At 48.8% G+C, this 144,179-nt stretch overlaps 1 long non-coding RNA gene across 1 annotated transcript; it reads right to left on the reverse strand.

Moving 5' to 3' along the window:
• Window positions 1–19,193: 19,193 nt before the first annotated feature.
• LOC129346079 (uncharacterized) lies at window positions 19,194–83,033 on the reverse strand. Its single transcript, XR_008598699.1, has 4 exons — window positions 82,871–83,033; window positions 39,365–39,437; window positions 27,309–27,381; window positions 19,194–19,474 (listed from the first exon to the last, which is right to left on the reverse strand). It is a non-coding gene; the product is annotated as an uncharacterized LOC129346079 (long non-coding RNA).
• Between the last annotated feature and the right edge of the window lie 61,146 nt (window positions 83,034–144,179).

The following is a 144,179-nucleotide window of genomic DNA, read 5'->3' on the forward strand; positions in this document are numbered from 1 at the left end:
TCACCACCGAAACAGTACCTGTCATCACAGGCATGGGACAACACTGGGAGATAAGATCGTTCGTAATTAGCTCTACAGCGAAATACCCTTTAATTTTGGGGAGCAGATTGTTGTGGGACCACAACCCAGACATAAATTGGACAGCTGGAAGCATCACCTTTAAACACGGTAGCTGTAGAAATCATCGCTGGGACCAGAATTGGGGTAACAATCCTACCCTCATGGAACAAGCACTCTTAACCCAGGAGGAAATTAATCAAATACCTAAACATTACAGAGCCTTGGTTGTTGGGGGTTTTCCGGGCTGTATTGCCGTGGTCTTGGCATTGTAGTTCCTGACGTTTCGCCAGCAGCTGTGGCTGGCATCTTCGGAGGTGTAGCACCAAAAGACAGAGATCTCTCAGTGTCACAGTGTGGAAAAGATGTAGGTCATTTGTATCTACTCAGGAGGGGTGGGGTTGAGCTGAGTCATTCTGTAAGAGTTTCCCAGGGTGTGGAATGCTAATGGCGGGAGGCTTCACTGTATCCTGAGGAGGTTCTTTTGCATATGGATTGGTGCTTGATGTGCTAATCTTCACTGCAGGGCTATTGTCGGGTGTGGACTGTTTTGTTGGCCTGGTGTTTTTCAGAACTGGAGCCCATGCTCTGTTCATTCTTAAGGTTTCTTCTTTCCTGTTGAAGTTTTGCTTATGCTTGTGAATTTCAATGGCTTCCCTGTGCAGTCTGACAAAGTAGTTGGAAGTGTTGTCCAGTATTTTGGTGTCCTGGAATAAGATACTGTGCCCTGTTTGAGTTAGGCTATGTTCAGCCACTGCTGATTTTTCAGGCTGTCCAAGTCTGCAGTGTCTTTCATGTTCTTTTATTCTTGTCTGGATGCTACGCTTTGTGGTCCCGATGTAAACTTGTCCACAGCTGCAGGGTATACGGTATACTCCTGCAGAGGTGAGGGGGTCTCTGCTGTCTTTTGCTGATCGTAGCATCTGTTGTATTTTTCGGGTGGGTCTGAATACTGCTTGAAGGTTATGCTTTTCCATAAGCTTTCCCATCTGATCAGTAATTCCTTTGATATATGGCAAAAACACTTTTCCTGTAGGTGACTGTTTTTCCTTGGTTGTTTGATTCATCCTGGGTTTGATTGCTCTTCGGATTTCATTTCTGGAGTAGCCATTTGCCTGAAGTGCGTGGTTTAGATGATTAATTTCCTCATTGAGAAAGCGCGGCTCACATATCCGTCTTGCACGATCCACTAATGTTTTCATTATGCCTCTTTTCTGTCGGGGGTGGTGATTGGAGTTTTTGTGTAAGTACCGATCAGTGTGAGTTGGTTTCCTGTACAGAGCCTATTTGCAAGCCTTCACCGAAGAAGAGGCCAATACTTTACCTCCCCATAGGAGGACGGATTGTGCAGTAGAAATCATCCCTGGAGCCACATTGCCCAAAGGTAGACTTTATCCAATGAGCCCAAATGAAAGACAGGAGCTCTGAAAATTCATTGACACTAATCTCCAAAGGGGATTCATCCGACCAGCAAACAGCCCTCATGCTGCCCCAGTATTGTTTGTTAAAAAGAAGGATGGAGGGTTAAGACTGTGCACTGACTTCAGAGAACTTAATGCAGTCTCCTCCACAAACGCCTATCCCATACCTCTCATCAAAGATCTACTCAATGTCGTGACTCAAGGTAAGATCTTCACAAAATTGGACTTAAAAGATGCCTATTTCCACGTTCGTATTCGAGAGGGGGATGAGTGGAAGACTGCGTTCAATACGCCCTTAGGGCAGTACGAATATTTAGTTATGCCTTTTGGCTTGGCCGGGGGCCCCTTCGGTTTTCATGTCCATGATCAATGAAGTATTGCACGACTTTTTATATAAAAGAGTAGTTGTTTACCTAGATGATGTGTTAATTTACTCAGAAACCGAAGAAGAACATGTACATTTAGTGCAACAAGTATTAACTACTCTCATGTGCAATAAATTGCCCATCAAATTGTCTAAATGTGAATTTCACAAAAGTGAACTTAGTTACTTGGGATATTGCATCTCAAAAGATGGGTTAAAAATGGATCCGGGCAAAGTGAAAGCAGTTCAAGACTGGCAAACCCCCACAAATCGTAAAGAACTGCAATCCTTTCTGGGGTTTGCCAATTTCTACAGAGAATTTATACAAAACTTTGCCCAAATAACTCTTCCCCTCACAGAACTCTTAAAAACTAAAAACAAAGGGGAGCAAGCTAAAAAACCGAAAGCAAAATTATTATGGACACCGCAATGCCAACTAGCCTTTGATCTGTTAAAGCAGCAATTTATATCCGAACCAGTGCTGCAACACCCTGACGAAAATCGCCCGTTCATAGTACAGGTGGACGCCAGCGATACCGCGATTGGGGGCGTCCTCCTGCAGCGGGGGGAGATGATATTCTCCGACCTTGTGCATACCTTTCACGTAAATTTTCTGAAGCTGAAAGAAATTGGAATGTTTGGGAAAAGGAAGCTTTTGCTGTAAAAGCGGCGCTCTCCACTTGGAGACATTGGCTAGAAGGGGCCCGCCATCCTTTTGAGGTTTGGACAGATCACAAAAATTTAGAAGCGTTACGCAGTCCTCGGAGACTCAACGCCAAACAATTACGATGGGCAGAATACTTTTCAAAATTTAATTTCACCCTCAAATTCTTGCCTGGCAAAACTAATTTCCTAGCAGACGCCCTCTCACGCATGCCCCAACTCAAAAGCAGGAGGGAGGAGACAATAGACACAGTATTTTCGCCTACGCAACTAGGAGGTGTGGTTACTACACGCAGCCGCACAACACAACCTCCTCACTCAGACCAGGGGTGGAGACAAAAACTGAAAATCAAAGTCGAAAAGGAGGGGGAGAATGTGCCCAAAGAGAAATTAATCCAATCTGAACAAGGGGAATGGCTTTGAGGCAATCGATTTTATGTACCAAATAGTTTAAGAAAAGAAGTACTGCACCGCTGTCATGATGCCCCAACAGCTGGCCATTACGGATATTTAAAAACACTCCATCTGGTCCAAAGGCAATTTTGGTGGCCAGGCATGCGCAAAGACATTTCGCAATATGTGGCTTCGTGTCCCATTTGCCTCAGCGCCAAAATGCGAAAAGGCAAACCTCCTGGACTCTTGCAGCCCCTTGAAACCCCAAGTAGACTGTGGGAAATTATTTCTATGGATTTCATCACAGATCTTCCCCCCTCCAAAAATCACACCTGCATTTTGGTTGTAGTGGATCTATTTTCAAAACAAGCCCACTTCATTCCCTGCACTACTATGCCTTCGGCAAAAAAGTTGGCGGATAGTTTTCTGAAATATATTGTAAAACTCCATTCTTTTCCACCAAAGGTGATATCCGACCGAGGCGGACAATTCGTTGCCAACTTCTGGCGGGAGCTTATGCAACTTATGGGAATTGAACAAGGTTTAAGTTCCACCCACCATCCGCAAACCGACGGACAGTCAGAAAAAACTAATCAAATATTAGAACTATTTCTCCATTGCTACATTAATTTCCAGCAGGACAATTGGATTGATTTATTGCCTTTAGCAGAATTTTCTTATAACAACAGTGTGCATGCTTCTACTGGAGAAACGCCATTCAAAGTAGTTTATGGCTATCACTTTAACCCATTTCCTTTTGAAGCTCTTCCCCCCGCAACAACCTCCAAAGATGTTTCAGATTGGTGGGGGGAGGCAGCTCAACAATGGACTCTTATTCAGCAACATCTTAACAAAGCTAAACAGGATTATAAAAAATACACTGATTGCCATCGTGTGGCCGAATGGGAATTGCATCCAGGAGACCTTGTTTATTTGTCTACAAAAAATTTGAAAATTGCTCAAACCAGCCGTAAATTAGCACTAAAGTATTTGGGACCTTTTCCAGTTCGTAAAGTCATCAACAAAGTGACTGTAGCACTTGATTTACCAAAGAACCTCCGTCACGTCCATCCTACTTTCCACATCAGCTTATTGAAAAGGGTTCCCCCAGCAGATCAATGGCATACCCGTGCTCCTCCCATACCAACCTTGATTGATGACCAAGTCCATTATGAAGTACAGCAAATTTTGGACTCTAAAATCAAACGTAATAAGCTGTTTTACCTCATCAGGTGGAAGGACTTTGATTCTGGATTTGATGAGTGGGTGGAGGCTATTCATGTTCATGCTCCTAGATTGTTAAAATCTTTTCACACTCTCTACCCTCTCAAACCTGGGGGAAGAACATTTTAGAGGGGGCAGAAATGTCAGGACTGACTATGTTTCTTATGTGATCTAACCAAAGAGACTCCATTTTAATCCTGTCAGTGTTTTAAGTGCTTCTTTTGCAGGTGACAAGCAGTCAAGTAACAGTTATTAAAGAAGAGGAATGTTATGACTACAGTCTTTCCAGCCTTGGGAAAGTTTCACTCTCTCAGCTTCAAGCCGTTTGTTTTGAGAACTATGGGGGAGGATGGGACTTGCTGGGTTATGCTATTCTGTACCTTAACCTTTGCCTGTCATTCGTAACAATACTCGTGTACCAGCCAAGATATTGCAGCTTGCTTAGTGGACTATAATGGGTGTTTTAAATATCCGTCAAGTTCCAGCAGCACTTCTTCTGCTTCTAAGCCCTTCTCAGGCTGGTTGCGCTTTGGCATTCCTCTTCCCTGGCTTGTTCTTGGGGCTGGGATGGGTCGCGCCGGAGTGGGGGCTGTTTGCGCTGGCAGGCGGGCGGGGCACTGCGCTGCAAAATGTCCACTTCGGCCGCATTGGAGGCATAATCCCTGCCTCCAACGTGTATCTCTGGTCCCGCGGCTCGGGGGTCCCCCCCTTCCTCCTTTTTGTACTATCGGCGTTCTTCTTGTCCCAATAGCCTGTTGTTGTTCTACTAGCCGCACTTGTTGTATACGGTTTTCAACCTCGCAGGCTAACTGGATCCAGCCGAGAAGGGTTGGCGGGTCATCCTGCATCAGAGCCCAGTCCAGCAATCTGGGATTCATGCCTCCTTTAAACATTACTATTTTTGTCCCTTCTTCACAGTGAGGGCATTTGGCTGCCAATTGTCTGAATTTAGCAGCATAGTCTCTGACTGGTTGAGTGCCCTGACGTAAAACTTGCAATTCCATGCGGGACCGGTCCTCTTCAAGAGGATCCTCATATTGTGCGCACAACGCAGCCATCAAACTTTGTAAAGTGTCCAGCTCTGGGGCGCCAGAGTCGTATAAAGTTACATACCATTTGGCTGCTTTGCCTTCCAGTCTCGATGCCAAATGATCGATTCTGCTCTCCTCATCTGGAAACAGATGCCCCCATCGATTGAAGAATTGCGGTGCTTGAACTACAAAAAATCCCAACTTTTGTGTATCTCCATCAAAAGTGGCTTCCAATTTAATCCAGCCCCAAGGCAACTCCGGTTCCCTCCTCCTATCTTGTAACACTTGTGTCGGAGGAGGTGGAAGCATTGGCCCTTGTAGCAATCCTCTGGGTTGACCTCACAGAATTCCCATCGGTCGAGTTCTGGGTGGGTTCCCAGGCGGTGGGGCTCTTGGAAGTGCCCCTGGGGCTCCTGGAGGGACTTGTAGTGGGGGCGGCTGCTGAGGTGCCACCTGTCTAGGCGGCGGCGGTGGTACTTGTCTTGGAGGGGGAGGAAGCTGCTGTTGTGGAGGGACGTGTTGATCTAAAGGCGTTGGCTGTGGAATGATTTGGAGAGGCACTGGTTGAGTTGGGGCCGGTAGCGTCGACGAAGGTGTCTGTAACACTTGTGCAGCTACCTGCTGTTGTTGTGGGGCGGGCCTTGTTCGCGTTGTTTGAATTGGCGGTTGTTGCTGCAGTAGCGGTGACGGGCCCACACTAGATCCCGGAGTGGATTGCGTGGCCACCGATATTGGAGCACTTGTAGATACTTGTCCCGCCGGCACTTGTCGAACTTGATCGGCTGCCGCTCGCTCTTCTTTCTGCCCTCTCACCAACTCACCAATGAGAAAAACCGCCTGGGTTAATTCATCCTCCATCGCATCCATCCGACTTTCCATACATCGGTAATATTCAGCGGCTTCCTGCGCTGCTCTGTCTTCTCCTCGGTCACTGGCCTCCGAGGGTTCGGATGGTCCTCACGACCGAGGTGGAACATAGTCCGAAGGCCATGGTTGTACTGGCCCTTCTGCACCTCCAGTCGACCCCCCTTCTTGGGTTATTCTTCTAGCACCATTAGACGGTATCGGGCTTACTGTTGCGCCGCCTTGCATCCGTAGCTCCTCTTCTTTGGTCATACTGGCTAAGATTCCCTTCGCTAGTCCGGTAATTGCTGAAATCCCAGTATCCACTGCTTGGGTTCGATATTCCAACTGCTGAGTGCGTCGGCGCTCCCACACTCTAGCCGAGTTCACATCTATGTAATCCCAGCTCATAAGTTCATTCCTGGTGGTTTCCCAATCCTGGAGGCTGTCTGAGCCTTGGAGATCCCACTCTTCCAGGCGGCCCGCATCTATATTCCATTTATACAAGGGTTGGTTGCTGGCCCGCGCTTCTTCCGGCGTGCGGGTAGCCCTCCTTAGATCCCATATGATGCTAGGGCCTTCCTGCTCCGTCGACCCGACGGTGCGCTGAATGTCAATCATTGACCGGGAAAACATGGTCCCCGCTCTCCTCTCCCTCGCTTCTCTAGGTCGGGAGCCCCACTGCCTCGGTGTCGGCTGTGAAATTAGTTGGTTCTGTCCGTTAGCCTCTCGCACCTTCGGCTGGCGCCAGCTACATCCAGATCAGGTTGCTCCGCTCCTCCGACAGGCACCGTCCCCGCTCCTTCCTCAGGAACTCCTTCTTCGGGGACTTTGGAGGGTACCTCGATAGGTACTCTGCTGGAATCTGGGGTCTCCCTCAATCCACTCGCTGGTACCAGTGGTATTGAGTCATCCTTCTCCTGACCAGGGACGGGTTGATCAATCACGGAAGCCTCGGTATCCATCTGCCCTGGGTGAGGGGTTGTAGACTTCAAAGGAGGATTCTTGACAAAATGTCAGACTATGTCATTCCAGAAATGATAGTTTGCTCCACTCCCTTTCTGCAAGAAGACAAGGTCTTTTTGTTTTCAAAAAGGTTTATTGTGAAGAACAGCATTCATCTCTAGACATACATATTCCAGGATAGAGATCCTGGCCAACTAAAGTATTGTCAAGAATGACTCATGGAAAGAAAGTGGTTACATTTCACACTCCCAAGCCCAGCCTCCCCCCTTGAGTTCGCATAGCAAAGCTTCTCAGAGGAATGTAGAGCTGGCCAAGGTCGAGCAGACAGATAAGAGGATTTCCTTTCCCATGGACTTGGCTCCTTGCAGGTGTTGGGGCCTAGAGGGAAAGAAGACTAAACACTACAGAGTTAAACATGGTGTTACTCAGGTTAACAGGCTCTGACACGCCGTACCGAAGGTTTCTGCTCTGCTCGTCCTGTGCGCGGGGCTGGGATTGGTCTTTGAGTTACTGGCTCGGGAGTCACTCTAAGTGGGCATTGGGCCACAAAATGTCCTCCGCTCCCACACTGCAGGCACAATCCTTGTCTCCAATGTGTGTCCCCGGTTCCTCTAGCTAGCCCAGGACCTCCCGGCGTTCCCCTGCCTATCCCAGGGATTGGAGTGGGCCGCTTCACGCCACCAGCTCGGTGTTGTTTTACCAGATGGACCACCTGAGTTCGATTTTCTACTTCGCATGCTAACTGAATCCACCCTAGTAAGGTGGGTGGATCATCTTGCATCAGGGCCCGATCTAATAACTCCGGATTTAGCCCATTGCGAAATAGTTCGATTTTTACCCCCTCGTGGTAGTTTGGGCATTTGGTGGGTAGTTGGCGGAATTGGGCTGCGTATTCTTGGACAGGTTTGGAACCTTGTCTGATCGCTCTTAGCTCCGTGCGAGCCCTCTCACTTTCCAGGGGATCCTCGTATTGTGGGCCCTCAGAGCTGCTATAAACACTTGTAAGTCCCAAAGTTCTGGGGCCCCCATATCATAGAGGGTTACATACCGTTCCGCCGCTATCCCCTCCAGCTGTGATGCTAGGTGAATGCGGCTTTGCTCCATGGGAAACAAGGGTCCCCACTTGTTGAAGAATTGCAGCATTTGTACTATAAAGAATCCTAATTTTCTGGGCTCACCATCAAAGGTAGCCTCCAGCTTAATCCATCCCATGGGCACCTCCACCCTTCGTTCTCTGTTTCGCAGTAGTACTTCCTCCTGTACTTGGGCAGGGCATTGAGGGGGGTTGCGCACTGGTATTTGCGGGGCAGGTCTCCTGGGCACATAAGGAGCTGGGAGGGGTTGAGCAGGAATGTTTCCGTGATGGGGAATAGGTCCAGCAGCTGGAACGGGCAGCCACCGCGGTTGTGGCATGGCCCCCCTTCCTCCCATCGCAGGAGGCCTCGGAGCTCCTGTCACCATGGGGACCAGAGGGCCCGTCCCGTCAACGGGGTTTCCAACTTGTGCCAAAGGAGGCTGTGGGGGCAACACGGGAGCTGCCGGGGTTGCAGGCGCAGTCTGTGCAGGAGGACCTGCTGGTGGCACCATCATCAGCCCCATGGTTTGGGCCGCTTGAGCTAGCTCCTCTCTCATGGCCTCTACCTGCACTTCCATGGCTGCATATCGAGCATCATCCATCCTCCGCTATTGCCCTCTCCGTGTTTCTGTGCAATTCCGCCTCCCATGCTTGTTGCATCTGTTGGGCGCGTTCCACTTCCTCTGCCGAAAATCCAGTGCCGACCCCTGCACCCAGGGTTGGTGTGGTCTGTAGCCCCACATCTCAAGGTCCCCCCATGAGGGAAGCCAATGTGACATGATAATGAGGTTGAGGACGTTGAACCAAGGGACGCTTCCACTTGATCCTCTCCTCCTTGTAGATCCAGCGGTGCCGATTGCCCCGCGATTATATCATCCAAGGTGACCCCTTGGCCAAAGCCTGCCGCTTCCAAAGGTGATACAGGGCACTGAGCCGCAGCTGCACTGTCCACCCAGCCTTTGGTAAGGCCGGTTACCGCTAACATTTCATAGCGCATAACTTGGACTTTTCCCATAAGAACATTCCACTGCTCCCCAGCAGGCTGATCAGGGCCACCTCCCAGGTTTGCTGACCCGACAGACCCCATGTCGAGATTATCCCAGCTCTGTAGCTCGTGTTGAGGAATCGACCAGTCCTGAGGCATTTCCCCTCCACTTCCAACCATCAGGGGTGCCTCCACTAAACATCCTGCTGCTTCATCCCATACGTACTGGGGAATCAAGCTAATCCTAGCGGCATTGGCAGCTGCCGTGGATGCTTGTAGGGCCTCCGTTGGTGTTCATCCTCTAGGTCTCCGCAACAGGGGATAGGGGAGCATCCTGGCCGAACACTCCCGATGGGCGCGTGAACATAGTCCCAAAGCGCCTTTCTCTGCTTTCTTGAGATTGAGGTCCCCACTGCCGAGGGGTTGGTACTTTTTTTTTTTTAATAAAATTTTTATTGGAATTAGAATCATATAATTACATATTACAATCAATTCCCATTTCCCAATTTCTAACCCCCACCCTTTCCCCCCTTTTCTTTTGACTTCCAACAGTTTTCCAACCCTTTGTCCCTTTTCTCTTACTCATTTTTAATTCATCTATCTAACAAACCTGTATTTTTCCCTTTAATCTAAGCAATAATTCTTTAACTATTTTTAATACTCTATACCTTATCTTATCTTTAAGTCCCTTCTTCCACATTAGACAAACAATTTGTCCCTTTTTAACATAATTTCGTAGTTTCCTGGTTTCAGATATTTCTATAAGCCTTATACCATATAACCCATACATTTATATAAGTCAACCAATTTGACTTATATTCCGTATATTACTTTATATAACTATCATCAAAAATTATCAATCAATTTAATCCATATATTTCTTCAGGTAGACTTATTCAGTTTAACATGTTACACGTTTATACCAGAAACCATATTAATTAGTCGGTCCTTATAGTTAATTATTTTCTATCCATATTCTATATGTTTTTCTATATATAACAATCTAACAAAATAGCTGCTTAGACATTTTCATTTCTCTCTCTACCCTCCGGTAAAGTCACCCCCCTCTACATTTCGTCATATTTCAGTAATTCTCGAACTGCCACAGTTCTCTTCCCACCTCCCATTTCTTCAGCACATATTGCTTCAGCTTCCCCCAATCTGTGTTGATCTGTCCTGGGTCCAGATTTCTCAATTTTCTTGTCATTTTGTCCATTTTGGCCATATACAGCAATTTGTAAGTCCAATCCTCCATAGTTGGCACTTCTTGTACTTTCCATTTTTGCGCATACAAAAGTCTGGCCGCTGCTGTCATGTAAAATAACAGTGTTCTATGTTGGGCTGGAATGCTCTCCATTCCCAAGTTCAGTAGCAGGAGTTCTGGGTTCTTATTAATTTGAAATTGTAGAATCTCACTTATTACTTTTATTATTTCTCCCCAGTACTGCCTGGCTACCTCACACGTCCACCACATATGATACAGAGAGCCCTCATGTTTTTTACATTTCCAGCATTTATTAGAAGTGTTCAAATTCCCTAGCGCAATCTTCTTTGGTGTCATGTACCAACGATAGATCATTTTGTAAATGTTCTCTTTAATATTAGTACACATTGTAATCTTCATTGTGTTTTTCCACAAGTATTCCCATGCCTCCATTGTTATCTCTTTATTAAAATTTATGGCCCACTTCACCATTTGTACTTTGACTATTTCATCTTCAGTATACCATTTCAACAGTACTTGGTATACCTTGGAAATTTCCTTCTTATCCTCTTTCAAAAGTGTCTGCTCTAGTTCCGAATTCTCTGTTCTTATGCCTCCCTTTGCACAATCCGAATTGTAGAGATCTCTGATCTGCCTGTACTGGAACCAATCGTAATTGGGAGATAACTCGTCCTGCGTCTTTATTTTAAGTTTAGAAGATTCTATTCGGGTTATCTCCTTATATGTTAAACACTGTTGCTCATTATAGACAGCTCTCGGATCTATTACTTCATACGGAACTACCCACATGGGGGTTCCTTCTTGTAGGAAATCTCTATACTTCTTCCAGGTTGCATATAGGCTTTTCCGTATATAATGGTGTAGGAACATAGAGTTCACTTTTACTTTGTCATACCATAGGTATGCATGCCATCCAAATATTTTTTTGTATCCCTCTAGGGCCAATAATTTCTTATTCTTCAACGTCATCCAATCTTTCAGCCACACTAGGCAAATTGCGTCATAGTAAAGTCTTAAATTGGGTAGTTGCATTCTGCCTCTTTGCTTTGCATCTTGTAAAACTTTCATTTTCACTCGAGGCTTCTTGCCCGCCCAAACAAAATCTGATATTTTCCTCTGCCATTTTTCAAACTGCTTAGAGTCTCGGATAATTGGTATTGTCTGTAACAAAAACATTACTCTTGGTAACACATTCATTTTAACTGCTGCAATCCTTCCCAGCCATGACAAATTCAATCTATTCCATTTGATCAAATCTTGCTCAATCTGAGTCCATAATTTTTCATAATTGTTTTTGAATAGATCTATATTCTTTGCAGTCAGTTCAATTCCCAGATATTTCACCTTAGTTGTTACTTCACAATCCGTTATTTCCATTAACAGTTGTTGTTTTTGCTTAGTCATATTTTTACATAATATCTTTGACTTCTTTTTGTTGATATAAAACCCTGCCAGATCTCCAAACTCTTTAATCTTCTCTATCACTTTTGGCATATTCTCCATTGGATCTTCCACAATTAACATTATGTCGTCCGCAAATGCTCTAATTTTATAAGAAAAGTCCTTTATTTTTATTCCGTGGATTTCTTCATCTTGTCGTATTTGTATCATCAAAATCTCCAGTACCAAAATGAATAGCAACGGAGACAACGGGCAACCTTGTCTTGTTCCTTTACTTATAGTCAATTTCTTGGCGGTCTCGTCATTGACCACAATTGCTGCATTCTGGTCTCTATAAATTTCTTTAACTGCTCTTATGAATTTTTCTCCCATTTGTAGCTTTTCCATAGTGGCAAACATAAAGTCCCAGTTCAAGTTGTCAAACGCTTTCTCTGCATCAACAAAGAAGAAACCAACCTCTTTGTCACAACGCTTATCATAATACTCAATAGCATTAATGACTGTCCTTAAATTGTCTCTAATTTGCCTGCCAGGTAAAAAACCTGCTTGTTCCTCCTCAATAATTTCCGAAAGCCACCCCTTCACTCTCTCTGCCAGTATCTTCGCAAAGATTTTGTAGTCATTGTTAAGTAAGGATATAGGCCTGTAATTTTTCACATTAGTCGGATCTTGGCCCTCTTTAGGGATCAGTGAAATGTTGGCTTCCTTCCAGGTATCTGGAATCTGTTGATCCTTTAATACTCCATTGATCACTTCTTTTAGGAATGGTACCAGTTCATTGGCCATTGTCTTATAAAATTTAGCTGTAAGTCCATCTGGCCCTGGTGCCTTTCCCAAATTTGTTGATTGTATTGCCATTTTTATTTCCTCATCCGTTACTTCATTGTTCAATCTGTCTCTCCACGCTTCCGAAATTACTGGGAGCTTCATTTTCTCCAAATATGTCGCTATTGATTCTTTATTGACCTCTTTCTTGTTATACAATTTAGCATAAAATTTATAGAAGGCTCTGCTAATGGATGTCTGTTCCAAATACGTTTTATTATCTTCACATATTTTGTTTATTATTTTCTTTTCCTTTCTCTTTTTCAATTGCCATGCCAAATATTTCCCGGGTTTGTTTGCACCTTCAAACCCTTTTTGCTTTAGTCTTTTAAGATTCCACTCCAGTTCTTTATTGTTCATTGCTGTTAGCTGTTCTTGTAATATTTTAATGTCCTGATAAATTTTCTTTTTCCCCGGTCTCTTCTTTAACTGTGTTTCTTTGGCTTTTATTTTCTCCATAATCTCCTGTCTCTTCTCTTCTTTCTTTTTTCTGGCTCTTCCATTTAAATCCATTAGTATGCCCCTAATTACCGCCTTGTAAGTATCCCAAACCTTGTTGGTTGGTACTTCTTTATTCATGTTGTATTGTATGAAGAACTTTGTTTCTCTTCTAAGCATCTCCATATTCTCTCCCTCTTGAAGTAAGTCCTCATTTATTCTCCATCCTTTCCTTTTGCTCCTTCTCCCCAATTTCCACATTATTGGATTATGATCCGAGCCTACCATCGGCATTATTTCCACTTCCTTAGTCCATAACGCTGTCTTTTGAGGCCCAGATCATATCAATTCTCGATAATGTAAAGTGTCTTGCGGAGTAAAACGTAAATTGTCTACTTTTCGGATTTTGTCTTCTCCATACATCTTCTAAAGTTTCCTGTTGTATCAGTTCAAAAAACAACTTTGGTAGCAATCCTCTTTTCTTTTGTGCAGTTGATGATTTTTTGTCTAACTCCAGATTCGTCACTCCATTGAAGTCTCCAGCAAGTATTATCTGATCATATGAAAGTTCATCTAATTGCTTCCTTAAGTCCTCAAAGAAGCTTTCTTTTGCTCCATTAGGTGCATAAATTCCAACTACCAGCACTTTCTTTAAATTCCATACGCATTCCACTGCTATAAATCTGGCTTCCACATCTTTCATTACAAACTTTGGCTGCAGTTCCTCTTTAATGTAAAGCACTACTCCTCTTTTTTTCTTATTAGAGGCCGCTGCAAAATCATTGCCCAATTTTTTAAATTTTAAATACTTTACATCTTGTTTTCGAATATGGGTCTCTTGCAAACAAACAATATCACATTTTTGTTTTAATAGCCAGTGAAAAATGCTTTTTCTCTTGTTCGGTGAATTAAGTCCATTTACATTCCAAGATATAACTTTACACTCCATAATCATAATCTTGTTGCTGGTAAGTCCTTTTCATTGTCTCTTATAAATCGCTCCATCTCTCGTTCCGATCTGATGCGTCTTTTGGCCCCTCCAAATTCAAAGGACACTCCCTCTGGTAGTTCCCATCTGTACCTGATTTTCATGTCCTTCAAAATCTGAATCAGCGCCTTATATTTTTTCCGGTCCAATAACACCGATCTGGGTATTTCCTTCATAATGATAATCGTCTTGCCGTCAATCTCAATGGATCTTGAAACTGTTTAGTCACAATCTTCTCTTTCATATTTCGGGTCGTAAATTGCACAATCACATCTCTTGGTAGTTTCCTCTGGGTCGCAATTCTTGAATTTACACGATATACCACGTCCAGGATAGCCACAACTTCTTCCTCCTCCTTCCCCAGGTATTCAGCTAACACCTCCGTCATCTGTTCTTGCGCTGTTTTTCCTTCCACTTCCGGCAAACCGCGAAATCTTAGCTGCTTCTCCATGTGTTTGCTTTCCGCAACCGCCATTCTCCCCTTCATCAGCCTCATCTCTGTTTGTTGCGTGTCAGTTAAATTCTCCACCGCGCCTTCTACTGCTTTAACTCTCTGCTGTGTTCCTTGCAGTTCATTTTGCATTATTTCCATACCTTTCTTTACTTCTGACAGCTCACTTTTCACTGTCTGTTTAACCTCTTTGATCAGCTCCGGTTTAATGTCCTTAAGTTCTTTAATCACTTCTAAGAGTTTTTTGTCTAGATTCTCTATTGCTGATTGCCACTCTTTTTTCGACATCGTGGGGCTTGCCTTGGCTCGCTCCCACGAGTCCGCCCTCTTCCTTAACTCCGTGGCGTGAAATTAAGCGTCTTTTTATTTTTTAATTTAAATGTCCCAGTCTTTTTGCAAAGAAGAAACTTTTAAAGAATCCAAAATGTCGGGCGTCTTTTCTCTATGGTTCTTCTATGGTTTTTGCAATTCAAAATGGCTTACTTCCTCTTCCGCTGAAGCCGCGGCTTTTCCCCTTTCAAAGATGGCGATTCCCTTCTTCCTGCCCTCCGGCAGGGGCCGCTTCTCTCCAGCAACTCTATTGTTATTACGTACTTCCTGTTTCCCGACTTCCCGCAGTAGCTCTCGCGATGGCAGAATTTTCTCACAGCTCCATAACCGCAAGTATTCAAAACAATAGTCCTGATTCTTTAATAACTCCTTTAAACTTAGTCTTTTTTCTATTTTGACTCTTGCCGAGTCTTCTCCCCGTTATAATTAGCCTGTTGCAGTTTTAAAATCAACTTTTAATCTTCTTTACTTTTAACAATCTGTCCCGTATCAGGAGATAGTGATCTTTACCTTCCCATTCACTTTCCGTGGGTTGTAATCACTGTTTCAATCTTCGTTTCTCCTCCACTCCTCTTTCCCCTGTTGAAGCTTGGGTACGTAGGTCTTATGCCAACCGCATTGGCCCCGAAACTGCCGCAGAGATCTTTGCCGACCTGTCACAGGGTGGGACCTCAAGGGTCGTGAGGGGGCCCGTCGCATAGAGCCCCCCCTCGCCCGAGATCAACGCGCCCTGAGGTCTTGAGCGTTCTTTGCCTGCTCTCCGCCTGAGAGCAGTCGGCCGCGGGCTATTTTGCCCCCGCCGGCCGGTTAAAACGGCAGTCCGGTCAGCTCCGCAGTTGGAGCTGCGTCAGACCTCCATAAATCCCAAACCGGAAGTCCCCGAGGGGTTGGTACTGAAGTCACAGGGGTGATGCCTCTCCCTATAAAACTCCTCAGTTGGGCACCCAGCTCACCTCACGATATGCCTCCCACAGGGGTCAGTTGGACACCCCCGACAGTAGGTAAAGAGGGACTCTCTCCTCCCTCCAGTTCAGGAGCAGGAGGTTCAATCGGAGTGTATCTGGTAGCCATCCTTCCTGGGTGTGGGTTAAGGGAGAGAAGATAAGATTCTCAACAAAATGTCAGTCTATGGAGTTCAAGTTACTCTGATTTCATCTCCCACCCCTTGCTGCAAGAAATCCAAGGTCTCTTGAGTCAAAAGTTCTTTATTGAAAGATTATATTCAAAGTACAGGTGTCCATAGATAATCCAAAGGCAAGGAAGCTTCTGGCTGAACACAAAGCTTTGCCGAGAATGACGTGTTAGTTATATGTTGCAATATGTCAAACCCTCCTTTCCATCCCCCCCACATAGGCCCAGCTAAAGCAGAGGTTTGGGAATGCAAAAGTAACTTCTCCAAGGTCTGTGGCTAGCCATGCTAGATAAGGCCGTCCTGGGAACACAGCTGTCTCTGTGAACCTGCAGACAAACAACACTGGAAAAATACATTAGTGAGACATCACTGAGGAAACAATATGGCAGTACTGTGGATAGCAGGCCTGACAACATTGAACAAAGCTCCGGTGTCAATGAGGAGGGTGGCAGGCTTCTCTTTCCTGGGAGTCCCAATTCCTGCCTTAACTGTCAGTCTCCCCCATGTGTCTGGCTTAAGCCTGGTGACAATGCCCATGGGAGGAGACTGGGATCCGAGGCAGCCCTAGCATGACCCTGTGTCCTGCTTGAAGGGATTATGGGGGCCTGCATCACAACAGACGTGGGCTGCTTGTGGAAGAGCTCCATGTCTGCCCCAAGGTCCTTGAGCTGCATCCAGACTTCCCATCGGAGCGGGTCCTTGCCAGGTGGGAGTCCACCTAGGTCAGAGGGCTCTGTGTTGTCTCTTGGTTGCAGTCCCCAGGAATTGGCTTGGCTCGGGGGAGGGTAAACTTGGTGCTGATATGGGTGCTGAGCCTGGGGGAGTGGGGATGCCAAGGGCAGTGCTGGCTTCCAGGGCTTCGAGGGGCACTGCGAGGAGGCGGGGCTGTAACTGGGGGTTGGCGCGAAGGAAACACCCGGGCGGGGATCCCTCATGCTGTGCCCTCAGGTAAAGGTACCACCCCTCCCTCACAAGATGCTTCATCTTGGCTCCGGGTAGGAGCTCTGCTCTGGGGGTCAATACTGGGAATGGGGGCCATTTTTGGCGTAGGTGACTGTCTGTATGAGCTTGCCGTCCTTCCTACGGGGAGCGGGGCACTTAACTGGTCAGACAGCTCTGGTCTCTTACAGGAGGCTGGCTATATTCCTGATGCCAGCCTCCAGCTCTGGCCAAGTGACGCTCCCAGTTTCGATCCCGGCTAGGGCCATCCTAGTAGTGCTGTTGAGACCATCGAGCATTGCAGCCTTGAAATCCCTGTCTTCAAAGTCCACCACGTTTGGGTCGTCTATAGCTGCTTCCTCCGCTAGCTTGGCCAGCAGCTGTTTTCTCGCTAAATACACTTTGGGGTCTTCTCCTGGCTTTTGGGTCTCGGCTATGTAAAGGGATTTGAGGCTTCTACTGGGCCAGAAGAAGAAGCATAACTCCTTCATGCAGCTGTACTGGCTGTGTGAGGCTAGTTTCTTATTGGAAATAAAGGCATTCAAGCCGGTGGCTAGGTTGGAGGGGGGCACAGTGGCTTGCTAGTTGGGCCAGATCCATGCCGTCAGCGGTTGGCTGTGAGGCAGCCACAGCCATGAATCACTAGATGGCAGTCTCGCAGTTGAGAGGGCCCATGCACTCTGCTATAGCCCTTAGTTTGTCAGGCCTCCAAGTGCGGGCTTCCTTTATTACTTGGTCCGTTGTTTTTCCGTTGTCATTGGTGGAGCTGACTGCCTTGGTGCTCACCAGGTTAATGGGTTGTGGGTTATCCTCTGGCAGGCTGGACTGGGGTAACCAATCACTGTCTCTCTCCTCGGGGAGGGCTAAGAGGGCAGCGGGGTGTACTGTGGAGGGCTTGTTGCATGCCTAAAGGCTGTTTCAGGGCTTCTACCTCCCTCTTGCATGCGGAGTGGTCTGCTGCTGCTGTCTTGGCATGGTTATGCTCAGCCATGAATTGGGCAGCGTGGGTAAGTTGGGCAAGTCTCTCTTGATTGTTGGCCAACGCCTGTTTGGCCGTAGTGGCACGGACAGCGGCCACCTCAGCCCTGTGCTGAGCGTGCTGGAGGGTGACGGTGAGTCCCCGTATCTCAATTATTAGATCAATGCGCTTGGCGCGCCATTCCATATTTCTCTCCTCCTGCTCTGACACTTTAATTTTCAGGTCCCGTATCTCCTTGCGCAAAGCCTCTTGCTCTTGAGCATAAGTGGCTTGTGCCTTGTCTTGCACCTGTTTTATTTTTTCCTCATACTCGTCTCACTCTCGGGAGTGAGTGGTGCGCAGTCTCCTTAATCCCTGCTCACTGTTTTCCTGTGCTCCCTGCACCTTCTGAATCGGCCACATTATCCTGTAGTGCAGTGAAGAAGGCCAAGGTTCCATATCTGTCCTTTTTGGAAGAATTTGGTTTCTCCTTGTTGCAGAAATCCTGAAACACATCTCGCACTATTTGGAGTGGGTCCAGTCCCTTAAAGGAGCCTGCTTCCCATGGGCAATCTCCTTTCTTCACTAGCCATTTTTCTAGGCGAGGGACGTTCAGTGTCGCCCGGTACATTTCTGCGCTAATTTTGGGGGGACCAGCTAGGGTGAGGGGGCCTGATTGGGGCTATCAACACTTTCTTTAAGCTCCCCTCCATCAAGGGGAGAGTTCCTTTTCCCATTTTACAAACTCTGCTTCAAGCAACGGGACCAGGAGAGTCCAGACTGGCTGTGGTGCTGCCCGGGCTTTAATTGGGGGGTGCCCCCCAAGCTGTATGCTCAGGAACTAATCCTAGCATGCTCCCAAACTCTGTGCTCAGGAACTAATTCTAACATACCACTTCCCCTTGGTTAAGAGTTGGACTCACAAGAGGAGGTTGTTTCCTGTCTGTTAAAGACTAAGCCTAGGGGAAACTAGGATTCAGTCAGGACTAGAAGCGCCCCGATCCTTTATCACCATTTTTTGGCAGGGGGACTCCTCCTCCCACTAGGGCTTACCACTTAACCCTTTGGGTTTGGCTCTTGGCTGCAATGCTTCAGAAACCTGGCCGTGTGACTCTGGCTAAACGTACACAGAGCTGGAGCATGGCAGGTTCCCAAAGCTACCGCAGAACTATTGCTCTCTTCCATTTCTGCAGGAGAGGGGACCAATTTTAACTGAATCACCGGATGGTTAACCTTATTTTAGACCTAAGTACTGGCGTAAGTGGGGTCTTGGGTGGGTTTAGGAGTGGTGGGGGAGGAAGGGGAATGTTTTTTTTTTAATAATAAATTTTTATTGGATGGGTCAATATATAGTCAAATTAAGATACAAATATAATCCATTTCAATTCCCATGAATATATTTCCCTACCCCCTCCCTTCCCCAGTACTCCAACCCCCGTTATTAGTAACACATTATTTCTATACTAAAATCATTCTTATTTTGTTATTAGTAAAGATCTTAACTATATCTTATCTTACTTAGTATCATTAAACCCCCCCAAAAGACCATAATTGCCCCTTAACATCCCATTTCTTTTCCATATATTTTTTCAACTTTTTCCAATCTTCCAAAAATGCTTTTGGATCTTGATCCTTCAAGTTTCTTGTTAGTTTGTCCATTTCAGCCATGTTTCAGGGATGAAGAAGGTTCTTACCGACACGTTCTCAGTTTTGGTATTCTTGTTTTTGCTTCTGGATGTTTTTCCCATGTTTTGATGATTTAGATCTGTGTATGAGACGTTGTTTTGAGTCTACATCAGAGGAGAAGGGCTAGAGACTCAAAAGCTTGTATCCACCATCTTAGGTGGTGCTCCGCCCCCCTTATTCTCTTTTTATGGTTGGAGGGTTTGCATTGTATCCTATTGCAGTTATTATTCTGTTCTCAGTAACAGAAAACCAAATTATTTGTTTTATGATATTTGTTTTAGATGAGGGGGAAAGTAATGGCAAACCATCTTTGCTCATTTCTTGTCTTGGAACCCCTATCGAGTTCACGATGAGTCGGCTGTGACTCGACAGTACATTCTTCTTCTTCATGGGGGGGGGTATATAGAATTTTTGTCTCGTGGCTTATGGTGGATCTTGGTAGCCCTGAGGCAGAGGAGATCGTGACTTGCCGAAGGCTATTAGAGACTCCGTGGGTAGAACTGTGCACCCTGAAGGTGACAATTCTGGCATCTCATGAGAGTAATATTTTGAAAAGCTAGGTAAAAACTGGGATACAATAAGGACAGTGTTCAAGAAAACGAGGTCTGTTGGAACTTATGGGTTTAGGAGGGGATACCTATTTCTCCACTCTTGGATAGCCTCAAGGGTTCCTTTCACATGGCAAGAATTCACCAAGAAGATGTTTGTTTGTTTGTTTATGTCATTTATAGGTTGCCTTTCTCACTGAGGCAGATTACATAGTGTAAGACCAGTACAGTCAATATCAAGGACATTTCAATAAAAAATGCCATAGAGTAAAGAAATGCAAGTTTACAAAGACATAACATTAACAAAAATCCGATACAAAGTTGAAGAAATGCTGGTACAGAGCATAAACAATTGAAGGACTGATATTAGACAACCTAGAATTACCAAGTAGGGTCATACTTAAAGCAACAGGTAGCACATAGGAGCACATGCTTAATGCAACAGATAAGATGTAAGGCAACATAGTGGTGAAGTCGTTAGTGAAGCACCTCTTTGAGACCTCTCCTGACAGTACAGCCCTCCTATCTGAGTAAACAGCCCTTGTGAATAATTCAGTTTTGCATCGTTTGTGGAAAGCCAGGAGAGTGGGGGCTCTTCTGACTTCCTCAGACAGCCCGTTCCATAGAGTGCTGAGAATGCAGTAATGGAGCATCCCCTCCAGGGGTTTCCTCACACTTTGCCTGACTCAGCACCATCGTCTGAGTCCTACTTTCCAAGTAGGACCGGAATCACTGCAGAATAGTGCTTCCCAACCTGAGCCTAGAAAGGGGTTCAGAATGATACCATGGCTGATGATATTAAAAACTGCTGAGAGGCCCAGGAGAATTAGCTTCATCACACAAAGTGACAAAGGCTGCTTCAGTCCCATAACCAGGCCTGAGACCAGACTGGAATTGGAAAGGCTCTGAACAGCGTGCTTCCTTGACAACCTTGGCTGAAGAATGGGATGTTCGAGCGGGATCGAAGATACTCAGTACAAAATGGACCCAGTTTATGCAGAACACACTGTTCAGTGTTGTGGCTGGGAAGTGCAGACAGACATTAACCTCACAGGAGAAGCTATACAAGGAGTGGCAGCCCTCTCGGGATCAGCATTCCCGGTGGAGCTTTTTACAAGAAGCCACCTCCTCTTTGCAGACGTTTCACCCCAAACCTTAAAGTCCTGGTCTACGTGAAAGTAGTTTCAGTTGGGTGGCTGTGTTGGTATACAGGAGACCAACAGGACTGGAGTCCCATGGCGCCTTAGAGACCAACAAGATTTTCAGGGTTGAAGCTTTTGAGAGTTAGAACTCCATTCTTCAGTACAAGGAGCTTTGAGGGACGGGGTAAAGGCCGGAACGGGCCGGAGCGGGTACTAAAGAAATGCCAGTGCCACAAAAAACAGTGGGATGTGTTAGAGACACTCCAGAACAATATTTTAGAAATGAAAACTCTGGACTGCCCCGCTTTTATTAACCCTTTCCATGCCAAAATGCTCCCGGAAAAGCACAAAACAGCCCGGAACGGGCAATAAAGAAAGGCCAGTACCACAAAAAGCTGTTAGAGTGTTAGAGACACTCCAGAACAATATTTTAGAAATGAAAACTCTGGACTGCCCCGCTTTTATTAACCCTTTCCATGCCAAAATGCTCCTGGAAAAGCACAAAACAGCCCGGAACGGGCAATAAAGAAAGGCCAGTACCACAAAAAGCTGTTAGAGTGTTAGAGACACTCCAGAACAATATTTTAGAAATGAAAACTCTGGACTGGCACCCTTTTATTAACCCGTTCCATGCCAAAATGCTCCCGGAAAAGCACAAAACAGCCCAGAATGAGCACTAAAGAAAGGCTAGTACCACAAAAAACTGTGGGATGTGTTGGAGACATGCCAGAACAATATTTTAGAAAAGAAAGCTCTGGACTGGCACCCTTTTATTAATCCGTTCCATGCCAAAATGCTCCTGGAACAGCACAACAGGCCGGAACGGGCACTAAAGAAATGCCAGTGCCACAAAAAACAGTGGGATGTGTTAGAGACACTCCAGAACAATATTTTAGAAATGAAAACTCTGAACTGGCATGCTTTTATTAACCCATTCCCTGCCAAAATGCTTTTGGAGCAGCATGAAACAGACTGGAACGGGCACCAAAGAAATGCCACTACGACGAAAAACACTGGGATGTTTTAAAGACACTCTAGAACAATATTCTAGACATGAAAACATTGAACTGGCCTATTTATATTAACCATTTCCCTGCCAAAATGCTCCTGGAACAGCTCAAAACAAGCCGGAACAGGCATGAAGTTCCAGTACCACAAAAAACAGTGGGAAGCAATACAGATGCTGCTGAAAAAGTTTTAAAACCCGAAATCACTGGTAGTAGCATGCTTTTATTAACTCATTGCCTGTCAAAATGCTCCTGGAGCAGCATAAAAGAGGCCGTAATGAGTTTTGCATGAATGAGTGCTGCAAACAATTAAACAGATAAACAAACAAAATAGTGGTAACCCTTAAGGAAACTGGAGCTCAATATTTTAGAAATATTGGGATGGGCCGCCTTGCCTGGGCTTCCGGCCGCAGTGCACCCTCCAGCATGGCAAAACCCTTTGGTGATGCACCAGGATAAAAAGTGAGTTGTAACCAACACAGCTTGCCTTTAATATAATAGGACTAGCAACAAAGCCCATTGAGGGGGAAAATACAACGGGCTCTAGAAAGGGGAGGGCTGGCAGGTGAGAATTCTCTCCTCCTCCGTCACTGATCCTGGCTGGATGAAGGTGGGGGGGGAGGCATGGCCACCTCCTCTGCGCCTGATCCCAGCTGAGTGAAGGGGGGCAGGCATTGCCTCCTGCTCCACACCTGATCTGGGCTGTGTGAAAGGGGGGCAGGCACTGTTACCTGCTCCACTCCTGATCACTGCTGGGTGAAAGGGTGGGCATTTCCACCTGCTCCACTCCTGATCCCAGCTGGGTGAAGGCGGGGGAGCGGGCATTGCCGCCTGCTCCATGTCCGATCCCATCCTGGGCTTCCTGCCATGGCATGCTCTCTGGAGGTCTGGCTGCCTCATCTGGGCTTCCTCCACAGAAATGTGGAGGAACCTATGTTCCTACCAATCCTATGTTTGGTAGAAAGACAACATTGAAATGTTTTAAATAAATAAGTAATAGTACCCCATAGACCAGTGGCCAGAGGCCAAGGAGACGTCTCCCAGCAGCATCTGTTGAAACCTCTCTTCCAAAAAGGACTCGAATCAGTCTAGCTTAGCACCAATCAGTCTAGATGGGCACCAATCAGGCCCATCTCTGCCACAGGGTTCTGGGAGATTGTTACCCAAAAGTCTACCTGTGTCTGTACTCCTTCCCTTAATGAAAGTAGTCAGAGCATGTCTAGGGTGCCGACTAGAACCCAAGGGTTTACATATAGTGGGGATCTCTTCTTATATATACTGCTGTCCTGTGGAGGGTGTTGTTCTTGCTACTGATGGACATGGCAACAGGAATGGGAAGTGGAGGGGAGGGAGAACCCTGGTCTTACTGCCTCCTGGTAACTCTGCTCACACGGTGGGGAATTAACCAAACAGAAGCTTTTACGATGGAGAATTAATCAGACACCACACTGAAAGATCCCCTGGTAATGCAGTGGAGTCATTGCTTGACAGCTGTGGTCAAATCACTGAAAGGATACAAATTGAAATTGAACCCAGATAAGATGGAAGTGATGCTGGTTGGGAAGGCAGAGATATTGAAAACATTGTGCTTCTCACCTTCGAAGGGGTTCAGCTGGCCTTAACTGACTCAGTAAAGAGACAAAGAGTTATACTGGATCCAGCCCTGCTGCTTGAAAAGCAAGTTAATGCAGCTGCAAAAAAAGCCTTCTCCCAACTCAGACTATCCTGGACACACAGTAGCCAACCTTGACATAGCCAATCTGACCACCTTGATTCATGCCACAGTTACATCAAGACTCAAGTGATGTAATGCACTCTATATAGGAGACTCCTCTGCTGCATAACACTGCCTCTCTTGAACTATCAAGATCTAAGCAGAGCGTGCATATTACTCCCATTCTGCAGTCACTCCACTAGTTACCCATCAGTTATCAAACTCAGTTCAAGGTCCTGACTGTGACATGGCCTTGGCCTGGCATATCGGTAGGACCACCTCTTCTTCTAAGTTCCACCACAGCAGCTTTGCTCACCTGATCAGGGCTGTCTTCAGATACCATGGGGGAGGGAGGGAGAAAGCTGCCATGTGTCTACTGAATGTAAAGCCTGAATGCTTTTGTCCTTCACATATGCGAGCTTTTCTCTTCTACATATGCGACAGGGGAAGGTAAAAAAACCCCTCCAAACCTTGCCTTTAGAGCACTGAAATCTACAATGGATGCCCTGCCTCCATTTTTTGGGGTTCACCGACCCACACTTTACAAACCAGTGGGTGAAGAAGACCCCATTTGTGCAAGTTATCTACCTACCTCTTTGTGGCTGCATGGCAAACAGATGTTTGGGATATAAACTTCCCTGTGTCCCAACTACCTGGTTGCAGGTCAGAGAGTTATCAAATATGAATGCTGTACTGTCACGGGATGGCATTTTCAACTATATCAAAAAGCACCAAGTAGTACAGGAAAACAAACAAACATGCAGTTTCCAAATTAGAGGATCAATGTGGGGCATTCATCAGGGCAACAAATGATGTTAGTCTGCCACGATGAGGGCAACAATCAGACTGAAATGGATCATCTTTATGACGTAGCAACGGGGGTGGACAGGGCTGCCAAAGAAACCAAGGAAAAAATGGTTCTTCACCTCCATTGGTCCCATCCCTCTTCCATCAACACTGCCTCATCTGGTGGAGATCCAACAGATAATGGGCTAATATGCAAGTACAAGCCAGCAGCAGGAGGCAGCACCACAGTGAAGCCAAGGACTATTGCTGCCTGTCTCCCTCGGCTCATCTTTGCCTCACTTGCCTCATCATTGGTCATCTGTGGCTGGTGCTTCTGACCAAGAGTGATCACTGATGGGGCAAGTGAGGCAAAGGCAAGCCAAGTGAGGAAGACAGGCAGCAGCTGCAGCACCAGGCTTTTCTGCACCACTATACCTCTGGCTGATTCTTGCCTAGCCAGCCTTATTGGCCCTCCTGGCTGCCTGGGCACTGACGTGTGTGTGCTGTGTGCAGACAAGTGGCACCCCAGGCCACCATCCCATAGGAAATTTTCCCCTAGAGGCCATAATGGCAAACCTGATCTTGCTTGGAAGCCCTTCATCTGTTACATTCTAGAGTATGACATTTGCTGCTTCACCATCTTCAGCCTCCCCAGTCTTACAGTTGCTGACTCCTGCTTGTGCCAGCAGATTTAGGTGTAACCTATATAAACTGTGATAAGGGATTTAATTGTTTTTTAGTCAATGTTTAGTGAATTGTGACAGCCTACGGCTATAGACAATAAACTCTTTTGATACTTGATACAGTAGATTTAGGGGTAGCATCAGAGGAGCGCGTGGTTTAGGAAGGGAAGGAACCTCAGCGGGGTATAATGTCATAGAGTCTCCCCACTAAAGCAGCTATTCCAGGGGAATTGATCTCTCTTATCTGGAGATCAGCAGTAATTCCAGGAGAACTCCAAGCTCTACCTGGAGGTTGCAACCGTACCCAGTCTCCTTCTCTTCAAATCAGCTCTGCTGTTCCCTCCTGTATGCTTGAACCGTCTCTCCAAGCGTGTGGTGACACTTTAGTCAAATCCCTCTTCAAATAGCAATACTTCATGCAGCTGAGGTGTCATCAATTTTTGCATCACTGATTTTGTTCACATTAATCCACTGTTCACTGTTCAAACACACACACCCTTCCCATCATTGTTACACTCACCTTCATTTTGACCTTCTAACTGAATTGGTCTATGGGAAGCAATCCTTAAAGTGGATTCCTTTGTTTGGTTTATTATATATATCGATAGGACATCTTTTTGATTGTTAGTTGGAGCATCCAGCCAGGTGACCCCTCGTGGCCTGAGGCTATGTTTTAAGTCCCAGGCTATCACCAGATAATTGGGGTGGGGGTGGGGGGTGGAAGCTGAAAACATGGTCTGGGTGTGCTTTCAGTCCCGAGTCTGCAGAAAACTCTGCAGTCTGCCGTTAATAAATGTGTGCCAGTTCAGAGTTTTCATGTCTAAAATATTGCTCTGGCATGTCTCTAACACATCCCACTGTTTTTTGTGGCACTGGCCTTTCTTTAGTGCCCGTTCCGGGCTGTTTTGTGCTGTTCCGGGAGCATTTTGGCATGGAAAGGGTTAATAAAAGGGTGCCAGTCCAGAGTTTTCATTTCCAAAATATTGTTCGGGAGTGTCTCTAACACATCCCACTGTTTTTTGTGGCACTGGCATTTCTTTAGTGCTCGTTCCGGGCTGTTTTGTGCTGTTCCGGGAACATTTTGGGGTGGAGAGGGTTAATAAAAGGGTGCCAGTCCAGAGTTTTCATTTCCAAAATATTGTTCTAGCGTGTCTCTAACACACCCCACTGTTTTTTGTGGCACTGGCCTTTCTTTACTGCCCGTTCCGGGCTGTTTTGTGCTGTTCCGGGAGCATTTTGGCATGGAAAGGGTTAATAAAAGGGTGCCAGTCCAGAGTTTTCATTTCCAAAATATTGTTCGGGAGTGTCTCTAACACATCCCACTGTTTTTTGTGGCACTGGCATTTCTTTAGTGCTCGTTCCGGGCTGTTTTGTGCTGTTCCGGGAACATTTTGGGGTGGAGAGGGTTAATAAAAGGGTGCCAGTCCAGAGTTTTCATTTCCAAAATATTGTTCTAGCGTGTCTCTAACACATCCCACTGTTTTTTGTGGCACTGGCATTTCTTTAGTGCTCGTTCCGGTCTGTTTTGTGCTGTTCCGGGAGCATTTTGGGGTGGAGAGGGTTAATAAAAGGGTGGCAGTCCAGAATTTTCATTTCCAAAATATTGTTCTAGCGTGTCTCTAACACATTCCACTGTTTTTTGTGGCACTGGCATTTCTTTATTGCCCGTTCCGGGCTGTTTTGTGCTTTTCTGGGAGCATTTTGGCATGGAATGGGTTAATAAAAGGGTGCCAGTCCAGAGTTTTCATTTCTAAAATATTGTTCTGGAGTGTCTCTCACACATCCCACTGTTTTTTGTTGTACTGGCCTTTCTTTAGTGCCCGTTCCGCGCCGTTCCGGCTCCTTCCAGCTTTTTCCCCATCCCGAGCTTTGACTCTCAAAAGCTTATATCCTGGAAATCTTGTTGGTCTCTAAACTGCCACTGGACTCAAATCTGACTTTGATTCTCTTGGTAGCAGGCATAGCTAGCTGGATTGCACCTCTCACTAAACAATATGCTCTGTGGATCTCTCAGAAGAGTGCTTTTTACTTACCCAAATCTTCTTCATATCGTGCGGCACTGGACTTAAATCCTGCTGGTCTGCATATGGAGTAGAGAAGGGAGACCTGGTTTGGCCCACAAGAAGAGAGAATTCTCATGTCCATGCGTAAATTTAAAAAAATGACTCCCTATAAATAGGAGGCAGAGCAAGAACAGTCCAGGGGAAGGGACCCCCTTCCAACCCCATTAGGACTCTGCCACGCCATGCTGTCGCTTGTAGCAGTGAAAGTCTGCAAAGATGTGAGGACGCAGAACGGAAAAGCCTACCCCAAATCTGTCTGCGTCTCAGCGCAAGGGGAAAGAACGCGCAGCGGCCGTCGCTTGGCATTGCGCGGAGCTGCACGAGGTAGCCGTGGCCGCTGGAGGGCGCGCGCCCCCCGCGCATCGCCGGCCGTGAGCTACGTGCCGAGGCCCGAGGCTGTTCTCCGGCAGCCGCTGCGCTCGCCTTCCGCTACCCACGCCTGGCTCGTCTCATCCGCCGCCGGGGCGGAGGCGCTGGCGTTGCACGCGAGGGCGGCTGGAAGGGATTGCATTGCCTGGGTTGCACGCGGTGCCGGGAGGGGCGCGGACCGGACTCCTGGGTTCTGGCTTCGTCTGCAAAGGCTTCTTGCTGGTACTATTCTTCCCCAGGGCGGGGGCGGGGGGGCTTCGTGGGAAGTTAACTGTAAGAGGCTCGATGCTAGAACGTGGAAGGCCTGTTCACACAAGTTACAGGGAAAACAGGGACAGTAGGTGCACAGGGTCCCCTTGTTTTTTATTGATGCCTGCGTTGAGTAATATTCGGCGCATGTGCTCTGACCTGGATTGCCCAGGTGAGCCTGATCTCAGAAGCTCAGCAGGGGCTGCCTTGGTTAGTAACTGAATGGGAGATCTCCAAGGAAGACCAGGGTTGCAGAGGCAGGCAATGGCAAACCACCTCTGCTAGTCTCATGCCATGAAAAACCCATCAGGGGTTCCCATGTCAGCTCTGACTTGAGGACACGCTCTACCTTTCAATGCATGTACAGCTGAACACATTTTGGGTCCAGTAGCGCCTGGAAGACCAACTTCCAGGGCATGAGCTTTCAAGAGTTAGGGCTCCTTTCGTCAAATAGGAGTGGGAAAAGGAAGGCAGCTTTGAAATCCAAGCAGAGGGTGCAGTTGTAAATCAAGAGTCTCAGAAAGCTAGAGCTATAATACAGGTTGTAATTAGCTTAATAGAGCCTTGGTGCAAAGTGCAGAAAATTAGCATCTATAGTGCTAGTTACACTTGTAATTGAAACCCCACAATTCTCCTGGAAGGTGCTGCTCTCAGGATTCATTTGTAAAATGAAGTGCTTGGCTCTTTCTTAACAGCCTGCAGGTGGTGGCTGAAGATCTCCCAGAATTACAACTCCTCACCAGGCCATAGAGAGCAGTTTCCCTACAGAAAATGGATGCTTTGGAAGGTGGACTGTATGACATTATATCCTGCTGAGGTCTCTCGCCTTCCCAAAGCCCTCTTTCCCCAGGCTCCATCTCCCAAATCTCCAGGAATTTCCCAACCTGGACCTTGCAAACCTCAGCAGGTTGAACATGTGTTTGCTGTAACTTGTAAATAGGACTATTGTTCCTGAATGACTTAGAATCATAGAGTTGGAAGGGACCTCTAGGGTCATCTAGTCCAACCCCCTGTACAATGCAAGAACTTCATACAGGGCCAGAATGATGGGGGTGGGGCGGGGGGTAGCCTGCCCCTGGTGCTGCCAAAGAGGGGGCGCTGGGCACAGCTGCCAGCTGGGAGTGCGCCGGAGCTGGCGGCTGCAGTGCAGGTGGCTGAGCAGAAGGCTGGGAGGCCGCCCGCACTGTTCGCCTGCCCCACCGACGGGGCGACTGGCTTGCCACGCGTGCAGGACAGGGAGCGTGTGGCAAGCTGGCCACCCCGTCAGCGGGGCAGGCGAACAGCGTGGGCGGCATCCCAGCCCTCTGCTCAGCCGCCCATGCTGCTGCTGCCAGCTCCTCTGTGCACCATGTGCCGGGGCGGCCGGCTTGCCAGCGGGTGGCACACCCCCAGGCCCTGCGTGATGACATCATGGGAGTGATGTCATCATGTAGTGCCGGGAGCGTGGGGAGAATGCCGGACTTGGGTTGCCCTGGGTGCTGGTAGCCCTAGATCTGCCCCTGACTTCACAACTACTCCCTCAACTGCCCCAGTGATCCCCACTCCATGCCCAGAACATGGTAAAACACCTCCAGGATCCCTGGCCAAAGCATCCTGTGGAAAAATGCCACCCAACCCCAAGGTTGCGATCAGCACTATCCTGGGCATGTAAGAAGGGCCACGAAAACCAAGCACGGATGCAAAACCTTCTGCCCTCCCCCTCGCGATCTGCCCAGGCTCACAGAATCAGCATTGCTGTTATGTGGCCATCTAGCCTCTGCTTAAAAACCTCCAGAGAAGGAGAGCCCACCACCTCCCGAGGAAGCCTGTTCCACTGAGGGACCGCTCTAACTGTCAGGAAGTTCTTCCTAATGTTTAGCCGAAAGCTCTTTTGATTTAATTTCAAGCCACTTGTTCTGGTCTGAGCTTCTGGGGCAGTGGAAAGCAACTCCGCACCATCCTCTATATTGCAGCCCTTCAAGTACTTTTGGGTACGCATCTCTCTTTGGCTTTTCTGGGACATAGCTCTCTGTCTGGGCTCAAAGGACGTCTCATTTTCTGGCGTCACAGGACTCTGCACCTGCTTTATTGCTCAAGGAGTGTGCGTTTTACATGCCATCAAGTCACTTCCAAATTTTGTCAACCCTGTGAAATCGTTTCAGGTAGGTAGCCATGTTGATCTAAAGTAGAACAGCAGGATTTGAGTCCAGTGACACCTTAGAGACCAACAAGATTTTTCAAGTGTAAGCTTTAGAGCATCCTCTTCAGATACAGGCCTGTATTTGAAGAAGGGACCTTTGACTCCTGAAAGCGTATACCCTAAGCATATACCTGTTGGTCTCTAAGGTACCACAGGACTCAGATCCTATGAAATAACCTCCAAAATGCCCTGTCATTGACAGCTCTGCTCAAGTCTTGCAAACTGAAGGCTGTGGCTTTATTGAGTCAATCCATCTCATGTGGAGTCTTCCTTGTTTCCTACTGTCTGCCACCTTTCCTATCATTATTATCTTTTCTGGTGAGTCTTGCCTTTTCATGATGTGACCAAGGCAAGATAGCCACAGCTTTGTCATTTTAGCTTTGTCATTTTAGCATCTAGGGAGAATTCAGGCTTGATCTGATCTAGACCCCACTTATGTGCCTTTTTTTGGCCATCCATGGTATAGCTTTTAACATTTCTCTAATGGGTGGTTCAGAAAGTTACTTGAAAACACACATCTATGTAGGTGTGTTGGAGCAGGAAGGCATATGTGGATTGCACATTTCAAGAAGACACAGAATATCTGTAAAGAGTCCAGTAGCACCTTTAAGATTAACCAACTTTATTGTAGCATAAACTTTCAAGAACCACAGCTCTCTTCTTCAGATGCATCTGACGAAGAGAGCTGTGGTTCTTGAAAGCTTATGCTACAATAAAGTTGGTTAGTCTTAAAGGTGTTACTAGACTCTTTACTATTTTGCAACTACAGACGAACGCAGCTAACTCCTCTGGATCTATGGCCACAAAATATCTAGGGACCAATGGCAGAGGTTGCTGGGAAGATCAGGGTGCCAGTTGCTTTTCACCTGAAATTTGTTCTAGCCACGCATCACCCTCATTTCAAACTAGCCTTGCCAACAGTCAGAAGGGGGGAAAAAGTCTTGATCCTTTCATAGACTTTTAATAGGATGTTATTTGCCAGGCAATCTTATTTACCTCCTTGCCATGAAAAGCTTCCGCTGCCCATTTCCACACATTCAGCCTCTGTTAAAAAGGACAGGACATTTCCCCCTAGGCCTGTTTGGCTCCTCTGTTTCAAATATGTGTGTATCTCACAAATATAAACCTGGGATCAGGTGGGGATGGGGGGGGTAAGAGATGTAAAGGGAAAGTGGCTGGCAAAGAAGAGACAACAAGCCCCTTCCACTTCATGTCTGAGTATCTCCGAAGGAGGTTTGCAACACAGGAAGGGAATTCTGCCCACCCTGGCAGCCGGTAAGAGTCTCCTTTGGCCCCGTAACCAGTAGGGTATTCCATGAAAGGCAGGAGGGAGGGGACAAGCCCTGAGTCTTGACTGGGGGTGGTTAAAAGGAGTCAAGACGATTTCTGATCTGAGCAATGTAGGTCAGGATTTAAACCTACCTGGTTGTCCTTGCCCATCTGTTTAACCTTCTCCCCTTATTCCAGGTACAAATGGAGCCCCTGCATGTTTGGAATTATTGCAGGCAGCTCTAAACACTGAATTTACACACAAAGCTGCCTAATCCTGAATCAGACCTTTGGTCCCCCAAGGTCAGTATCGCCTGCTCAGACTGGCAGCAGCTCTCCAGGGTCTCAGAGGGAGGTCTTTCACACCCCCTACTGCCAGGTCCTTTCAACTGAAGATGCCAGGGATAGAACTTGGGACCTTCTGCAGGCCAAGCAGACGCTCCACCACTCCTCTCCCCTTCGGTTTAATCTGTATCTTGGGAGTGTTGTGAGAACAACATGGGATAGTTTCTATAAAGCATCTTGGTGTGTGGGCTGGGGTTACCTTTCCTGCACAGAATGTATTCCTATGACATGCTGTGGCTAATCTGATAAGGGGAGCAGCAATAGCAGATACGTGCACGGGTGGGGAGGCAGCCTTGTGGGTTTGGACAAGGAACCTGCTTTCCTTGCTGGGCCCTCCGCTATGTGGCGTGTGCCTTCAGCCATGGGAAGACCTCCCAGCTTGCCTTCCCCACTCCACCATAATTAGCCCCTGCGATGATCTGGGATATCAGCAGCTCCTCACTCATCTCTTGGGAATTGTAGTGCATCTGGCAGATTCTCTTCCCAGGGCTGGGGGTAAGACATTGGGTCCCCCCTCCCAACTGCCTGCCCTCTGTTTTCTCCTTCCTCCTTTCTGGCACCTCCCTCTCTGCTTGCTCAGGCTGCAGCCAGGGTCGGGTGGGGGATTGGAGAATCCATTTCCAGGCCAGTTCCATTTCCAGGCCTATTTATAGCCGAGCGTACATCAAACGGTTCTGGGCAGACGAGGACTTCCGGATGAGTTTGTATCAGCTGCTGGGTGCCCCCATGTTACCCTCCCTCCGCCAGACTGTTCTCCGGACTGCCAAACAGACCCTGCTGGGCCAGATGGAGCTGGGCCTCACCAAGGTGGCAGAGAGGCACTTGGGATCACAGAGACGGAGGGGTTGGCAGTAAGGGTCCAGCTTGGGCCTGGAGGCAAGCGTCGCTTTCCCAAGAGCTGGAATGGTGTGGCAGGGGCACTGTTGCTCGTGCGTTGGCGTTTCTAGCCATGTGTGTATTTGCAGACCGCACAAAAACCTTCTCAATGTCAATGGCTGTATATCAGCGGGGAACGTGATGGGATGTAGTTAAGCAGGAACAACAACCCTGCTGGGACCCGACATGAGGTAGCTCCATTTAGTGGTGATCCAAGGGAAGCCCATCTGGAGACTGATCAAGATGGTAGCCATGTTTGTCTGTAGCAGTAGAAAAGAACAAGAGTCCATTAGCACCTATTAGACAAACAAAATTTGTGGTAGGGTAGGAGCTTTCGTGAACCACAGCTCACTTGGACTCACATTCTCGCTGTATCTGAAGAAGTGAGCTCAGAAAAGCTCACCCTACCACAAATTTTGTTAGTCTTATAGGTGCTCTTTGGTGTAGTGGTTAAGAGCGCTGGACTCTAATCTGGAGAGCCGGGTTTGATTCCCCACTCCTCCACTTGAAGCCAGTTGTGTGTCCTTGGGTCAGTCACAGCTTCTAGGAGCTCTCTCAGCCCCACCCACCTCACAGGGTGATTATTGTTGTGGGGATAATAATGACATACTTTGTAAACCACTCTGAGTGGGCATTAAGTTGTCCTGAAGGGCAGTATATAAATTGAATGTTATTGTTATTATTATTATTTTTGACTGCATCTGGAGATGGTAAGACCAGTCTGGTGGTGCGCCAGCTAGGCAAGGAACCTTCAGTTGTGTGTGTTTGGCTGGGGAAATGTCTAGAGCAAATCCTTTCTTGTCTCCCTGCTTCTTAGTTTTCCAGTTCTGTAGGTCAAAAGGAAGAGCTAGGATGGCGCCGAGCTGTCCATTCTGTTCTATGGCTGTTTGTGCTGTGGATTAGAACTCACTTCCCAGGTAGGAAAGGTTGGGAGGGGGGGAGCTGGCAGGAACACTGAAAGGGCCTGACAGCTGCTGGCTTGGAGACTCTAATGGCTGAAAATGGATTTCTTCTTGCTGTCCCCCACCCCACCCTGTGTCTTAGGTGCTGCTCAGCCTTACAAGAACCAAGTGGGTGCCGCCAACCTCCGTAGTCTTCCTCTTCCTGGCAGTTTCTTGGCCCTCTGCTAAGCCTCTTGCCCCACCCTTCCCATTATGTATTGATACATCCAGGCATTAACATTCCAGCTTCACCATCTGGAGCCTCAGGGCAGGGGTGTGGGCAGAGGGGCCTCGGAGGGTAAGCTCTCCCTGAGCTCCAAGATGACTCAGAATAGGGTGGGATCCCTGGCTGCTTTCTCTTAATCCCTTAATTGCCCATGAAGCCTGGACTTGCTGGCAAAGTCTGTGTGTGTGTGTGTGTGAATGCGGGGAGGGGTGAGGGACTGGCGTCTTTTGCCTGCCTCCTGCCTTGGAAGGTACATGCAAGGCAAAAGGGGTTGCTGTTTGGAAGGCTGGCTTCTGTCTTGTCTCAGGATGTCATGGGTACACATGCTCCAGTCAAGCCATCCTGTCGCCAACTGCAGGGAGTCTTGTCTTAATCCAGAGCCCTTGGCAGGCAACAGTTTCCACAGTCTGGTGGGAAGCAAGATCTGCTCAACTCTTCTGATAAGACACACCTAAAACAACCAAGTGAAAAATTGGCAACTGCTGGCCCCGTGTTAAGACTGAGGAAACGTTGCCTGCTTTGCTCCTGTGCTTTTCAGGAGTGAGTAGCCCGCGAGGGCCAGTGGTTGGAAACTGCATGTTAACACACATGCACGTACACATGCAGCCTTTTCTCTGCAAAAAATCACTACCAAAAATGTGCTCTTTTCTTTATAGGACAGTTGAACTTGAAAGGATTCTCTGCAGTGGCCTAGGGCCCCCATTTTCAATCTACCCACCCTCCCTTCCTCACCATTTTCGCAAAACTTACGTTTTCTCCCTTCTCCTACCCCCACAAGTCAGAATCCAGAAATCCTGACTCCTGCCAGGGGCCTAACAACACATCATGTTCTTCCCCACCCCCGCCCCACCAGTTCTGGCAATCGGACATACGCTGCCTTTTTTGTACCCAGTTGCATGGGGCTGATTTGGACTATTTTCCCTACTGAAACAGCCCCTGGGGATGGTGCTGTTTTCCGCACTGAGGAAATATATGTGCCCATAAGTACATACTGTTTTCCCAGTAAGGCACTGGCCCATTTCAGGTCAGAAAAAGAGCACGGAAAGGCCACTTTTCCTAATGCAGGCAGGTCTCAATTCGAGCTGGCTCTTGGGTGCCTGGGAATTGAGTTCCAAGCATAGAATTCTTTGTGCACATCTCATTGTCTGGGAGAGACAAGGAAAACCTGGCATATGTTTAAGCCCAGTTTGGCTACCCAGCTTTTGACCCAGCTTTTGCCTGTTTCTGTTCTTTACACATGTAGCTGATAAGCCAGTAGTTCACTTTGCTGTTAAGGGTCATGTTGGTTTTCAGTTCCAGGCTGGCCTAGGACCCTGCTCAGGATGTATAATACAAACAGAAGCCCAAAAGATATAGATGACAGATGGCCCAAGTGTTACCAGCCAGTTGTGTATCAGAAGATGCCTGGCAGGGAAGTGGGGTTGCCAACCTCCAGGAAGGCCAAGTAGACCTCCCAGAATCACAACTGATCTCCAGACTCCACAGAGATCAGTTCCCCTGGAGAAAATGGCTGCTTTGGACTCTGTGGCATTATTCTCTACCGAGGTCCTTCCTTTCCCCAACCCCTCCCCTCCCCTGGCTTCACCCCCAAATGGCTAAGAACTTCCCAACCCAGAGGTGGCAACCCAACAAGGACCACGTAGGACTGGCTGGCGCCTGAGTTGTCAGTTGTTTCATTGTGGAGGAGCCCTGTTGGTCCCAGTGTTCTCAGCTGCACACCTGTAGCCCAGGCTGTGCCCCACCATGAGAGAGGGAAGAAACCTCAGTTGCACCCAGGGCCTGGGACAATGTGGCATTCCAGCAGTGGAGGCCTGGGCAGGACTCCTGTTCCTGCTGAACTGAGCCAGTTTATCCAAAGCAACTGAGTATCAGCTCAGTAGGCACGGGAGTCTAAGTCCGGAAGGACCATTGCACGGCCCTGCAGAGGCACCATTGGCTCACAGCCGCTGTCTTGACTGCCCTACAGAAGCAAGATCCCTGGCCATTCCAGTTTCCTTGTTCTGCCTCCTTGGCTTCTTCTGCTCCACGGCTCTCTTTGAATCCTAAAATGATGGGAGAGAGGAGAGCTAGACTCCAAGAGGCGGAACTTAGCCACTGTGAACACGGCCAAACCTCACGCTGTTCACAGGTGGACCAAGCCCTGTCCCTTGCTGTCTGAAGAAGGGCACTCCGCAGTATGCAGCCAGGGACACCTTGGCACTCCTGCTTCCCAGAGCAGGGGAGGTCTTGACCTGCCCGGCAGCTCTGCTGATGTGTCTCCCTCCAGTGTGGTAGCTCACCGACTGTTGGAAATCCCTGGCAATGTGATTCTGAGCAAGAGGATAAAATCCCATCACCAGGAACCCCAGCAGGCAGTGGAAGGAAGAGAGGGATGTCCAGAGGAGCCCTTGAGCAGCTGGCTGGAAAAGAATGGAGAGTAGTGTTAATGGTGGGGCAAGATGTCCCCGGAGTGTGGAGCTTGTAAAGCGAGGGTTTTCTTTCTGGCCTGTGTGTGTGGGTAGCAAAAAGGGGGCAGGAGGACAAACACAATGGCCAGTATTCTGGCATGCAAAATGAAGGAATTGCCCCTCCCAGGCATGGAGCAACCTGGTTGCCCAGGGGCTCTCCAACCATGTCAAGCCTGCAGGCACTTTTGAAATTGTGAGGAGGAGTCGTGGGTGCAACCCCAAAATAGCTGTGACAGGGGCCGTTTCCACACTACTCACCTTCATCTGGAACGCTGTGGAACGTCGCAAAAAAAATAATGCGGAAGATAGCGTATTCTCGCGTGAGTTTTGCGCAACATCGTGCCAAACTTGCATGAAAAGATGCTGTCTTTCACGTTTTTTCACTACATTCCGCAGCGTTCTGGATGAAGGTGAGTAGTGTGGAAGTGGCCAGGGACAAGGCCCATTGCAAGACATGAGGAGGCTCCCCCGAATATTGGGCAGTTCCAGACCACGCATTCTGCTATGGCAGAGGCTGTTTCTGATCAGGTGCTCCCTGCAGGTGCAAAGGCTTTTCTGAAGCATCTCTGACTCCACCGAAGCAGAGGAAAACTGAGGGCCAAGCTAGAAGTGACGAATGACACTTGAATGGCAAGTGAACAGACTCAGGGCCAAGCTACAAGTGACGAATGACACTTGAACGGCAAGTGTATTTCTCCCTGTTCACTTGCCCTCCACTCAATCCACTTGCCAGGCAAGTGTCTTTCGTCATGTGTAGCTTGGCCCTCACACGTATTCCTCCCTGTTCACTTGCGCTCCACTCGATCACTACCTGGGATTGAACACTGAACAGGGAGGAATACATGCGAGTCTGTTCACTTGCCATTCAAGTGTAATTTTCACTGCTAGCTTGGCCCTCAGATGGGCAAGAGAAGGAAGCCCTTTCAGTTTCCAAGGAAAGGGGCCAGACTGCCAAACCCAGAGACGTAAGAAAGTCTGTCTATAGCTGTGCAGTGAGGGCCCAGCCAGGATGTGTCTGCCTGGGATGAGCTGAGCGCTTGGCTCGTCAGCCCCCCCCCCCAGTGGGAAGCCACCCAAAGCTCCCCGTTTTTCTCAAGACTGGTTGGATTTTTATCTCCAAGAAGCAAGAGGGTTCCAGGAAACGCATCCTCAAGCACACTGCACTGGAGATCCCTATGGTAGTTCATGGAGAAGCACCCCAGCTGATTAACGGGCAAGCAGGGACATTTCACACAAGGCGCCAAGGCAAAACTTGCTGATAAGCAGTTCCTGGAGACAGCTGTAAGCAACTGTAAGTTTCTAACCAGCGCACCTGCTTGAAGCACAAGTATACAAATGTGCACTTATCACGTCCACACCTGACATTTTTAGGGCTACCCTAGGAGTACAGTTGAAAAACAAAACACATGAAGTGTCTCCGAGTCTCAGCAAGCAGTTCCAAAATTCATCAACAGCCACCTGGATTGCCCTCCCAAGTGTGAAAAAGTAGCTCCACCCGCCTTGGTAGTCATATGAACCCGCAGGGGAAAGGGTGTGTGTGCTCATGTGGATAGACATGGTCTGATCTGCCTGAAGGTGGTGGAGGAAGGGCTGGAGGAGCAGTTTAGGCTTGCAATGTTGAGCCTTGATTGGGCAACAAGGCAGGAGTGCTATGAAGTCAAGTTTTTCCCTGGACCGCAGGAGGGAGGCCCAGCAACTTTATTCGAAGAGAAGGAGCCCAGGAGAAGCTCCAGGAGGAAGGGCCTTCCTAATTCCCCCAAGAGAAGGATATCACCTTAGGAGGTGCTATTTTTTGGCTCGTAACCATCTTCTCCTTTGGCCCAAATTGCTCCCTCCCCAGAAGAGTCCGATCTAGAATGCCCACATATGTGATGAACTTGCATCAGCTGTCAACTTGCATGTCTGAATAATGCATTACAGAAAAACCTCTTCTTGAACTGTGCTTTTCTCCTACGCAGTTGCAACACAGTACTTTTCAATATGATTGTTCACACATTCAGCAGAGCAGCATCAAATGCTGAGTAGGCAACTAGTGAGAGATCCAAGGGGGTGCACACAAATATCTGAACCAGTTGCCAGAGAAGAGCTGGAAAATCATCGGTTTGAACAAGGAGAACAGCTGAGAGACAGCTTACTGTAGGGTGAGGACTACTTCAAATAAGAAGGACCTCTTGCCCAAAGGCAAGCCTGCGATGGCACAACAATGCCTAACACAAACTTTTCTGCTGCTATTCATTTGTGTGTTATGTGCAGTCAAGTCACCTCTGACCTATGGTGACCCTATGAATGAAAGACCTCCAAAATGTCCTATCATTAACAGACTTGCTTAGATCTTACTAACTGGAGGACGTGGCTTCTTTTATTGAGTCAAGCCATCTTGTTTTAGGTCTTCCTCTTTTCCTTGAGGACTAGGAAATCCAGAATTAAGCAGAAAGTTCCTGGTTCAGATCTCCAGTCAGCCAGAAACTGACGAGGCAGCCCCAAGCGAGCCACTTTCGCCTGTGATCCCTCCTCTGTTGGAAATATCAGTCTACCTTGTGGGTGTGTGTTATGTGCTGTCAAGTCACTTCTGACTTAGAGTGACCCTATGAATTAACAGCCTCCACCATTCCCCAGATCTTTAATACTAGGCAACAGTTGTCTTTTGTGTTAAAATGGAAGGCACAGTTCTCTTGTGAATCTAAAACCCTGTTACCTTGATCTGCTCCCTAAACAGCAGGCAGACATGTTGCTAGAAGCTGAAGTTAATATTGCCTCCCAGACTCTTCTTAGCCCCGGGGTGGGAAAGCATTTCTGGCCACCATAACCCTTCTGGGATTTCCCTGCACCTGACCAGGTGTGTTGACTCCCTCCCTTGGGTTGTTGTCACAGTGTCAGTGCCTGTACAATGACCCAGGTGTGGGCAAGTAGCATGCCAAAGGTGATCTGAGGAGCCCCGTTGGGTGCTTTTGCACAACAATTTGCATGCTACTGTTCCAAGGATTACTGAGAATGCATTTCAAGCATCTTATTGCTGTTAAGTTCTGGCACGTGTCATGAGACAGACTTCCTAGTTAAGTCTGCTTAAGGCTGTAGTCCAGAGGCTGAGGTGGGAGAGAGGGACAAGGAATTGAAACAAGACTCACCCGAGCTGGACAGGACTGGGAGCATTTGGGCTTGTAGTCTCTTGTGCAGCCGAGTTCTGGTGCTGTGGCTGCTCTGTGGGGGAAAAGAGGAAAGAGTGACTAATCAGTCAATGAACTGGAACTCTCTGCCACTCAGCCATTTGCTTCAGACCCCCAGGGCCTCGAGAGCCCCACCAGAAAGTACTGGGAAGGGAGGCGTTCCTTGCTGTGCTCATCCTCCGGCCTGTCAGAGGGCAAGCAGCGTGCTCCTGAATCAGTTAAAAGCAACCCTAAAAATAGAGCTTTCAAAAGCAGCAAGATTATGTGGCAGCTCCGGAAACCCGCTTCCCAGCTGGGTGGGGCCTGGAGGGTTCGGCACAGTTACCAGCTTGCAAAGCTCCCTCCAGGCCTGCGGCTGCTGCTGCTCATTTATTCTGCACAAAGTGTTCCACTGTCGCGTCCTGCCAGGCCCAGTGCACCTGGGATTGAACACTGCCGTCTGGATCCACCAGGGCCACAAAGGGGGATGAGAGGCTGACCAGTTGGTTGGGGCCACCCTAAGGGACAAAGAACCACTGGCCAGGCTGTGGAGGGAGGGGGCGGCATGCTAGCACTGGCAGGCACCTCTTCCTCTGAGCCACTGTCTAAAGCAGAAAGCCCGTGGGGTGGTGCTAAAGCCATGGGGCCAGCACATACATGCACCTGTGGGGGATGGAAGCCACAGCAAGGTACCAAACCCCGCCCTCTGCCTCCGCCCTTCAGTCCTCAGGCCCCACGGCCACACACATGGATTCCTGTGGGAAACTGTCCAGCAAGACGTGCGGGAGAACATCCTCGTGGAGACGTGGTGGCTTCACTCCTGGCTGCTTTTCTCAGCACCCAGAATTTGCCACTTGAGGGCCAAAACCCCATTCCATGCAAACACTTACTTCTAGCAGAGGGCAACATGCAGCAGAGATGTGGCCCGGAGTGCAAAACTCCCCCCACCCCTTTCTCTCTACAACTCTTCCCTGTCTCTTCCCCCCCCCCCAATCCACCTCTGCACCTGATTATTCTGCCGCACTCTTGGAGCACACAAAATGGAGGCAAGAGAGAATTCTAGTCTGAATTGAGATGGAAGAGGGTTAAAAAAATCCAAACCACAAAGCCAATTATTAAAATGGTTGAATGGAAAACAGTAGTATATCAATGTACAACAAAATGCATGTATTTATTACAGAATTGCAGAGCCAGGCAATGGCAGATCATCTCTGTTACATCTCTTGCTATGAACACCCCACCAAGGTTCGCTGTAAGTCAACCCTAACTTGAGGGCTGTCTCCACCACCATTACAGAATAACATAAAAGTACACCCCCAAATGTAGCCTACAGATTAAAATGTATGGATTTGTTGTACATTGATTCATTTATATTTTGCATTTAGTAATTTTAATAATCGACCTTGTGATTTGGATTTTTTTAACCCTCTTGGATCTTAATTCAATTTTGTTTGGGTTTAGCCCCCGCCCCTTCCCCCCCCTTTTAAGGGAATTCTAGTCTGCCCACCTCACTTTTTTTTTTTTGTGCTGAAACCTCTTCCGCCCCCCTCTGCGCTTTCTTTAAAGATTACTCATCCCAGCCCCCTGGAGCATGGGTGATGCCTGCTCATTCCTCAATGTGACACAGACTGACCGTCAGCTGACGTGCAGCCAGCCCCCAACTCGCTATGCCACATTCTGGAAAAGCAAAGGCTTCGCAGATTCCACAAGGCAAGGCTACATGCTGTACCTGCTCTGGGCACCCCTCGTGGGTCAGAGGGCCAGAACTCCATTCCATGCAAACACTTCCTTCTAGCAGAGGGCAACCTGGGTTCAGCCAGCCCAACACTGAACCAATGGCAACTCAAAGCCTCTGTGAAGCTCCCAAGTTCCCAAATAATGTTTGTCAGAGGTCTGCTCTGACCAGCGATTGTGTAGTGGTTAAGAGAGTTGGACTAGGATCTGGGAGACCCGGGTTCAAATCCCCGCTCTGCCATGGAAGCTTACTGGCTGACCTGGGGCCAGTCATATACTCTCAGCCTAACCTACCTCACTGGGTGGTTGTGGGGATAAAATAGAGGAGAGGAGAACGATGTAAGGCATTTGGGCCCTCATTGAAGAGATGGGGTATAAATAAAGTCAAAAAAAATATAGAGACATAACATTTAAGTGCCTGGAAGTGTCAAATCAGATGGCTTGCATTTTATTCAAGTGGACCTGGGAGTCACTAACATGGGCCCCCTAATGTCACAGTGGAGTTTGGAAGCCATGAGGAAATCGCCCACCCTGGTGTTACGAGAGAGGAGAAGACACGGTGGATGGAACTCATTCCTCAGCATCAGTCCTTCCACTGGAACCCTGCGGTACAAATTCACCAGCTATACACACTGCCAGTTTAATTGAGACAAACAACCCTTTTGTTCTTCCAGCCTCTAATTTTCTGAATATTTTGCCTCAGCTAACTTCTTTTCCATGAGAAAACTTCCCTTTGGAGCTGGCTGCAGAAGGCAGCTCCCCATTGCTTCATCCCCAAGGCAGGAAGAGTCTTGTTTGATGTCAGAGGCACAAACTGGGCTCGACCACGCTGACAACATATCAAAACCCTCAGCCAGCTTGGACTGCCAGCTTGTGAGATGGGGTGGGAGAGGGACCAAGCACCTGGGCTGCAATCGGGGAGGCTCTAAGGCCAAATCATGCATCTGTCATAAACTCACAAGATGGCTATAGGCACTTCCACTCTCCGCCATAGACCACCATCTGCAATGCGGGGATACTTCTAAGGAAGTGCTTTGAATGCCCCAGCAAACACTCTCTCAGGGCTCTGCTATTCAGTCAAGTAGTTACTACAAGAATTATAAACAGTTACTAGTGGATTTGGACCTTTACTTACGAACTTTGATGAATTTGCTCAGAATTTGTATCTATTTATGCGCTCTTTATTGAGGCTGTTTGCAATATGGCACATGGCTAAGATATTTATATCAACTGTATGATTCTGGGCATATGTGCATAACTCTGTTGAGATTCCCATAGGCACGGGCCTTTTTTGAAATCCCTTGAATAAGAGCATAGGAAATGTACTTCTGTTTACATCCCATACTATATATATATATAAGCATTTGCACTTTGAATATTTAGGATTCCTTTGTTAAAAAATTAAGCAGGTCTCTGCCTTTTCCTGGGATTAATAGGATGCCAGTTTGCCTTTATGGTTGTTGTGGGTTTTCCGGGCTGTATTGCCGTGGTCTTGGCATTGTAGTTCCTGACGTTTCGCCAGCAGCTGTGGCTGGCATCTTCAGAGGTGTAGCACCAAAAGACAGAGATCTCTCAGTGCCTTTATGTTTAATACATGTATAGGAAATATGACTTGGTATTGTTATTAAATTTGAAAGTGAAATATACTGAATGTGAAGTCAGTTTGGAATTATTTAGGTTAGAATTGTATTACACCTTTTGCCTTAGTTAGGTTTCAGAGCATTTTCAGCTTGGTTTGATTTGCTTCCATGACACTGTCCTCCATTTCTTTCTTCAGACACAGGGTTGCCAACCTCCAAGTGATAGCTGGATATCTCCCAGAATTACAACTGATCTCTAGACCATAGAGATGAGTTCCCATGGAGAAAATGGCTGCTTTGGGTGTGTGCGTGTGTGCTAAGGTCCCTCCCCTCCCCAAACTCCACCCTCCCCAGACTCTACTCCCAAAATCTCCAGGAATTTCACAACCTGGATCTGGCAACCCATCCCTTGTTTTATAAAAAGAAGCCTGCACAGATGGCCCTGGCAGGTAATAGGGCTGAAGGAAGCTGCAGGCGTTGTCCTGTGGCACTTGGGTATTGGATGTTACAGCATGGATCTCTGCTTTGCAAGACCCCTATGGCCAAAAGTGAGGGGCAGGCACCCCAGACCATGGAGCATCATTTTCAAGAGTGGCCATATTGCTGGACTGCAACATGCTACAAATCCAATACAGTGCCTGGTGTTGTTAACATTGCCCGATTCCTTATGAAGAATAGTAAGCAAAAGAAACAAATGCACCTTGTTGAAATGAAACTCAGAATGACTCCTAGAGCTGTCCTGTGACACTTGTATTCTCACTGAATTTTCTTTGCCCTGATCACTGAACTGGCATCCTGTAACCTAGCACTCTGACCGCATAGTTCACAGGCATGAGATGCTAGGCCCATTGTTTTACCCTGCTGCCCCACCATGGTTTGGGGCAAACTAAGGTTGCCATCCTTCATGTGGGGCTTTGCAATCTGGAATTACAACTGATCTCCAGACTACAGAGAGTCTCTTTACACGTACATCTGGTACGTGAAGAACACGTGTTGGGAGATGCAATGTTAGCTGGGAAGGGTAGTTTAAAAAGACAGAGCCGGCAGCAGGGAAAAGGTTTTGCTATAACTGGAGCTGTGCGAAGGGGCTGGGAAATGCCAGAAGGGAAACGTCAGGCCATCAGAACCTCTCCAGTTCCAAGCCTGGCTCTGGAAGGCAGCTCCAGCCCATTTCCATTCCTCGCTGCCCTCTGGTTGTGCTTCCACACAACTGGAGAGGTGAAATTGACAGAGCCTTCAGGGAGGCAAAGGTGAATTAACAAACCCTCTGAGGAGTGATCTCCGTCGGCTTTGTCTTTTTAAACTATGCTTCCCAACTAACATTGCATCTCCCTACACTTGACAAACACGCACTGAGGCATCTCGTGTAGAGACTCCAGAGATCAGCTCCCCTGGAGGAAATGGCTGCTTTGGAGGATGGATTTTCTGGCATTATACGCTGCCAAGGTCCCGTCCTCCCCAAACCCTACCTTCCAAGGCTCCACTCCCAGATCTTCAGGAATTTCCCAACCAGGAAGATGGTTGGGAAATATATGCTCTCACAGCCTAGGCCTCTGTTCCCTTCTTCCTCCCTGTTGTGCAAGAATTCTATTATACTGAGATCTGGGTGGCTTTGCATGGCAACAGTTAAGACCTTTGCATTCTTGAAGGCAAATAATATGAGGATTCAGGTTTGTTCAGCATTTTTGTTGTCAAATGTACTCCCTCCTCCAACTAACACAAGAGAAGATCCTAGCACAGCCGGTGAGTCTCAAGCAACATCTGCAGAAGGCTGTGATGACTGGGGAGGGGGCAGGATTCTTCCTTCTTCAGAAGAAAACCCCGAGGGGGAAGAGTTGGTGTGTACGCCATGCATGCTGATCCCTTTCCCCCTTCCATACAAGCAGCAGAGTATAGGGAGCTAAACTGTCGGCTGCTTCTCTCTTCAGTAATTCTGGGGAAGCAGCAATGAAGTGGAAGGAAGTGCCAGCCTAGGGCTGCCAACTGCAGATAGGAACATCCCAGGAGATTTGGGAGGAGCCTGGAGATGGCAGATTTTGGGGTGAGGAAGGAGGGATGTGATGCCACATAACCCAAACTTCAAAGCTGCCATTCCCTCCAGGGGAACTGATCCCTGCGGCCTGGAGATCAGTCATATTCTGGGAAAACTTTAGGCCCCACCTGGAGATTGGCAACCCCATTTGACAAGACCAGCGTTCTGGCATTCCATTGCACTAGACTGGTTATGCAACATAAGGAAGTTGAGTGACCAATGGGGCCCTCTTGGGCTCTTTCCCAAGCTGAAGTGGCTGATGGAGCGGAAGAGAAGAGGATGCAGGCGTGTTTCCTTGCCACTTCCGCAGGAGAATGTTGTTCAAAAGCCAAGTACATTGACGCTCTGATGCAATAAAGGCTTTCAACGTGTGGATCTAGCACCACTCCCAGTGGACAGCCCATGCTCGACAAGTAGGCCTCAAGGCGGCTGAGTGCTTCTGCTGGAAGTCTAATTCTTATTTGTGGGAGGCAACCTGCAAATCCTACAGCCTACCTGGGGGCCTGGGGGCTGTCAGCAAGGCATTTCACAGAAGGGCCAGGCTCCGGGAGCAAAGAGCTGCCTCTGGAGCCCCCAATGTGAGAGCCCTGAAATATCATTGGGACAAACTCGCATCAAGCTTCATTGCACAGTGGGGATTGCACAGTGGGGATGGTGCGTGTGTGTGTTATGTGCTGTCAAGTCGTCTCTGACCTGTGGCAACCCTGTGAATGAAAGACCTCCAAAAACATCCCATCATTAACAGAATTACTCAGATCCTGCAAACTGGAAGATGTGGCTTCCTTTATTGAGTCAAGCCATCTCCTTTTAGGTCTTCCTCTTTTCCTATTGCTTTCGACTTTTCCCAGCATTATTGACTTTTCCAGAGAATCTTGCCTTCTCATGATGTGACCAAAGTGTGATAGCCTCCGTTTTGTCATTTTAGCTTCTAGGGAGAATTCAGGCTTGATTTGATCTAGTACCCACTTATTTGTCTTTTTGGCAGTCCATGGTATCCACTAATGAAAAGAAAAAAGATTCTTAAGAGACTGGGCCTCCAGGGTGGTTCTGAAGAAAGGAAGCTCTGCCTAAATATAATCCAACAACTTTCTAGAAGATTTCTCCCCCTTCTTCTCTGGTATTTGGGAGCTTTCCTGTGGCAGGGTGAGTCTTCTAGTAAGACTGACTTGGATTTTTTCTGTATGACAACCTATGCAAAGTGTGAGGGAGGCTGGATACATCTCACAATGGGTGATTTTAGACTAATGCGGAGGAATTTCCTCCATTTGTCAAGCGAAACACTGACTTGAAGAAGAGAAAAAATACAAACCCAAGTCAGGCCCCCAAAGGCATATGACTGGTTCTCCATGGAGAGCTGTAGACACACTCTCCCAACATTTCACAAATGGAAACAGGGACATTCTGCTGTACTTGCGACAAATGGGTTTTTCAAGGCCACTGAGCCCCCCCCCCCAGGCCAATGAGCCCCCCCATGTTGACAGCTATGGGTTTGGAAGTTCTAGCGATCTGGGGGTGTAGCCTGAGGAGGGACCTTAACAAGGTATAATGCCATAGAATCCGTCCTCCAAAGCAGCCATTTTCTCCAAGGCAACTAATCTGTGTAGTATGAGTTTTCTGAAGAAGTGAGCTGTGACTCACGATCAGGCAAGTTTTTATTAATTTCATTAGAACACACACACCCACACACCCTGATTCTTGAGATGAAAGATTTACTAAAGTATAAGCTTCCTCAGATCTAAGAGATCAGGCAAAGTCCACAAAAGCTTCAATAAACCTGGCAGTCTTGAAGGTGCCACAGGACTATAGTTTGCTCTAATATAAATTGTGTAGGCGTTAGTGTTTATTTTTATGTTTATATTTAAATCATTTCATTATACTCAAGTAGATGATACATGTTTAAATAATTTGTTAAAAATAACAATTCACCAAGGCTTAATTTTCTGCAGCTGCAGCATCTGTAATGGCTGTGCTGCATGTGCATAGATGTGCTTTACTCTCCATGCACATGTGACCCAAAAGCAGACACATTCTCCATATCTTGACTCAGAGATTTAACTGCAGACAGGCTGGGGAGTGGGCTGGATCCAGAAGAAATACAAATAACTCCTATTAATTATTAAGTATAAAATGCCATTAAATAATAACTGTTGTTCTGTGGGGGTAATTTGTAATGGAAAGGGCTTTTTTAATTAAAAAAAAGAAAGCTGGGAACTAAGCCATTATAGAAATACATCAATATAATGTTATTGTACTACAGTGACCTGTCAATTACCAACTTCTTAAAAAGCCCCCAGAAGCCCTTTGGTGGCAGGGGAATAATGGTGGCTGTGGGCATTTGGGGTGACCAAAACGGGGCCAGTGAGGGCAGAACTTGCAAAAAAGTTAACCTTCCAGTGACACAGAGCCCGAAGTTACTTTGACTGTGACCTTTAAAAAAAAATTCATACAGAACTGGGGGGGGGGGGACTAAGAGAGGGCAGAGCATTCCCAAAACAACAGCACAATCAGGAAGCTAAGATGGCATAGAGCATCCATGTAGAAACTAGAGTTGCTTACACTAGGTTGAGACATTCCTGGAGATTTTGGAGGTAGGGTCGCACTACAAGTGACGGATGACACTTGCCTGGCCAGTGAATCGACTCACGTGTATTCCTCCCTGTTCACTTGCCATTCACTTGCACTCCATTTGATCAAGTGGAGAGCAAGTGGAGTGCAAGTGAACAGGGAGGAATACTTGTGAGGGCCAAGCTACACATGACGAATGACGCTTGAATGGCAAGTGGATTGAGTGGAGGGCAAGTGAACAGGGAGAAATACACTTGCCGTTCAAGTGTCATTCGTCATGTGTAGCTTGGCCCTGAGTCTGTTCACTTGCCAAGCAAGTGTCCTTCGCTACTCGTAGTGCGACCCGCAGAGCTTGGAGAGGGTGGGTTAGAGGTGTCAGCACTGACATGACGCCATACAGGGTATACCCTCCGAAGCAGCCATTTTCTCCAGGGGGACTAATCCCTGTAGACTGGGCATCTGCTGTAATTCCTGGAGATCGCCAAGCCCCACCAGGGGATTGGCAACTGTAGTAGAAACAGCCCAAGGAAGACTGATGATATGCATCAGTCTTCCTTGGGCTGCTTCCACTACAGTTGCCAATGGCTCTTCCATGGTCCCATTAAAGCAGAGGGTCTGAGGCCCCGTTCTTGGGACAAAAAGTCCTTTACTATGCTGAAGTTTCGTGATCAGCACTGGATGTGAAATGTGGCCCTCAGAAAACCACTGCAAGAGGTACCCAGCATAGATCAGGCTTCAAGTCCTGTTTCCCTGATCAAACATGGCATCCCAGGCCAATTTAAATGCTAGTGGGAGAAATGCTGCAAAATGCAGATACGTATCTTTCCCCCCTGCTGTGGCAGCAAATCGCCTCTAGTGAGGGAAGCGTTTCCAGTTGGGGAAATGGTGCTGGAGGAAGAGTTATGTACTTGCTTCCTAGCACCATGGACCCAACCCATACAGCTTCCCCACTCCCTCTGACTGCAGGGAATTGTTTTGGATGGGGGAGGCATTCCTTCATGTACCATCTGGCCCAGAACTAATTTTCTTGTCCCCCAAATTCAGCACTTGGCTTTTAGGAAAAGGTCTTTCCCATCTAACTGAACTGCAAAAAACCCTGTAGCCATCTCATAGTAGTGTCCAGGCTGTCTGAGAGCCACGAGAAAGATATGTGGGATGGCAGTCAGGTGGAGGTGGGTGGCAAGAAACAGCAGTGACCGCTGAGGAAAGTGAATCAGGCCAACTGTGTGAGCAACTCCAAATGGTAGCTTAGGGTGGCAAGCAGTGTTTATAGGAGCAGCAGCAAAGCAGTGGTTGATCCCCAAAGATTTCCTTATAAAGGAATGCAGCAAGCAAATGCTGTCACGCTGTTTGCCTCCCCCCCCCCAAATAAACATTGCTACGTCGTCTCAGAGTTGCTCGGTTGCCAAGTCACCAGGACAGTTGTAAAGCATTTTGCAAATGAAATGTGCAAGGGAATGCCAGGGGCAGCAGTGGCGAAGAAATATTCCTGGTTGCATTTTGCACAAACCCAGAATCCTTTCCTGGCAGAGATTATCCACTGATCAGCTATGTGGTTCAACCAAATTGGGGACATGGGAGTTGCACGCTGGGACTGGTGTTCTGGGCAGCCTTCCTACGAAATAGCACACGGTGCACTTGGAGACAGGATTGCCAGCTGGGGCGATGTGATGAACCACCCCGCGCAACCTCTTACTGGCACGCAATACTCAAAAGCCCCTACCGCTAAAGAAGCAGCAGCCACCCAAAGTAAGTTCTCTGTTTTCAAATTTGCAAAAGAGGATGGGTACTCTGATCAATTTTTTTAAAAAAGCTTATTCCTTCGGGAAGAAAAACAAATCTCTCCACATGTATATAAAGCACATACTGGATATCCCCAAGGATTATAATATCACACAGAATTGGAATTGCTGTCATTGCAAATCCCTAGTTCTGGGTGCTTGTGGAAGAAGGGGAGGCAGCACTGCAGGTCAGAAAAGACAGAAAAATACCGAACATGAATTTTTGGTAATAGCCTAAACACCCCAGTCTTAAAAGCTAGTTATGAGGGCATATTGAGCCACTGGCTGGCTGCATATTTTCCCATGCAGGCGAAGATGAAACTTTCCATTTTGTTGACCCACTCCTTCCACTGCCCCACCAAGGACCCTAGGGGCGCATGCCTCGTACCATGTGCCTCTTCTTGAGAGCCCTGCCTCACAGTGAGCCTATTTGGGGGGCTCACACAATTAAGCCTGTCTGCAAAATCCATCCAACAAAAGCAGGTGCCACGTTTAGGGAGGGGAACCCACGGAAAGCCCTACGAGCAGTGTGAGAGTTGGGCTGTCTGTTAAACGGGCTTGGGAAACCATAATGCCAAAGTATACAGTCACTCTAATGGTACATTTTATATTTAGACACTCCAGTTTATATTTATGTGAATGTAAATCTGTACAGTTTGATTAGTGGAAAATCAAACTTCATCTCCTGGTTACAACCATTTAAAAAAAAATTAAGTACAGACTAGAAAACTTGCTAGCTTTAGTGTTAAAGCAAGGGTGCTTGAATTAAGAGGTTCTACAGAGTTAGGGACAAATACACCGTAACTCTATAACTGGGCACCTTTAGAGTTAGACACAGAGCAGTGTTTCTGCCGGCCCAAGGATAATGATTGCCAACCTCCATGAGGCGTTTGGAGATCTCCCAGAAGTGCAACTGAGCTCCAGAGTGTAGAGGTCAGTTCCCCTGGAGAAAATTACTGCTCTTCCCCTTTGCAGCAGCCCAAAATGAACCCCCATGTTCCTGGGAGTCCCCTGTGTGGACAGAGTGGGAGAGAGGGGTTTATCACTTCTCACCCACATAACCCTTTTGTATGGACAACCAGACTGCTCCCACTGCAACACACACTTTATATCTGATTGAGAGCCCAGCTACAAGTGACGCCTTACACAGGTTGGGCACTTGTCAGCTTCCCTCAAGTTTTGATGGGAAATGTAGGCGTCCTGGTTTTACAGCTTGGCTCTCCATTACAGCTGCAAGACCAGGATGCCTACATTTCCCATCAAAACTTGAGGGAAGCTGACAAGTGTCCAACCTGTGTCAGGTGTCACTTGTAGCTTGGCTCTCAGTTTTAAACAAATGGAGGCGGGGATTGTCTGCCACCATCGTGGCTAGAGGCAGCCAGGCGTTATGAACAGGACCTCACTCTACAGAGTTATGCCAGTCTGAGTTATGGGTCTTCACTGCCAGTGTAACATGAAAAGGAGAGTCCCTGGGCAAAACCTCGAAGCAGATTGCAAAGGTGCCTACAACTCTTTATGTTCTAAAGATTCCAGGATGTACAGGGAAGGTGTTCTGAAAAGAGAGATGCCAGGGAAATCCTTGGCAATCATCTGCCTAGTCCCCCCGCCCCATCTTTCACGAGCTTTGGTAGCCTTTGGCATTAGGGTGGAGGTGGGAATGAGAGATGGGAGCCAGGCATTTGTATGGATGAAATCTTTTAGAATACACTGGAGAGTGAGGGCAGCAAATGAAGGCTTGTGGGCCAAATCCAGACACATCCCCAGGGGCAAAACAGGTTTGCAGGAAAAAAATCTTGTTGACCAGCTGTCTCATGGTGTGTGTGTGTGTGTGTGTGTGTGTGAGAGAGAGAGAATGTGTGGAGGGTGCATTGATGGGGAAGTCTCTCTCACGCCCTCTCACAGCCAAGATACAAGTGACGAATGACAATTGCCTGGCAAGTGAACAGACTCACGTGTATTCCTCCCCGTTCACTTGCCATTCACTTGCGCTCCACTGGACCACATAATGATCAAGTGGAGCGCAAGTGAATGGCAAGTGAACAGGGAGGAACACACTTGAGTCTGTTCACTTGCCAGGCAAGTGTGATTCGTCACTTGTCGCTTGGCCCTCAGAGAATCTCCAGAAAAACTCAAGAAAGCTTCTGCAACTTTCCAGGCCTTTTGGAAGATACCCCAGAGCAGCAGGAGAGGACGTGCTACCCGTAACCATATTTCCTTTTTCCTTGCACTTACAAGGAGGTTGAAGAACTCTGGACTCAGCATCCCTGGTTGACATTGAAGCACAGATTGGCACTGGGAATAAACACCAGGCAGGAATGGCGCCGGCCTCTACACGCTCGCCTCCCCTCACCCCACCCCACGGTTCCTGCTGGTCATATGTAAAGATCAAAACTGGCACATTCTGTGGCGGCTTCAGCTTCTGTCCCCCCCCCCGCCCCTCCTTGAAGGTTACTGAAGAGAGTCACAAGGTCTGAGAGATGAGTCATTGTGGATAAATAGGGAAACCACGTCCGTCCATGAGAGGGTGAAAGAAAGATGATGTGTTTGGGGGAGCAGATAGTAGGACAGAACTTGTGCCCATATGTTTGCAGAGACAGCTCCCCCCGCAGAAAACACCCTCCTCACTCTGCTCCTCCCTATAAGCCAGTTTGGAGCACAGCCAGTTTGGTGTAGTGGAGAACCAGGTTCGATTCCCCACTCCTCCTCTGCTTGAAGCCAGCTGGGTGGCCTTGGGTCAGTCACGGCTCTCTCAGAGCTCTCTCAGGCCCACCCACCTCACAAGGAGATTGTCATGAGGATAATAGCAGCGCACTTTGTAAATCACTGACTGAGCGTTAAGTTGTCCTGAAGGGTAGTATATACATCAAATATTATTATTGAGAGCCAGTTTGGTGTAGTGGTTAAGAGCAGCAGGAATCTAATCTGGAGAACCGGGTTTGATTCCTCACTCCTCTGCTTGAAGTCAGCTGGGTGAGCTCTCTCAGCCCCACCCACCTCACAGGGGGATTGTTGTGGGGATAACAACATACTTTGTAAACCGCTCTGAGTGGGTGTTAAGCTGCCTGGAAGGGTAGTATATAAATCAGATGTTATTATGTTATAATTGTTAGGGCCCCTACCAAAGTCCCTGAAGTCCTGGTTGGCTTTGCCTAAGAAACAGGCCTCTGGGACCTCTGTATGGCATTGAATTTCTCAACAGCAATACTGAGAGCCAGTGTGGTGCAGTGGTTAGAGCTGAACTCAGCTCTTGGTGACCCAGTTTCAAATCCTCACCCTGCCATGGAAGCTTGCTGGATGACATTGGAACAGTCACACCTCTCAGTCTAACCCATCTCATGGGGTTATTGTTGTGAGGATAAAACTGAGGAGAACTACGTAAGCTACTACTTTCGGTGTCCCTGCTGGGGAGAAAGGTAGGGTATAAATAAAGAACACAAAATAAAGAGACAGAAGGCTCAGCAGTGCTGTAACCAGGAGATCAGACATGGAGGCAAGATGGTTGCAGAGCTGATTTGGGAGGATTTGACAGGTGCCTTTTTTAAATATACAGGTTCTGACAGCAATCAGGGAGAAAGCATCATTGCCGGTGGCATACAGACTTATCCCTGTCTCAGCTCAGGTTTTTCAAGTTTCTGTGATACTTCAAAACCTATTTGGCCCAAGAAGTAACGGTGTGACAAGATAAACAGGTGTGCACCCATGGGAAAGGAGGCTTTGGTTCCTGCCTTCTGTTCTCTTAAAAATGCCTGCCTTGCTCATAACCCTGGCATTCCTTCCCCTGCTGCGTGTAATTATTATTGCTGTTGTTGTTTATAGTCCGCCTTTCTCACTGAGACTCCAGACAGATTACACAGTGTCAATCCAAAGGCCAATGGCTGGGACATTCAAATAGACAATACAATAGGGTATAGATTATAGAAAATGAAAACAAACAGAAACTCCAGTTTCAGTATTGATACAATGCTGAATACATAAAGCAACAGATAGTATGCAGTAGTATAGTATACAGTCCCTAGCTCTTTATCAAAGCATCTCTCCAGACCCTTGCCTTACAACGCAGCCTTGTAATCTGCATTAAAAAACCCTTCTGAATAATTGTGTGTGAAGTACTCTGTGTGTGCACCTGGTAACTGATAAGTAAGTGCACCTGGTAAGTACACCTGGTCACTGATAGGCAGCCAGTGGAATGACTGCAGAATGGGAATAAAATGCATGCTCCTGTGGATCAGAGGATAGGGCTGGTTTTCTCCAATATTAGCTTCCTGTCTTCTAGGCAACAAATGTCTGTCAGGTCAGGGGCTAGAGTATCCTCCAGGGGTCCAGAGATGGCCCGGAGACAATTTGCTGTTGCACATAGCTGAATGGTGCAGTCAGAGATGTGGAACCTTTGCCACATGGAAGGGCCATGGCACAGCTGTACAAGATATGCACCAGGCCCCCACCACTATCTCCAGCTAAAAAAATACCAAGAGGCAGGGCTAGGAAAGATCCCCCTCAGCCCAAAACTTTAGAGAGCCATTGCCAGACAGGAGGCAGGACAGGGCTGGATGGACCAATGGTCAGAGTCAGTATAGGACAGATTTATATGCCCCAGTGATTACTTAGGAGCTGCTCTTAGGTTGTATTCAGATGCTTCAGTCACACCCCTCGATTTGCCGCTCCCCCCCCAATAGCTTGCATCCTGGCCTGGATGCTGCTGTCTGCTGCTGTCTGCTGCCTGTTGTACAGTGGAATAAAAATAACCCCAAGGCTGATCTTGTGCTCCAAGTGGCACCAGAAACATGCCAGGGATTTTCAGAGTCCTTCCAGGTTTCTGCACAGAGAATGGATGGCACTGCCCAACCCAGTGTGGCACTAAAACAGGCACTGTAGTCATCCAGTTACTAGTGGCACCCCTAAAAATAGTGCTGCTGCATTATGCACATGTCTGAGAATCTGTGTGTTGTAAATTGTTAGAAAAAAAACTGGGTGCCCAAAGCCCCTTCTCCAGGCTCCCACAAGGTTCTGGTTATTTTGTTTGTTCTGCACAGATCTTTCCACTAGGGGGTTGCTGTGGCTTGAGCACCTAGAAGCACTCCAGGATGGGAGAAGCAGGAGATGAAGGCTTAGCAACCTCAACTGTTGTGTTCCGTTGCCATGACAAAGGAACCGGAGCAAGTGTGTGCTGTTCTCTCTGTGCCAAGCCCTGCCCAGGAGCGCAGAGTTGCAGGTGATCAGCCAGGCAGGAAATCGCTTGGACAAATATTGACAGGCGCCCAGCAAGGGATGCTGAGCTCGCTTACCCTGATGTAAACTCAGGACACTTGGGCCAGATTCACACCTAGGTTAAGCATATCAGTATCCAGTCAAGATAAAGCAGGCGCCTGCACAGTTGCTGGGGGTGAGGTAGAACAAGTGGGAAGAGTGTAGGTTTTTAAAAAAAATATTTTTTCAGCTTTCATCATATACAAATGCAGGAGTAAAATCAGCTGGTTCAAAAGACATTAATAGTGTTACTAACATTAACACTATTTGATGAACTTGATGAACACTAATCTTTTGGTGTTCCTCAAGTTCCGAGATTTATGCAGGTTGTTGATAACTCTCTTAAATCTTGGAGCTTTGGTGCATCTGATGAGTTTCCAGGAAGTTGAAAAGCTAAATTATGTCTCTTTTGTCATGGTCAATATCTAGTTATTTCCAAATGGATATTGCACACATCCATTACTGCATAGGCGTCTCATTGAACAAAGTTTTGTAAGAATTATAGGATAAGCACAGTTTTAAAGGCATCAGAGAATCTGGACAGAATAGGGCAGAATCCCTTACCATTTGGGTTGCCAGCCTTTAGATGATGCCTGGAGATCTCCCAGCATTACAACTGATCTCTAGACTACTGAGATTAGTTTCCTTGGAAAAATGGTTGCTTTTGGGGGCGGGTATTATACCACACTCAATGGTATTATACCACACTCAAGTCCGTCCACTCCCCAAACTCTGCCTTCCTCAGGTTCCACCCCCCAATCCCCAGGAATGTCTGACCTGGAGTTCGCAACCCTACTTGCAGTACAGAAGGTGGAGTTGTGTGCACCTCACAGTATGAGCTATGGAGTGTGTATGGGTGCACATGCGTATGTGGCAACAGGAAGACCCCCCGCCCCCCAGCTTGTGCTTAGCTAAAAGCCAGGCCTGATCTTCTTCGTGGCTTCGTGCATGCTCATCTTCTGCCAGTTCCTTCCCTCAGCACATCAGAAGTAAAACCAGTCTAAGGCACATTCTAAGTGTGGAGAGGTGCGCTGCATGAGCATCGGAGGCGCATTGCAGTGGCATCTTTTCACACTCTCAGAAGGGGGAGGTGGCCTCTACCATTTGGCCTTTTCCCACCCAGGTCTGAGAACTTCTCCTGTCACTTCTGAAATCTGTAGACAGCAAGTGTAGGGTTAGTGGACAGAATGAGGGGCTTGGGTCTACATTCAAATCCAAGTGTAGCCACGGAATTCACAAGCTGGTCAGGCACCAGTCACAATTTCTCCAACTAACCCTATTTCACAGGGCTGTTATGAGGATAAAGTAACCCACAGTTTATCTAGGGACCTTGGAGTTAAAAATGTAACAAAGAAACAAGTAAATAAACGACAAGTTCTGTCAGGATCAGTATACTCTGGCAAAAACAAGCCCAAGACCTTCTGGAGCTGTCTGTTCAACCCACTGGTCACCTTGCCTTTCACTGAGACCTTCTAAGCCTGGTGCCTAAATAATGAAGCCACGTCTTGTAGCTACCTCTGGCAGCTTTCTAAATATTCCCAACACCTCCCATCCCAGAAGTCAGCAGTAAAGGGAACAGTAACTTACACCTGCCTAACACATATGTATGAGTTTTCAGTTTAGCATAAAAACTTTATTTATACCATATAGTCTCAAGCAGTAGGAAAAGAAGAAGATCCAATATGAGAGGAATTGACATGTTAAGGAAGCCACAGCCTTCAGCTCGCAATCCCTGAGCAAGGCTGTTAATGATAGGACATTTTGGAGGCCATGGTGGTGATGGAAAGTGCTGTCAAGTCAAAGCTGACTTATGGTGACCTCTGGTGGTGTTTTCATGGCAAGAAACTAACAGGAAAGGTTTGCCATTGCCTGCCTCTGCATAGCGACCCTGGTCTTCCTGGGAGGTCTCCCATTCAATTACTAACCAAGGCTGACCCTGCTTAGCTTCCAAGATCTAACAAGATCAGGCTCACCTGGGCTATCCAGGACAGGGACATTGATTCATAGAGTTGCCGTAAGTCAGAAGAGACAGCAGTAACACAATACACCCATAGTCCCAGGCAAGCAAGACTGACCACTTCAATTAACAACCTGAGTGTGAAGAAAGATGAGGCATCCATCTCAAGCTAAGAGTTGGGGGGGGGGTGCATTAAGGGTGACCTTTGGAGGCAATGGAAAAGAGCAAGAACCCAGTAGCACCTATAAGGGTATGAGCTTTCATGAGTTACAGCTCACTTCTTCAGATACTTCTTCAGAGTTGTGACCTACGAAAGTTCATACCCTACCACAAATTTTGTTAGTCTTATAGGTACTACAGAACTCTTGCTCTTTTCCACTGTTACAGACAGACTAACATGGTTAACCATCTCAATCCATCTTTGGAGGCAAGAGAGATTTGACCGGAGGAGCATTATCTACCTGGATTTTCTCCTGAACAAACCACATGGAAGTATAGGAAAGCTGCACAGTGTGCTCCTTGTTAATTAATGGGTGGATGTGGTTGTCTGCAGGTGTGCCCACTGGGTTTCAGCCTCGGCACCAAAATGTTGGTTTGTCTGCCCTGGGCAGCACAGACCCACCCAAGCTGGTTCCTTCCCTTGCCTTGAGTTGCCAGACAGCCCTCATTCCAAGGAACATCCATTTTAAAAAGTAGTCTATGTTGCTTGCTCCTTAGGATAAGGCACCATAAAGAACATAATTGTTGTGCTTCATTTCCTACTTCATATGTCCCAGAAACAATCCACGGCCCATGTATTCATAAACTGAAATTCTAGACTGGTTCTCATTATTAGGTTTTTGATACGGCAACTCTAACCCTCACTTCCTCTGGTATAATTCTTGAATAAGTTTAACTCCATTTAGGGTGATACCCCTTTTTTCCACGCTTCTAAAACATTAATTAATTAACTAATTGTGGTACTTATTAATTGTATTTAACTATTCATATGTATAGCACTTTGGCACTTTGCACTCTTCACTGACACAGAGTAAAAATAAGTTAATATACTTATGAATGGTTGTATATCTTGATTGTACCTCCGGTAGGGTAACCTTGATAGTTGTTGGCTGTAAGAACAGACAAGAAAACCCTGGTTGGCATTTTGCTTGCAGATTACGTGATTTTACGGATGGTAGATTTATAAAAATACATTTGCCAGGGAATGCTTATCACCATCACACCTGCTTATGAGGGGTACTTAGTTGTTCAAAACTGAGGTTGAACTGGATGGCTCTTTTGTCTAACATGGGGGAACTTAGATAAATGAATGAAAGAGAATGATCATTCCCTTATCCCGTACTTTATTAGTACCCTCTCTAATCCTTTTTCTGTAACCAAGCGCTGAAAGAGTAGAAAATAATTGGTCATTCCCCATGATGTAATTGCCGTACTTGTGAATGCACCCCAAGGTGACTGAAGGCGACCAGATGATATTAACATGTCCTTTTTTTGAGCATCCACACAACATTGTCCCCCAATTATCCTTTTTGAGGCTTTTCCCCTGCTTTGTTGCTATCTTACCCAAGCCATATTCATTGGCCTTTTGTGACTTTTATATGGCCCCTTCACTTTTCAGTACTTGAGCTATGATCTGCCACAAATTCTCAAACGACCCACTTGGAGTAACTTAAAAGCCTGAAGCATCTGAGTCTGTAGAAACACAAGACATCTTACACAAGAAGTGAAGATCTTACAAGATCAAGTGAAGATCTTATACTTGTTCTCTCATTGTGGATACTCATGAACCGCTAGGGAAACAGGACACTTGAATATAAGACCACACAGAAAGGAAGTCACTCGAGCATCCCGGTGTAAGTTGTCTGTATAGAGAGACCCTGAGATGTCTTGTGCAGAGAGATTCCGAGTGCTTCCCTATATAGTCAGTGCAACAGGCATACAACTACTACAGCTGGATGAGTGTAAGCCAGAAAAAGTGACATGTGCTCACATCCGACCCAGATATGCTCCTTCAGGCTGTGCTTGACCCAAAATGATTTCAACAGGGCTCAGATACATTTATCTTCCACTACCATTTCTAATTTCTCCAAACTGTATTTACTTAACATGATGATATATTTGCAGTCTTTACCCAAATGTACAGCACTGTAACACCGGAAAAATCCAGAAGACGCTTAGGAAGATCGTACTAGAAAAGCAGGAGTTTTTGAGTCCAGTTGTTAGAAGCAACTGGAATTGCTCCTGCTCAAAAACTCCTGCTTTTCTAGAACGATTTTCCTAAACTCTAGTCTGCCCATAGAGAAAAAAATCTTAGTGGGGGAGAAGTCAGAACAGCGGAGGGCAGTGGAGTAAGGAAAATTAAAGAATTGTACCGAGTTTCCTGAGAGTAGATTGTAGATGAGTGGGGAAGGCAATGGCAAACCACCTCATAACAAAAAGCCTGCCAAGAAAATGTTGAAACCCGCCCCCCCCCCCCCCATGGGTCAGTAATGACTCAGGCTTGCACCTTTACCTTTGCCTATAATGGCAAGAGAATTTTGTGTGATTTTAGGCAGTATTTGATTGACTGATTGCACATGCTGCAACTATCAGGAAATTTCCCAAGGAAAGGAGGAATATAAATATTTTAACGAATAAATAAAAATAGAACCATTTTGCAGCTCAGTTGTGTTAAAAATCCCCAAAGGCCAGTTGAAGGGGTTTGCCTTCCGCAGGCACTCCCAGCCCTTTCTGTGGCCGCATCTCCTCTGGATGGGCAACGCTGTGGATGCTGGAGGTGGCAGCACCAGCCTAGGAAAGGATACCACCCGCTCCTGTTACAATTATGTCTGGGAATGAGTGGAGAGACCCTGCTGGGACATCAGTACCCTGTACCACCCTAGGAATTCTGTTGAGGGGGGTGGTTGGAGAACTGGCCTTGCAGATTACAGTTTGCTATGCCAGCTCAAAAACAGGTTAAGCATGGATGAAATAAATATATCTGTGCTTATGTATGAAGCTTTAGTGGCTCATCTGTTGACTTAGAGAACCATAAGGCAAGTTGTTAACAATCACAAGCCTACACTGCAAATATAGTTTAGTTTTCTATCAGCTTAACTGCCAAAGCTTCCTCCAAAAAATCCTGAGAATTCTAATTTTGCGATGGTGCTGAGAATTCACCTTTTTGTAAATAAATAAACAATTTTTTATTTTATTGAAAATAAAAAATAAGCCTCATACATGATAGAAATAAGTATATGACAACAATAGTGAGAAATCTACACATAAATATAGATAAAAGGTTTTCAAATAAGCCATCCACAGTTGTCATTTATATGCCATATATTCAGATATAGATAAAATTGTGAAGTCCTCCATTCCTTGAATCACAGGCGGGGGGCATTTTTCTCTCTAATGTTGTAATATAAGTCTTTTAGCTACAGTAAGGGAATGCAGGGTACATTTTCATTGATCATCAGTTAGATTCCAGGATACAGACAGGTAATTATAAAGCACATAATCTAGTTGATTATTGATGACTATAGTAGTGGATGACTACGATCTAGATGATTGTATGATTGTAGCTTATGGCTTATGTGTTTGTGATTATCAACTGAAATTTTTTTTTAAAGAACATAAAAGTCCTCAAAGATCAAGGGGTATTCTAATACAAAATTAATATTAATAATAACTTCCTCCCCGAAAGGTAGAATAACTGGACAAAGCTGAAGCATATGCTTGCAAGATGCGTCCCGCAAACCACAGCACCAGCAATTAGACATCCTTTACTATAAAGGTGCTGTGGGGTTCAATATACACGGAACACATTTTTTTGCTGAAGAAGTCACAGCTTAAGATCCACAGAAATAACCTGCATAGCATCTAAGGCCTTCTTCTATTGCTTTGGCAAAACTAGACGATCTAATTCTGTATTCCATTTGTTCCTAAGATTCTCCAGGTTGTGTTTTTCAACTGACATCAAATAGTTATACACAAATATTGTACATTTTATTTGCATAGATTCAATGCAAGGTTCCAGAAGTGGGGGAGACTTTTGAAACTTTCAGTGCTGTAAAGGCAATTCTCTGTTAAAGAGGAAACAGGCCCAGTTGCCTGGTGGAGAACCTGCAAAGGACGCTTCAGTTTCCCCTGTATTCGCCTGCTAGAGTTGCCAGCCTCCAAGTGGTAGCTGAAGATCTTCCTGAATTACAGCTGAGCTCCAAGCCACAGAGATCTGCCCCCCTGGAGAAAATGGCTACTTTGGAAGGTGGACTTTATGGCATTCTACCCGCCTGAGGTCTCTCCCCTCCCCAAACTCCACACTCTCCAGGCTTTACCCCCCAATCTCCAGGAATTTCCCAACCTGGAGCTGGCAACCCTATCCCCTCCCCAAACTATTATCTTTCTCTCCTCCTGGCAGCCCCCATATCTTGACTTCTCCTTGCTTCCTTTTCTTCTTTCCACCCACCAACCATCCTACCTTTTATCTGCCCCCCATTTTCAGCTATATTTATTATTTATTTACTTCATTGATACCCTGCCTTTCTCTACAATGTGGCACAAAGTAGCTCACATCATTCTCCTTTCCTCTATTTTATCCTCACAACCAGGGCCAGCGCCAGAGGTTTTAGCGCCTGCAGCGGTGGGCGCGCATGCACCCCACGGGAGGCGTGATGACGTCATCGCAGACGTCATCATGCACCACAGGGGGGCTGGGCTGCGCGCAGACCGCCGAGCGCAGAAGCTGCGGGCTGCTGCTGGAGCAGTGCGTGGAGGCTGCTCCGTGCGCCGCCCCAGCAGCAGCTCACAGCTTCTGCGCTCGGCTGGGGCGGAGGAGTGCGCAGCGGAGCTGAGGTGGCTGGCTGCAGCAGTAGCTGTAGCCAGCCAGGCAGCCCCGTGCTGCCGCCGCCACATGCCCCAGCCGAGCGCAGAAGCTGCGGGCTGCTGCTGGAATGGCGCGCGGAGGCTGCTCCGTGTGCCACCCCAGCAGCAGCTCACGGCTTCTGCGCCCGGCTGGGGAGGAGGAGCGCGCAGCTGAGCTGGCGCGCAGCTGAGCCAGCCAGCCAGCTCCGTGCTGCCGCCGCCGCGCGCCCCAGCTGGGCGCAGAAACCGCGAGCCGCTGCTCGAGCGGCGCACAGAGGCTGCGCCCGGCTGAGGTGTGTGGCGGTGGCGGCGACGGCAGCAAGGGGCTGGCTGGCTGCAGCAGTAGCTACAGGCGGCCCTGTCATGCCAGCTTCGCTGCGCGCGCCTCTGCCCCCAACACCTCCTCCAGCGCCCCTCCAGTGCCCGCGCGCCCGAGGCCACCGCCTACCTAGCCTCCATGGGCACGCCGGCCCTGCTCACAACAGCCCTGTGAGGAAGAGGGTGTGACTCGCCGAGTGGGGATTTGAACAGGAGGGTCTCAGATCCTAGTCCAATCAGTACACTTGCTTTCATGCAGTTGCTGCTGCTGAACAGTATCAAGTGAGCTGGGCCTGGGTGAGTTATGCAAATTGGATAGTAGCAAATTGCCCAGCTGCTGGTGAGCCCGGCCCAGCCCTGATGAATCCCTTCCTTCAAAGGTCAAAGCAACCCTGGAAAATATCCTGTCCCCTCCCCCTGCCTTTTGCTGACAAAAAACTAAGGCAATACTGTTGTGGTTGCATAATAATGGTATTCATTTCTTAAAGCTACAGGCTCTGCTTCTCTGCTTTTGGAGAGAGGTTAACTCCTCCCCCCCTGGGTGGGTTGGTTTTTTTTAGATTCTGAGTTTTTCTGCAAACCTGGGGCTTTTCTCAGGTCTGTAGAAAGATCTGTCTTGTCTGCCCGTGGCTCCAGTCTCTGGATTTAAGTATCTGCAGATTTGACCACATTGAGAGTTAGATATATTGATGGTAATACATAGATACTGAAACTCATTTACATCTGCAGTGCAGACATGCCCAGAGATAATCTTTATCTTGTGGCCTCAACTCTGGTTTAAGCAGCAGTGTTTGGAGAGATGGAATTACTGGCGCAGCAGCTTGACTGTTGGGCTTGGTTAAGGGAAACTCAGGTTCAAGTCTGTGCTCGGCTATACGAAACTTCTTGGGTGGTCTTGAGAAATGCATCTGCTCTCAGCAGAACGTACCTCACAAGGTCGTTGTGGGATTAAAATACAGCTCTGGGCTCACTGGAGGAAAAGTCTGGATATAAATTAAATGCACTCCAAATGGGGGGGGGCACAAAGATAATTCTGTTTGGGCTGGAAAGATCTAGCCAGCCAATACACTCTCAGCCTTCAGGACTGGACTAGTTCTGATGATAGAGCCAGAACAATCAACTGGTCAAGACCTACATTCGTTTAGGAACCTTCAAAGAACCAGCATTGTTACCTCCACCCACCAGCTTTCCTCCTAGATAAGTGACCCCCCCCCCCCGAGGCTGCATTTGCAAAAGAAAGCAAATGTTGAAAATAAACTCAAAAGATCCCCCCCAGCATTCATTTTACAGGTGTACAGGATAGGTGTACGCTCAAGAAAATTTCTGACTGTACACCTATCCTGCCCTCCTCAGAGTCTCTCTACGTGAGACCTCTTGCACAAGGATGTTCAAGTGAAAGGAGACGCAATGTTAGCTGGGAAGCATAGTTTAAAGCAGTTTCACCTCTCTAGAGCTGGCAGAGATTGCTCCTCAGAGGGTTTATTTCATCGTCATCTCCCAGAGGGCTCTGTCAATTTCATCTTCCCTTTAGGGAGGCAAAGATGAAATTAAGAAACCCTCTGAGGAGCGATCTCTGCCAGCTCTGTCTTTTTAAACTATGCTTCCTGGCTAACACTGCATATCCCTACACTTGAGCATCCTCATGTAAGAGGTCTCATGTAGAGAGACTTCTGGATTCCATCTCATCATTCCACATATACCCTCCCCCCCCCTACACATTCCCCTACACATTCCCCCCCCCCCGCCCAGTATCCTCACATGGAATGGAACCCATCTACCCTAGTTCCCAGAGCCTCCTTGAATATGGTCTGCCACTGAATTCCCAACGCCCCAAATCCCTGTCGACCAAAACACTCCTTTCATTCCAAATATCTTCAGAGAAATGGATTCAGTTTGTGTCTTGTACCCATTGCCAACTCCTGCCTTTCCAATGTTACTGCTGTAGCCGTAGTACAGTGGTCTTCCAAGTGGGAAGGCAGAAGGAGGTGGAACAATGAAGAAGCTGGGCGGGTTAAAAATGGGGGTGGGGGGAAAGCTTCCCTGCTTTGGACGGACTGAAAGAGGGGAGGCTCAGAGGATGCCTCGAGAGTGACATGTTACCGGATATTGTGTTATCCCTTCAGAAGAGTTGTCCTTCATAACTACACTTCCAGTGTGGAAAACAGTCCAGAAGACATATGATTGCCAGAGTGCAATGATAGCGCAATAGCCAATGATATCCTTGTTAGGCTTGCCAGGTCTCCCACCTTCTGGCAATTCCTGTGCTTGCGAGGGCTGCCAACTGATGGCTGGCACCCAGCAAAAGATAGGGGCATTAGGACATGGTAGGTGCCTTTGCTGGAAGGTTTTCCAAGGAAAACCTGGAAGTGATGTCATATCAGGCACAACAACTGGGATTTTTAGGGTTTTTTTTCCTCCTGCTACCTGAAAGAACAGTGGTAGGAAGTATGGATTGCCAGCAGGAAAGTCTCCCACCATAGCTGGAGAGTTGGGAAATCTAGCATTGCCTGCTGGTGCCTGAAATGGGGGGAGATGGTGCTGTCGGCATGTGATGTCACTTCAGGTGAAAACTAGAAGTGATGTCAAGATATGGAGAGTCAAGGCACTGGGGTTTAGCCATAGAGCTTTTGCAAGTCCTAGCACACACATACACCCAAGAATGCCATCACTTCTGGTTTTCACTGGAAGAGAAGTTGTGTACCAGCTTGATGCTAGCATGCCTTCCCCCCACCCCATGTTCCCAGGGGTTTCAGGGTATGGCCTGACAACCCTAAGCCTTAACCCTAAACCCAACTCAGAACTGTTTGGAGTGATTAATGTCCAGTTGTTAGTGGCGGGGGGGCAGGATTGCCAGGCCAAGGGTGAGGACAAGGGGATGGGCATGTGAGGCTGGTAAAACCATACACTTTCTGGCTATTCCATTCCTAGAGATACCCTTTGTCACTTCCAGATTGCACTCAGAAGCTACCCTTTGTCATGTCTGAGTTCTTTTTTCTTTTAATTTAATTTTTTTCTCAAAGGGGCTAGCATCCTGCCATAGCAGGGCCGTTTCCACACACGTTGAATAATGCACTTTCAATGCACTTTAGTTATCCTTTAGAACTGGATTTTGTGTTTCACACACGAAAACCCAGTTCCAAATGATCACTAAAGAGCTTTGAAAGTGCATTATCCAATGTGTGTGGAAGCAGCCCTGGAGGCCTGGCAAGCCTAAAGGGACTGGGGATCATAAGGTTGCCAGGTTGCAGGTGGCAACCCTTGGAAGGAAATGCAGAGTGGGGCCAGGAGAATCATAGAATCCTAAGGTGGGAAGGGACCTCTAGGGTCATCTAGCCCAACCTGCTGCACGATGCAGGAAATTCACAACTATCTCCCCTCCCCTGTGTGCTTACGCATCTTCCAGGACAAATGGGAAGTGACATGGCAGACACTCTAGTATTTTGCAAAATCTCTATGGTTTGTCCATAGAATTTTTTTAAAAATGCTACTGAGTCTGCTTTGTTATTTGCAGGGTTTTTTTAAAAAAAAATGTAAGTGCACTGGCACATTGCCAGCACACATTCCCCCCCCCCAATTTCCTCCCATCAGCACCCACGGTACCGGTGAGCAATGAGACGGTATCCTTTCTATGTCTGAGAATGGTGGGAGCTAATCTCATGGTTGCCCCTTCCTGCTGTCAGTGTTTTAGGAAACATGTTGTTTGACAGACATCGTGCCAGCCTTCAGACACTAGCAAAGTGAGCAAGAAGCGAGAGCTTTGATTAGATGCGGCAAAGAAATTCTAGACCCATGACTGTGTTAGTCCTTTGCAGCCAAACAAGGAAAAAAAACCCTACGTCTTCTTCCAGGCGAACACATTTATTATGATATAAGCCACCATGTACTTTTGAGACCAGGAGTTAACCCTTTTGGGCTTGCAGGCACCTTTGGAATTTTGCAAAGCAGTAGTGAGCACCCCTCCAAATGGCTGCCCCAGAAGGTGAAGCTAAATCTAAAATGGCTGCCACAGCAGACAGAGCTAAACATGGTGTCTCTCTCCTCACTTGGCAAAAGGAGAGCAGTACCTGAATAAAAAGAAATGAAGGAAGGCTCAGGGGTGAAGGAAAAAGAGCAGAGGGGATGAAAAGGAAACCCTGAAGGGGATATCGAACCACAAGCCTGCCTGTTTACCAGTCTTTCTGAGCCTCCAGTGGACTGCAGCCCTTCATTTACATGGAGGCAGCCAGTAGCAAGCCCTGCCTTCAGTGGCCCAGTCCACTTTCTGAAAAGCTTGGCAGGAGCCAGCTGAAGTACTGATGGGCTCTGTGGCACCCATGGACACCACATTGGAGAACCCACAAAGAACAGAGAGCCATTGTGAGGAGTGCCACTAGCTGAGGCAAAAACTTCGCAGTGGATCAGTGACGAGCCAAGAAAGAGCCAAGCACATTCGCTTGGAGAATGAAACCATGGTTCAGCACTGGAATAAATGTGAGGTTTGTATCCTTTGTTCAGCTGTAGATGTCTTGACTGTAACATGAGAATTACTCAATACTCATACAAAGTGAAGTGAAGCGTACACTGAACATTGTACATGCATTCGATGTAACTTCAGAACAGGGCTCACGTGTACGATGTAGTCTTGATTTTTTAAAATATGGGTGTTGGGTAATTTTTGTGTCATATTCAATGCGTGTACAGCTGAATGTGTGTTATGAACCTCACATTTGTCTAGGTGCTGGCCCATGGTTTCATTTGTAAAGTGAAAGTGCATTGGTTTTTTCTCACAAACAGATGTATACACAAACAGGCAAGATGTACATGTGTGAATGGGGCTAGAAGGAGAGAAAGAAGAGCTAGCAGAGAGAATGACATAACGTTCCCTTACCTCCACAGTACTGACTTTTTGGGGCAAAATCCAGAGGAGTTAGCTGTGTTAGTCTGTAGTTGCAAAATAGTAAAGAGTCCAGTAGCACCTTTAAGACTAACCCACTTTATTGTAGCATAAGCATAAGATGCATCTGACAAAGAGAGCTGTGGTTCTTGAAAGCTTATGCTACAATAAAGTGGGTTAGTCTTAAAGGTGCTACTGGACTCTCTAGTATTTTGGGGGCAAAATGAATGCGTAGAAACCAGAAATTAGGACCAAGCCAAAATTATTTTTATGAACTTTTTCAGCCATGCCAAAAGAACCCTTCCTTTGTGATGATTTTACAACATTCTTTTTGAAAACTTTTTTTATTTAAAGTGCCCTTATTTGCCCTCCATTAAGTCCTTTTGTATCCATACCTGACTGGTCAAAGGGTCAAACAGTGTCAGCTCATTGAATACACAATTGCTGATTGGGTAGAATCACCCATATGACTAATTCAAATACAAGGGAAGATGGAGTTGTCCAGGGAAAATACTATTTCTGAAGAAGCAACTTGGAGACATCATGGCGCAAGTAAGCACTGGCACAGTTTAAAAAATTTTAAGAAAAAATGTCACTTGTGGAAAAAATGGGCAAAAAGATCTCCCTTCCAAATAACAGAAAAGAAGCACCAAAGTACAAAGGAGGACAAAATTAACGTGGGAGGATGTCAAATAAAACCAACGGACACCCCCAAAATAAGAAAGGGTGAGATTCTAATAAAAACTAAAGAAATAAAATATCTCTATTAATCCAATATCTGTTAATAAAATATATCAAAATGAAAAAAACAATACATCAAAGTATATAAGCACAATAGCATCGGTAGATCCCTGTAATAAGACCACAAATAGGAGGAATGGAATAAAATTAAATGGAATGGTGTCTGCTACAAGTTGTTTCAATGTACAATCTTCCTCAGATACAGAATGTATTTCTCTATTTTTCTGTTCTCTTATTTTTTTTACCAAACCCATGTGTTGAACAATTGTTTATAATGAGACCACCAGAAAATAAACAACCTAAAACAGAGAAAACTTAGCACCGCTCTTCTATAATCCAGTTACAAAATTCGTTTGCAACAGGCAAACTCCTCTGAGCTTGGTTTGAAACTGATTTGGGTTTGAGGAGCTTTTTTGAAAGGGCTCTCTCCTGACCCTTTACAATGGAGCATGTGTGGTGGGGGTGCTCCAGTCATGCACATTACCACATGGACTTCTGGCAATTGTTGCTTCATTTGGCCTGCCAGTATCTCCACTTCCCAGCAACAGCCATGGCAGAAAGCAACTTGGAGTTCAAACCTTCCTCCTCAGACAAACCACCTAGCAACAAAAAATGGTTTTACATCTTGGTAGAAAAGAGCAACCACGTGAAAGGGTTGCAAGTAACCATCAAGAGAAGTGACTTATGGTGGCTTCCACGTGGAGGCAGGCTTGTATAGATTCCCTGTTGCTGGTGAGGCTGCTGATAAAACACAGCGGCAACAGAGCTTCCACATGGCACAGTTTCCCACAGTTTCCCTGCCTCAGTTTCCCGGCAGCAGCCATGCCCTCTTCCCTGGCCTACTGGAGCATAGTTGTTTTTTTAAAAATCAGCAATTGATTATCGTTATATTGATACAAATCTACAAAAATATGAGTAAGGTTCTCTGAATTCCTAGCTTTAATTTAAAATGAAAAATAAGTCTCGAGCCCCTTTTTGTTATGGAGATATTCCTTTCCCCTTATAGCTCAGGAAAGAAAGGGGTTAGGGTATCAGAGAACCTTCAGATACTTCAGAGAACCTAATACACATATGGTTATAATGTTATATTGATATAACAATATTCAACTACTATTTCTTAAAAGCCTCCTAGTGGCATATACAGAAAATGGCCACTGGGGGGCAGTATCAAGAAAAATGGCTGCCACATGGGCAAGAAAATACAAAATTTCCCACCCAAACGCCAGCTATCCAGGCTTTACTGCAATCTTTCCCAAAATTTGGCAGGAAACAGGTTTGAAAAAGATTGGAGATAGGGTTGCCAGTTCCCCTTACCCTCCTGGCAGGATGGGAAGTACCTGCACTTACATTTGTTGATCTCCAGTTTGGGCTCCAGTGAAGTGTGAGAGTTTTCCACTGCCAGGCATGGCACAACAAAGTCACTTAAGGAAGTGATGTCGCCGTGGCCAACAGGAGAGCACCCACTGCGCTCAGGCCCAGGAGTTTTTCTACCTCCCCCCTTGCTGACCAGGTGAGTGGGGGTGGGGGCAGAGGCTTGGAACAGGGAATCCCCCGCCCTCATTGGGGACTTGGTTGCCCTAATTGGAGAGAAGCTGGGAAAATCCTGAGAGTTAGAGTTGACAGCCAAGCACTAGAAATCCTGCATTCCACCTGGTAGTTTATTTATTTTTTATTTCTTTACATTATTTATTGTCTGCCTTTCTCAGTGAAACTCAAGACAAATTACAAAGTAAGTCCATATGAACTATGGCTCAAACATCCCATACACAATGCATAAGGTTTCAGCAACAGCCAGTACACAGCAGTCTAGTTTGCAGTCCTCACTGCCCTTCTAAAGAATCTCTCTGAACCATTTTGACAAGGCACAGCCTGGACGCCACAGAGAATGCATGGGTACAGGCAATTGTTGATTTTGCCCATTTACCAGGAGGCACTGGTAGCAGGTTCAGATGAGAAAATCTGCTGTGGTGGAGCATAAGGAGAGATGCAGTTCTCCTGCAGATCTGAGGGACCAAGGCCTTGAAAGGCTTTGCATGTAATAGCCAGTACCTTGAACTGAGCCCAGTAACTGACAGGTAGTCAATGGACTGGCTACAGAATGGGAGTAATATGCATGCTCTGCCTAGCTCCTGATAATAACTGAGCTGCAGTGTTTCCCACTAATTGGAGACTCCAAGGTGACTTTGAGAGGAGTGCATTACAGTAGTCTAGACTTGAGGTTACCATGGTATGAATCCAGGTGGCCAGATCGTTTGTGTCGAGGCAGGGGGTCACCTTCTGGGCTAGACTGAGTTGGGAGAAAGTCTTTTTGCAGCTGCATTAGCTTGCTTCTCTAGCAGCAGTGCTGGATTCAACATAACCCCTAGGCTCTTCAGTGAGTCAGCAAAAGATAACTGAACCCCACTGAAAGTGGAGAGAACAGTGTTCTTCATGATCTCCACTTTCCCAGCCAGCATCACTTCTGTCTTGTCTGGGTTCAGTTTCAATTTGAGCAAACCCGCACCAGCACTCCCCATCTAGTATTGCCAGAAGATCCAGCATCCTCTGCCACCATTCAGATGGCTGGCAGGGGAAGAAACTGAGAGAAACCTGAAGATTTACTGGGTCACTGCAAGCTCTTCTGGAAAACATTGTAACATTGCTGGTGACGTGATGATGTCACTTCCTGTAACCCAGAAGTGATGTCATCACATTGCTATTATTTGAGCAAAAAACATAATTTTTGCCCAAAGCAGTTCCACCAGGCCTGCAACATGATGACATCACTTCCAGATTTAATATCAGCACATTGCCAGCAACACCATGACATCGCTGGCAACGGCTCACCACAAGCCAAAAAGTCCACTTAGCCTTCTTTCCACTCCCCAACAGTTGCCAGGAATGACTTGACAACCCCGTCCCTGTCTCCTGCCAGCACTTAATGAAGTAGCAGAGGGGAAATGGGGGGGGCGGGGTCTGGCATCGCTTCAAGTGATATTCTAGGCATCCTTCCAATTTTTATGGTCTTTACCATAGAGGTTGGGGGAATTCCTAGAGTGTAGCTTTACACAGTGATGTCACTTCCAGGTCTTCACCTAGAAGTGATGTTGCCACATCGTATAACACTCCTCCTCCCCAACAAGCTCCCACTAATGCCAGGAGCCGGTGTGGCAACTTTAGGTAAATGCCCAGTCTTACGCTCCCTGAAGCCAACTATTCCTGGCTGCCTTTCCCCAACCAGACTGCAGAATTGGTTTATGTTAACTATGCCATTTTTGGAGGGGTATTTGCAGAATGTTCCAAGATCCAGGATTGTCAGTAAAGGAGAAGAATCCAGGAGAATAATCCGAAAGACCAAACAGAAAAGTTAACAAATTTTTATTTAACTGAAATGAATGGGAGCTGTACAAGAGCACAGCCGTATCATGATGATCCAAGCTACTCAGTGGAATTTGCTCACTCTGAGTGTGTGTGTGTGTGTGTGTGCACGCGTGCAAAAGAGAGAGAGAGAGAGAGAGAGAGATGGTTTCATAAGAATTTCCTCCACCATAAACATTGAAATGTCTTGCCCTGCACAGGCCTAAAAAAGGACGAATTAAGTGGCCACCTCTTTCCGCCTTTGATCATGAGGCTGGTTGGGTGGGCTGGGGGGGGGGGTCTAGCTCAATTCCCCCCCCTGCCCCAGCACACACCCAGTGCAAATTGGGAAGGATTCAAAGCAGTCCCTCCTTTGGGGGACTTTCAGATCTTGCACGGTCTGCTTGGTGGTAATGGATCCAGCTGCCTTTCAGCTTCCCACGCCTGCCTTGGGCTGTCTAGCACACAAAAGGGGTTTTGTCTTCTGCCGTATATGAGAAAGGAAAGGGGTTATGGCATTATACTAAAAAAGAGCGGAGATCAAGGGCAAGGGAGGGCAGGGGACTGGGAGTGGGGAGTGGGAGAGAATGGCAGTTGCTGGCAGAACTGGAAGCAAAATTAAGGTCATAAAGGCCCTGGATTTGCTATTCCCTCACCTAGTTTGGAAGAATGGGAAAACCCAGAGCAGGGCCTCTGATGAAGATCCTAACTTATGGCAAATTCATATGCCGCTGTTTGCCCAAGAACCGTTGGTGCTTGCTTGGAGCAGAAAATTCACATGGTTTCCCCTTCTCTTGCTCATTAGCAGGAGGCTGCATCAACAATCCACTGTGAAGATTTGCTTTGCTTCCTGGAAGCAGTGGAAATTGTGCAGGAGCATAGCTGCAAGCAGGCTGTGACACTGGCACTGCCAGGGGCTGGAAACCTAGGGCCCCAGATCATGAGGGGGGTGGGGGGGTGGAAAATGAGACCCAGGAGGCCCCAAGGAGCACAATGGGATTTACTTCTGAGTAACAATGCACAGGCCCAGGTTACACACTGTGTATTGATCTGTAGAGACGGGGGCAGGGATGTAACAAGCGTGTTGAAATTGCATTTGGAATATAAAGGGGGAACATCGGACTGTATTACGTTCATAACTACCTGACTGCGCCACTGCTGGCAAAGGCTGACGGTGCTGCCGAGTGATTGAACAGACTAGTCTCATGGTCTGACCTGACTTCAGAGAGGAGAGTCCAGCAGGATGCCTTTCACATGGGTTATCTGCCTCGGGTTCAATGCTGTTGAGGAGCAGGGTTTTTTCTTGCTTCCTCACAGCATAGTGGTGCATTGATATACCTCCCCAAGCTTTTCTTTTAAAAAGTCCCTTCCTTACTACTGCCTTTCCTTGTGAAGGTACACATTTTTCCTTATATTTCTGCAAGGGAAGGGTCAAGAGACTTACTTTCTCTTCCCCTTTCTAAACCTGCCACCTCCTAGGCTCCATCACAAATTTCCAGAAATTTCCCAACCTGGAGTTGGCAAGCCTATGTTGGAGGTTGCTGGAACTTCATATATGTGCTGAGATTATTGTAAATGTTCACAGCATAGGTTTACTTGGAAGAGCAGCTGTGAAGGAGCTAGAGAAGATCCTTAAAGATAAAGATGTCTCTCTGGGAACAAAGATCAAGATAATCCAAACTATGGTATCCATTACTATGTATGGATGTGAAGTTGGACAGTGAAGAAAGCTGACAGGAAGAAAATGGATTCATTTGAAATGTGGTGCTGGAGGAGAGTTCTGCAGATACCATGGATGGCCAAAAAGACAAATAGGTGGGTTCTAGATCAAATCAAGCCTAAATCCTCCCTAGAAGCTAAAATGACAAAACTGAGGCTATCGTACTTTGGTCACATCATGAGAAGACAAGATTTTCTGGAAAAGTCAATAATGCTAGGAAAAGTGGAAGGCAGTAAGAAAAAACATAACTATCTAAAAAACCACACTAACAGTACATATAAACAACAACAAAAAATCCCAAACAGGACAAGCTACTAATAATAGTAAAAAAAAAAAATGGATCTTAGAAAGATAGGAAAAAGAGGAAGAAAAAGAACTAAACTACAAGTTGAGTTCCAATTTTCTCCATGACAAATATATATCGTTTTCAAAGTCTCACTTATTCTATATTAAACATAAGACCCTCTTTTTCATGATTCTTAATCCATAAATCCAGATATCATCAAATCATTATTATCTATTTCATGTAAAAAGTCTATAAACAGTTTCCATTCAGCCAAAAATGTAGATAATATCTTTTCTCTAATCATGAAGTAAGTTTTGCCATTGATGCAAACTCCAAAACTTTTATCCACCATTCCTCCATTGTAGGCAATACTGGAGTTTCTGTGTGTGGAGAAAATGGTTGCTTTGGAACTCCTCCCCAGGCTGCTCTCCCAGATCTCCAGGAATTCTCCAGCCTGGAGTTGGCAACTCACACTGGGAGCCAGCATGAGTTTGGGAAACCTAGCTGTCCTCTTTTAAATAGATTCCTGAACGTTAATCGCTTTCAAAAATAATTGCCTAGCTAAATCATTAATGGATTGTGTGCTGTCAAGTCACAATGGACTCAAGACAGCCCTGGGACTGTGAGGTTTTCAAGGTGTTTTGTCCTTGCCTTCCTTGGCGTAGCAACCTGGGGTCTTACTTGGTGGTTGCCCATCCAAGTACTAACTGTGATTGATCCTGCTTAGCTTCCAAGCTCTGATGAGATCAGGCTAGTCTCAGCTATTTAGGTTGCTAACGGAGTACGGATTGAAGGGATGCACCCACCTATGCACAGTCAGGACATCCTGGGAGACTGCACTGATCTTGTCCAGGTAAGATTACTGGCTGGCCTTTCTCAGCCCTCTGTAAAATGCATCGTCTCCCACCCTGCCCTTTAGATTACAGCTCCTGCTCACTTGGCTACCTTCACTTTTGTTTCAGAATGCATTGGGGAAGACTTTATAGAGGCTTACACCCAAGCCTGTGAATCGGTGGAAGTGTAAACCAGTACCCAAGAGCAGCTCCATGTGCAGGCGACAGCCTGAGGCTGCAACCTGCATGCTATTTGCCCCCATAGCCACAACTTTATTTTCAGACTTGGATGGTTTTAAGCACAATCATTCAGGGGCGTACTCAGTTCCATAGTTCAGAACAGGTGCATGTTAAATCAGAGAGGAAGAACAACAGCCTCCTCAGGAGCAACTTGGACTTAAAAAGGGTGTGTGTGTGTGTGTGTCCCAATCCGTATTCCATTTCCCTTCTGGTGGGCCACATCGGAGGCCAAGACAGCTGCGTTATCCTCACAAGTGCCAGCATTCCTTTACCCACCCTGGAAGCTCCAGGAAGGGGATTTAAGTCAGGAAGCAGTGTGGGAAAATGAAGTCAGTGTCCCAACTGAGTCCCCCACAGGTGTGAGAGGCCATCCCGGATCACTTGCTCCTGCCTCCGATTCTACCCCGGCCTCCTCACATCCGGGTACTGAAAGGAGATGTCCCTGCCTTTTTCTTGCAGGCTATTCTAAGCCTCAGGGGAGGATGGGCAGCAAAGGGGGGGGGGTCAGAGTTGCCCTCAGGCAGGGAATTGTTTGACACAAATTCCATTGAGATAGATCAAGATGGGTAGCCATGTTAGTCTGTCTGCAGCAGTAGAAAAGAGTAGGAGTCCAGTAGCACCGATAAGACTAACAAAATTTGTGGTAGGGTGTGAGCCGGTATCTGAGCTGTGACTGATGAAAACTCACACCCTACCACAAATTTTGTTAGTCTTATCGGTGCTACTGGACTCTTGCTCTTTTCTACTGCTACAAACGCCATTGAAATGAATGGGAGCAGCACAGGAGCCCAGCCGTGGGGTGAGGCTGGGGAAATTCTGCTGTGGAAGGAGAGTGTCGGATGCTGAGCCCAGTGGTGAACACGGCACGTGGCTCTGCTCACAGTTCTGGAGCCTGGTCCCAACCTCTGGTATTTTTCCAACACAGAGACTGCCGTGTTGAGGGCAGCCTGGCCAGTCCACCCCTTGTTTTCTCCTAATGCTGCCTACTTTAGGGGAACGAACACAAATAGCAGCAAACTACCACACTTTGGGTTGCCAACTCCAGGCTGGGAAATTCCAGGGGACTTTGGGGTAGTGTCTGTGGAGGAGAAATTGTAGGTAGGGATTCCTCCTAGAATCTATGATATGGTGTAGAACTTGCCCTCCAAAGGAGCCATTTCCTCCAGAACTGATCTCTGCAGTCTGGAGATCAGTTGTAATCCCAGGAGATCTCCAGTCCCCACCTGGAGGTTGGCAAACCTGGACACACCCCAAACTTCCATTTGGCACTGATGCTTCCACACGGCCAGTCCTTTCCCTAAGTAGCACCCTAACTAGATGTGTTTGCTCTGTTCTTTTATAAAATGGACTGCTGGGCCTGATGCAGTGCAATGCATACCTGTGGCCACCTGGCACCAGCTCTTAAAGTGATGCCCCCCCCATTTCAGTGGACTGAGGGACCAAAGAGGTCCAAGCTTGTCAGTGGGCCCACTGTCATTTTACAGTAGGCAGTCACAGCTGTGGCCCTGTCAAAGTTCATTTCCTTGAACTTCACTTTTTTGCTTTTTAGATAACCGTCCTTTCAACTTTTAGGCAGCAAATCATTACTTTGGTCCCAAAACGCAATTCATTTTTTTTCAATTTTATTAAATGGATATATTTTCTACTTTCCATCCATCCTTTTTCCTCCAATGCATATTTTTCCTGTGCTGTCATCTTATCATTGGTTACATTATCCTGGCCTTTGGCATGCTTAAACACGTGTCAAAATCTCCATCTGCCTCCTTGTGGCTCAACTTGTATCTTGAAAATTCTCAGGGATATAGTGAGTCACCAACGCTCAAGCAATCACGAGACCTGGTCATCACACTGCCCAAGGACTCATCACTATGAAACTGCCATGTTAAGAGTCCCCCCCAGAGGAGTTAGCCGTGTTAGTCTGTAGTTGCAAAATAGAAAAGAGTCCAGTAGCACCTTTAAGACTAACCAACTGTAGCATAAGCTTTCAAGAATCACAGTTCTCTTCGTCAGATGCATGGAGGGTAAGAAGAAACTGGTCAGATATATAGGTGGAGAGGGGAGTAGATGCAATCAGTAGCTTCTGATTATGGGATCAGTTGGCTTCTGATCCCATTATCAGTTGGGATCAGTTGGCTTCTGATCCCATTATCAGAAGCTACTGATTGCATCTACTCCCTCCTCCCCTCTCCACCTATATATCTGACCAGTTTCTTCTTACTCTCCATGCATCTGATGAAGAGAACTGTGATTCTCGAAAGCTTATGCTACAGTAAAGTTGGTTAGTCTTAAAGGTGCTACTGGCTAAGATTGTGATTGTTATGTTAAAAGGGGTAGTGCTGATATTGGATTCATCTAGCATACAAACAAGCTAAATCCAACCCGTACTTTAAACCTTCCAGAAGAAAAAATACATGTTGGTGCAGTACAGAAAGCACCACTTCAGGTGTGGTTCGCCAGGTGTAGTTGCAGAAACAGCAGGGCCGTTTCCAGGTGGGCTTACCTGCCTCCGGAACGTCGCGCCATGTTGCGGGGAAAACGCGAAATATAGCATTTCTCCAAACTGAACGTGAAATATCGCGTTTTCTCACGTGACTTTTGCGCGATGTTGCGCGAGACGCGATATTTCGTGTTTTCCCCGCAACATGGCGCAACGTTCCGGAGGCAGGTAAGCCCACCTGGAAACGGCCCAGGAATGAGAAGTGCTTCCATTAAAACAGATAAAAAGGAGTTCCTCAAATGCCCAAAGACATGGAACATTCCTCTTCCCAAAAGCTAGTTTTTGTCTGAACATCTGGCCACCCTCCAGTGTGGTGCTGTGAATGAGCCCTCCAAGGACTGCCCAGCACTGAGTGACTGTCAGTGGAGGAAGATAATTTTGACCTTCAGGTTGTTGGTCCACTTTGGCCTCCCCTGCAAGATCTTAGGTAATAAACGGCCTTTCCCAGGCAGTCTAAAATGGAGGTTCTGGAGATCGAAACAGCAGGGAACCTTCTGGATTTAAAGCATATGCCTTCCCAAGTCCTAACAGCAAATCTGGAGTAAGTGGATCAAGAGCAGAGAAAACATATTCTTGGGGTCAAACCACACAAGAGAAAATACACTTGAATTACACCCAAATACACTCGAATTACAAAATACACTCGAATTACCTGTGTAATTTGAGTGTATTTTGTCTCGTGTGGTGAGACTCTCAGTCCCCACATCGGAGTCATTTGTATGCGCTCATGTTTATCCAGTGTTTGCGACAACCTGAAGTTATTTGGTTGCTTCTTAACTACATTTCTAGGCTTCTTAACTACATTTCTAGGCCTAGAGGAAGAAGAAAGAAAGAAAGCAAAAAAGAGACAGAATGTGCTAACTTGGTCAGGAAACCAGCAAATGTCAGAAAAAATGGGAAAAAACTAAAAGAGCTCTTGCAAAAAAGGCCATGGTGCGCACCAAATTGATCTTCTGGAGTTTGGTCTTGGGGAGATGCTCAGAATTTTTGAAAAAAATGGAGAGATTAACATCTTATTGGGGCTTTTGTTCCCTGCCACAAGAATTAAGTGAATTGATTACAATTCCCAATTAGACCATGAAGCTCAAGAAACGTGATACGCTTTGCCTTCCTTTGGATGGCTAAGTCGGTGGTAATCATGTTAGATTTGGACAACACCAAACCAGCCACACGTGGCCATGAAAGAAGAAAGAAAACGCAGCGCAAATGTGATATTTCTTCCACGTGTTCTCTCATGTTCATGACTTTCAGGTCTCATAAATGTGTCACCTGGATTTTGGCGAATATAGGGACTGCTAGAACGTTTTTTGGAATCCCCCGCTGCTGCCGCCACCGCCACACTAACTTTTAACATGTGGAAAAGAGAAGGAATTTGCTGTAGAATAGCAAGTGCCTGTAAAATAGCCTCATTGTTGAAACAGACTTGGGAGAGAAGGTGTGGTCTGTCGATTTCCCACCAAGTAACAGCAACAGACAGTAAGAAAGTAGTCGACGAGGTGCCTCCTATCTTCTGCTTCAATCCCCCTGAGATAGACAGCGCAAGTAAGAGATGGAAGCTATGTTTGGGCCCTGACTGTGGGAGCAGATGAAGCCCGGCAAGTGCTCCTGTTTCCGTCAGAGAGGGACACAGCTCTGAGGCTACCATCAGGAGGAGCAGGCCTTCAGTGGGGCACCGCCCTCGCCTTTTTCTACCTCCATCTCAAGAGTGGGGCTGCAAATACCAAATGGGCTGCTCTGCATCTATCATGTTTAGAAAACTCAACAGCCCGGGTTGTTATGCAAAGCAGAAATTAATTGGGAGCAGGGTAGGAAAGACAGCCATCCAAGATAGGGGCGGCGGTGATTCATCCACTTTGTCACTGAGTGGCAACGCCAGTGGAAAATACCAACTGTGCCACACCCAAGCCTACGAACAGAGAGGCCATGTTTCCTTTCTGTGCACAAGGTCAGGGCCAACGTGCAGCCTTTTGGTGCCTCCTTTGGACAATCCAAAAGGCAGCCTCCACCTCCACACACATGCATTAGTTAAGCCGGTCACAAATCATGCTGAAGTTCTGAATGAGCCCCATTGAAATTTACTAGTCTCTTGCCTAGCTCCCATTCATTTCAAAGAAGTCTGAGAAGGCAGGCATCTGTGTGGTTTGCCTCTCTGTCTCTTGTACTGCTTCCTAATGGCACCCCCAAATCTGACACTTCTCTGTGCCCAAGGTCACCCACTTGCTAGAGCTGGGCTGTGGTGGATCTGCTGCAAGTCTGTTTTTCATAATCCTGCATTGTACTCCAAAGAGATCCAAGAGATCCAAGATCTCCTAGGAGGTCTCCGACATGTTTCCACAGCCGGCTGTGCCTCTCTTTGTTTCACCAACATGCTAGCCAGTCTTGGGACTCTGGCAACAGAGAATGGGGTATGAAAAACACCCGCTCCATTTGCACACTAAATCCACTTTGAAACATGATCCAGAGTTCTGTGCAGGGGTTCCTTTGTCCCTTTCAGACTGAAGTGAGGGGGAGGCTATGTTTCAGTTTTTCCTCACAAAGAGCGGCAGAGAGAAACTATAAAAAGTTGGGGGTAGTGGAAGTGTGCATACAAGCTCAGGTAAATTACCTCACCCTGATCTATATGGTGATTATCAGCGCATTTCCAGCCCATACCTGCCCATGTAATATCTTGAGGTAACACCCAAAGACCTAAAGCAAATATATGAAAATTGGGAGCTTATCTTTGAAGCTCACCCAGCTGAAATGAAGGGAAGCAGTTCTGACGGGGGGAGTCAGCCGTCAGCTCTTTGCTCAGGTCCAGAACAATCTTGTGCTTCCTCTCAAAAAATTTGGGGGACATGAGAAAGAACAGATATTCTGGTTGAGGTCTGCATGGCTAATAATTACACATACAAATTGTACATAGGATTGCCAACCTCAAGGAGGTGCCTGGAGCTCTCCTAGAAGGGCTGCTGATTTCCAGAATACTACAGTGGAGAAAATGGCTGCTTTGGAGGATGGGCTGTAAGGCATTATTCCCTACTTGGGGTCCCTCTCCTCCAAAACCCCCAGCCTCCTCAACTCTACTTCCATATCTCCAGGAGTTGGCAACCCTATACATCCATGCCAGGTAATGTGTGCCGATTCTACACAGACATTTTTCTTTGCTTTGGCTTGGCTTTCAAACTTGTGCTCTAATTCTGCATCAATTGTCTTTTCCTCAACCTTGATATGCTGTTCCCCAAACCTGACTATCTCCAATCTTTTTAAGAAGAGCATAGTTCCTGCACATTATCACACCACCTGGAAACTGCTCATTTTCAAAGATCCCACCCACATCAACACCATCTTCCTTCCATCAGCTGCTCACAGCCGCCGTTTTCCCCACTGCACCACCAGAGGCCTTTTTAGAAACCGTCATTGCTATAGCGCTATCACACTGCTAGAGCAATTTGTGATTTTTAAAAAAACTTTAAAAGGCCCCTCTATTTGTGCTTTGGGGTGGGGGTGGGAAATGCAGGGAAAATGGCAGCGGATAGAGGAAAGTGCGCAGAAACCTCTGATGCGGCAGCTTCCTTGCTTCTGGCCATTTATTTCACCCTTGCAACAAATCCATGTGGGTGGATGGGGAGTACAGAAGGTCTTGATGAATCCTAAAGACCTTAGGGGGCTGGATACGCATCCTTAGGCAATGCAGATCTGGAGCATGCCAGTGAAAGCACTTGCCATTATCTGCCTTTAAATATAAAAACTGAATACATTTAGATTAATTTGAACATTACTGAAACCTCAACATAGACTTTTGGGGTGAAATACTGAAGGAAGTCTGAGACAATTGGCAGTTTCTTCAAGAAGGAAAAATCTTTTTTTTTTCATGCCCCATTACGAGACCCAAAAGCCTCAAAATATTATTCTGAAAAGTTGCAAACGAAACTGTTTAAAAAGTTTTATTGTAATATTATTTTATACATTTATTATGATTTTCATATTTAATTACCTGGAGTTGTAACATAAAAGTTGAAAAATAATGAAAGGAAAACAAAATTTGCTCGTATCTCTTAGCCCCGCTGATCAAAATTTATCACTGATATGCATCGGCCTACACTGCTTAATCCATTAAAGTGCAAGTTGATTAATCTATCATTTAATTTGAATTTGGAGATGAGGGTCTTTCCCTTTCGAACTTGTTATGTCCTACTTCATATTTGTTGGCAAGCGGCTCTCCCTCAACCCAGAGATTTTGAGGAAGACTGTGACGGTTGCTTCACACTGTTCATGAGGCCATTGTGTTTGCTGCAGCTACACTGGTATCACACCAGTTTGTTGGGTAAACAAAGTGTGAAAAGGAAATGCATCCATGCATTTCCTACAATACCTGGTGAGTTTAGGAGCTTATCTAATAATGCATAGTGTTCTTCTTATCATTAAGGGGGCGTAGAGCAATGGATAGTAGCAACTCTCCATGCACATTCCCAAGAGTCTGGAAACAGATGCCTTTCACACTTCCCACATTTACCACAGCAAACAGAGTAGCCACGGCAAACAGTCCGAGAAAAGCCTTCCTCAATGACAGAGAAGGGCAATGACAAACACAGTAACCAAATGGAGGCTGACTGAGGAACCATTTTATATTCATGCTATTCTTATTTTATAAAGTGCTACAGTTTGGGAGAGAACTTTATGATTCACATTGCAGAAAGCTTCTTTGTCATACCATGCGTAAGAAGGGACTTTCATATCTTGTCCATTAATAATTACCCCAAGATCCAAAAAGCCCGAAGAAAATAAACAGTAACAAAGAAAAGAGAGAGTTTGTCCTGTTACGGTGTTCTTCTACCAGGGAGGATTCAAAGATTAATGGGTGAGTCCCCCGCCCCCGCCACCTTCAAATCCAGAGTAGAAATGAAGTTCCCTACCAACCTCCATTGACGTGAAGTTTACTCAAGTTTACTCAATTTTGGTCCTTTCAGGGTGGAAACCCTAGATTTCCCCAATATTCTAGTTATTTGAAAGAGATGTGGTTTCAGAAGCTTTGCCAGAAACGGAAGCTGGATTTCCTAGGTGCACAAATTGGGAGTGAGAAAGGATCAGTATAGAATTAGAGGAAAGCATGAAAGAACCTTCATTAATGCAAAGAGGTGGCCTCGAAGTTTTGATCAGGCATCTGATGAAGAGAACTTGATTCTCGAAAGCTTATGCTATAATAAAATTGGTTAGTCTTAAAGGTGCTACTGGACTCTTTTTGATTTTGCTACTACAGACTAACACGGCTAACTCCTCAGGATTAAAGGTTATGGAGATCTGACAAATCTGACATCCATGGTGCCCAATTCATCACACATTCTCTCACTCAGATGCAATTAAAATGCCGTTTCAATTAAATCAATCTTGTGAAGAAGTTGTTCCTGGTGGATTATGCCCTATATTAATTAGTGGGGCAAGGATGCTGTCTGGATTTCTCCCACCCAGGCATCAAAGTGTCATTGGGCCAATCCTGTTCCTGAAAAGTTGGAGGTTCTTACAGAGCTCCTTTGAGAAGAAAAACAAAGACTTAGAAGTCTTTCTGCAATATACCCAGCCAGTCCTGGGCACATCAGCATTGCCACAAGCCTGCTATTACCAAGCATGTCTGGGCTTCAAAGATGGAAAATATGAGAGGGAGTGGCGCTGAAATGTGCAAAGAGCCATCGTTCCCAGAAGAAATGATTTTGCGCAGAAAACAGAGAAGCGAATCTGCAAGGAAAGAATGAATCACTCTCCCAATGGGTGTGAGCCAGGCAGTGTGTGGCTGGTGCCATTTTGAAGGTACCCCTCTGCTGACGAGGAAGTGCCCCCACCCAAAACTGATGTCTCATCATGTTCCAATTGTCCTTATATAACTTAGCTGTGGGCGGTTACACAACCTCAAAGGAGACTCAACGGAGAGGGAAGCCACTCAACGTTCCCAGCCAAAGTTATGTCTGGTTTTTTTTTTCTTTGTTTGCTAAATTTGCTGGGAAGGTTGGATTCTTTACCTCCGCCCTGCCCCTTGAGGGCAAATGTGTTACCAAGTTCCTTTCTGGCTGGGACACATTTCAACCTGGCTGTATTTTTTACAACACACCAACTTTTCTCACATCCTGTCATGCACATAATGCCAGAGGATGGAGTTGATTGTCAGGACAAGCCCCATGCCCAACTGAGAACCAACACATTACAGACAAAGAGTAGCACAAATCTGTTCAACTTTGGCACTCCGGTTTAAAGGCAAATCATATAACGTCAATGTCTATTTCCACTCTGAGCAGAACCTTTCTGTGGAGCCACTTTTCTTCTGCACATCTACTCTGGATGGCGTCTCATCCTTGCAGAAGCCAAAGTATCTTTCACAATGGTCAGGAACACGTGTCATATAAACAAGCAGGTGCTCCAGAGCAGATGTGACAATTGACAACATGGGTTTAAAAAAAAAATCTATGTGCACACCCTATAGAGAAAGCATTAATTGCTAAATTCCTTCTGCCACTCAGGGATAAAACTGCTTTTAGGATCCAAAGAACAAGAATCTAGTTTCACTAACTTCCATTTTTCTTCCTCGCAAAGCAATCTAAGCAAGGCAAGAGGGGCACCAATCCCAGCTGTACCAGCCTAGACCCCCCCCCCCTTGACTGTAGTGGATTCCTGCCTGCACCAGCAAATCCAGAATGTGGCCCCCACTATGAGATTCTTTGCAGGCTCTCTTTCAGCCGCCATCTGAATTCTAAAAAGAAAACAAATGATTTATGACTCAAAGCCCCTTCGTTATGAAACCAAACACCATCCAACTACAATTTGCCGCCATGGGGAGGAACTTCTAGACTACGTACAATACATCTGAAACGTAAAAACTGCAGGGAGAAAAACAACAAAACCCAGACAGAGAATCCTGCAAAAAAAAAAGTTATCACTTACCTAGAGATCAGGGCATTCCTTGTAGGTCTCTGGCTGTATAATTCCACCTTGAAAAGAGAAAGAAAAGGAAAGGCACGAGAAAGAGGAGGAGGAGGAGGAGGAGGAGGAGAGAACGAGGAGACTAGAGTCTGTTTCCAGCTGCCAAAAGTCAGAGCTGGGAACTTACCACCTAAAGTCACTGACTTTTAGTCAAAGAAGGGAAATCCTTTTTAAAACCTTGGCCCCTCCCAGGCCAGTAATTAGGAGGGCAGACAGGCGGATGAGACGGGACGTAGGAGGGGCTTCTTTACTGTAATGTGTGTGAAGGAGGCAATGACACCCTTTCATGTCTGCAGACAGGCAGCCAGCCTTCCTTTGGAATCCAGGCAGCCAGGGACCAATTCTAGGTTACCAGGGGAGGGGGGAGTCAAGGTTATTTTGGGACAGGAGAGCTGAAGATCTCCCGGGCGGACTGCAAGAATGTAGCCCATGTCTTCTGGTGCCTAATTCTCCTCTCCGAGAACTGAGCGGAATGTATTGGCGTGGTGTTTGGTTCCATAATGAGTCATAAAGCGTTCTCGCTTACCCTGGCTGGGTTTCCCATTAAGCTGCGGAGAATTTTTGGGACCTGGGATAGAAGTGGTTTGCCCAGTTTTCCCTTCACATTCTTTCTTTTATGCCCATTTTTCATGGAGGTGGCAAACCTGGGTCTGGGCTGTACCTCTCCAGTCTTCATGTTGACAGCCAGCAAAACTGAATGCGCCTCTTTTTGAAAACAAGCCTCTCGACACGAAGAATGAAGCGTTCTTAATATAGTCATCTCTTGGCTGCTATTTCTCTCTGCATAGGGACATCTCTGGTGTGGGAATGCATTCAAGCACAGAAGCTCCCATTTTGATGCTGAGGTGGGACAGGCCAGACACGGGATTGCCACCTCAAGTACTTTGAAAGGATGGGAAAATCCAGTCAGGATTTTTGAAAGGATGGGAAATCCAGTCATAGTTTCCTAATGTTCCATCAAATCTGGCATTGAGAACTAGACATATTGCTGTTTGGTACAATTAGGCATGAGACTGATCAATTAAAATGCACCCACCCATGACTTCTGCTTGTGTTGAGGTGTTCTGTGAGCGTGCTGGCAGCACACAACTCACGCTACCTTGTCCTCTTCATTTCAATGGCCCCAAGGCTGTTTTGCTTCTGCTGATGAGAAAGTTTGATTTCAGCCCAAACCAATTCCCACTAAGAAGGCAGTCTCCATACAGGCAGGGACTTTTCTCCTGGTGCGTCTGAGCAGAGAGACCAGTTTGCTTACACTCTTCTGTAGCCATGAAGTGAACAACCACCACAACAAATCCCTATTCAATGCTATTTATGATTTGCACATCATTCCAGGGTCAATTTTTTCAGGCTTAACAAGGGGCAGATTCAGGCCTGCTGGGCACAACCTCAACTCCAGTTTGTCGCAATGAAGCTTGTACCAGATCAGCCCTGGATTATGCGGTGCCTTTGAATATGCTCCAGCCATGCAGAGCCAACGAAAATCTCTGGTTGAAACCAACTGGCACGTACTATCTGGGGTGGGTGCAGGCAAGGCGATGGAGTTTAAACAAGAAAGACTTCAGGTTTATGAGTTCAATTTGGATATTTGCAAACAAGGTTAGCAATCCACCCTGGTTTTGAATGTGAGGTTTTGTTGTATTTCAGAAACAACTGGGAGGGAACATAATCCAGAGGCAGAGTGAGGCTTGATCCAGTGCTTAAGTAGAAAGTCTTGAAAAACTGGGGTCAAGACAGAGTAAGGGTGAGCCATCAGTCTGATTCATACACAATCGGAATGCCACTTTTATGTGGTACTTACCACACAAAGCCACCCTGACCTGGATAGTCCAGGTGAGCCTGATCTCGTCAGATCTCAGAAGCTAAGCAGGGTCAGCCTTGGTTAGTAATTGGATGGGAGACCTCCAACAAAGACAAGGGTTGCAGAGGCAGGCAATGGCAAACCACCTCTCTTAGTCTCTTGCCATGAAAAACCCACCAGGGGTTGCCATAAGTCAACTCTGACTAGAGGGTGCTCTTCACCACCACACAAAGCCATTGTGAATGGATGGTTTTGGACACAATAACCAGCATCTTGTTGCCAATATTTCATGACTCAATAGAAATGGCAAAAGTTTGAGATGTGTGGTGAGCCATCACCCCTAAAAAGTCAACTTTTAAATTAACTACTATGTTAAAAGTGTTCTGACGGGCCTTTCCATCAGCCTTCCGTGTAGAGCAGGGGCAGACTGGCCATTTAACATACGGGGAAATTTTCAGTTCCTGAAAGGGCAACGGGAGGCCAAGTCTCAGCAGCTCTACTGGCACTTCAGGGACTGCTTAGGAATTGGTCATCATTGGCAATCCGTGTCAGCTCATCAGTTGTCTCTTCCTGCCCTGCTACCATTTTGTGGGATGACGTGGGCCAATGTCCATTACCGGTGCCACTGAGTTCATTGCCTCCCTGACGTCTTGGCTGGTTGGGGCTGCTCACGTGAGCTTGTTCCAGGGCCATTTTCACTTCCCAGTCTGTTCCTAGTGTACAATGGCCTCCCATGTCAACACTAGGAAAAATCAAAACTGTGCTTCCAGTTTAAGGCAGCTGAAATGAGTGATATCTGAAGTGGACATGTTTTTAGTAAGGCCATTTCCACACGTCCTTAAAGGGATGGCCCACTCACCAAACACTGCTGGCTTTTCCCCTTCACACGTCTCCAATTTCAAAATGGTAGCAGCTGTTTGGCTTCCATTTTTCCATGCCTTTTCTGAGAACGCACTTTCCCACAGTCCCAAAAAAGGTGCAGAAAAAATGGAAGCCAAACAGCCTGCTACCGTTTTGAAATCAGAGATGTCTGGAGAGAAGAGGGAAATCTGGCAGCATTCAGTGAGTGCTTTAAGGATGTGTGGAAACAGCCTGAGTCTGGTTTGGGAAATTCTTGGAGATTTGGAGGGTGAATCCTGAAGAGGGTTCAGTTTGGGAAGGGAAAGACCTCAGCAGGATATATTGCCATAGAATCCACCCTCCAAACCAGCCATTTTCTGCACTGACCTCCGTTTTCTGGAGATGAGTTGGAATTCCAGGAGATCTGCAAGTCCCACCTAGAGGATGGCAACCCTAGTTATCAGCTGCGAAAGACTGAAGGGCTACTTTGGGATAAAACTCAAGAATGGCACTCAACCCTGAACCCCTGATACTGGGGCCCAGTTTGGTCCTCAAGGTATTGGAAGCAACAGGCTTCCAACAATGGAAATTCTCTAGACAAAGATCTGGAGTGCCAAAATTCCCAAGGGTGCTTACCTCATCTGTGCAAATGTTTTGCAAGGAAAACCACCACTTCCACTGGAGGAACTTCTTGATTTTCCAGGGGACTGGATCAGGAGCCCTCTGATCCCTGTTGACTGCAAAGGAGCAGAAGTAAAAGAGTGACAGGTTTTAAGGCAGAAAATGCAGAAGATGAATAATCCCGTATTGACCAGAATGTTACTGTGCTGTTGGCATACTTCTCCATGTATCCAGGGCACATTGTAATTCTGCAAGGAAGGCAAAAAACACTCGTGGAACAACACTGACCCTATAACTTTAATAGTAATACTGGCGAATAGAATACTGGCTGCAGTAGCTGGAATGCCCTTTCCCATGCAGCTCTTCCACGTGCAAGAGCGAGAGCTGCCAACCTCCAGGTGGGGCCTACAGATCTCCCACGGTCACAGCTGAATGGCAAACCACCTCTGAATGTTTCTTGCCTTGAAAACCCCACTGGGGGGGGGGTCCCATATGTTGGCCATGGCTTGATGGGACACATGCACCAGACTACAGAGATCCCCACCTCTAGAGAAAATGGCAGCTTTGGAAGGTGGACACTATGGCATTATACACCACTGATATCGCTCCCCTCCTCAAACCTCATAATTCCCAGGCACCTCTCCCAAATATCTAGGAATTTGCCAGCCCAGAGTTGGCAACCCTAGTAGGATTGCCAGACTCTAGGTCATGGCTGGAGATCTCCTAGAATTACAATTGATCTCCAGACCATAGACATCAGTTCCCCTGAAGGAAACAGCTGCTTTGGAGGCTGGACTGTATGGCATTATACCCTAATAAAGCATTATACCTGTCCCTAAACCCTGCCCTCTTCAGGCTCCACCCTCCAAAGCTCCAGGAATTTCCCAACCTGGAGTTGGCAACCCTAGATTCCTGGAGGGAAGCCACAGCTTCTGCCCTGAGACCCTGTATCCACCATACGTTCTACCATCCCCACTTGCAGCTGAGGCTTTCTGTTGGCTTGTTGCTGAATCCTCCCAGTTCTGACCAAAAGTCTTCTCTATTGGGTTGCCAGCCTCCAGGTGAGGCCTGGAGATCTCACAGAATTACAACTTTCTCCAGGCCACAGAGATCTTTTCCCCTGGAGAAAATGGCTGATTTGGAGAGTGGACTGTATGGCATGATACACTGCTAAGGTTCCTCCCCTCCCCAAGCCCTGCCTCCCCAGGCTCCACCCCCCAAATCAAGAAATTTCCCAACCTGTACCTGGGAACCTTAAGTCGGTCAAAAACTAAAATTGGTCATCCCTACAGTTAACAGCGTCCTGACCTGGATAGACCAGGTAAGCCTGCTCTCGTCAGATCTCAGAAGCTAAGCAGGGCCAGCTTTGGTTAGTAATTGAATGAGAGACCTCCAACAAAGACCATGGTTGCAGAGGCAGGCAATGGCAAACCACCTCTGTTAGTCTCTTACCATGAAAACACCAGCAGCAGTCGCCATAAGTCAGCTATGACTTGAGGGCATTCTCCACCACCACCACAGTTAACAACAAAAGTTTCCAAACTCACATGAAGCGGCGCTCCTCTTCCCCAGCATGAAGACAGAGGCAAAAGCAGCTGTAGCCGGGTCTGGCCTGGGGCCCCCTCTTTACATGGGCCTCTTCCTCTTCATCCCGTGCAATTTTCGTCCGCCTCTGTGACGCACTGCATGGACAGCCACACCAGAAGAGTTTGGGGCACAGCTGGTGTTGGAGAGGGACACCAGCAGCAAAGGGCTGATGTGTTCAGAGGCTGTCCTTGCCTTGAAAAGTCCTTGCCATCTGGTAGCTGTCTCTCTTCGGCCCAGGCAGCACTGAGGGTTGACCTTTGCCATCTTTTCATTGCAACACTGTTCCTAACCATGCTAGCCCCCATCTTGCCTTTTAGCAGCCGTTTTTTCTTAAAGGTGTGGCCCAGATAGTATGGACCTAGCACCTGGCAGGGATCGGTTCACTGCAGTCTTGTCACCCGTCCCTTTTTCGCAAGAACTGTTGCTTAGTTAGTATGATAATGTAGTGTTGTTCCTTGAACCAATACAAAGATAAAAGCAACGTTCACACATTCCAAGGACAGTAAATTCTCACAAAGGGCTGATGCGTACAAGATATCTTTTTCATCCAGTCTTGTGATGATGTTCCAGGTTGTGCATGGATTGTGGCCGTTTTCACACAGCTTACCGGCTAAATCACGCCAGGAATGAATGAATTTATTTATTTGCGGTCAGAGACCATAACAATAACAATACATCCTTATCCTTATCAATCAATTAAATCCAGCGTAAAAATGTAAATCACGCCAGGAAGACGCTGTCATTCCAGGAGCTTGGTGCAATGTTACCTGTGCCCGGTAAGCAGTGTGAAAATGGCCTGTGTGTCCCTCCCCTCCCCTCCCCTGACAATCAAGGTGTTTTACGTGGACAAGGTAAGAGTGTATGCTCAGTATCTGTTAAGTGATCCGCCCGTTCCCAAGCAAATACACACTTTGCTTTGAAAACATCTTCCCAGATCAGACCAAGTCTTGGCCCACCATCCGAGTCCAGCCTTCTTTCCAAAATGGCAGCTCTCACCTTTAACCCACGGGGTGTTTATAACTTGTGCTGTCTTTTTTGTCCCAGTCCCCCGGCCTCCTGCCAGTGCCCCAGGTGTTAACCCATCCCACTTTACCCTGCTATCAATTCCTCTCCCTTCTTCCAGGTGTGGTGGCTCAAGGAGGTAAAATAGTTTGTGCCAACATGTTTTCCTCGATTGGGGGGTGGCTTAGGGCTTGGTTTTCCATTCCACAGCAACACCCTCCCACTCACATCATTTTCTGTCTTGAATCACGGCGGCATGGCAGAGAATTTTTTTAAGTTCATTTTTCTACTGGATGCATTTTGTCTTATTTGTCAACATTTGTCCATCAGATATTTTCATTTTTTAAAAAAATGCTCACTTTGTGAGGCCTTTAGTAGAACACGTGCTCCAAAGCAGGTTTCCAGAAGAGAGGGGTTGGAGCTATTTTCCCATGAAAAGAGAGAGATGGAAACTCACTCTGCTTCCCATCAGATATTTAGGATTAATATTGAAAGGGACCTATAGAAATGTCCAATCCCCTCTTTTTTTCTTTTAATTTATACTATACAGGACATGAGTTTCCTTTATAAGAGACCTTGTAGTTCTAGATTTGGATTAAGGAGCTATTCAGAGCTGTATCTCTCCCAGGTGGCCCGACTGTAATGCTGTGTGAGGCACTCAGCTCAGGCAGGGAATTTCAATTCCATGGAGATGTGCAAGACCAGCCACCACATTTTGTGTTCACAGGTTTGGCCCATCCATGTAAATCTTTATACATGAATGGGACAGAAAGATGGATAAACTAGAAAGACTACTCACGTCTAGTTTTTGCTGTGAAAGTGGGAGGCCATCTTCCCCAGCCTATTTTTAATGAATAGGAGTTATTCAGGAAGCAGGCGCCCTACATTAAATAAAGGGGAGCGCAGGAAGCAGCAAGTGACACTTCAGTTTGTCATCTTTATATCTAGCCTTCTCTCTCTCTCTCTCGCTACTGGACCCAAATCTTCCCCCCCTCCACTCTAGCCCTGCCCAAGCAAAAAGTGCGGGGGCTGAATAGACCCCAGAGTTGTCAGCAGGCCTGGAGAAATATGTTCTGCCCCTTTAATAGAAGCTTAATGAGTAGAAATGGGCATCTCCGGTCTTGCCACCCTTTCCCCCCAAGAACTGTTGCTTAGTTAGTATGATAATGTAATGTTGTTCCTTGAGCAACACAAGCCTTTCATAGCATAAAGACAAATAACATTACCTGGTAAATTTCTTCAGCATTTCTTCAGCTCTGTACTGGATTTCTGGTTGTTTTCAAATCTTTGCACACTTGCATTTATATATCTTATTACATTGTTTATAATAACATAACATAACATAACATTTATATACCGCCTTTCAGTGCAGCTTAACACCCACTCGAGCTATTTACCAAGTGTGTTATTATTATCCTTACAACAATCACTCTGTGAAGTGGGTAGGGCTGAGAGAGCTCTGAGAGAGCTGTGACAAACCCAAGGTCACCCAGCTGGCTTCAAGCGGAGGAGCGGGGAATCAAACCCGGTTCTCCAGATTAGAGTCCTGCAGCTCTTAACCACTACACCAAACTGGCTCTGCAGTTAATCATACTGACTCACACTGTGTAATCTGCCTCGAGTCTCAGTGAGAAAGACAGACTAGAAATAACATGAATAAATGAATGAATGAATGAAATAACATCCCATTAATCCGCTATTAAAGGGACAGTGCGTTTTTGTTTACTCCAGGCAATTGGCAACCATAAAAGCAAAGAAATTAAAAAAACATGGAGCATGCTACCATTTGCCACCAAAACCCCACTATCAACCTTTTGTTAAATATTTCCTTTCAGTAATACAGGAAAGGAAAACCAGCAAAAATAGGGAGAAAATAAAATAAACACAATTTAACCATTTTAGCCTATAGTTTGTTTCATCCTATACATCCAATTCCAACGCAATGAAAATACACCCTGCAATTTACAGCAGATCTCAAATGATGGGCAGGCATGAAACACCACAGGACAATTTCTATGCAGTCCTAAACACCCCTACAAACTCATTGACATCAATGCATGTAAGTAACTCTTCTAAGGAATGCATTAAGGTTGGGGAATACATGGGGTGTGGAACTTTAGAAGGCTGAAAAAGAAGTTTTAGCAACCCATCCCCCCTGGTTAATCTGAGTTCACTTTTCAGATCAGGTATACACACATGCACACTACTTTTTTTGCCTTGTCACTGGTGGCAATTCTGAAAAGGGCAGCCCTTTTCTGCTGTATCCTTCCATCTCCCTGCTGTCCAGCTGTGCCTTTTCCCAGTTTAAGACAGATGGGCAAAGTCAGGGATTCCAGCCTGCGTGTGTTTGTGTCAGGCCCTGGCTTGCGTCAAGCTCAGGCCAAGCTCAGATTTCCTTCCCTGTGATAAGCAGGCTGCGCACGCACACAGGGACACACACACACACACACACACACAGACTTGCCTCCCCATGGCAACACTACACACACAGACATTAAACAGTGTTTTACTTCGGAAGTCAGCAGAGCCGCAGGACGTCACTGTGGTTGCTGCAGTTAGGCCTATAAAGTAACACTTAATTCAGTGCAGGTTGCCTAGTTCGGGGTGTGTGTGTGTGTATTTTTTTCTCCCAAATGCAAATCTGTCATTTGAGAAATCTACTTATATGCCACTGCCCTTCAAACCCCTCAGTGGTGTTTTTCTTGTCACTTCCATAGCAACTGGGCATTTTATTGACTTTGGGCACCCCTCCCCACAGCTGTTGGTCACATCCTGCACCAGCGAACAATGTAGTCATACTTCTGCACCTTTTCTTGGGAATCACGCACAATCAAACGGCTAAGGGGATTATGGCACCTCCCCCAATTGCCCACAATGGCTTAGAGAGTTGCAGTCTTTTTATGAGAGGGTGGGTTGTGCCTGTTACGGGGCTTCGGTCCAAAGTAGGCACGCTGTTAAGTTTTCGTGGAGTGTTGTATAAATTATAGACCTTAGCACCTTGCCAGAGTTGGCAGGAAACAAGAACTTTCAGGCTTATAAGAACATATAGTCAAGATAGTTTAACTCCTTCAATAGACTTATGGTATTCTAAGACCTGGGATCATTTTATCATTGAAAAAATTATGGGACACCCTCCATAGTTCAGTTATATATCCCAAAACAACAGATTTCCTGGAAAGATGGATGCCTTTCATTGAATATGTTAAAAAAAATGACATATTGGCTTCAAATTCAGTTTATCAGTCAATCTTAAATTCATAAATATGCTCAAAATCAACAAATAAAGAAGCTTTAACACACAATGTTAAATCTAAATGTTACAAAAAGTAAAATTTATAGAATTTGATTCAACTTTTTGCTACCTTAAAGCAAGAACCAATGAAAACAGTATAGACTTTATTGTTCCTATCCTGTAAAATTCAAATGTAAATAGTTATGTTTATTGTATTGTATATGTTAATAAAAGAAATTTAACATTTAATAATCATTTCTTCCCCCCAGGGAACATTGCTGTCAGGCAGGGCTGGATCGACGGGGGGTGGCGGGGGGGGGGGGTAGTCTGCCCCTGGCGCCGTCAAAGAGGGGGCGCCAGGCGCAGTTGCCAGCCCCAGGAGCACGCTGCCAGCCCCAGGAGCGCGCCTGGGGAAAGGCGAATGGCGCGGGTGGCCTCCCAGCCACCCGCACTGCCTTTTGCCTTTTCTCAGGACAAGGGGCGGCTGGCTTGCTACACACCCCTTGTCCTGGGGAAAGGCAAAAGGCAGCGCGGGTGGCTGGGAAGCTGCCTGCGCCGTTCGCCTTTCCCCAGGACAAGGCGCGTGGCAAGCCGGCGGCCCCCTGTCTTGCGGGGCAGGTGAACAGCACGGGTAGCCTCCAAGCCACTTGCGCTGCCGCCAGCTCCGCGGTGCGCCGGGACAGCCAACTTGCTGCGGGGGTGGGGGTGGGCGCCCCAGCGTGATGGCGTCACGGGAGTGATGTTATCACGCAGCGCCAGGAGCATGCGCTATGTGCGCATGCGTAGAGCCTGACTACGGTTGCCCTGGGTGCTGGCAACCGTAGATCCGGCCCTGCTGTCAGGGGCACCTAGTAGAAAATTCACAACACCTTCATCTGTAATTACACTGTCCACTAAAATTCCCAGGATTCTTTGAGGGGGATTCTTGACTTATTGACTGGATATTAAATGTATAGTCATTAGTAGTATAGCTATATCCTACCTAGTTTGCAACCAAGTTTTTGTTCATCTCCTAGAGCTAATAAAACCATTCTACTTCCAAGTACCTTTGTGGTCAACATTTATATATAGCTTTATTTATAGCTTCCTAATGGGGACTCGAAACAGCTGAATGCACCATTCTTCCCTCCTCCATTGTATCTTTGTAACCATGTGAGGTAGGTTAGGCTGTTTGGACCCAACATTACCTAGTCATAGATGCAGAGGAGTTAGCCGTGTTAGTCTGTGGTAGCAAAATCAAAAAGAGTCCAGTAGCACCTTTAAGACTAACCAATTTTATTGTAGCATAAGCTTTCGAGAATCAAGTTCTCTTCATCAGATGCCTGATACAGAGTCTGTATCTGTATCAGGCATCTGACGAAGAGAACTTGATTCTCGAAAGCTTATGCTACAATAAAATTGGTTAGTCTTAAAGGTGCTACTGGACTCTTTTTGATTACCTAGTCAGTTTCCATGGGAAAGTGGGGATTTGAATCGGGCTGTCCCAGGAGCTAGCCTGACATTCTAAACACTATGCCACCTCTCTACACAAGACACTCGTGGGGACACTCGACAGAGCCGGTGGAGATCGCCTCTCAGAGGGTTTGTTAATTTAATCTTTGCCTCTGTCAATTTCACTTCCCGTTCTTTTTTTAACTAAGCTTCCCGGTTAACATTGCATCTCCCTACACTTGATAATCCCAGTGTAAGATGTCTCATGACACTCTTAGAACTGTCACTATTTATTTATTTAGTTATTTAAAACATTCATGTCCATTGGGTTGAGTCCTCCTGAACATGCGCACACAGGAAAAAAATTAATAGAAAAATGTCCCCTATCCCACATGCTTTCCCCTTGTCTGTCCAAAGTTCCTAGAATCTGGTTTTCTTCTGCTTTTCCTCCCCTTTCCTATCTGCACTACTAATTCAGAGCTCTATGAGCTCTGGAACTGATTGGAAGAACCTCCTGAGATAAAGGTAGCTGTCAACATGGGCCAGCTGACTATAACCCAGAAGGCGGAGCTTTGACTGTGATCTGGAAATGTAAGAGTTAAAATGCTCTTATTCAACCGGCTGAATCATTGGATATTTTACTACTCGCTTAGATAAATAATATCACTAGTTTTATAAGGAATTATTGGGAATGGAATATTATGTATACTAAACCATTATCAGTATTTTGTAATAAGTCTTGCATTATTTATAGAAGCATCTGGAATTGTTGCTATGTCATGCTGATTCTTAGGGACTAACAACGTGAAGTATGTTGTGGCATAAAACAGTATTTGATGCCATAAAAATATGAAAGGGAAGGTGTGGATTTCTCTGCCTCCCTGCCCACATCCAGCATCATGCCCAGTGCCATTCCCTCTCCCATGTGCCATTCCCTCACTCATGCTCCTGGATCTTTTTGTTAAGTTATTGGTAATCAGGATATTGCTATAGTGTTAAATATCCTAACTACTGACATTTTTAAAAAAATGTCAAAAAGCATGCTGGGGGGTGGATGGGAATGGGGAATGGTAGGCAGGAGAAAAAGTACCAAATAAATGTAGTGTGGAATTACCATTGCCAGTCAGCGAAGAAGGGGGAGCAATTGTCCCCTTGTGGAAGGGAGAGGGAAATGATGCAGACAGGGGAGTAAGGGGGGGCACTTAACCTTTTCTCCTGCCTACTGATTCCCACTCCATTTCTCTGAAGAAGTGAGCTGGGACTCACGAAAGCTCACACCCTACCACAAATTTTGCTAGTTTTATAGGTGCTACTGAACTCTTGCTCTTTTCTATTGCTATAGACGGACTAATGTGGCTATCCATCTTGATCTATCTCCATTTCTTTTGTTACCCAGCAGGAAAGGAGAGGTCCCACTTTCTAATTTGGCCCAAACCTGCCCAAATTCATCAAGAAGTTTGATACCATCTCCCAACGACTTAATAAAGACTGGGGATTAGAGATGGGCACGAACCAAAATTAAGCACGAACCAGGCCGATTCATGGTTTGTGAACTGTGGTTCGTCAGATCCCATTTCTAATGAACTACCACAAACTTTTAGGCTGGTTCGTTTGATTCATTTTTTGGTTCATGATTGAAGACAGCCTGGTGCCAATCAATCAGTTTCCTAGTCAACAGGAGATGGACTTCCTGAAGACCTTCTGCTGACCAGGAAGTGATGATTTTCTGACCTGGATGTGACATTTTCACGAACCAAATGAACTGGTTCGTGAACTGGGGCAGGTTCATGAAAGTTTGTGGTTCGTGAAATTTGATGAACCACGAACCACATGGTTTGGTTTCCCCCCCGGTTCGTGCCCATCTCTACTGGGGATTTCTCAGCTTAGCAAAAGTAGGGAAATTGAATTATCATTCATTACTGCTATGATCAGTAGTCCCCTGTCCTTTCCTTGATTACATTTGAATTGTACATAATTATTTTTCACTTTGTACTTCCTTCAATTCCTGTTCCTTTGTTCTTGCTGCATGTATACATATACTTAAAAAGGATCAAGCACATACATCTGATGAAGAAGGCTACAGACTTAGAGTTGCCAACTTCCAGGTAGGGTCTGGAGTTCTCCCAGAATTACAGCTCATCTCTAAACTACAGAGATCATTTCCCCTGGAAGAAATGGCAGCTTCAGAGGAGGAGCAGACTGTGAAGTGAAAATGGCTCGGGAGCAACACCAGCTGAGCAGCCCCTCCTGTACTACAGGCCAATAACTTCGGGGCCACTGAACTCCATGGCTCCAGCAATAGCCATTAGTTCACACATTGCCTACTCCCATTGCTTCCTTTTCTTCCGCAGGGCAGAAGAAAATAACTGGTGAGCTGACACAAATTACCAGTGAAGTGCCATGGCCGGCACCTGGGCAGGGGTCCACTGGGAAATTTCCCTGTATCTTAAATGGCCGATCCACCCCTACTTAAGAGGGTGGTCTCACATTCCCACTGAGGTTTCTCCCCCCCCTCAAACACCGCCCTCTAGTCTCCAGGAATTTCCCAGTCAGGAGCTGGCAACCCAAGTGATAATCCTTGAAAGCCTTCGCTAAAATAAAAACAGGCTCGTCTTTCAGGTGCCTCAAGATTCCCATGTATTTTTGTCGCAACAAACTAACATGTTACCCTTCTGGAATTAATTCCTGCAGCCTCTCTAGACTTCTCAAACTCATTCAAATTCCTGTGTAGCGTGTTACTAAAATATAAAACGTCATGGTTTTATTTGCTACCTCATCTTCCAAAGGTCTGTATTACCTGAATTTTGAGGTCCTAGCTGTTTTTAATCCAATTGTCTGCTTTGGTCTCCAGCGACTTTGTTCTAACAAGCAACGTATAATAGGTAGATTTATTCTGGTTTTGCTCTGAGAACTTATGGCTAATAAAGAGAATGTAATCCGGAAGCCTGCATTGCAATATATTAGCCTAGCTGGTCTCATAAAATATATTTTCCAAAAACAAGATGGAAGGAATTACCAAACAGCATTCCTCTGAGTCTGTCCTGAAGTATTCAATGATTTTATGAATCACTGCCTTATTGTTTCTCAAAATGTGCCTGACTGGCAAGTAATGGTTAAGCATGTCTTGCCACTCCAGTTGTGTTCTGACTGAATATTGTCACCTCCCAATGGTGGGTTCCTTGTAACCAGGGTCAGTTGCCATGGAGATGCTGCTGCGTTCCTAAATACAATTATTGGGAGGTTTTAAATTTCCTGCATACTCCAAAAGATCATAAACAACCCCTGTACTGCACATATGGAAGAGGAGATGGGTCTTGCTTCCTGCCTACTGCCTCTTTTGCAGCCACACAACATGGCCAGAATCACATGGCCCTTTCTGAAAAGCGATAAGGGACTTTTCCACACCCCATGGTGAAGAGGTCTTTTGAAATTTTCTATGTAGTGAGATTGTTGTTGAATACAACTTTAAAACGGTATCCAGGATATGAAAAACCAGACGGTAGTAGACAATTCAACCACATGAAATTTGTTGGGGAAAGTATGTGAACAGCCCCACACACGTTCCTTCCATGTGACTTGCTTATTGGTTCTCTCATGCTAGGAGCATACAGCAAGAGCCAATCCCGCAACTGAAGAGCAAACTATTCTTCAGTCTCTCTAACTCTAGTGCACACTTTTCACAGTGTTTCTTTTTTTTTTAAAAGTGCTTAATGCATCCCTGTTATTTCTTCATGATTTGTCAAACATGTCTTTGCTGTTTCTTGCAGGTCGCAGACCATTTTCCTTCCATATTTTGTCCATCTGTTTATGTTTTTCTTCTCGTTTTTAACCGTTGCATTTTGTTACTTTTCACATCCTATTTCACACTGCTTGGAACATATCATATTACCACCACCCCCTCATCACTTTCTCTTTCACAGGCATTTCTACTTTAGTTTCCCACCAAAACGATTTTATTAGCCCTGGAGAAATTTCCTCAAGCCAAAAGACAAGTTTGCTAAAGAAGGCCACACAATATTGTTGGAAAGCAGCACTGATCTTCCCTAGGATTTCAACCAGGAGACCTTCCTCTCCAGAAGTGGCATTCCGAGGCCATTTGGGCTCTCCTTTATTTTTTAACAGCCATTCCCCACAGCTGCTGTGTAGCTGCAGGGAATCCAAGTTGGGTCTGGGAAACCTTCACATCTATAGTCTCTCTACACAAGACATGTTACACTGGAATGTTCAAGGAGACGTAACGTTAGCTGGGAAGTGTAGTTTAAAAAGACAGCCTGTGGAGATTGCTCCTCAGAGGGTTTGTTAATTTCAGCTTCTCCTCCCCTAAGAGGAGGTGAAATTGACAGATTTTGGAAAGGTGAAGATGAAATTAACAAACCCTCTGAGGAGCTCTCTCTGCCACCTCTTTTTTTTTTGAACTACCCTCATGTAGAGAGATAAAATTGACAGAGCCTTCAGGGAGGGGAAGATGAAATTAACAAACCCTCTGAAGAGTGATCTCCCCCAGCTCTGTCTTTTTAAACTATGTTTCCTGGCTAACATTGTGTCTCCCTACACTTGAGCATCCCCGTGTAAGATGTCTTGTGTAGTTTGACTCTCAGTACCTCTTGAAGTGAGCCAGTAAAACTATGAAGTGGGGGAGGACAGCATGACTTGATTGCTTGATATTTTTATTTAGTACATTTCTTAATCCACTTTTATCCCCATTTGGGAACTGAAAACAACTCCCCCCCCCCCAAAAAAATCAATACAGTTTAAATCAACAAAGTTTAAATCAACAAAGTGGGGTATAAATGAAGTAAATAAAAAGTAAAATAGAAAAAAAGGTAGAGTGAGTTCTTTGGGCTGCCCTGGGATACTGTAAGGCCACCCATCAAAGCCAGAGGTTAGGTGTTCCTTTGGCATGAGCCTCTGGCCACATCCAAACAGCAATGCAGGGGGACTCAACCTAGATCTTAAATAGCTGGCAGCCATTTCCCCTCGCCCCCCCCCCACCTTACTTGAGTCATATTTCTGATTCTGAGGATTTTGTCCCACAGCATGTCAACTGTGCTATGTGCATGAATTGTGAACACATACCAATGGCACAGTTGCAAATGTTCCTTTAGAATTATCCTGCCTGCAGAGTGAATAGCAGCTGAGCGGGTGAGACTGATATTGGGAAAAGGCACAGAGGGGAAAGAGGACACCCTGAGCCAGGAACCTGATCTGAATTAGCCCTTCCGTGGCTGTTTTTAACCTTCTGATCCCAGCACAGACCTCCTGGGTCACAATTTGGGCCTCACTCCAGCTGTTGTGATCTAGTAATCTCTTATTATCCCCACTGATCTGCCCTGGTACTCCTTCAAACTGAATTCCATTTTCTATCTTGACTGGAGCACCATACGCAGTTGCATTCAAGGCAAACATCTCTGGGTATTTCTTTTCTTTGCCACATTCCCCATCTGATGGCAAAACAGACCTTATTTGTGAGTGCCTACAGCCATATTATATTAATAATAATAACTGAGCTTATATACCACTCTTCTAGACAGATTAGTGCTTCACCCAGAGCACTGAACAAGTTAGTGTTATTATTATCCCCACAACACAGCTGGGGAGCTGGGGCTGAAAGGAGTAACTTACCCAGGCCACCTACTGAGTTCATGGCAGTAGTGAGATTCGAACCAGTAGTGTGCTAATTTGCAGCTGAACCACTTAACCACTGTGCTACAGCAGCTCTCTATATTCTATAATACTCACCCCAAAATGTTAATTAATCTGATCATGACTCATAAATCTCCACAATACCAGATGCTTCTTAACCATCTGCTGATAGGATTTTGTTTACACACTACCTTCTTTCCTAGGTTGGGTCAGGAATCTTAAAAATAAGATGTCCTTGAGGAACTGTGGAAATAACCAGCCAAAGCTGGTTATTCAAAGCCTTCATATTTATTTCAGTGCGAGAAGCTGGCATGTACTAAAATCTCTCCCTTGGTAAATGAAATTCATTTAGATGTTTTTAAATTTGCTGGATTGCATCAATAGTTAGTAAACCTTCTGAAATTCAAGGTTCTTGTTTTCCTGTACCACTTCACCCATGACGAGATTTATTCTAAAGAAGGATAACTCTAAAGGGATCCCTTCATCCTTTAAGGGCAGGAATGGCACGGAAAAAGTAATTTCCCTCGTAATAGAGGAATGTCAGTATCCAACAGAATTAAAACAAATTTTAAGGAGAGCTCATTTTAACCAGAGTATGATTAATTCTTTCTGTAAAAGGATGACATAAATGGACCAGAAATCACATGGAAAATGCGTCCGCTCGGAGTGGTAAAAGAACAGGCATCTTTTCCAGGGTCACTGGGGCTCAGTCGATCTTACATGACAAATGCAACACAAAAGTGTCTTAATCACTATAGTTGTCTCCTGGATGGCCTTAACTGAGGCAGATACAGGTGAAGAAGTCTTCTTCCATGGCTGCTGCCTGCAGCTGGCTCTGAAAACATTTGCTTTCTCTAGATTTTCACTCCCATCTCTACTGGCTGGTTTTTGGATGAACAAAACCACTCCATGCCCCCCTGCTACTTAAAGAGGGAGACTCTCCGCTGGAAAAATTTCCCGCACAATCTTCATTGACAGGATGCAGGCAGACAACAGTCCTTAAGAGTTTCAAAAGTGACTTCAGAGAGGCATAGAGTCCCATATGTGTGTTCTTTTTCTTGTAAAATTGTCTCTGAGCCAAACAAGTTTGTGACACAAGGCCCATGGCAGGTAGAATGAAACTGAATGTACACACCACAAACAACAGTTCTTCTTGACATCAACTCTCTGAGGGAGAGGGAACCCTATAATCCAGCTCCATTTGGTGTGTGTGTGTGTGTGTGTGTGAAGTGGGTTTAGGGCCCTGGCCTTGATTTCCTTGGGCCAATGAGCAAGTTCTGTTTATGTTTGGAGTATTCCAGCCTTTTGGTTTCTGAGCATTTTTTGGATTTCCTTACTGGGTGTGTTTCCTTTATTTTCTCTGTAACTAGCATCAGGAAAAGGAAAGAAAAAAAGAAAATAAAAAGAAGGCTGGCAGTGAATAGCAAAGAGGCTCATAACCCAAGGGAAAAGACTGCCCTCTCTACCCACCCCATGCTACAACCCCAAGCGCCGAGTTTAGCAGACCAAGTGGCCAGGATACATGTGGGGGAGAGGAGTTTCACATGGCGGTGACTCACTCCTTCTCAGCGGGTGATGCCGCTCCAGACAGTTTCCCCGTTTTGCTTTTGTTTGGTTGTTCTGTGCCGGGTTGCCATGATGAGAGAGGCGGGAGGGAACTCGTCACCCAGAAGGGGAACCGTTTTGGTCGTCGCTCGTGAGGCTTGGGTGACCTTAATGTCTAAAATTATGCTTGGTCACACTGTCCTAATCTGGGGCTCGGGGACTTCCAGGGGCTCTACCCAGACACCACAGGCTGTGTACACAGTCCAGCTGTGTCCATTCCACAAACATCTGGAAGGCTCCAGAAGGCTCACTTCCTGTTGCTCAAGGGATGTTAAAAGCTGGAGGTAAAAATAAAAAGAGCCGTTTGGAAAAGCTAAAGTGGAGGAAACCACACTCTCTCAAGTGCCTCCAACCTTGCAGCATACACATTTGGGATCAGTTAAGGAAGAGTGCGTGCCAGCATCTAATCTGAAATGTGCATACTGCGTTCAGATACGCACTCAAGCACACAGCAGTCACGTGCACATAGAAACAGTGTGCTTTCCCATGTGTGCGCATACACACACATACAGTCCAGACAAAGAAGGATATTTGTTCATTCAAATGTTTGCCCATTCACAAATAAAGAAGAACATTCTCAAGCCGACAGGAGCTGGAGCTCTACACACTTTTCCTTCCTGCATTGCCTGTCCTTGGATACTTTTCTCACAACCCATTTCCGAGACCATAAGTGAACCAGAACGAGGAGAAAAGTTTCTTAAATGAGGAGCATGAAAAGGTGAAATGAGGGAGAATCATAGAATCACAGGGTTGGAAGGGACCTCCAGGGACATCTAGTCCAACCCCCTGCACGCGGGGAAACTACCTCTCCTCCCCACACCCCCAGTGACCCCTGCTCCATGCCCAGAACATGGCAAAACACCATCAGGATCCCTAGCCAAACTGGCTTGGAGAAAATGGTTTCCTGACCCCAAAGTGGCGATCGGCATTACCCTGGGCATTGAAGAAGGGGCTGTGAGAAATAAGCTTCCTTCATCCATGTGCCCCTTTCAATAACAACAACAACAACAACAACATTCGATTTATATATTGCCCTCTAGGACAACTTAATGCGGTTTTCAAAGTGTGTCATTATTATCCTCACGACTATCCCCCTGTGAGGTGGGTGGGACTGAGAGAGCTCCAAGAAGCTGTGACTGACCCAAGGCCACCCTGCTGGCTTCTAGCAGAGGAGTGGGGAATCGAAACCAGTTCTCCAGATTAAAGACCTGCCACTCCACTACACCAAACCTATGCCCCATCTAGGGTCGCCAGGTCCCCCAACCTCCCCAGTGGGAGACTGGAGGCCTGGCACCTACCTTGTCTTCCTTCCCTTCATGCGCATGTGCAGCGTGCTCATGATCCCGGGTCTGCGGGATGACTCATTTCCAGGAAGTGACATCATCATGCAGGCCGTGGCCACTCTTGCACTCCCGGGGGGAGAGGACTGATCTGGGCCAAATTGAGCTTGAAACGGCCTGGATTGGGCCCCAAACGGCCTGGATTGGGCCCTCAAGTGCATTCTGTAAAGAGGCATGGCTGACCACAGTTCCTACATCAATGCACCTGCTTTTCAAATATGTTTGTATTATCCATAACTCACATATTTAGGTGTGCACCCAAATCAGTCATTAGATTGTATCTGACTCCACACTGATGCAAAACCACATTAGCTGAAAGCTGGGATGGGCATCAGAGCTCCATCTGGAGACCCGGACTGTGGTCTTATATCGTAGCCATGAGGTTAGCATAAGTGAAGGTGAGTACCAGAAGGTCACCAAAAGCCTTTACCCCCCCTTCCCAAATATGGCTATTTGGGCTTTCATAAAATATAATCTATTTAGTAGAGAAAGCAAAATATTAAAATATGCTTTGAACAGTTGACTACAGCTTACCCAAGAAGCAAGAATTTGGAATTGAGTTCTTAGTTCTGATTGATATCTGTTGTGGGGAAGGGTCACTCCAAAAGGGTATTGCCAACTCTAAGGCTTTTCCCAGATCAGAGATTATCTCCCGTACTGTAACACAGCAATTGATGAGGACAGGGCTATTGCTACTGTTATCTATGGCATTATCCCACATTCACATTTTTAAAAGGCTACCCGTTCGCTATGGGAAATGTCACTCTTATTTCATTTTAAAGGGCAAATGTATTGCTACAAAACGGGAGCTCATGGCCTCTAAAGTACAAAACTCAGGAAGATCTAGCATGTGTATTCAGGAGCAGGGCTTGCCAGAAACATCTGCCCATACACACACAAGTAGATGTGTAAGTGGTGGAGCTCAAAATAGCTCTCCTTCCCTGAATTGCACCTTGCAATTCAGTTCCACAAGGCAAATGCTTGCAGGGAGTAGGGTTGTCAGCTTTGGGCTGGGATATTCCTAGAGATTTGGAGTGGAGCCTGGGAAGGAACCTATAATACCATAGACTCTGCCTTCTAAAGCTGCCATTTCCCCCAGGGGAACTGGTCTTTGTCGCCTAGAGATCAGTCAGAATTCCAGGAGATTGCTAGGTGTCATCTGGAGTTTGGCAGCCCTAAGCAGGGGTGAGATGGTTTTTCTGGCTTGTCCAGCACAGCAACATCACCCAGAAGTGCCTCCACAAGAGCAGGAAAAAGAGATGTGGTTTTTAACTGTCATGTGATTACAGAACTCCACATGGAACAGTGTGCTACGGAGCCTCTCTGCATGCGACTTTCAACCATTGCCTGCTTCGGAGGATATGGGGACATGTTCTTCTAGAATGCACTCACAGTTGGTCTTGGGAGGGATCATTGCACATTTCTACCACCCCACATGAACTGAGAATATCTTTGAACCATCCCCCACCCCTTTAATTAAAAAAGGAGTAGGTTTGAGGCTTTTATCACACGCAGCCTTCCTTAGGAGCAGCAACTGACGCATGTCTAAGTGTAGTTTAAATGGGAGTTTCTGAATATTGAAAATAACATCGGTGAGATAACCATCTTTGAAAAAGACCCTGAAACGGGGCCCACCAAATGAGCCGGTCTGCCCGTTAGATGGTATAAATTCCAACCTGCATGTACTTGGACATATACTTGAAGTTGGATCCTATGAACTTTTTGAGTGATCCTAAGGAATACTAATGGACTTTAAAAGTATCAGCTGTTTATAGGTCTTATCACCATTGCTTTGCACTAGCCCTTTATGTATAGGTCTGTATATGAAGACTGTGTGTATTGATATATATTGAATGGCAAATTGAACTATGCAATAACAATAAGAATATTTTTGCAATTGTTATAAGTGTTTATTTCGTTAGGTTGTCATGATTATTGTTCTCTATTGCTATCTCTTCTCATGATTCTCTGCAATTGGTTACATATCCCTATAACTGACATGTGGACAATTCATAGGTGAAGGTTTTCCTACCATGGAGATAAACTGCTGACAAAAAACTTCACCTATGTGACTCTAATACATAACACTGCTAAAGGCAGCAATAGAGGTGGGCACACACCAAAATACGAACCAACGTTCATCACAAACCGGGATATTTTTTGGTTCATGAACTGGCAGTTCATCAGAGGGCATTTCTAATGACCTGTGATGATTTTTAGGGTGGTTTGTTTGGTTTGTTTTCTGGTTCGTCACTGCAGACAGCCTGGCACCAATCAATCAGTTTCCTAGGCAATTGTGTGTGTGTGTGTGTGGGCACTTTCTGCAGATGTTCTGCTGCCCTGGAAGTGACGTATTCACAAACCAAATGAACCAGTTTGCGAACTGGGCAATTTCATGCCAGTTCATGGTTTATGGTTCGTGAAATGCTATGACCCACGAACTGCAACAAACTGCCATTTTCCCAGTTAGTACCCATCTCTAGTCAGTAATTATATGGCAACACTATACCTACCCTTGGTCATTTTTTCACTAAGGAACGTCCCAACTCTCCAGAGCACAGCCTGAAAACCAGTGGCTGGGAACCAGCACAAGAAAGGATCTCTTCAGGATGCTCACACTGACTTTTGAAGGAGGAATGGTAAGGAGAGGCTGGGTGTGGCCTACTGGTTTAGAGAAGTGTATGAGGGGGTTGTTTGTGCAACTTAGAGATGTGCGGTGCACTTCCTGCCTGGCCATAGCCCCAGTTTGCTGGGTCCGTAAGAGCCTCTTTATGTGGCCTGCCCTGTCTCATAAATGCAAGCAGGGGACTTGTCAGCCCCAGGAATCCAGTGGGGATGTCGACACTCCCTTAACTGAAGCCAGGCATGCACAGACCTGTGTGTGCCACTGCTGTGCATGTGCGCATGCCAGCCCTTCCCAAGTCCTGGCTCAGTATTCTTAACTACACCCTTTTCTTTAAACATCTCCATCTTGTGAGGTTGATGGTGAGAAGCAGATTTAACACCATTGGTCACCATTTGTTGCTCAGGATGCTGGCAGGATAAGACCCACCAGCAGCCACCCATCGCTGGATGCCTAAGCCCTGATTATGCAGTCAATTTCCCTTTGCAGGGACTGTGTGGGTCTCCATTATGAATCAGCACTGATTTAAATTCCAAGTCTACCACACTATAAATACAGGATTGCTAAAAACAGATCTCTCGTGAGCTGCCTTTTTATTCCCTCCTTGGCAGAGTAATTTCCTGCATTTGATGTTCCCGCCTGGAATGGCCTTTGGCTCCAGTCCATGTGCTGCCACACTCAGAAGGAAGAAACATGGGCAACTGGCTCTGGAAAGAGCATTTGGGATCCAGGAGATCTGTTTGCATCTCTGGAAAGGGTGGCTTGGGGCAGAAAAGTTAAGTATGCTTTCAAGCACTTGGGTAAGCCAAGAGCCTCGGGAGGTGTCCAGCTAAATGCTCAATTCTGACCCCCCCCCTCCCCAGCTCTTTGCAGGGGGACGAGGACTTCTGGATTTATATCAGGCATCTGTTCAATACCCAGTAAGTTCGATGTGTTGCTTGTCTCGAGTCAAAAACTGAGATAGCCTCTAGTAGGCCAGCAGACATGAGCAGGACTTGTAAGCTCTGGAACAACATATGGGGGGCAGTCTATATGTTACAAAGCCCTGGGTTTGCCAGAAGACTACACGAGGCCTTTGTATCATATGTGGAATGAGAGCTTTCTGCCTCCCAGACGCACACCAGCCCTCTTCTGCTTGTGAACGCAGTGCACAGAGAGAAGCCCCTCCAGCCTCTGCCCTTCCTCTCCATGTCATTTTCACATCCTTAGATTTCTTAGAGAAGCGGCTTTGACTTCACTGGGAAAATTATATGTCCTCATGTAAGTAAGGTGATCTGTATTTTGAACCAAATGGTAGTTGCACATTTCAATTCACTGTTGATTTTTGCAAGCGGGCATTTTTTTTTAGCTGAAAAGGTGTAGAAAAAGAGACCCAATGTGGAAAAGTGGTGTCGGACTAGAATCTGGGAGAAGCAGGTTCAAATCCTCAGCCTAGCCTTCCTGGCAGGGTTGTGAGGGAAAAATGGAGGACAGGAGAATAACATAAGCCTCTTACACCTCCCCATTGGAGAGAAAGGTGTAGAATAAACGAAGTAAATAAATATTAATGAAATAATAACAATAATATTTATATTCCGCCCTGCAGGACAGCTTAATGCCACACTCAGAGTGGTTTACAAAGTGTGTTATTATTATCCTCACAACAATCACCCTGTGAGGTGGGTGGGCTGAGAAAGTTCTGAGAGAGCTGTGACTGACCCAGCTGGCTTCAAGCGGAGGAGTGAGGAATCAAAACCGGCTCTCCAGATTACGGCCCTGCCGCTCTTAACCACTCATCATACAACAGAAGGCAGCAGGGATACCACCATTCGAGTATCACAAATATGCTGCCAGAAGAAGTCTGCAGTGCTTCTGCCAATAAAGTGATCGCCAGCTCTTGGTAGTTAGAACAGCAGCTGATAAAACCAAAGCAGAATCCTAATCAACTTCCTTCTCCATCAGACTTCAAAGGGTCTATGCTTGCATCAGCAAACCATCAACAAGGGGCCATGGTGGCCCTCTCTAGCCAATCATTTTGGTTGGTCACATCATGAGAAGACAAGATTCTCTGGAAAGTCAATAAATCTAGGGAAAGTGGAAGGCAGTAGGAAAAGAGGATGGCTGGACTTAATCAAAGAAGCCTCGTCCTCCAGTTTGCAGGATCTGATCCAGTCTGTTAATGATAGGACGTTTTGGAGGTTAATCATTCATAAGGTCGCCATAGGTCAGAGGCAACTTGACAGCACATAACACACAAAGAATCCCAAGGCTACCTGCGGAGCTCATGGCAGGAGTGGGAGTTGAACCAGCAGAGTGCTGAGTCACAGTCCAACCACTTAACCACTATGTTACAGCAGCTCTTCTAGACAGATTAGTGCCCCACTCAGAGCAGTGAACAAAGTCAGTGTTATTATTATCCCCCAATACAGCTGGGGAGCTGGTGCTGAGAGAAGTGGCTTACCCAAGGCCACCTGTGGAGGTCATGGCAGGAGTGGGAGTCGAACTAGCAGAGTGCTGAGTCGCAACTAGACATGGGCACGAACCAAAAAAAATTAACAAACCCGTGGTTCGTGGTTGCCGACGAACCCGAAGTCGTGAACCACAACAAACTTTTCCCGCTGACGAACCGGGGAGTGTTTAGCAGGCTCTCCTCCAGCCAGCACCCAAATTTGGTCAAGATTGCAATAGGGATCTTGGAGTTATACCCTCTCCAATCCGAGGCCCCCAGGAAACTCCCACTTGATACAATTAGAACCACCAGTTGACGTTGGCCCAGTGTACAAGGGGTGTACTCAAAGGTGGGCTGCCTCCCCTCTAGGGGGCGGGGGGTATGGCCACTTGCTGGCAGCACCCCCCATGTGCCTGCCCAACAGGCCTCAGAGGAGCGCACGTTTATACCCGGTGCAGGCTGGAAGGTAGGTGATGACGGCGGCAGCAGGGCCTGGCAGGCATGGGGAGGCGGTGGCATGCCACCTCCCCTCAGGGGGCGGGGGGGGGGTCTGGCCACTCACTGGCGGCACCCCCATGTGCCCACCCATGCCAGGCCTCAGAAGCCGACACCCTCCACGATCAATAGAGGGAAGCCTTGCAGGGCTATCATCTACGCCACCACATGAACACCCGCCTCCTGAGCCCTAGACCTCACCCTTTTCAGTGGCACCACCCTCGACCTCGATGGAACAGCTTCCCCCAAGGTGGCCTGCCTGACCCGCTCCCACCAGCAGCACCCTCGAGGCAGGGCTTCTTGCTTGGGTGCGTTCCGGTGACCCTCCCACCGATCCCAGATCAGACAAGCTGGTGGACCTCTGTCTCCCCCTGACAGATGTTTCGCTGCCCAAGGACGGAAACCACAGGCTCAGGTGGCGACTCTTCAGGTGCCTAGTCAGGGTCATCGAAGACAGGTGCTTCGGGTCATCGGGGTCCCCTCCCTCCCCCTGCGCACCAGGCCATCACACACACAGCACTGCACCACACAGGGGTCAGTCGGAAGGGCCCGAAAGTGCCTCCATACATTGAGGTTGAACTGTGGCCCACTAACTGTTCCAGGGGAGGGAGGACAAAGGGTTACTGGCTGAGCCACGGAGCTGGCAATGGAAGAGGGAGTGATGGGTGGACTCCAGGCAGGGAAAGCACCGGTAGTTTGGGATGGAGACGGGCTAGATGTTTCCACGAACCCCAACCATTCCTCCAAGGATCCCTCGGCCTCCTCCTCCTCCAAAATTTTCAAGCATTCCTCTTCCGCTGGTGGCAAGAGTTATTCGGCCACCGGCACTGCTGCAACAGGTGATTTTTTGGGAGTGGAAGTCTCTGCTGCTCCACAGCCCTGAACACCACTGCGGTGCAACCAGGACAATCTCTGCAGTTCCCCCCACAATCACTCTTGTCCACCACACAAAGCCTCATAATGCCAGCAAACAATAATTGAGGAGAGAAAAGGAGATGGCACTGTGATTCCTCAGCTGAGGTGCCCACTGAGCTTGGCCCCAGGGCCTGGCAGCAGCCCTGGCACCAGAGGGAGGGAGGGACTAGAGCCCTAGACCACCACTCCCACACACCTGACCAGATCAGGCACTGATAATAATAAATATGAGCCCTTAGCCGAGGTGCCCACTGAGCTTGGCCCCTTGGCCTGGCAGCAGCCCTGGCACCAGAGGGAGGGACGGACTAGAGTCCTACCCCAAGACTCCCACAGAACCCAGCAGATCAGTCACTGATAATAATCTGTGAGACCCCTCATCCAAGGTGCCCACTGAGCTTGGCCCCAGGGCCTGGCAGCAGCCCTGGCACCAGAGGGGGGGAGGGACTAGAGCCGTAGCCCACCACTCCCACAGACCTGGGCAGAGCAGGCACTGAAAATAATCAATGTGAGCCCTCAGACAAGATGTCCACTGAACTTAGTCCCAGGGCCTGCCAGCTGCCCTGGCAGCAGAGGAAGGGAGTGAGTAGAGCCCTAGACCACCACTCCCACAGATGTGACCAGATCAGGCACTGACAATAATGAATGTGAGCCCTCAGCAGAGGTGCCCACTGAGCTTGGCCCAGGGCCTGGCAACAGCCGTGGCACCAGAGGGAGGGTGGGACTAACGCCCTAGCCCACCACTCCTACAGACCCCAGCAGATCAGTCACTGATAATAATCTATGTGACCCCTCATCTGAGGTGCCCACTGAGCTTGGCCCCAGGGCCTGGCAGCAGCCCTGGCATCAGAGGGAGGGAGGGACTAAAGCCTTAGCCCACCGCTCCCACAGACCTGACCGGATCAGGCACTGATAATAATCAATGTGAGCCCTCAGCAGAGGTGCCCACTAAGCTTGGATCCAGGGCCTGGCAGCAACCGTGGCACCAGAGGGAGGGAGGGACTAGAGCCGTAGCCCACCACTCCCACACACCTGACCCAATCAGGCACTGACAATAATCTATGTGAACCCTCAGCCGAGGTGCCCACTGAGCTTGGCCCAGGGCCTGGCAGCAGCCCTGGCATCAAAGGAAGTGAATGAGTAGAGCCCTAGACCACTACTCCCTCAGACCTGACCCAATTAGGCACTGATAATAATCAATGTGAGCCCTCAGCCGAGGTGCCCACTGAGCTTGGCCCCAGGGCCTGGCAGCATAGGGAGTGAGTGAGTAGAGCCCTAGACCACCACTCCCACAGACCTGAGCAGATCAGGAACTGAAAATAATCACTGTGAGCCCTCAGCCGAGGTGCTCCCTGAGCTTGGCCCCAGGGCCTGGCAGCAGCCCTGGCACCAGAGGGGGGGAGGGACTAGAGCCCTAACCCACCACTCCCACAGACCTGGGCAGAGCAGGCACTGAAAATAATCAATGTGAGCCCTCAGACAAGACGTCCACTGGACTTAGTCCCAGGGCCTGCCAGCTGCCCTGGCACCAGAGGAAGGGAGTGAGTAGAGCCCTAGACCACCACTCCCACAGACCTGACCAGATCAGGCACTGACAATAATGAATGTGAGCCCTCAGCCGAGGTGCCCCCTGAGCTTGGCCCCAGGGCCTGGCAGCAGCCCTGGCACCAGAGGGAGGGAGGGACTAGAGCCCTAGCCCAAGACTCCCACAGACCACCGCTGATCAGTCACTGATAATAATCATCGTGAGCCCTCAGCCGAGGTGCCCACTGAGCTCGGCCCCAGGGCCTGGCAGCAGCCCTGGCAGCAGAGGGAGGGAGGGACTGCAGCCGTAGCCCACCACTCCCACAGACCTGAGCAGAGCAGGTACGGAAAACAATCAATGTGAGCCCTCAGCTGAGGTGCCCACTGAGCTTGGCCCAGGGCCTGGCAACAGCCGTGGCACCAGAGGGAGGGTGGGACTAAAGCCCTAACCACTCCTACAAACCCCAGCAGATCAGTCACTGATAATAATCTATGTGACCCCTCATCCGAGGTGCCCACTGAGCTTGGCCCCAGGGCCTGGCAGCAGTCCTAGCATCAGAGGGAGGGAGGGACTAAAGCCTTAGCCCACCGCTCCCACAGACCTGACCGGATCAGGCACTGATAATAATCAATGTGAGCCCTCAGCAGAGGTGCCCACTGAGCTTGGATCCAGGGCCTGGCAGCAACCGTGGCACCAGAGGAAGGGAGGGACTAGAGCCGTAGCCCACCACTCCCACACACCTGACCCGATCAGGCACTGACAATAATCTATGTGAACCCTCAGCCGAGGTGCCCACTGAGCTCGGCCCAGGGCCTGGCAGCAGCCCTGGCATCAAAGGGAGTGAGTGAGTAGAGCCCTAGACCACTACTCCCTCAGACCTGACCCAATTAGGCACTGATAATAATCAATGTGAGCCCTCAGCCGAGGTGCCCACTGAGCTTGGCCCCAGGGCCTGGCAGCATAGGGAGTGAGTGAGTAGAGCCCTAGACCACCACTCCCACAGACCTGAGCAGATCAGGCACTGAAAATAATCACTGTCAGCCCTCAGCCCAGGTGCTCCCTGAGCTTGGCTCCAGGGCCTGGCAGCAGCCCTGGCACCAGAGGGGGGGAGGGACTAGAGCCCTAACCCACCACTCCCACAGACCTGGGCAGAGCAGGCACTGAAAATAATCAATGTGAGCCCTCAGACAAGACGTCCACTGAACTTAGTCCCAGGGCCTGCCAGCTGCCCTGGCACCAGAGGAAGGGAGTGAGTAGAGCCCTAGACCACCACTCCCACAGACCTGACCAGATCAGGCACTGACAATAATGAATGTGAGCCCTCAGCTGAGGTGCCCCCTGAGCTTGGCTCCAGGGCGTGGCAGCAGCCCTGGCACCAGAGGGAGGGACGGACTAGAGTCGTAGCCCAAGACTCCCACAGACCACCGCTGATCAGTCACTGATAATAATCATCATGAGCCCTCAATGTGAGCCCTAGCTCACCACTCCCACAGACCTGACCAGATAAGGCAATGATAATAATCAACGTCAATGGCGAGATTCGCCATTTTGAAGAAGGGCAAAGCTGCCCTTCTTCAGTATAGAGAGTATAGAGAGTTGGTCCAGATGTTAAAAGATTTGAAAATCAGATATAGATGGGAAATACCTGAAGGACTGGCTTTGGTGATTGGAATTTACGTGCCTAATGGGGCAAAAGAAATTTTTTTCTAGGATTTACAGAAACAACTAGACGAACTGACCTATGATCAAATAATTCTGGCAGGTGACTTCAATGGAGTTACAAACTTGGAAGAAGATAAGAAATCTAAAAGTGCACAGAAAAAAAGAGGACTTTTGCCAAAATCGTTTTTTGCGATTAAGGAACAAGAAAGTCTGGAAGATGTATGGAGGAGAGAAAACCCTAAAAATAGACAATATACATTTTACTCTGCAAGACATTTTACACTATCAAGAATTGACATGATCTGGGCCTCCAAAGAACTGGTGGTATGGACTAGAGATGTGGAGATAATGCCCAAGGTAGGCTCAGATCATAATCCAATTATGTGGAGATTCGGGAAAAATACTAAAAGAAGAGGATGGAGGATAAATGAAGACTTGCTGCAGACGGAAGAAAACATTGCGTTGTTACGAAGAGAAACCAAATTCTTTATACAGTACAATTTGAATAAGGATGTATCAACTTATAAGGTATGGGACACATATAAAGCTGTGATTAGAGGAATATTAATGGATCTGAATGCAAGAGATAGGAAGAGAAAGGATTAAAAGAGACTTGAAATTATGGAAATTATGGAAAAAATTAAAGCCAAAGAGATACAGCTTAAGAAAAGACTATCAGACAGTGGCTTACTAAAAGTTGCAATCCAGACTCTCTTGCAATTAGACATGAGTCCATTGGTTTCAAAAGATTTTACTGAATATAAACAACCCTTATAGTCCACTAACCAAGATGCAATATCTTGGCTGGTACATACGTATTGTTACGAATGACAGGCAAAGGTTAAGGTACAGAATAGCATACCCCTGTAGGCCCCATCCTCCCACCACAGTTCTCAAAACAAACGGCTTGAGGCTGAGAAAGTGAAAGTTTCCCAAGGCTGGAAAGGTCGTAGTCATAACATTCCTCTTCTCTAAGATAACTGCTACTGAACTGCTTGCCATCTGCAAAAGAAGCACTTAAAATACTGACAGGATTAAAATGGAGTCCCTTTGGTTTGAACATACAAGAAACAAAGTCAGAATCTGACAAAGACCAGGGGAAAAGAAAATATATCAGGATATGAAAATCCTGCAGGAACAATTGACAGCAATGAAGAACAAAGAATTGGAGTGGAATTTTTAAAAAATGAAGCAGAAGTCGTTTGAGGGTGCAGATAAGCCTGGGAAATACTTAGCGTGGCAGCTAAAGAAAAAAAAGGAGAAGAAAACCATAACTAAGATTCCAGAAGAGGATAATATATCAATGGATCAATCTGCCATTAGTAGAGCCTTTTTCAAATTTTATGCAAAACTGTACCAAAAAAAGGAGGTGAATACAGATTCAATAGCGGAATATTTGGAGAAAATGAAGCTTCCAAAAATTTCAGAGAAATGGAAAGAGAAGTTAAATAGGGACGTGACAGAGGAAGAAATAAAAGAAGCCATACAATCAACAAAATTAGGGAAAGCGCCTGGACTGGATGGAATAACAGCAAAGTTTTATAGAATGATGGCCAATGACCTGACACCGTTTCTAAGAGAGGTAATGAATGGCATTTTGCAAGGCCAAAAGATTCCTGACTCGTGGAATGAAGCTAATATATCACTGATTCCGAAAGATGGACAAGATTTGACTAATGTTAAGAATTATCGGCCAATTTCGCTGCTGAATAATGATTATAAAATATTTACGAAAATTATGGCGGAAAGGTTAAAGGGATGGATGTCGGAATTTATTGCAGAAGAACAGGCTGGATTCCTACCTAATAGACAAATTAAGGACAGTTTAAGGACAGTAATAAACGCTATTGAATACTACGACAAGCACTGTGATAGGGAAGTTGGTTTCTTTTTTGTGGACGCGGAAAAAGCATTTGACAATTTGAACTGGGACTTTATGTTTGCCACTATGGAAAAGCTGCAAATGGGAGAAAAGTTCATACAAGCAGTTAAAGGAATTTATAAAGACCAGTGTGCAGCGATTGTAGTTAATGATGATTTGACTAAAAAATTGAAAATAAGCAAAGGTACAAGACAAGGTTGCCCATTGTCTCCATTGTTGTTTATTTTGATCTTGGAAATTTTGTTGACCCAAATACGAGAGGACGATACAATTCGTGGCATAAAAATAAAGGAATTTTCCTACAAAGTCAGAGCATTTGCGGATGATGTAATGTTGATAGTGGAAGATCCAATATATAACATGCCAAAAATAATAGATAAAATAAAGGCATTTGGAGACTTGGCTGGATTTTATGTGAACAAAAAGAAGTCGAAGATATTGTGTAAGAATATGACGAAGCAAAAACAGCAAGAATTAATGGAGATAACAGACTGCGAGGTAACTAACAAAGTGAAATATTTAGGAATTGAGCTGACTGCGAAAAACATAGATTTATTCAAAAATAATTACGAGAAACTGTGGCAACAAATAGAAAGAGATTTGATAAAATGGAATAAATTAAATTTGTCATGGTTGGGAAGAATAGCAGCAGTGAAGATGAATGTGTTACCACGTGTGATGTTTTTGCTGCAAACTATTCCAATTATCCGAGACTTCAAACAATTTGACAAATGGCAAAGAAAAATTTCAGACTTCATGTGGGCAGGCAGGAAACCCCGGGTGAAAATGAAAGTATTACAAGATTCGAAAGAAAGAGGTGGACTGCAACTGCCAAACATAAGATTATATTACGAAGCAATTTGTCTGACTTGGTTAAAAGACTGGATAACGCTAAAAGACAGTAAACTGCTGGCCTTGGAGGAACACAAAAAATTGTTTGGATGGCATGCCTACTTGTGGTATGATAAAGTTAAAGCGGACTCTATGTTTTTGCATCACTATATTAGAAGAAGCCTTTTCACAATCTGGAAGAAATATAAGAATTACATGGAAAGTGGCATCCCCTCATGGGTGGTACCATATGAAGTAATAGATCCGAGAGCTGTCTATAATGTACAACGTTTAACTTATAAAGAGATAATGTCGATGGAATATAGAATACTAAAAATAAAGACACAAGAAGAGTTATCTCCTCACTCTGGATGGTTTCAATATAGGCAAATCAGGGATCTTTACAACTTGGACTGTTTAAAGGGAGGAATAAGACTGAAAAACTCGGAGTTAGAAGAAGTGATTTTACAAGAAGGTAAAAAAGACATTTCGAAAATATACAAAATACTTTTAAAATGGTATACGGAAGACGAGACAGTCAAAATCCAGATGGTGAAATGGGCAATAAACTTTCATAAAGAAATAACAATGGAATCATGGGAACACCTGAGGAAAAACACTTTGAAGATTTCAACTTGTACCAATATTAAAGAGAATGTATACAAAATGATGTATAGGTGGTATTTAACGCCTAAGAAGATTGTGCTTGGAAATACAAATATGTCAGACAAATGCTGGAAATGCAAAAAGCATGAAGGATCATTGTATCATATGTGGTGGACTTGTGAGGTTGCTAAGCAATACTGGGGAGATATAATAGAAATAATTAATGAGGTTTTGCAAACCCAAATAAATAAGAACCCAGAATTGCTGCTACTGAACTTGGGAATGGAAGATGTTCCAATGCAGTATAGAACATTGCTATTTTACATGACTACAGGAGCAAGACTTTTGTATGCGCAGAAATGGAAAGTGCAAGAAATACCAACTATAGAAGATTGGATTTACAAATTGTTGTACATGGCAGAAATGGACAAAATGACAAGAAAACTGAAAGATCTGGATCCAGGAGAATATTTTACAGACTGGGGGAAACTGAAACAATATTTAGAAAAAAAATGGGATGTGAAAGGAGGACTGTGGCAGTTTGAGAATTATTAATTTGTGATTTTATAAAGGGGAGAGAGAAGTAAATTTACAATTAATGGGGAACTTTAGTCATTAATTAATCTAAGCTAACACTATTATTAAGAAGATTGTATTAAAAATAGATGAGTTAAACAGTTAGGAATAGAATGGATATATTAGAGAATCTGAGATACAGAATAATTTGAACATGCTTAGAATAAGGGATACAATATATATAAGATTTAGAAAAATATAGTTAAAAATAATTTAAACGATAAAATGGGTTAAGGGTTGGAAAGCTGTTGGAAGCAAATAAGGAGGGGGGAAAGGGTGGGGGTTGTTATAATTTAGGTAATATGGGGAAGTTATGTAAAATTTATGTACACATCAATAAAAATTTTTTCAAAAAAAAATATAATAATCAATGTGAGCCCTCAGCCGAGGTGCCCACTGAACTTGGCCCCAGGGCCTGGCAGCAGCCCTGGCACCAGAAGGAGGGAAGGACTAGAGCCCTAGCTCACCACTCCCACAGACCTGACCAGATCAGGCTCTGATAATAATCAATGTGAGTCCTCAGCCGATGTGCCCACTGAATTTGGCCCCAGGGCCTGGCAGCATCCCTAGCACCAGAGGGAGGGAGGGACTAGAGCCCTAGCTCACCACTCCCAGAGATCTGACCAGATCAGGCTCTGATAATAATCAATGTGAGCCCTCAGCCAACGTGCCCACTGAACTTGGTCGCAGGGCCTGGCAGCAGCCCTGGCACCTGAAGGAGGGAGGGACTAGAGCCCTAGCCCACCACTCCCACAGACCTGACCAGATCAGGCACTGACAATAATCAATGTGAGCCATCAGCTGAGGTGTCCGCTAAGCTTGGCCCCAGGGCCTGGCAGCAGCCCTGTCACCAGAGGGAGGATGGGACTAAAGCCCTAGCCCACCACTTCTACAGAACTGACCCGATCAGGCACTGACAATGATCAATGTGAGCCCTCATCCAAGGTGCCCATTGAACTTGGCCCCTGGGCATGGCAGCAGCCCTGGCACCAGAGGGAGGGAGGGACTAGAGCCCTAGCTCACAACTCCCAAATACTGTACCTGATCAGGCACTGACAATAAGCAATGTGAGCCCTCAGCTGAGGTGCCCACTTAGCTTGGCCCAGGGACTGGCAGCAGCCCTGGCACAAGAGGGAGGGAGGGAGTAGACCCCTAGTCCACCACTCCCACAGACCTGACCAGATCAGGCACTGACAATAATCAATGTGAGCCATCAGCTGAGGTGTCCGCTGAGCTTGGCCCCAGGGCCTGGCAACAGCCCTGGCACCAGAGGGAGGGAGGGAATAGAGCCCTAGCTCACCACTCCCAGAGACCTGACCAGATCAGGCACTGATAATAATCAATGTGAGCCCTCATCCAAGATGCCCACTGAGCATGGCTCCAGGGCCTAGCAGTAGCCTTGGCACCAGAGAGAGGGACGGACTAGAGTCCTCCCGCAAGACTCCCACAGACCCCAGCAGATCAGTCACTGATAATAATCTATGTGACCCCTCAGCCGAGGTGCCCACTGAGCTTGGCCCCAGGGCCTGGCAGCAGCCCTGGCAACAGAAGGAGGGAGGGAGTAGACCCCTAGTCCACCACTCCCACAGACCTGACCCAATCAGGCACTGATAATAATCAATGTGAGCCCTCAGCCGAGGTGCCCACTGAGCTTGGCTCCAGGGCCTAGCAGTAGCCTTGGCACCAGAGGGAGGGACGGACTAGAGTCCTACCCCAAGACTCCCACAGACCCCAGCAGATCAGTCACTGATAATAATGTATGTGACCCCTCAGCCGAGGTGCCCACTGAGCTTGGCCCCAGGGCCTGGCAGCAGCCCTGGCAACAGAAGGAGGGAGTGAGTAGACCCCTAGTTCACCACTCCCACAGACCTGACCCAATCAGGCACTGATAATAATCAATGTGAGCCCTCAGCCGAGGTGCCCACTGAACTTGGCCCCTGGGCCTGGCAGCAGCCCTGGCACCAGAGGGAGGGAGGGACTAGAGCCCTAGCTCACCACTCCCAGAGACCTGACCAGATCAGGCACTGATAATAATCAGTGTGAGCCCTCAGCCGAGGTGCCCACTGAGCTTGTCTCCAGGGCCTGGCAGCAGCCCTGGCACCTGAGGGAGGGAGGGACTAGAGCCCTAGCTCACCACTCCCACAGACCTGACCAGATCAGGCTCTGATAATAATCAATGTGAGCCCTCAGCTGAGGTGCCCACTGAACTTGGCCCCAGGGCCTGGTAACAGCCCTGGCAGCAGAGGGAGGGAGGGACTAGAGCCCTAGTCCACCACTCCCACAGACCTGAGCAGAGCAGGCACGGAAAATAATTAATGTGACCCTCAGCCGAGGTGCCCACTGAACTTGGTCCCAGGGCCTGGCAGCAGCCCTGGCACCTGAGGGAGGGAAGGACTAGAGCCCTAGCCCACCACTCCCACAGACCCCAGCAGATCAGTCCCTGATAATAATCTATGTGACCCCTCAGCCGAGGTGCCCACTGAGCTTGGCCCCAGGGCCTGGCAGCAGCCCTGGCACCAGAAGGAGGGAGGGAGTAGACCCCTAGTCCACCACTCCCACAGACCTGACCCAATCGGGCACTGATAATAATCAATGTGAGCCCTCAGCCGAGGTGCCCACTGAACTTGGCCCCAGGGCCTGGCAGCAGCCTTGGCACCAGAGGGAGTGAGGGACTAGAACCCTAGCTCACCACTCCCAGAGACCTGACCAGATCAGGCTCTGATAATAATCAATGTGAGACCTCAGACGAGGTGCCCACTGAACTTGGCCCCAGGGCCTGGCAGCAGCCCTGGCACCAGAGGGAGGGAGGGAATAGAGCCCTAGCTCACCACTCCCAGAGACCTGACCAGATCAGGCACTGATAATAATCAATGTGAGCCCTCAGCCGAGGTGCCCATTGAACTTGGCCCCTGGGCATGGCAGCAGCCCTGGCACCAGAGGGAGGGAGGGACTAGAGCCCTAGCTCACAACTCCCAAATACTGTACCTGATCAGGCACTGACAATAAGCAATGTGAGCCCTCAGCTGAGGTGCCCACTTAGCTTGGCCCAGGGACTGGCAGCAGCCCTGGCACAAGAGGGAGGGAGGGAGTAGACCCCTAGTCCACCACTCCCACAGACCTGACCAGATCAGGCACTGACAATAATCAATGTGAGCCATCAGCTGAGGTGTCCGCTGAGCTTGGCCCCAGGGCCTGGCAACAGCCCTGGCACCAGAGGGAGGGAGGGAATAGAGCCCTAGCTCACCACTCCCAGAGACCTGACCAGATCAGGCACTGATAATAATCAATGTGAGCCCTCATCCAAGATGCCCACTGAGCATGGCTCCAGGGCCTAGCAGTAGCCTTGGCACCAGAGAGAGGGACGGACTAGAGTCCTCCCGCAAGACTCCCACAGACCCCAGCAGATCAGTCACTGATAATAATCTATGTGACCCCTCAGCCGAGGTGCCCACTGAGCTTGGCCCCAGCAGCAGCCCTGGCAACAGAAGGAGGGAGGGAGTAGACCCCTAGTCCACCACTCCCACAGACCTGACCCAATCAGGCACTGATAATAATCAATGTGAGCCCTCAGCCGAGGTGCCCACTGAGCTTGGCTCCAGGGCCTAGCAGTAGCCTTGGCACCAGAGGGAGGGACGGACTAGAGTCCTACCCCAAGATTCCCACAGACCCCAGCAGATCAGTCACTGATAATAATGTATGTGACCCCTCAGCCGAGGTGCCCACTGAGCTTGGCCCCAGGGCCTGGCAGCAGCCCTGGCAACAGAAGGAGGGAGTGAGTAGACCCCTAGTTCACCACTCCCACAGACCTGACCCAATCAGGCACTGATAATAATCAATGTGAGCCCTCAGCCGAGGTGCCCACTGAACTTGGCCCCTGGGCCTGGCAGCAGCCCTGGCACCAGAGGGAGGGAGGGACTAGAGCCCTAGCTCACCACTCCCAGAGACCTGACCAGATCAGGCACTGATAATAATCAGTGTGAGCCCTCAGCCGAGGTGCCCACTGAGCTTGTCTCCAGGGCCTGGCAGCAGCCCTGGCACCTGAGGGAGGGAGGGACTAGAGCCCTAGCTCACCACTCCCACAGACCTGACCAGATCAGGCTCTGATAATAATCAATGTGAGCCCTCAGCTGAGGTGCCCACTGAACTTGGCCCCAGGGCCTGGTAACAGCCCTGGCAGCAGAGGGAGGGAGGGACTAGAGCCCTAGTCCACCACTCCCACAGACTTGAGCAGAGCAGGCACGGAAAATAATTAATGTGACCCTCAGCCGAGGTGCCCACTGAACTTGGTCCCAGGGCCTGGCAGCAGCCCTGGCACCTGAGGGAGGGAAGGACTAGAGCCCTAGCCCACCACTCCCACAGACCCCAGCAGATCAGTCCCTGATAATAATCTATGTGACCCCTCAGCCGAGGTGCCCACTGAGCTTGGCCCCAGGGCCTGGCAGCAGCCCTGGCACCAGAAGGAGGGAGGGAGTAGACCCCTAGTCCACCACTCCCACAGACCTGACCCAATCGGGCACTGATAATAATCAATGTGAGCCCTCAGCCGAGGTGCCCACTGAACTTGGCCCCAGGGCCTGGCAGCAGCCTTGGCACCAGAGGGAGTGAGGGACTAGAACCCTTGCTCACCACTCCCAGAGACCTGACCAGATCAGGCTCTGATAATAATCAATGTGAGACCTCAGACGAGGTGCCCACTGAACTTGGCCCCAGGGCCTGGCAGCAGCCCTGGCACCAGAGGGAGGGAGGGAATAGAGCCCTAGCTCACCACTCCCAGAGACCTGACCAGATCAGGCACTGATAATAATCAATGTGAGCCCTTAGCCGAGGTGCCCACTGAGTTTGGCTCCAGGGCCTGGCAGCAGCCCTGGCAGCAGAGGAAGGGAGGGACTAGAGCCCTAGCTCACCACTCCCACAGACCTGACCAAATAAGGCTCTGATAATAATCAATGTGAGCCCTCAGCTGAGGTGCCCACTGAACTTGGCCCCAGGGCCTGGCAGCAGCCCTGGCAGCAGAGGGAGGGAGGGACTAGAGCCCTAGACCACCACTCCCACAGACCTGAGCAGAGCAGGCACGGAAAATAATTAATGTGACCCCTCAGCCGAGGTGCCCACTGAACTTGGTCCCAGGGCCTGGCAGCAGCCCTGGCACCTGAGGGAGGGAAGGACTAGAGCCCTAGCCCACCACTCCCACAAACCTGACCAGATCAGGCACTGACAATAATCAATGTGAGCCATCAGCTGAGGTGTCCGCTGAGCTTGGCCCCAGGGCCCGGCAGCAGCCCTGGCACCAGAGGGAGGGTGGGACTAAAGCCCTAGCCCACCACTTCTACAGAACTGACCCGATCAGGCACTGACAATAATCAATGTGAGCCCTCATCCAAGGTGCCCACTGAGGTTGGCCCCAGGGCCTGGCAGCAGCCCTGGCACCAGAGGGAGGGAGGGACTAGAGCCCTAGCTCACAACTCCCAGGGATCGTACCTGATCAGGCACTGGCAATAATCAATGTGAGCCCTCAGCTGAGGTGCCCACTGAGCTTGGCCCAGGGACTGGCAGTAGCCCTGGCACTAGAGGGAGGGTGGGACTAAAGCCCTAGCCCACCATTCCCACAGACCTGACCCGATCAGGCACTGATAATAATGAATGTGAGCCATCACCTGAGGTTCCCCCTGAGCTTGGGCACAGGGCTTGGCAGCAGCCCTGGCACCTGACGGAGGGAGGGACTAGAGCCCTAGCCCACCACTCCCACAGACCTGACCAGATCAGGCTCTGATAATAATCAATGTGAGCCCTCAGCCGAGGTGCCCACTGAACTTGGCCCCTGGGCCTGGCAGCAGCCCTGGCACCAGAGGGAGGGAGGGACTAGAGCCCTAGCTCACCACTCCCAGAGACCTGACCAGATCAGGCACTGATAATAATCAGTGTGAGCCCTCAGCCGAGGTGCCCACTGAGCTTGTCTCCAGGGCCTGGCAGCAGCCCTGGCACCTGAGGGAGGGAGGGACTAGAGCCCTAGCTCACCACTCCCACAGACCTGACCAGATCAGGCTCTGATAATAATCAATGTGAGCCCTCAGCTGAGGTGCCCACTGAACTTGGCCCCAGGGCCTGGTAACAGCCCTGGCAGCAGAGGGAGGGAGGGACTAGAGCCCTAGTCCACCACTCCCACAGACTTGAGCAGAGCAGGCACGGAAAATAATTAATGTGACCCTCAGCCGAGGTGCCCACTGAACTTGGTCCCAGGGCCTGGCAGCAGCCCTGGCACCTGAGGGAGGGAAGGACTAGAGCCCTAGCCCACCACTCCCACAGACCCCAGCAGATCAGTCCCTGATAATAATCTATGTGACCCCTCAGCCGAGGTGCCCACTGAGCTTGGCCCCAGGGCCTGGCAGCAGCCCTGGCACCAGAAGGAGGGAGGGAGTAGACCCCTAGTCCACCACTCCCACAGACCTGACCCAATCGGGCACTGATAATAATCAATGTGAGCCCTCAGCCGAGGTGCCCACTGAACTTGGCCCCAGGGCCTGGCAGCAGCCTTGGCACCAGAGGGAGTGAGGGACTAGAACCCTTGCTCACCACTCCCAGAGACCTGACCAGATCAGGCTCTGATAATAATCAATGTGAGACCTCAGACGAGGTGCCCACTGAACTTGGCCCCAGGGCCTGGCAGCAGCCCTGGCACCAGAGGGAGGGAGGGAATAGAGCCCTAGCTCACCACTCCCAGAGACCTGACCAGATCAGGCACTGATAATAATCAATGTGAGCCCTTAGCCGAGGTGCCCACTGAGTTTGGCTCCAGGGCCTGGCAGCAGCCCTGGCACCAGAGGAAGGGAGGGACTAGAGCCCTAGCTCACCACTCCCACAGACCTGACCAAATAAGGCTCTGATAATAATCAATGTGAGCCCTCAGCTGAGGTGCCCACTGAACTTGGCCCCAGGGCCTGGCAGCAGCCCTGGCAGCAGAGGGAGGGAGGGACTAGAGCCCTAGACCACCACTCCCACAGACCTGAGCAGAGCAGGCACGGAAAATAATTAATGTGACCCCTCAGCCGAGGTGCCCACTGAACTTGGTCCCAGGGCCTGGCAGCAGCCCTGGCACCTGAGGGAGGGAAGGACTAGAGCCCTAGCCCACCACTCCCACAAACCTGACCAGATCAGGCACTGACAATAATCAATGTGAGCCATCAGCTGAGGTGTCCGCTGAGCTTGGCCCCAGGGCCCGGCAGCAGCCCTGGCACCAGAGGGAGGGTGGGACTAAAGCCCTAGCCCACCACTTCTACAGAACTGACCCGATCAGGCACTGACAATAATCAATGTGAGCCCTCATCCAAGGTGCCCACTGAGGTTGGCCCCAGGGCCTGGCAGCAGCCCTGGCACCAGAGGGAGGGAGGGACTAGAGCCCTAGCTCACAACTCCCAGGGATCGTACCTGATCAGGCACTGACAATAATCAATGTGAGCCCTCAGCTGAGGTGCCCACTGAGCTTGGCCCAGGGACTGGCAGTAGCCCTGGCACTAGAGGGAGGGTGGGACTAAAGCCCTAGCCCACCATTCCCACAGACCTGACCCGATCAGGCACTGATAATAATGAATGTGAGCCATCACCTGAGGTTCCCCCTGAGCTTGGGCACAGGGCTTGGCAGCAGCCCTGGCACCTGACGGAGGGAGGGACTAGAGCCCTAGCCCACCACTCCCACAGACCTGACCAGATCAGGCTCTGATAATAATCAATGTGAGCCCTCAGCCGAGGTGCCCACTGAACTTGGCCCCTGGGCCTGGCAGCAGCCCTGGCACCAGAGGGAGGGAGGGACTAGAGCCCTAGCTCACCACTCCCAGAGACCTGACCAGATCAGGCACTGATAATAATCAGTGTGAGCCCTCAGCCGAGGTGCCCACTGAGCTTGTCTCCAGGGCCTGGCAGCAGCCCTGGCACCTGAGGGAGGGAGGGACTAGAGCCCTAGCTCACCACTCCCACAGACCTGACCAGATCAGGCTCTGATAATAATCAATGTGAGCCCTCAGCTGAGGTGCCCACTGAACTTGGCCCCAGGGCCTGGTAACAGCCCTGGCAGCAGAGGGAGGGAGGGACTAGAGCCCTAGTCCACCACTCCCACAGACTTGAGCAGAGCAGGCACGGAAAATAATTAATGTGACCCTCAGCCGAGGTGCCCACTGAACTTGGTCCCAGGGCCTGGCAGCAGCCCTGGCACCTGAGGGAGGGAAGGACTAGAGCCCTAGCCCACCACTCCCACAGACCCCAGCAGATCAGTCCCTGATAATAATCTATGTGACCCCTCAGCCGAGGTGCCCACTGAGCTTGGCCCCAGGGCCTGGCAGCAGCCCTGGCACCAGAAGGAGGGAGGGAGTAGACCCCTAGTCCACCACTCCCACAGACCTGACCCAATCGGGCACTGATAATAATCAATGTGAGCCCTCAGCCGAGGTGCCCACTGAACTTGGCCCCAGGGCCTGGCAGCAGCCTTGGCACCAGAGGGAGTGAGGGACTAGAACCCTTGCTCACCACTCCCAGAGACCTGACCAGATCAGGCTCTGATAATAATCAATGTGAGACCTCAGACGAGGTGCCCACTGAACTTGGCCCCAGGGCCTGGCAGCAGCCCTGGCACCAGAGGGAGGGAGGGAATAGAGCCCTAGCTCACCACTCCCAGAGACCTGACCAGATCAGGCACTGATAATAATCAATGTGAGCCCTTAGCCGAGGTGCCCACTGAGTTTGGCTCCAGGGCCTGGCAGCAGCCCTGGCACCAGAGGAAGGGAGGGACTAGAGCCCTAGCTCACCACTCCCACAGACCTGACCAAATAAGGCTCTGATAATAATCAATGTGAGCCCTCAGCTGAGGTGCCCACTGAACTTGGCCCCAGGGCCTGGCAGCAGCCCTGGCAGCAGAGGGAGGGAGGGACTAGAGCCCTAGACCACCACTCCCACAGACCTGAGCAGAGCAGGCACGGAAAATAATTAATGTGACCCCTCAGCCGAGGTGCCCACTGAACTTGGTCCCAGGGCCTGGCAGCAGCCCTGGCACCTGAGGGAGGGAAGGACTAGAGCCCTAGCCCACCACTCCCACAAACCTGACCAGATCAGGCACTGACAATAATCAATGTGAGCCATCAGCTGAGGTGTCCGCTGAGCTTGGCCCCAGGGCCCGGCAGCAGCCCTGGCACCAGAGGGAGGGTGGGACTAAAGCCCTAGCCCACCACTTCTACAGAACTGACCCGATCAGGCACTGACAATAATCAATGTGAGCCCTCATCCAAGGTGCCCACTGAGGTTGGCCCCAGGGCCTGGCAGCAGCCCTGGCACCAGAGGGAGGGAGGGACTAGAGCCCTAGCTCACAACTCCCAGGGATCGTACCTGATCAGGCACTGACAATAATCAATGTGAGCCCTCAGCTGAGGTGCCCACTGAGCTTGGCCCAGGGACTGGCAGTAGCCCTGGCACTAGAGGGAGGGTGGGACTAAAGCCCTAGCCCACCATTCCCACAGACCTGACCCGATCAGGCACTGATAATAATGAATGTGAGCCATCACCTGAGGTTCCCCCTGAGCTTGGGCACAGGGCTTGGCAGCAGCCCTGGCACCTGACGGAGGGAGGGACTAGAGCCCTAGCCCACCACTCCCACAGACCTGACCAGATCAGGCTCTGATAATAATCAATGTGAGCCCTCAGCCGAGGTGCCCACTGAACTTGGCCCCTGGGCCTGGCAGCAGCCCTGGCACCAGAGGGAGGGAGGGAATAGAGCCCTAGCTCACCACTCCCAGAGACCTGACCAGATCAGGCACTGATAATAATCAGTGTGAGCCCTCAGCCGAGGTGCCCACTGAGCTTGTCTCCAGGGCCTGGCAGCAGCCCTGGCACCTGAGGGAGGGAGGGACTAGAGCCCTAGCTCACCACTCCCACAGACCTGACCAGATCAGGCTCTGATAATAATCAATGTGAGCCCTCAGCTGAGGTGCCCACTGAACTTGGCCCCAGGGCCTGGTAACAGCCCTGGCAGCAGAGGGAGGGAGGGACTAGAGCCCTAGTCCACCACTCCCACAGACTTGAGCAGAGCAGGCACGGAAAATAATTAATGTGACCCTCAGCCGAGGTGCCCACTGAACTTGGTCCCAGGGCCTGGCAGCAGCCCTGGCACCTGAGGGAGGGAAGGACTAGAGCCCTAGCCCACCACTCCCACAGACCCCAGCAGATCAGTCCCTGATAATAATCTATGTGACCCCTCAGCCGAGGTGCCCACTGAGCTTGGCCCCAGGGCCTGGCAGCAGCCCTGGCACCAGAAGGAGGGAGGGAGTAGACCCCTAGTCCACCACTCCCACAGACCTGACCCAATCGGGCACTGATAATAATCAATGTGAGCCCTCAGCCGAGGTGCCCACTGAACTTGGCCCCAGGGCCTGGCAGCAGCCTTGGCACCAGAGGGAGTGAGGGACTAGAACCCTTGCTCACCACTCCCAGAGACCTGACCAGATCAGGCTCTGATAATAATCAATGTGAGACCTCAGACGAGGTGCCCACTGAACTTGGCCCCAGGGCCTGGCAGCAGCCCTGGCACCAGAGGGAGGGAGGGAATAGAGCCCTAGCTCACCACTCCCAGAGACCTGACCAGATCAGGCACTGATAATAATCAATGTGAGCCCTTAGCCGAGGTGCCCACTGAGTTTGGCTCCAGGGCCTGGCAGCAGCCCTGGCACCAGAGGAAGGGAGGGACTAGAGCCCTAGCTCACCACTCCCACAGACCTGACCAAATAAGGCTCTGATAATAATCAATGTGAGCCCTCAGCTGAGGTGCCCACTGAACTTGGCCCCAGGGCCTGGCAGCAGCCCTGGCAGCAGAGGGAGGGAGGGACTAGAGCCCTAGACCACCACTCCCACAGACCTGAGCAGAGCAGGCACGGAAAATAATTAATGTGACCCCTCAGCCGAGGTGCCCACTGAACTTGGTCCCAGGGCCTGGCAGCAGCCCTGGCACCTGAGGGAGGGAAGGACTAGAGCCCTAGCCCACCACTCCCACAAACCTGACCAGATCAGGCACTGACAATAATCAATGTGAGCCATCAGCTGAGGTGTCCGCTGAGCTTGGCCCCAGGGCCCGGCAGCAGCCCTGGCACCAGAGGGAGGGTGGGACTAAAGCCCTAGCCCACCACTTCTACAGAACTGACCCGATCAGGCACTGACAATAATCAATGTGAGCCCTCATCCAAGGTGCCCACTGAGGTTGGCCCCAGGGCCTGGCAGCAGCCCTGGCACCAGAGGGAGGGAGGGACTAGAGCCCTAGCTCACAACTCCCAGGGATCGTACCTGATCAGGCACTGACAATAATCAATGTGAGCCCTCAGCTGAGGTGCCCACTGAGCTTGGCCCAGGGACTGGCAGTAGCCCTGGCACTAGAGGGAGGGTGGGACTAAAGCCCTAGCCCACCATTCCCACAGACCTGACCCGATCAGGCACTGATAATAATGAATGTGAGCCATCACCTGAGGTTCCCCCTGAGCTTGGGCACAGGGCTTGGCAGCAGCCCTGGCACCTGACGGAGGGAGGGACTAGAGCCCTAGCCCACCACTCCCACAGACCTGACCAGATCAGGCTCTGATAATAATCAATGTGAGCCCTCAGCCGAGGTGCCCACTGAACTTGGCCCCTGGGCCTGGCAGCAGCCCTGGCACCAGAGGGAGGGAGGGAATAGAGCCCTAGCTCACCACTCCCAGAGACCTGACCAGATCAGGCACTGATAATAATCAGTGTGAGCCCTCAGCCGAGGTGCCCACTGAGCTTGTCTCCAGGGCCTGGCAGCAGCCCTGGCACCTGAGGGAGGGAGGGACTAGAGCCCTAGCTCACCACTCCCACAGACCTGACCAGATCAGGCTCTGATAATAATCAATGTGAGCCCTCAGCTGAGGTGCCCACTGAACTTGGCCCCAGGGCCTGGTAACAGCCCTGGCAGCAGAGGGAGGGAGGGCCTAGAGGGCCTGGCAGCAGCCCTGGCACCTGAGGGAGGGAGGGACTAGAGCCCTAGCTCACCACTCCCACAGACCTGACCAGATCAGGCTCTGATAATAATCAATGTGAGCCCTCAGCTGAGGTGCCCACTGAACTTGGCCCCAGGGCCTGGTAACAGCCCTGGCAGCAGAGGGAGGGAGGGACTAGAGCCCTAGTCCACCACTCCCACAGACTTGAGCAGAGCAGGCACGGAAAATAATTAATGTGACCCTCAGCCGAGGTGCCCACTGAACTTGGTCCCAGGGCCTGGCAGCAGCCCTGGCACCTGAGGGAGGGAAGGACTAGAGCCCTAGCCCACCACTCCCACAGACCCCAGCAGATCAGTCCCTGATAATAATCTATGTGACCCCTCAGCCGAGGTGCCCACTGAGCTTGGCCCCAGGGCCTGGCAGCAGCCCTGGCACCAGAAGGAGGGAGGGAGTAGACCCCTAGTCCACCACTCCCACAGACCTGACCCAATCGGGCACTGATAATAATCAATGTGAGCCCTCAGCCGAGGTGCCCACTGAACTTGGCCCCAGGGCCTGGCAGCAGCCTTGGCACCAGAGGGAGTGAGGGACTAGAACCCTTGCTCACCACTCCCAGAGACCTGACCAGATCAGGCTCTGATAATAATCAATGTGAGACCTCAGACGAGGTGCCCACTGAACTTGGCCCCAGGGCCTGGCAGCAGCCCTGGCACCAGAGGGAGGGAGGGAATAGAGCCCTAGCTCACCACTCCCAGAGACCTGACCAGATCAGGCACTGATAATAATCAATGTGAGCCCTTAGCCGAGGTGCCCACTGAGTTTGGCTCCAGGGCCTGGCAGCAGCCCTGGCACCAGAGGAAGGGAGGGACTAGAGCCCTAGCTCACCACTCCCACAGACCTGACCAAATAAGGCTCTGATAATAATCAATGTGAGCCCTCAGCTGAGGTGCCCACTGAACTTGGCCCCAGGGCCTGGCAGCAGCCCTGGCAGCAGAGGGAGGGAGGGACTAGAGCCCTAGACCACCACTCCCACAGACCTGAGCAGAGCAGGCACGGAAAATAATTAATGTGACCCCTCAGCCGAGGTGCCCACTGAACTTGGTCCCAGGGCCTGGCAGCAGCCCTGGCACCTGAGGGAGGGAAGGACTAGAGCCCTAGCCCACCACTCCCACAAACCTGACCAGATCAGGCACTGACAATAATCAATGTGAGCCATCAGCTGAGGTGTCCGCTGAGCTTGGCCCCAGGGCCCGGCAGCAGCCCTGGCACCAGAGGGAGGGTGGGACTAAAGCCCTAGCCCACCACTTCTACAGAACTGACCCGATCAGGCACTGACAATAATCAATGTGAGCCCTCATCCAAGGTGCCCACTGAGGTTGGCCCCAGGGCCTGGCAGCAGCCCTGGCACCAGAGGGAGGGAGGGACTAGAGCCCTAGCTCACAACTCCCAGGGATCGTACCTGATCAGGCACTGACAATAATCAATGTGAGCCCTCAGCTGAGGTGCCCACTGAGCTTGGCCCAGGGACTGGCAGTAGCCCTGGCACTAGAGGGAGGGTGGGACTAAAGCCCTAGCCCACCATTCCCACAGACCTGACCCGATCAGGCACTGATAATAATGAATGTGAGCCATCACCTGAGGTTCCCCCTGAGCTTGGGCACAGGGCTTGGCAGCAGCCCTGGCACCTGACGGAGGGAGGGACTAGAGCCCTAGCCCACCACTCCCACAGACCTGACCAGATCAGGCTCTGATAATAATCAATGTGAGCCCTCAGCCGAGGTGCCCACTGAACTTGGCCCCTGGGCCTGGCAGCAGCCCTGGCACCAGAGGGAGGGAGGGAATAGAGCCCTAGCTCACCACTCCCAGAGACCTGACCAGATCAGGCACTGATAATAATCAGTGTGAGCCCTCAGCCGAGGTGCCCACTGAGCTTGTCTCCAGGGCCTGGCAGCAGCCCTGGCACCTGAGGGAGGGAGGGACTAGAGCCCTAGCTCACCACTCCCACAGACCTGACCAGATCAGGCTCTGATAATAATCAATGTGAGCCCTCAGCTGAGGTGCCCACTGAACTTGGCCCCAGGGCCTGGTAACAGCCCTGGCAGCAGAGGGAGGGAGGGCCTAGAGCCCTAGTCCACCACTCCCACAGACTTGAGCAGAGCAGGCACGGAAAATAATTAATGTGACCCTCAGCCGAGGTGCCCACTGAACTTGGTCCCAGGGCCTGGCAGCAGCCCTGGCACCTGAGGGAGGGAAGGACTAGAGCCCTAGCCCACCACTCCCACAGACCCCAGCAGATCAGTCCCTGATAATAATCTATGTGACCCCTCAGCCGAGGTGCCCACTGAGCTTGGCCCCAGGGCCTGGCAGCAGCCCTGGCACCAGAAGGAGGGAGGGAGTAGACCCCTAGTCCACCACTCCCACAGACCTGACCCAATCGGGCACTGATAATAATCAATGTGAGCCCTCAGCCGAGGTGCCCACTGAACTTGGCCCCAGGGCCTGGCAGCAGCCTTGGCACCAGAGGGAGTGAGGGACTAGAACCCTAGCTCACCACTCCCAGAGACCTGACCAGATCAGGCTCTGATAATAATCAATGTGAGACCTCAGACGAGGTGCCCACTGAACTTGGCCCCAGGGCCTGGCAGCAGCCCTGGCACCAGAGGGAGGGAGGGAATAGAGCCCTAGCTCACCACTCCCAGAGACCTGACCAGATCAGGCACTGATAATAATCAATGTGAGCCCTCAGCCGAGGTGCCCACTGAGCTTGGCTCCAGGGCCTGGCAGCAGCCCTGGCACCAGAGGAAGGGAGGGACTAGAGCCCTAGCTCACCACTCCCACAGACCTGACCAAATAAGGCTCTGATAATAATCAATGTGAGCCCTCAGCTGAGGTGCCCAGTGAACTTGGCCCCAGGGCCTGGCAGCAGCCCTGGCAGCAGAGGGAGGGAGGGACTAGAGCCCTAGACCACCACTCCCACAGACCTGAGCAGAGCAGGCACGGAAAATAATTAATGTGACCCCTCAGCCGAGGTGCCCACTGAACTTGGTCCCAGGGCCTGGCAGCAGCCCTGGCACCTGAGGGAGGGAAGGACTAGAGCCCTAGCCCACCACTCCCACAAACCTGACCAGATCAGGCACTGACAATAATCAATGTGAGCCATCAGCTGAGGTGTCCGCTGAGCTTGGCCCCAGGGCCCGGCAGCAGCCCTGGCACCAGAGGGAGGGTGGGACTAAAGCCCTAGCCCACCACTTCTACAGAACTGACCCGATCAGGCACTGACAATAATCAATGTGAGCCCTCATCCAAGGTGCCCACTGAGGTTGGCCCCAGGGCCTGGCAGCAGCCCTGGCACCAGAGGGAGGGAGGGACTAGAGCCCTAGCTCACAACTCCCAGGGATCGTACCTGATCAGGCACTGACAATAATCAATGTGAGCCCTCAGCTGAGGTGCCCACTGAGCTTGGCCCAGGGACTGGCAGTAGCCCTGGCACTAGAGGGAGGGTGGGACTAAAGCCCTAGCCCACCATTCCCACAGACCTGACCCGATCAGGCACTGATAATAATGAATGTGAGCCATCACCTGAGGTTCCCCCTGAGCTTGGGCACAGGGCTTGGCAGCAGCCCTGGCACCTGACGGAGGGAGGGACTAGAGCCCTAGCCCACCACTCCCACAGACCTGACCAGATCAGGCTCTGATAATAATCAATGTGAGCCCTCAGCCGAGGTGCCCACTGAACTTGGCCCCTGGGCCTGGCAGCAGCCCTGGCACCAGAGGGAGGGAGGGAATAGAGCCCTAGGTCACCACTCCCAGAGACCTGACCAGATCAGGCACTGATAATAATCAGTGTGAGCCCTCAGCCGAGGTGCCCACTGAGCTTGTCTCCAGGGCCTGGCAGCAGCCCTGGCACCTGAGGGAGGGAGGGACTAGAGCCCTAGCTCACCACTCCCACAGACCTGACCAGATCAGGCTCTGATAATAATCAATGTGAGCCCTCAGCTGAGGTGCCCACTGAACTTGGCCCCAGGGCCTGGTAACAGCCCTGGCAGCAGAGGGAGGGAGGGACTAGAGCCCTAGTCCACCACTCCCACAGACTTGAGCAGAGCAGGCACGGAAAATAATTAATGTGACCCTCAGCCGAGGTGCCCACTGAACTTGGTCCCAGGGCCTGGCAGCAGCCCTGGCACCTGAGGGAGGGAAGGACTAGAGCCCTAGCCCACCACTCCCACAGACCCCAGCAGATCAGTCCCTGATAATAATCTATGTGACCCCTCAGCCGAGGTGCCCACTGAGCTTGGCCCCAGGGCCTGGCAGCAGCCCTGGCACCAGAAGGAGGGAGGGAGTAGACCCCTAGTCCACCACTCCCACAGACCTGACCCAATCGGGCACTGATAATAATCAATGTGAGCCCTCAGCCGAGGTGCCCACTGAACTTGGCCCCAGGGCCTGGCAGCAGCCTTGGCACCAGAGGGAGTGAGGGACTAGAACCCTTGCTCACCACTCCCAGAGACCTGACCAGATCAGGCTCTGATAATAATCAATGTGAGACCTCAGACGAGGTGCCCACTGAACTTGGCCCCAGGGCCTGGCAGCAGCCCTGGCACCAGAGGGAGGGAGGGAATAGAGCCCTAGCTCACCACTCCCAGAGACCTGACCAGATCAGGCACTGATAATAATCAATGTGAGCCCTTAGCCGAGGTGCCCACTGAGTTTGGCTCCAGGGCCTGGCAGCAGCCCTGGCACCAGAGGAAGGGAGGGACTAGAGCCCTAGCTCACCACTCCCACAGACCTGACCAAATAAGGCTCTGATAATAATCAATGTGAGCCCTCAGCTGAGGTGCCCACTGAACTTGGCCCCAGGGCCTGGCAGCAGAGGGAGGGAGGGACTAGAGCCCTAGACCACCACTCCCACAGACCTGAGCAGAGCAGGCACGGAAAATAATTAATGTGACCCCTCAGCCGAGGTGCCCACTGAACTTGGTCCCAGGGCCTGGCAGCAGCCCTGGCACCTGAGGGAGGGAAGGACTAGAGCCCTAGCCCACCACTCCCACAAACCTGACCAGATCAGGCACTGACAATAATCAATGTGAGCCATCAGCTGAGGTGTCCGCTGAGCTTGGCCCCAGGGCCCGGCAGCAGCCCTGGCACCAGAGGGAGGGTGGGACTAAAGCCCTAGCCCACCACTTCTACAGAACTGACCCGATCAGGCACTGACAATAATCAATGTGAGCCCTCATCCAAGGTGCCCACTGAGGTTGGCCCCAGGGCCTGGCAGCAGCCCTGGCACCAGAGGGAGGGAGGGACTAGAGCCCTAGCTCACAACTCCCAGGGATCGTACCTGATCAGGCACTGACAATAATCAATGTGAGCCCTCAGCTGAGGTGCCCACTGAGCTTGGCCCAGGGACTGGCAGTAGCCCTGGCACTAGAGGGAGGGTGGGACTAAAGCCCTAGCCCACCATTCCCACAGACCTGACCCGATCAGGCACTGATAATAATGAATGTGAGCCATCACCTGAGGTTCCCCCTGAGCTTGGGCACAGGGCTTGGCAGCAGCCCTGGCACCTGACGGAGGGAGGGACTAGAGCCCTAGCCCACCACTCCCACAGACCTGACCAGATCAGGCTCTGATAATAATCAATGTGAGCCCTCAGCCGAGGTGCCCACTGAACTTGGCCCCTGGGCCTGGCAGCAGCCCTGGCACCAGAGGGAGGGAGGGAATAGAGCCCTAGCTCACCACTCCCAGAGACCTGACCAGATCAGGCACTGATAATAATCAGTGTGAGCCCTCAGCCGAGGTGCCCACTGAGCTTGTCTCCAGGGCCTGGCAGCAGCCCTGGCACCTGAGGGAGGGAGGGACTAGAGCCCTAGCTCACCACTCCCACAGACCTGACCAGATCAGGCTCTGATAATAATCAATGTGAGCCCTCAGCTGAGGTGCCCACTGAACTTGGCCCCAGGGCCTGGTAACAGCCCTGGCAGCAGAGGGAGGGAGGGCCTAGAGCCCTAGTCCACCACTCCCACAGACTTGAGCAGAGCAGGCACGGAAAATAATTAATGTGACCCTCAGCCGAGGTGCCCACTGAACTTGGTCCCAGGGCCTGGCAGCAGCCCTGGCACCTGAGGGAGGGAAGGACTAGAGCCCTAGCCCACCACTCCCACAGACCCCAGCAGATCAGTCCCTGATAATAATCTATGTGACCCCTCAGCCGAGGTGCCCACTGAGCTTGGCCCCAGGGCCTGGCAGCAGCCCTGGCACCAGAAGGAGGGAGGGAGTAGACCCCTAGTCCACCACTCCCACAGACCTGACCCAATCGGGCACTGATAATAATCAATGTGAGCCCTCAGCCGAGGTGCCCACTGAACTTGGCCCCAGGGCCTGGCAGCAGCCTTGGCACCAGAGGGAGTGAGGGACTAGAACCCTAGCTCACCACTCCCAGAGACCTGACCAGATCAGGCTCTGATAATAATCAATGTGAGACCTCAGACGAGGTGCCCACTGAACTTGGCCCCAGGGCCTGGCAGCAGCCCTGGCACCAGAGGGAGGGAGGGAATAGAGCCCTAGCTCACCACTCCCAGAGACCTGACCAGATCAGGCACTGATAATAATCAATGTGAGCCCTCAGCCGAGGTGCCCACTGAGCTTGGCTCCAGGGCCTGGCAGCAGCCCTGGCACCAGAGGAAGGGAGGGACTAGAGCCCTAGCTCACCACTCCCACAGACCTGACCAAATAAGGCTCTGATAATAATCAATGTGAGCCCTCAGCTGAGGTGCCCAGTGAACTTGGCCCCAGGGCCTGGCAGCAGCCCTGGCAGCAGAGGGAGGGAGGGACTAGAGCCCTAGACCACCACTCCCACAGACCTGAGCAGAGCAGGCACGGAAAATAATTAATGTGACCCCTCAGCCGAGGTGCCCACTGAACTTGGTCCCAGGGCCTGGCAGCAGCCCTGGCACCTGAGGGAGGGAAGGACTAGAGCCCTAGCCCACCACTCCCACAAACCTGACCAGATCAGGCACTGACAATAATCAATGTGAGCCATCAGCTGAGGTGTCCGCTGAGCTTGGCCCCAGGGCCCGGCAGCAGCCCTGGCACCAGAGGGAGGGTGGGACTAAAGCCCTAGCCCACCACTTCTACAGAACTGACCCGATCAGGCACTGACAATAATCAATGTGAGCCCTCATCCAAGGTGCCCCCTGAGCTTGGCTCCAGGGCGTGGCAGCAGCCCTGGCACCAGAGGGAGGGAGGGACTAGAGCCCTAGCTCACAACTCCCAGGGATCGTACCTGATCAGGCACTGACAATAATCAATGTGAGCCCTCAGCTGAGGTGCCCACTGAGCTTGGCCCAGGGACTGGCAGTAGCCCTGGCACTAGAGGGAGGGTGGGACTAAAGCCCTAGCCCACCATTCCCACAGACCTGACCCGATCAGGCACTGATAATAATGAATGTGAGCCATCACCCGAGGTTCCCCCTGAGCTTGGGCACAGGGCTTGGCAGCAGCCCTGGCACCTGACGGAGGGAGGGACTAGAGCCCTAGCCCACCACTCCCACAGACCTGACCAGATCAGGCTCTGATAATAATCAATGTGAGCCCTCAGCCGAGGTGCCCACTGAACTTGGCCCCTGGGCCTGGCAGCAGCCCTGGCACCAGAGGGAGGGAGGGAATAGAGCCCTAGCTCACCACTCCCAGAGACCTGACCAGATCAGGCACTGATAATAATCAGTGTGAGCCCTCAGCCGAGGTGCCCACTGAGCTTGTCTCCAGGGCCTGGCAGCAGCCCTGGCACCTGAGGGAGGGAGGGACTAGAGCCCTAGCTCACCACTCCCACAGACCTGACCAGATCAGGCTCTGATAATAATCAATGTGAGCCCTCAGCTGAGGTGCCCACTGAACTTGGCCCCAGGGCCTGGTAACAGCCCTGGCAGCAGAGGGAGGGAGGGACTAGAGCCCTAGTCCACCACTCCCACAGACTTGAGCAGAGCAGGCACGGAAAATAATTAATGTGACCCTCAGCCGAGGTGCCCACTGAACTTGGTCCCAGGGCCTGGCAGCAGCCCTGGCACCTGAGGGAGGGAAGGACTAGAGCCCTAGCCCACCACTCCCACAGACCCCAGCAGATCAGTCCCTGATAATAATCTATGTGACCCCTCAGCCGAGGTGCCCACTGAGCTTGGCCCCAGGGCCTGGCAGCAGCCCTGGCACCAGAAGGAGGGAGGGAGTAGACCCCTAGTCCACCACTCCCACAGACCTGACCCAATCGGGCACTGATCAATGTGATCATCAATGTGAGCCCTCAGCCGAGGTGCCCACTGAACTTGGCCCCAGGGCCTGGCAGCAGCCTTGGCACCAGAGGGAGTGAGGGACTAGAACCCTAGCTCACCACTCCCAGAGACCTGACCAGATCAGGCTCTGATAATAATCAATGTGAGACCTCAGACGAGGTGCCCACTGAACTTGGCCCCAGGGCCTGGCAGCAGCCCTGGCACCAGAGGGAGGGAGGGAATAGAGCCCTAGCTCACCACTCCCAGAGACCTGACCAGATCAGGCACTGATAATAATCAATGTGAGCCCTCAGCCGAGGTGCCCACTGAGCTTGGCTCCAGGGCCTGGCAGCAGCCCTGGCACCAGAGGAAGGGAGGGACTAGAGCCCTAGCTCACCACTCCCACAGACCTGACCAAATAAGGCTCTGATAATAATCAATGTGAGCCCTCAGCTGAGGTGCCCAGTGAACTTGGCCCCAGGGCCTGGCAGCAGCCCTGGCAGCAGAGGGAGGGAGGGACTAGAGCCCTAGACCACCACTCCCACAGACCTGAGCAGAGCAGGCACGGAAAATAATTAATGTGACCCCTCAGCCGAGGTGCCCACTGAACTTGGTCCCAGGGCCTGGCAGCAGCCCTGGCACCTGAGGGAGGGAAGGACTAGAGCCCTAGCCCACCACTCCCACAAACCTGACCAGATCAGGCACTGACAATAATCAATGTGAGCCATCAGCTGAGGTGTCCGCTGAGCTTGGCCCCAGGGCCCGGCAGCAGCCCTGGCACCAGAGGGAGGGTGGGACTAAAGCCCTAGCCCACCACTTCTACAGAACTGACCCGATCAGGCACTGACAATAATCAATGTGAGCCCTCATCCAAGGTGCCCCCTGAGCTTGGCTCCAGGGCGTGGCAGCAGCCCTGGCACCAGAGGGAGGGAGGGACTAGAGCCCTAGCTCACAACTCCCAGAGATCGTACCTGATCAGGCACTGACAATAATCAATGTGAGCCCTCAGCTGAGGTGCCCACTGAGCTTGGCCCAGGGACTGGCAGTAGCCCTGGCACTAGAGGGAGGGTGGGACTAAAGCCCTAGCCCACCATTCCCACAGACCTGACCCGATCAGGCACTGATAATAATGAATGTGAGCCATCACCCGAGGTTCCCCCTGAGCTTGGGCACAGGGCTTGGCAGCAGCCCTGGCACCTGACGGAGGGAGGGACTAGAGCCCTAGCCCACCACTCCCACAGACCTGACCAGATCAGGCTCTGATAATAATCAATGTGAGCCCTCAGCCGAGGTGCCCACTGAACTTGGCCCCTGGGCCTGGCAGCAGCCCTGGCACCAGAGGGAGGGAGGGAATAGAGCCCTAGCTCACCACTCCCAGAGACCTGACCAGATCAGGCTCTGATAATAATCAGTGTGAGCCCTCAGCCGAGGTGCCCACTGAGCTTGTCTCCAGGGCCTGGCAGCAGCCCTGGCACCTGAGGGAGGGAGGGACTAGAGCCCTAGCTCACCACTCCCACAGACCTGACCAGATCAGGCTCTGATAATAATCAATGTGAGCCCTCAGCTGAGGTGCCCACTGAACTTGGCCCCAGGGCCTGGTAACAGCCCTGGCAGCAGAGGGAGGGAGGGACTAGAGCCCTAGTCCACCACTCCCACAGACTTGAGCAGAGCAGGCACGGAAAATAATTAATGTGACCCTCAGCCGAGGTGCCCACTGAACTTGGTCCCAGGGCCTGGCAGCAGCCCTGGCACCTGAGGGAGGGAAGGACTAGAGCCCTAGCCCACCACTCCCACAGACCCCAGCAGATCAGTCCCTGATAATAATCTATGTGACCCCTCAGCCGAGGTGCCCACTGAGCTTGGCCCCAGGGCCTGGCAGCAGCCCTGGCACCAGAAGGAGGGAGGGAGTAGACCCCTAGTCCACCACTCCCACAGACCTGACCCAATCGGGCACTGATCAATGTGATCATCAATGTGAGCCCTCAGCCGAGGTGCCCACTGAACTTGGCCCCAGGGCCTGGCAGCAGCCTTGGCACCAGAGGGAGTGAGGGACTAGAACCCTAGCTCACCACTCCCAGAGACCTGACCAGATCAGGCTCTGATAATAATCAATGTGAGACCTCAGACGAGGTGCCCACTGAACTTGGCCCCAGGGCCTGGCAGCAGCCCTGGCACCAGAGGGAGGGAGGGAATAGAGCCCTAGCTCACCACTCCCAGAGACCTGACCAGATCAGGCACTGATAATAATCAATGTGAGCCCTCAGCCGAGGTGCCCACTGAGCTTGGCTCCAGGGCCTGGCAGCAGCCCTGGCACCAGAGGAAGGGAGGGACTAGAGCCCTAGCTCACCACTCCCACAGACCTGACCAAATAAGGCTCTGATAATAATCAATGTGAGCCCTCAGCTGAGGTGCCCAGTGAACTTGGCCCCAGGGCCTGGCAGCAGCCCTGGCAGCAGAGGGAGGGAGGGACTAGAGCCCTAGACCACCACTCCCACAGACCTGAGCAGAGCAGGCACGGAAAATAATTAATGTGACCCCTCAGCCGAGGTGCCCACTGAACTTGGTCCCAGGGCCTGGCAGCAGCCCTGGCACCTGAGGGAGGGAAGGACTAGAGCCCTAGCCCACCACTCCCACAAACCTGACCAGATCAGGCACTGACAATAATCAATGTGAGCCATCAGCTGAGGTGTCCGCTGAGCTTGGCCCCAGGGCCCGGCAGCAGCCCTGGCACCAGAGGGAGGGTGGGACTAAAGCCCTAGCCCACCACTTCTACAGAACTGACCCGATCAGGCACTGACAATAATCAATGTGAGCCCTCATCCAAGGTGCCCACTGAGGTTGGCCCCAGGGCCTGGCAGCAGCCCTGGCACCAGAGGGAGGGAGGGACTAGAGACCTAGCTCACAACTCCCAGAGATCGTACCTGATCAGGCACTGACAATAATCAATGTGAGCCCTCAGCTGAGGTGCCCACTGAGCTTGGCCCAGGGACTGGCAGTAGCCCTGGCACTAGAGGGAGGGTGGGACTAAAGCCCTAGCCCACCATTTCCACAGACCTGACCCGATCAGGCACTGATAATAATGAATGTGAGCCATCACCCGAGGTTCCCCCTGAGCTTGGGCACAGGGCTTGGCAGCAGCCCTGGCACCTGACGGAGGGAGGGACTAGAGCCCTAGCCCACCACTCCCACAGACCTGACCAGATCAGGCTCTGATAATAATCAATGTGAGCCCTCAGCCCAAGTTCCCACTGAATTTGGCCCCAGGGCCTGGCAGCAGCCCTGGCACCAGAGGGAGGGAGGGACTAGAGCCCTAGCCCACCACGCCCACAGACCTGACCCAATCAGGCACTGATAATAATCAATATGAGCCCTCAGCCGAAGTTCCCACTGAACTTGGCCCCAGGGCCTGGCAGCAGCCCTGTCACCAGAGGGAGGGAACGACTAGAGCCCTAGCCCACCACTCCCACAGACCTGAGCAGAGCAGGCATGGAAAATAATTAATGTGACCCCTCAACCGAGGTGCCCACTGAACTTGGCACCAGGGCCTGGCAGCAGCCCTGACTCCAGAGGGAGGGCGGGAATAGAGCCGTAGCCCACCACTCCCACAAACCTGACCAGATCAGGCACTGATAATAATCAATGTGAACCCTCAGCCGAGGTGCCCACTGAACTTGGCCCCAGGGCCTGGCAGCAGCCCTGGCACCAGAGGGAGGGAGGGAATAGAGCCTAGCTCACCACTCCCATAGACCTGACCAGATCAGGCACTGACAATAATCAATGTGAGCCCTCAGCTGAGGTGTCCGCTGAGCTTGGCCCCAGGGCCCGGCAGCAGCCCTAGCACCAGAGGGAGGGTGGGACTAAAGCCCGAGCTCACCACTCCCACAGACCTGACCAGATCAGGCTCTGATAATAATCAATGTAAGCCCTCAGCTGAGGTGCCCCCTGAGCTTGGCCCCAGGGCCTGGCAGCAGCCCTGGCAGCATAGGGAGTGAGTGAGTAGAGCCGTAGACCACCACTCCAACAGACCTGACCCAATCAGGCACTGACAATAATCAATGTGAGCCCTCAGCCGAAGTGCCCACTGAACTTGGCCCCAGGGCCTGGCAGCAGCCCTGGCACCAGAGGGAGGGAACGACTAGAGCCCTAGACTACCACTCCCACAAACCTGACCAGATCAGGCACTGATAATAATCAATGTGAGCCCTCAGCTGAGGTGCCCAATGAGCTTGGCCCCTGGGCATGGCAGCAGCCCTGGCACCAGAGGGAGGGAGGGACTAGCTCACAACTCCCAGAGACCGTACCTGATCAGGCACTGACAATAATCAATGTGAGCCCTCAGCTGAGGTGTCCGCTGAGCTTGGCCCCAGGGCCTGGTAGCAGCCCTGGCACCGAGGGAGGGACTAGCGTCCTAGCCCCCCACTCCCACAGAACTGACCCTGTGGCAGAACGGGCACTGGCTCTTAGTCCAGGCTACTGAGCCACCATCAATGGCCTGCTAGCCCCGCTATCCACCTCCCACCGTCCCCGGTGGGCGTGGCTCACACTCTCCGTCGCTGCCACCACTCACTGATTTGTACACCGCCTGAGTGAGGGGCAGTGAGACCCCTCTGGCTTAATTTCCGTACTGGGAAGTGAATTATACAATCTTTTTTGGACCCTGGAGAATTGGCAACCCACCAAGGTCTAGCCTTATCAGTTTCTCCCGTGCTCCCTCCTTTCTTGTCGTGTGTCAAGTGGGGGAGGTTATGTAGTCAGAGCACCACAAGGTTCTTTATATTCAAAAAGTCTAATTTAATAATTATATACAGAGCACTTGCACACAAAGCAGGTAAAGGCACAACACATAGGGGTAGACCCCCTTTTCCGAACCCCTAGAGCAGAAAATTAAGCTGAGGAGAACCGCCTCTGCTTTCTCTACCACCCTGTTCCCTTCTCTACAATAAGGGTGTGGTGGACTCAGGGAAGAAGGTTCCCCCTTCTTTTCCTTTCTGCTGCCTCCCAGGCCTTCCACATTTAGGGCCTAGGCAACCTAGTTTCACACAGCAGGAGGAGCCTCTCCTTGTTCAACTAAAAAGGCAACTAACTTCCCCTCAGGATGGGCTGGGTATTTCTGTGGAGGCTGCTCTGCCCCTTATTTTTCCCGCACTTTCTTGGCCCCAGGGCAGCTGGGAGCTGTAGTCCAGGAAGAAGGGCATCCCATATCAAGACTCCTGCAGGCCCCTCCCTGGCACTGCATCCCATTAAACCTCATGGGGAACATTTTTTTTTCTCTTTAAGACAGACCAACTGCAACCAGCACTCATTTCACCCTTGGTAACCATTTCCTTACAGACCCAATCAGGCAGTGACAATAATCAATGTGAGCCCTCAGCAGAGGTGCCCGCTGAGCTTGGTCCCAGAGCCTGGCAGCAGCCCTGGAACCAGAGGAGATAGATGCCTAACCCAAAAATCCATGCTCAATTATACTCTCTCTGTCTCTCTCCCCAAAGGCTAGCAAGTAACAAGCAACAGCTCTGTCACACTCCACTGCTTGCTGAAAGTGAAACCCTGCTTGGGAGCCCACTGCTATTTATAAGTACAGGTCCCAGAGAGCAACGCAGGAGGTCTGTGGTTCGCAGCCAGAGCTGCCTATCAGGGTTTGCAGGGATGAGATTGGAGTGCCCATGGCTACAGAACACCCCCCTCCCCCGCAGGTGTTTTCTCCCAAGTTGTAACCACTTTGCAACTCCATGGTTGGAAGGAAGACCTGCCAGTCAAGGTAAGCTGGGCTTCCATTCAGGTTTCCAGGGTGACAGAAGGAGTGCAGACAGAGTTCAGGCATTCCCCTGTAGCACTTAACCACTGTGCTACAGCCAATCAGGTAGGGGCTGCAGTTCTCCCAGAATTACAACTAAGATCAGTTCCCCTGGAGAAAATGGCAGCTTCAGAAGGTGAGTTGTTCCATGGCACCACATGCCTCTGAGCTCCTTCCCTTCCCCAAACTTCTCCCTTCCCAGGTTTTATTTATTTATCTTATTTATAGCCCACCTTTCCCAACTGAGACTCAAGGCAGAGTACAGAGACAGAGAGAAGCAGAGAAAGTAATCAGATAGTACAAGACATTGGATGAATAATGCAATAGGACTAGGTGTACAAATCTGAGCAGAGCAGGGAACAATGTGATCATACAGTATAAGATATATAATAAATATGCAAAATGGGTAGTCATGTTAGTCTGTCCGTAGCAGTAGAAGCTCACTTCTTCAGGTATCTGAAGAAGTGAGCTGTGACTCCTGAAAGCTCATACCCTACCACAAATTTTGTTAGTCTTAAAGGTGCTATGGACTCCTGCTCTTTTCTACTAAAAGTAGCAGTTCAAAGGGAGATTAGAAAGAGAGACTGCTGAATTGCAACTGGTAACGAAGCTCGAGACAATGCATCCACCTGGACTGAAATGAGACCTAGGCTTCCTGTCTCACTACCAATGCTGATTTTTTTCACACCCACTAACCCTCTGCATACCCCACCCAATCCAATCATGCCTGCTATTGTCATTCACTGGCTATTGTCATTCAGCCTCTGTAATCACTCCATTCTCCAAGATATAAGGGCAGATAGACTCACATTCTAGCTGTATCTGAAGAAGTGAGCTGTGACTCCCGAAAGCTCATACCTTACCATAAATTTTGTTAGTCTTATAGGTGCTACTGGACTCTTGCTCTTTTCTACCAATAAATATGAGGTTGAATAATGCAATAGAACTAGGAATGCAAAATTAAATGACATGGTGCTACATACAGTCTCCAGGAATTTCTCAGTTTGGACACAGCAATCCTATATGCACCCCTAAACACTCAAGGACATGCACTGGAGAGCAGTGTTGGCAGTGACACGTTTGCCATGTATTTAGGAGTATGTCTCTTTCTTTAGCATTTCACTTCAGTATATCACAGTTGCTGGGTGACACGTGAAGGAGCCCATAATCTTGAACATAGATTGTGCATAAAGGGTAGCAGCCTCTGTTGCAAAGTCTACCCATGATTCTTGGAATGGTCTTTCCCACTTATCTTTTGTTGGAGAGTAGGAAACATTTCTATATCACTGAAGGTAATAGAATTTTTGGCACCAGGAAAAGGAATTTTGGAAGCAATCATGTCCTCCAGAGACAGTTATGGCTGCTTTTCTAGCCCCTGTGGAATCAGAACTATTTGCCTGAAAATGATTTAGCATTAAGATCAATACACTAGAGTACATGAAACTATACAGAAGCACACCCGGGGATCACAAAGAGCCCTTTCCCCCAGCGTAACTTGTTTTTTAACGCAAATTCCTGCTCTTTGTAACTGGAGCTCAGCATTGTATTCTGATATAGACCTGAACATGGCACAGTGACAGACCCTGGAATTCACTGGGGGTGGGGTGGGGGTCTTATCTGGGACATCCTCTGTCTGATGGAGTTCTAAAGCTCAAGAATAAGAGAGCCAAGGCTGTAGAAACTCTTTAAATACAGGACATCTGGCCCTCTGCTGCCTTTGTATTTACTGAGAAGCTCGTAATTTGGGTCCTTAATAAGGATGCAGATGCCCACCATTTCTCTTTGGGACCAGTAAAATGTAAAGAACGCATATGGGACCCCCAGGGTGCTGGGAAAAACTGTTCAAGAGCTTGGGGGAGAGGAAAGGGGACAATCGTCCTTAGCCCCGGGCAGCCAGAAAGGCTTTATTGGTGGTCTTTAGCATGAGATGGACAACCTCCTCCAAGGACATTCAGCGTTTACAGCCTGCTTCTGCGTAAGCTGCTGCCAGTAAAACAGAAGGAGCCCAGTAAAGAGGTGTCTGGGCGTGAGAAGGGAACGCCACTTCCTGGGGTGTAGCTCGTGAATTCCCCAGAAAGTCAAGGACCTGCCGCCAGGTCCCTTTTCCTTCTTTGTCTTCAGAAGGCAATGAGGGTCATTTCACACTGGAAGTGGATCTGAGAGCCCTTTCCTGTAGCAGAGCAAGATCCAGGTGGGGCAGATCTACTATGAAACTAATGAAGCTTAAGCTTCAGGGCCTCTAATCCTGGAGGGGCCCTGAAGCAATTTTTTTTTTTTAATGAGTGAATTTTTCAACAAAATTGATGGAGGTTTTTTTGTTTGTTATTAAAATAAGGCTATTTTAGTGACAGAATCATAAGCCAATGGGTTGAAGTACTTAATATTGACCTTAGAATATGCTCTAATACTCGTGATCTGCCATGGAACAACCCCACTAAAGAAAATAACAATGGTTACCCAGACCTCATAGCTGGTGGGAAGGGGCTCGCTGTATGGCCCATTTTGAAAGGCTCCACCCCACCACCCTGTTCTCTGCCATTTGGGCCTCGAGGTCCTTGCAAGGGCAGCAAGGCCCTTTGGCTCTCCTTGGATGTTGCC

Source organism: Eublepharis macularius, chromosome 19, assembly GCF_028583425.1.
Source record: "Eublepharis macularius isolate TG4126 chromosome 19, MPM_Emac_v1.0, whole genome shotgun sequence".
NCBI lineage: Eukaryota > Metazoa > Chordata > Lepidosauria > Squamata > Eublepharidae > Eublepharis > Eublepharis macularius.